This window comes from Homarus americanus, unplaced genomic scaffold, assembly GCF_018991925.1.
Source record: "Homarus americanus isolate GMGI-L3 unplaced genomic scaffold, GMGI_Hamer_2.0 scaffold49667, whole genome shotgun sequence".
Lineage (NCBI taxonomy): Eukaryota > Metazoa > Arthropoda > Malacostraca > Decapoda > Nephropidae > Homarus > Homarus americanus.
In genome coordinates, this window is record NW_024738608.1 from 8,147,751 (window position 1) to 8,266,374 (window position 118,624).

Below are 118,624 nucleotides of genomic sequence, written 5' to 3' on the forward strand. Positions count from 1 at the left end.
TCCCGGTATGTTTCTTGAGGGCTGGGTCTGGTTCCCGGTAGGCTGGTGATATAAGAGTCACATTCGGTCAGCGTCCGATCTACCTAACTCCCAATTTTCAGATTCTAATTAATTCTGGCAGCTTGTCATCAATCCGATTATACTGCACTGAAGAGTAGTCATAATTTTTCTTCTGTAATCTCTAAATCATTGCCCTGTTATCTCTTACAATTTATTAGCATTATGAATTGTTAAGCCCGAGTATTATGACTGCCACATTAACCTAAATATATTAATAATGCCTTGAAATGTATGACAGTACAATTAGTAATAATGTGGATTTTTTTCATTAGTTTCCCTTTTAATTGATTCGATTTTCTTTAATATGTCTTAAATATGTGACCCCCAAACTTGTTAACAATGACATTATTATTATTATTATTATTATTATTATTATTATTATTATTATTATTATTATTATTATTATTATTATTATTATTATTATATGTTATTATTATTATTATTATTATATGTTATTATTATTATTATTATTATTATTATTGTTGTTGTTGTTGTTGTTGTTGTTGTTGTTGTTTGGGATAATGACCTTTCTAACACCGTCGACGCTCGCTAATGACTTCACTATTTTATGCCATTATCCGTGTGGGAAAATTTGGTGTGAATTATTTTTCGTTTTCTCGTTAGGAATAAACAAATGAAGTGAAGGAGACGACCATTATTTTATTGCCTTGTCTTTATTTATTCAGCCATCCACTCCAGCTGCTTATTTAGTCGCGTTTATTTGAATATTTTTGTTTTTTTATTATTATTTCCTGTTTTCTACCGTAATTCGTTGTTTTAGTAAGTCTTGGTTATCTGTTTTTCTATCTATTCCTTCTGTTTCCTTTGTTTACGTATAGTGGGTGATACAAAGGGGTGGAGAAGCCTTAGAGAGGGAGGGAGGGAGGGAGGCAGCAGGGAGGGCGGTGAATGGTAGGTGTAGAAAGTGGCGGGAAAGGACGTATGTTATGTGTATTTGCTGTATATTGGATATGGTTCTCAGATGGTGAATAGGAATTTGTTTCAATATTTCATTAAACAGACAGACAGAAGACTGATTTAGTGAGCAGAGAGACTACACACCTATATATATATATATTAACTCCGTATCAATAAAATCCTAACACACTGTAGAAAATACCAAAATATCACCGAACAGAAACTAAAAAAGAAAAATATTTATGTATATATGGTTGTGGAGATGACCTTCAGGAGGAAAGAATATATCTTATGCAGCTTTGGTGACCCGGGAAGGCAGGGATCAACCACCAGTCTGGCCACCTCTGCACCAGGGCCGCCCACCACCACGGCCTCAAGAGTATGACACAACTTCCACATTCTTGCCGTAGCCCAACACACCAGTAGCTTGGGCGTGTGTGCGAGTGTGGGCGTAGATTGGAATGTGTATTGTAGAGATATTTGGAAACGGATGTGGTTGGCGTACGGTATAGGAGAACGTACTTACGTAAGTGTTCGCGTGCAAGTGTGTGTGTGTGTGTGTGTGTGTGTGTGTGTGTGTGTGTGTGTGTGTGTGCTTATGCGTGTATGTGTGTGTGTATGTGTGGGGGGGTCATAAAGAAAACATGTTTAGGTAGGCGTTATTGTGGGCGTAAATGAAAACATATTAGGTGGGCGTGCTGGCATGAAGCTTGTGGCGGGATGGGCGTGGGGGGAGGCTGGGGGGGAGGGCGTGAAAAGCCAGCTTTATATGCACCTCGTCCTATCTGACCCGGCGCCTTGTAGCAATATTTCCCGCGCCTCCGACGGGGCAGTAATGGAGGCCGCACCAGAAGGCGACATTTGTGGCTTTCCAGGGAGTGATTTCCAGCGGTAGGTCGGCTCCAGTTCTCCTTCCATACCGGCGTTTCCAGCACTTCTCTTTCTCCCACTCTCTACTGTGTCCAGCTCTGTCCCTTATCCACCATTTCCAGCATTTATTCTACGACCATCTCCTTCTGCATGTCCAGTTCTCCCAGACCCCCCCCGCCCACCCCATTTCCCGAATTCTCAGCACCTGTCCTTCACATCACCCCCTACATATCCATTAATTCCCATCGTAATGTTTGTTTCCTTTGCTTTCCATTTTCGTCTTCCATTTCCACTGCCTTTCAACATGTCCATCACCATTTCCGCCAGTCCCTTACCGCATGTCCATCGCCTCTGCCATGGTCTGTAGCCCCATATACTACCCACCAGCCTCCACACCTACTCTGCGTTTCCAGTACTTTACCCCCATAACCCTACGTTAGCGGAACCGCACGCGGCCTCTCGTTTTCAGTTCCGCCCTTTCCCGCCTCTCTCTCTCCCTTTTCCATGCTTCCAGATTCACCCTTTTCATATTTCCAGACCCTCCCTTTCCACATTTCCTCTACTGGCACAACACATTTCCAACTCCCCATTTCCCCCATCATGTATTTCCAGCACCCTACCGCCGCCTACACGCCCACCCAATTCTTTCTTCTTACTCTTATCTACCCACAAGACCTCCCCGCCCCTCCCTTACCACCCAACCATCTCCCTCAACCCCCCATCTCAAACTTCCTCCCCTCACCCATCCCCCTCAACCACCCCTCACCCTACCACATACCACCTTGCCCATTTCTCCCCCATCCCCATTTTATTTTTCTCTCTCTCTGTCTGTCTGTCTGTCTGTCTGTCTGTCTGTCTGTCTGTCTGTCTGTCTGTCTGTCTGTCTGTCTGTCTGTCTGTCTGTCTGTCTGTCTGTCTGTCTGTCTGTCTCTCTCTCTCTCTCTCTCTCTCTCTCTCCCATCTCTCCTTCCTTCTTCCCTTCCACCCCACCTCCCTCCTTTCCTCCCCATAATTCACCTTCTTATCCCTCTTATCTTAACATCCTAACACCTCTCCTTTTCTTTCACCTCTCCCTCTTACTTCCTCCACCCCACAATCTCACCTTCCCTCCTCCCTCTTTTTTCCTTTTCCTCCTTCCTCTTACTTTTTCTCCTTTCCTCTTCCCCCCCCTCTCTCCTTCTCCCCAGCCCCCCCACACTATCAGCGTCTCTGGCCACGCTCCTGTCATCTGTCCCAGTTACCAGGAAAGATGGTGGTTGGCGGAGAGACAGGAAACAAGCCTCTTTCTTCCTCTTTATGGGGTGTTTTTCATGATCTAACCGGGTAATGTCTCTCTGGGATGAGCTCATATCTGGGCTATGCAGGTCAAGCTGTTTTTATTTTTATTTTTTTATTTTTTTACTGAATATACTAAGGATTTTGTTATTATTATTATTATTATTATTATTATTATTATTATTATTATTATTATTATTATTATTATTGTTGTTGTTGTTGTTGTTGTTGTTGTTGTTGTTGGGTCGCACAGGTCAACTTTTATTTATAGATTTTTTCTTTAATTTTATAGTGGGAAAATAGTTTGTTTTTCTCGTGTTATTGTTTTACTTGTAGGTGGACAGTGTCTCAGCTGGGCGCCATCACACCCGGGTTATGTTGAGTCAACTTTTATTTCGTTTCTTTCATCTAAAATTATAACTTGTGTTTTTTCTCGTTTTATCTTTTATTTTATTTATTTTTTATTCTCTCTTCCTCGTCCTCCACCTCCTCCTCCTCCTCTCTTCTCTATTTTTCTTCCTACTTTTCTTCTTCCTCTCTTTTTTATCTTCCATCATCCTCCTGCTCTTCCTTTCTCCATCATCCATCCTCTTTTATTCTTCTTCCTCTACCTCTCTCCATCTTCCTCCTCCTCCTCCTCCTCCTGGTAATGTCTTCGTTAATTTTTTGATCAGTTTTCCACTTTTCTTCAGTCAAATGGTCTTGATGGCATAGATAAGAGGAAAGAGACGGTAATGAAGAGAAATTCGATGCCTTTTTGGAACCTCCTCCTACTCCTCTTCCTCCTCTTCTTTCACTTCCTCCTCCTCTTCTTCCACCTCCTCCTCCTCCACCACCTCCTCGTCCTCCACCTCCTCGTCCTCCACCTCCTCGTCCTCCACCTCCTCTTCCTCCAGCAGCGATACCCAGAGTGAAATTGGTGAGAGGGAGGAAGGAGAGGCAAGGAGGTGTGGGTTGTTCTCTTCGGTCTGACGCGTGTTGTAGGCGGGTGAAGATTGGACGAATTAAGAGGAGTCGATTTGGTTGGATTAGGATTAGGTGTTATGTAGGTTTTGCGGTAAGGATTGGGTGGATTTATTAGGATTAGGAGGACGTTTTAAGGGTGTGGATTAGAGTAAGATTGGATTAGAAATAGGTCAGGAATATGGATTAGTGGATTATATAGTATGGATTAGAGACAGATTTTGATTGCAGTATGAATTAGGTACAATGCATTACTGATTAGGTAAAATAGAATAATGATTAGAAATATAAAAACTAAAAAAAAAATATAGAATGTTCAAGGATTAATCAGAAAGTAATTACTAATTAGAAAGTACCCTGGGGAAAGTATTCAGAAAAACTCTTTATAATTAGTATTGAAAAAAGTGTTGAGAGAAAGTAGCGGATGAAAGTACGAAATAATTTTGTGTAAAATGATAAAGTATATAGAGAAAGTTTTAGAGTAGTTTTTAAAGGATGAGATACTTTCTTGTAATTAAGGAAGGAAAGGAGTGAAAGTTAAGTTACAAGTTTATGAAAGCATTGAAGGGAAAGTAAAAAAAGAAAGTACCATAGTAGTATAAAAGTATTGAAAGTAAAGAAAAAATCCATCAAAAGGTAAAAAAAAAAAGATTAAGAAAGAAAGGGTTAGGGGGGGAAATATTTAGACAGTAAAGGGAAAGAAAGTAGGAAGAAAGCTCAGGGAAAATATGACGCAGAAAACACTGGGAAGAAAGTTTATTAGAGAGAGTAAGAAGGAACCATTCTACCGGATATGACACTAGACAAACTTTCTTTCTCGCTCCATCAACTTTCTTTCCCGCCTGTATCCTCTCGCTCTGTAATTATTATGTTTCTTTTTACTTTCTTTTTTATCTCTTCTCTTTCTTCATTTTCTCTTTTTATTTCTCCTTCTCCCTTCCATTTCTTTTTCCTCTTTCTCTTTTCCCTTCCCTTTCTCGTGTTATTTTTCTTTCTTCCCCCTTTGTTTCCTCTCTCTTCCCTTTCTCTTTTTCCCTTCACTCTTTCCTCTCTATTTCTAGTTTCTTTTTGTCTGTTTCTCTTTACTTTTGCCTTTCTATTTCTACTCTCTTCTACCTTTCACTTCCTCTTCTTACTTTCTATGTCTCCTTTCTTCTCTCTTTCTCCTATATTCTACATTTCTCTTCATTCTCATTTCTCTTCGTTTTTATTTCTCTTTCTTCTATTTCTTTTTCTTCTCTTTCTCCTTACCTTCTTTTTTTTTTCTCTCTCTCTCTCTCTCTCTCTCTCTCTCTCTTTCTTATATTCGCCTCGTGTGGCTTTAATAGTTTTCCTTCCCGGGCCTTTGTTATAAATAAGGACGCTAGTTTAATAAAATAATTTCACTTCCTCTAAAAGAATTAAATTGTCTTACTAATGAATAAAGTTTTCATTAGGTTATTTTTTTTTTTAATTACGAATATTAATTTGCTGTAATATTTAGAGTAATTTTTTATTCCTTTTATAAAATATTAGTACAACTTGTGGTGGGTTGGGTGATGGTGGTGGAGGTGTTTGTTTAAGTAAGATGGTAGGAGACGATATGAGCCAATGTAACCTAACTTAACCTAACCTAACTTAACCTAACCTAACCTAACCTAACCTAACCTAACCAATTGATATATGGTTATTTTTTATTAGCAATGTTAGGTTAACTTATATTAGTTACTTCAGGTTAGGATAAGTTAGGTTATAGTTGAGGTTCGTTAAATTCAGTTATATTAGCTTACTTAAATTAGATTAGGTTAAGTTAGCTTAGATTAGTTTGGTTATATTGGGAACGTTAGGTTAGGTAAGGTTATCTCTCTACTGTGTGTGTGTGTGTGTGTGTGTGTGTGTGTGTGGCCACTCGTCCTTCACACCCCATAAGATCGTCTACAGCCTAGTGCCCGGTGTTCGTAACTTGGTCTCTTCATCTCGGGGTTGAGTCTCGCTGTCGCCTTCGTCAACCTCACAGCTCGCCTAGCCTGTCGCCTCATGCACGGTAATTACGTGTTTACGATGAGACGTCGCCGAAGAGGAGGAGGAGGAGGAGGAAGAGTGAGGAGGAAGAGGAGGCTAACAGCAGGCTGGGGGTAGTGAGTGGTGGGCCGGGAAGGAGGGCTGTGTCCCTATGATCCTCCCTGCGTGACAAGCTTACTTATGAGTTGTTCCCTCTCTGTTCGGGACTTCCTCCTCCTCTTACTATCCGTCTTCCTCCTCCTCCTCCACGGCCTCCTTCTCCCCCTCCACCTTCTCGTCCTCCTCCTCCTCCACATTCGTTTATTAGGCACGCTTTTCTCTCCCCCATCATGATTAGGCGTGTAATCGGGATATTTTATAACCGCTGGAGGCGAGGAGGAGAGTCTGGGGATGTGATACAGTGCGGCCGGTTTTATGCGATATGCGTCCGCTATCAAGAGGCCTTTGGCGATATCCCTTTTTTTTAAGAGAAGGTATTTTTACCGTCACGGGATTATTATAAAGGTATACGGCGTTTTGATGCTTATGAGTAGCCTTTATAAGACTGTTTTATATATGGATTGTGGCGTTCTGCTGTTATAAGAGTTTTAGGCCAGTGTTGGGGTGTTTTGTGTAGGGGCGTTCACCAGTTGGTTCTCGTTATTAATCACCAGCTTACCAGCACGCACACATGGAGAGTACTGTACTTTATAGCGTTAAAAGGTTTGTGTAATTTGCTGACACAACATTGTACTTACAGATGCCAAACCGATACAGATACTACACGAGCGTGAACACTGTTTACAAGAGACTCTGCAACGTTTATATTAATTTTTTCAGTGTTTATATTAATGTATACAATGTTTACATCAGCGTGTACTCCCCAACAACACGTCAGTACCGGGTCAGTGTAAAATCAACAGAGTGGGTGAGGGGACCCGGCGGGGAGCTGTGAAGGCTGTCACCAGGTGGCTTATGAACCACCTGTCGACACACCTACTGTTTGTATATTGTCTACCTCTCCTGACCTGACTGATGGTGTTTTTTATCGCTTGTGGTGGATTTATTTTATTGTATTACAGGTTAACAGCCATTGACTATTTTTGTCTGTGATTTTTCTTTATTATTAAACCCGAAACCAGAATTTCTTTCTCCTCAGAAATGGTTTGCAAACTTTAATTGATTTATTGATAGTGACATGATTAATTTATTCTATCTTTCTCTTTAATCTGTCGGTGCCAAAATTTTGACGTAGATAAAAAAAAAAGGAAAAAGTGAGGGCTCATAATGAGAGACTTTCCCTTCAAGTTAGAATTAGTTAGACTTGAAAAACTAAATAATAACGTTTCAATACAGTTGTTGGTAAGGGGAGACAAGGGATGTGTTGTGTTTGTTGATTCCCAGCCCCTGTGGTCCTGTCGTGACGGTGGCCGGATAAAAAAGTATCACAATTTTGCCTAGGTTAGATTACGTTATTGTGACCATTTTCTTGTATTTTCTTAAACACCTGTGTTAAGACAAGCTACCCAACCGGGGATAAAACTGCAGGTATAATGAGCTTATGTAACCTCCCTAGCATGATGTCATAGTATAAACAGACATTTATATACTGTATTTTAAACACCTGATAGTGTGTGTGTATGTATGTATGTATGTATGTATGTGTGAGCAGTACACAACAACAACAGTAAGTCAGCGTTCTTGTAAACACTCGCCGCCATCCCCTAAGCACCCGCCTGGTGTGTATCTACAAACGCATGTGACAACCCCACCCTCCAGCTCCCCAGGCCCGCGCTCATCACCATGTTATCAAACTTTATGAAGCCCAGACACACCGTATCGATCGTTAAGTCGCTCCAATATTCGTCAACGAGAGACAAGACCTGTTAATATTCACCTACTTAACAATATGGCGCGATTCCCCTCCTAAAATTAATGATTTCATGAATATAAGTCCACCCCACCCCCAGTGACGTCATTTGATGCACCGAAACTGGGGGAATTTACGGGGGAAGAAGGCTCGCGCGAACGATAATTATCGTCTTAAGAGGATCGTGTTCGGGAAGTGTAGACGGATTCTCCCTCCCTCGTACTCTGACGAACGCTGGTCATTAACAGCACACACTATTATAGACTTTTCTCGCCCCGCTATCAGCCATCCCCGACGCTCATATCATCAAGGTATATATATTTATGTAAAAAGGAGACGCATTGCTGCATATTTCATGTGAGTGAACTTTCAATTTATGCCAAATTATAGCGGTGGTGGAGGGCGAGGCAGGTAAATCTTGGTGCTCATATAACGTGGCCATTACTGATAGTGGTGGCGCACCCTTCGACGGCGGTGGTGCTGTTATTACACGTTATGTTATTGCTGTTATTGCTGTTATTTACACACGTGATATTACTGTTACTGGTATTATTACTGTTGGTCAGCAGTAACATAACAGATCCTGTTGTAATAGCACCAAATAGGAACTGTCTTAAATCCCTCACTGACTCATGTTCTGATACAGTCATGGGCAGCAGTTCATTTACACTCCTGTTTGGAACTGTAACCAAGTCATGTGATATATTACAACGTCATCTCTGGGTAAACAAACTGTTCGGTGAGTCGTTCTTGCAGTGTTGAGTCTGAGGAAAGTAGAGGAAAGTTTGTTAGAGACTGTAGAGATTAATGAGTCCGTTTATGTCCAGTAACTACCAACAGTGTGTAACAGACGTACCCGACCATCCGACCAATCTACTATCCGACCATCCGACAAGTGAGAAAGAGGATTAATGAGTGAAATAGATAAGAAATATCCCATTTACTGATGTGTCTAAAGTTATAAAGTAATGGAAAGTATTTATAGGTTAACTCGACGAGGGTGAGAGGGGAGATCGATTGCCACCCTACCAAGCATCTTCGGTTCTATCCAAGTACTCTGGTTACCTCTTGTACTAACACGACCCATGAACGACTCACTCATCTGGAACAACGGGGAGAAGGGAACGAACATTAAAATAAACCAACATCTTCTTTCCTCTTAGCAAAAAAAAAAAAAGATAACTAAAAGATTAAAAACATTCTAATTTGATCCCATCCTTCTGTTAGTGGTGGTACATCGTTCTTCCTTTCATGAGCTGATGGCTGTATGAATCCCTTATTTCTGGTGGACGTTTATCTTAAAGACTCATCTGACCTCCATCAAAATTTATCCCCCGGGGTACAGCTTAACCCAGGGTGGTGGTGGTGGTGGAGTTAGGGAATCGGTCCTAGCACCTCCCATGTTCGGTCATAAACTCAAGTCATGTAACAGAGGCTCATACTGAATCTGAGGGAGAGAGGGGACCGACAGCCTCCATGTTCGTCATAAACTGTGTTGAGTTTTGCTTGATGAATTTGGATGGGTGATACTCTTCTATTTTTATTGGACCAGTGTCTCTTTCTCTCTCCGTCCATCCATCCGTCAATCTACCCGTCAGTCCGTCCATCCGTCAATCTATCTATCCGTCCGTCCATCCATCCGTCAATCCACCCATCCGTCAATCCGTCCTTTCGTCTGTAAATAAGTTTCTCAGGTGTCTCAGTGAAATGCTTTGAAAACTTGTCACCAGCCGTCTACACCTGCCTGAGGAGTGCCAAGTGTGGGTCATAGAGTGCCAGGTGTGGGTCATGGAGTGCCAGGTGTGGGTCATGGAGTGCCAGGTGTGGGTCATGGAGTGCCAGGTGTGAGTCAAGGAGTGCCAGGTGTGGGTCAAGAGTGCCAGGTGTGAGTCATGGAGTGCCAGGTGTGGGTCATGGAGTGCCAGGTGTGGGTGGAGTGCCAGGTGTGGGGGTGCCAGGTGTGGGTCATGAAGTGCCAGGTGTGGGTCAAGAGTGCCAGGTGTGGGTCATGGAGTGCCAGGTGTGGGTCATGGAGTGCCAGGTGTGGGTCAGAGTGCCAGGCATGGAGATAGAGAGAGTGTGTGTTCCCCTCCTCTCTCCTCCTCCCCTCCCCCTCCTCCTCCCTCCCCACCTAAACACATCAGGTTAACGGGCCAGCCCTTGTCCAGCCAGTGACCAAACCTTGTCGAGGCCAGGCTGGACCAACACACTCCTGGCCCTTGTACGTTTTTCCCCCCCTCCCTCTATACTGTTTTTCGTGTACCCATCTATCTCCCATCTGGTTCCAAACTTTATCATTTATGTCCTTTCTCTTGTGTTACGCTGTTCACCAACTCTCTCTCTCTCTCTCTCTCTATTTCACCTCCTTTCCCCAATCTCTATCTCTTGTTTGGTCTCTTTTATTTTCCATATCCCTGTTATTGTGTGTTTTGTCCATTCCTCCTACAAAACACACTATATCTCCTCTTTCTCTCTCTCTTGTTTTCATGTTATTGTTTCGTTTTAGTCCTTCTCCTCCTCCTCCTCCATTCTCAGATGTTGACTGTCCCAGTTTGTTCATGTGTGTCTTTGTGTGTGGGTGTTTGTTTGGTGTAGTTGTTTGTTTGGTGTAGTTGTTTGTGTTTTTCATCTTTCCACCCGCCCCCTCCACCACCTGTCTCTGTTATCAGACGTCTCTCTCTCTTGCTCTCTCTCTCTCTCTCTCATTCATTCCTCCCTTCTCTTGTACACCATTGTCCAACACATTCCTCCTATTTCCTTGTTCAACGCTACTATATTGTCGTTCCTGCCTTATCCCCTGCTTTCACTTTTTTTGTCTTTTACTTATTCCATCTTTCTTTCATCTCTTGTATATGTCTCTTTGTATTCATCTCTCCAGTTTGGGAGTTTCATTATTTTATTGTCTATTCTCTTTTGATGTTTTTGTTGACATCATATAACATTTCTCAACCTATGTGTGGATTTCGTCCATTTTTTTTTTACTTTATTTTAGGCGTATAGAATTCCAACATACATACATACTCTCTCTCTCTCTCTCTCTCTCTCTCTCTCTCTCTCTCTCTCTCTCTCTGGACCCTGTAATGCAACACAAAGGTCAAGGTTGAGGCAGCAATGATCTGTATTGTTTGAATATTTTTGAACTCTGTCACACAATTTGTAATGTTTGTGGTTGTGTTTTTTTTTGGCGGTGGACAGCCTGAGAATGTTTGGATTGTGTTTGTTATTTGTTGTAATAAATCTCGCTTTTAAGTTATTTTGATATAAAGTGTGTGTGTGTGTGTGTGTGTGTGTGTGTGTGTGTGTGTGTGTGTGTGTGTGTGTGTGTGTGTGTGTGTGTGTGTGTGTGTGTGTGTGTGTGTGTGTGTGTGTGTGTGTGTGTGTGTGTGTGTGTGTGTGTGTGTGTGTGTGTGTGTGTGTGTGTGTGTGTGTGTGTGTGTGTGTGTGTGTGTGTGTGTGTGTGTGTGTGTGTGTGTGTGATCTCATCTCCTCTCCCGGCACACACCATGCTTCTAGACTGTGTTGCTTTCCGCATATCTAATGTAACTCCCTCTCTCGCTTTCCCTCCCCTCCTCCTTCTCCCTCTCCCTGCCCCTCCCTCCTCCTCCCATCCTCCATCCCTCCCCTCCCTCCTTCCCTCCCTCCTTCTCCCTTTCTCTCCCTCCACCCCTTCCTTCCCTCCTCCCCTCCCTCTCTCCTTCTCCCTGTCCCTCCATCCTCTCCCCTCTCCCTGTCCCCCTCTCCTTCTCCCCCTCCCTCCTTACTTTTCCCTCTCTTTTCTTCCTCCTCTTCCTCTCTCCTTCCCCCTCCTTCTACCCCTCTCTTCCCTACCCACCCTATCCTCTCTCCAGTCGCGTCCTGCTCTTTTGTTCAGCAGATTTGGGTATAAAGGCTTTGTTTTTCTGCTTGAATTTGGATATTCCCCCCGAAAAAACTTCGATTTGGGAAAACGAAAGAAAAAAAAACTGCTTCGATATTCAACAGAAGAGATTTCGTTTTCTACTTAGATTACAACATAATTTTTTCCTTTTTTCCTTTTACTTTTGTTTTATTTGTTTTTATTTATTTTTTCTTCTAAATCATTAAGGCATTACCTCCTCTGATGGATACGGGTAGAAAAGGTTGTTGGTTCTTGCCTCAGTTTAGATAAAAAGCCATTTTCGTTTTCTGTCTGTGTGTAGACGCGAGAACCTTTGGTGTTCTTGCTTATGGTCGTAAAAGGCTTCCTTTTTTTTTCTGGATTTGGATACCGAAGTTTTTTTTTCTTTGATATTTGATATTTTTTATTCCGGTTTTTTCTTCATTTTATAATTGATGTAATTTTTCTCGTCTCTATGAACTTATTATTTATTTATTTATTTATTTATATATATATATATATATATATATATATATATATATATATATATATATATATATATATATATATATATATATATATATATATATATATATATATATATATATATATATATATATATATATATATATATATATATATATATATATATATATATATATATATATATATATATATATATATATATATATATATATAGATATATAATATATATTTTTTTTTTTATAAACATTCCTAAGGTTTTTTTTCCATATACAATTTTTATTTTAATGGAACCTTGGTCTTCCTTTTTTTTCTTTACGTATATATATCGTTTTTTTCTTTATTTTAGTCTCAAACTTTTTTTTTTTTTAGTCAAACTTAGACCTTTTTTCCCCGACTTGAAATTGGGCATAAAAGCCTTTCTTACCCGCCCTTGGCCGCCACGGATGAAAGGGCCTCTTATAAAACTTATTTTTTCCCTACAGTTTGTAATGGAAGTTTCTGGTGAAGATTTTTCCCACTCAAACTAAATGTCACAAATGAGGGATTTTGTAGTGTAATTGGATGACAGGTTTATTATGGTAGTTTGTATGGGTAATTTGGTCGGGACAGACAGACAGACAGACAGACAGAAAGACAGACAGACAGGGTGACTATAAAAACTTAGTTAACTTTGCTGTTTATATACTTCTACGTATAGTGTTGTGCGAAAGTATATACATTATTTATATTGTTACCTCTTTATAGTGTATATAATTTGGGGGAGGGGAGTAAATTGAAGTGCCACCTCCCGTTTTTAGAGGTTGGGGGAAGTTGAGGAAAGGGAGGAGGAGAAGGATGAGGAAGGGAAGGAGAGGAGAAAGAACGGAGAGGAAATGGGAAGGAGATGGAAGAGGAGTAAGTAGGAGGAAGGGAAGAGTGTGAGGGAAGAGCGGGAAGGGGGAGGGGGGGATTACAATGAAATACAGGAGATCATTAGAAGTTTCCTCGTATGAAAATTTTACACGAAAAAATATGTACTTGAAACTCACTTATATATGGTCCAATATATATAGAAATACATTACTATTCTCAAGGTATCTCCTCTCTCATCTTTGCTCATCTCTCTATATCTCGTCTCAATTTATCTCACCTTTCTATATATATCACCGTTTTAACACAGAAATAGAAACACAAATATATGTAAATTTATCCTAATAATCACATTTATATTCACCCTATTTCACCATACATATAAATAGGGAGTCTGCTTGTATCGTATTTATCCCCCTATGAGTTGTATCTCTTTAATAGGGGGTGGGATTGGGATACGGGTCTTATTTCGCCTTATTTCGCCTTATTTTCGGTGTTTCGGTGGGATGACTGTGAGGCTCTTGACAGTCTTTGTGACAGCTCCAGTTAGCATGCCAGTTACCTGTCATAATCACCTTTGCATCCTATCAAATCACGGTGGAAATAAACCTGATTGCTGGGTCGGCTTTTTTATTTACGGTTTATAGTTTTTTTTTTTTTTACTTTTGTGTTGGTCTTAATTTTTGTTTTTGTTTTAAACTTCCTGGTTTTTTTTTCCTTTTTTTAGTTTTTTTTTATTTATTAGGTTTTATTTTGAGTTTTCATTCTTTATTTTTTGAGGTTTTTTGTTTTAATATTCCAGAGTTTTTTAATTTTTTTTTAGGTTTTTATTTTATTTATTTTTAGGATTTTTCTATCATTTTTAAGGTTTTTTCTTTTAATATTCATGAAGGATTTTTAATCGAAATTTACCCGACTTTTTAATCAATAAATCTCTCTAACTTTTTTCACCTAATCAACTTTGCTTTTGTATATAAATTCTTCCCAATATTATATCTAAGTCTTCTTGGCTTCTTTTTTTAACAACCAAACTTTTTTCATCTCATTTTTCTCAAACGTTTATTTATTTTCTTTATCTTTATCTTCTTGAAATTATTGTTTAATTCTTCCTAAAGTTTTTATCTAAAGTTTCTTGTTTTCTTCAGCTTAATCTTGTAAACTTTTATCTTGTTATAAGTATCGGTCTGTGTGTGTGTGTGTGTGTGTGTGTGTGTGTGTGTATAGTAACGCCTTTAATATTACTGAATAGTTTTCTTTGGGGATATATTATGTATATTTGTTTATTTAAGCTGAAATATTATACAGTATATACTCGTAATGTGGAGACTAGTAGTACTATATTGATATGTGTTGGCCATGGCCTCGTCACACTAGTCCAAGGCCTCGTCACACTAGTCCAAGGCCACGTCATACTAGTCTAAGGCCACGTCACACTTCTAAGGCCACGTCACACTAGTCTAAGGCCACGTCACACTAGTCCAAGGCCACGTCACACTTCTAAGGCCACGTCACACTAGTCTAAGGCCACGTCATACTGTGTAGTTATTAACAGTGGATGGTTGTTAGAGGAGCTCGTTAATATAGGTCTTGGACAGTTGTGGGTCATAGACTTGCCGGAGAATGTGTTTAATGCCTCAACCCACTACAACCCACCACAACCCACTACAACCCACCAGGACTCCTCATGACCCATCAGGAACCACTATAACCCACCATCACCCACCACAACCCACTACAACCCATCACAACTCATTTCAACCCATCATAACCCACTTCAACCCACCACAACCCAGTTTTAACCCACCACAACCCACCTCATATTCCATAAAGCCAACAGAAGCATAAACAGTGAGCAGAAAACTACCACTACAGCTGATTGCTTCCATAATTTAGGCCCTCGGCAGAGTGGCTCAGACCCGGCAGACCCCAGACCCGGCAGACCCCAGACCCGGCAGACCACAGACCCGGCAGAGACAAAACACCCCCTCCCCTCCCCTCAGACTATAAATGAAACAGACCAAATGGCTGGCCAACCATCTCCCTGGAAGAGCCGATGGGATCCGGCAGAGCATTTATCTGTTGCATGACCCGGAAAAAATCGATCATAGCTGTGCGACCCGGAAAGACTTGGTCATAGCTCAGTTAGTGCGGAAATGGTCGGCAACATATTTAAAGAGACGTTTTTAAAGACTAATTATATAAAAAAAAACACATTAACAATCAGTTCATCTGGAAAAGTGGGTATTGAGCTATCTGAAGCAGGTAGAAATCGTGATGTGAGGGCTTGTCTACCTGTCTCACCTGACCTATAGGGTAACATTACCACTTTATTCCTCAATCTCGGCCTCTCCTTAAATTGACCCCTTCCAACTGTTGCTCACTGAACGTATTCAATTAAAAGGTCGAAGCTCTCTATAATTTTAATACTATTTTTTGGGGGGATATTCCATTTATACTTTTATCTTAATCAATTCAGTACATTAATCATTGAATATGATAATACCGTACTCAAGGGGTTAATTCCTCGTACTCAAGGGGTTAAGTCCTCGTACTCAAGGGGTTAAGTCCTCGTACTCAGGGGCTAAGTCAATCGATTAGGTGGGTCTTGTTACAACTCTTATTAACAACTCAATTCTTTATATATAACAACTTTTTCTTCTATACATGACAGCTGTGATATACGTTATATTTTTCTTGACTATACCACCTTCAGTATAACGAATCATCCCTCGTATACCCCAGAGGTGGATAATCCGAGTATACGCTGCCATAAGACCACGTATAACGAAGGAGATAAACTATAACGTCACTGGGCTTCATATAACGTATATATATATAAAGCACGAGTGAGTAAATAACGCAAAGTGACCATTACACAAGCATGACGTAATACATAACATAATACGGTGTACGGAACGCGGCAAAAGTGTTTATATAGCGTCGTAATCGTTATATTGGGAGTAACGTAACTATAAGTGGACTTTTGTGTGTCGTAAAGAATAATTGAATAACGGTGAGTTACAGTAACACTAATATCAGGTTATGTAAATATCACAGACATAAACAGGAATGAAACTCTTGTCTGAATGGTAAGTAATTTTTGCCCCAGTATAGATGACCCAATTTTGTTGACATTTGCTGATATTACTGATGGTATATTTTCGTGCGTGAGGGATATAATGTTTTTTTTATTTTTATTTGTGGCTTAATTTTACTAATGATTTAATTTTGTGTTTGTTTATATATTTTTGTTGTGTCTAAGGTTAGGTTAGGATGCTCATTACATTATTCGTGTCACCATGTTTAAAATTATCTTATCACAATTGTCTATCTAAATCCGAACTCTCTCTAACACTCCTGAATGAAACATCAGAATATAAGGTACAGTAATACACGGTGTCTGGCGTGTACAGCCGCTTTGGAACCATCAACCGTCCTGAAATCTCTGGAAATATGCATGACGCTTCTGTTTGAGCCAATTTTCCAGATCTGCAAATCCCCCAGAGAGCAAAACGTTTCCAGTTGGCGCCAATCCAGGGAAAAAGGTGGCGGGCGTTAGGGGGTTGGGTGGGGGTGGGGGTGGGGGGACACCTCTTTACTATACCCCTCCGGTATGACCAAAAGCTGGGTACTCTCTCTCTCTCTCTCTCTCTCTCTCTCTCTCTCTCTCTCTCTCTCTCTCTCTCTCTCTCGTTCTCTCTCTCGTCTGTCTGTCTGTGTTACTGCCAGTCTAAAAGTAGAGGACATTCAGTTCATCATACGCCCTCAAGAGATATGGAGAGGTGCTCGTCCAGTACACCGTTCGCTTCTTACCAGTTGAAAGGAAATGTTCCACATCTGTTTTATCTCTCACGGACGAATGGTAACCACGGAATATTAGCCGCCACGGACCAATACCCCGCCACGGACCACAAGCCGCCACGGACCACTAGCCGCCATGGACCACAAGCCGCCATGGACCAATAGCTACCGTGAACAACATCCAATAAAAGCGTTTTCCAGAACCAGATCAACAAAGCAGCTACCTTTCTCTCTTGTTTTTCGTGTGAATTCGTCTATTTTTTTTAATTCTCGGAGTTTCATAGCGAGTGATCAAATGAGCTACCGTATATCAATAACATTCAAAATTACGCGGGTAAACTAATACTTCAGTTTTCGCGGGAAAGTTGATACCAAAATTTCCCGGGAAAACTAATATTGTAAATTTCGCGGGAAAAGTTATATATATATATTTTTTTGGTGTACCGTATATCTGTCCAATTAAATACCTGAATGCCGCTTGGGAAATCAAAGTTACCATCAAGTTAGTCTTTTAAATTTAACACCTTGAACTTACAATACTTAATCGAACTTTAAGTTAAACTAGATTTATGATGAAATAGACGCCCTAAAATATAACAAGGCAGTTACTAACCTAACCTAACCTAACCTTATTGAACCAAAATATAGCCAAAGCTAATTTAACCTGACCAGGCCTAATTAACTAGGTAATGGTGGTTGAGGTGGTGGTGGTGATGGTGGCGATGGTGTTGGTGGTGGTTGTAGTGGCGATGATGATAGTGGTGGCGTTGGTAATGGTGTTGATGGTGGTAGTGGTGTTGGTGGAGTGGTGGAGGCAGAACCAGAGACCAGTGAGGGAGGGCGCCGTGGTTCTCCCGACATCTTTTGTGGTGTGAGATAAGTGTAAGTCTTTGTCGTGGGTAAGGTCTCCCGCACTGCATTCTGGTCCTCGGCCGGGCTGATAAGACAAGAGGAACGGGCGTCGTGCAAGAACTTTAACTCTCTCTCTCTCTCTCTCTCTCTCTCTCTCTCGATTGTACGAAGACGAAAATTTAAATGGGGTGGAAGACGAACGAGAGGAGAGACAAACAGACGGGAAGAAACACACACACACACATAGGTAAACAGACACACGGAGACATATATATACACAGGGAGACAGATATGTACACACAGACAGATATGTACACACAGACAGATATGTACACACAGACAGACATGTACACACGGAGACAGACATGTACACACGGAGACAGACATGTACACACGGAGACAGACATGTACACACGGAGACAGACATATACACACACACGGAGACAGACATATACACACACGGAGACAGACATATACAGACACATTCCTCCTAAATATATTCCGCCCATTTTACAGGTTCATAAAAAAAATTCTTACGATAAAATAAACACTTTTTTGTGGGTGGGGGTGGGGGGTGGGGGGGTGCGGGGGTTGGGAGAGATGTAAGGAAAAAGATTAAAGGTCTTAGAATACAACATATACATCCAGCACATAACTCAGATTTACCCGGATTTTTAACTCTTATGCAAAAATTCAGACACAGATTTCAGACTTCCCCGAGGGTTTTGTATATAAAGATCCCGTACAGATTTCAGACTTTATCCACACTCTTGAACATAACTATAACCCAACCACTCCTTGAACAAAACCCATCCATTCATTCATCCATCTATTCATCCACCCATCGTTTCATCCATCCATTCACAAACTCACTCAGTCACTCATACTTGGAAGAGCGTCCATCAGTTGTGTTAATATTAATCATTATCTCCCCCCAACACCCACTCCAATAACAACAGCAACAAAAACAACAACAGGAACAACAATGACAATAAAACAACAAGGATAATAACGAGCAATAATATCAGTAACAACTACAACATCAATAACAACAATAACACCTTCTTATTTTGGGTTGTCAGTGGTGGTTGTTATTCTTGAATCTTGTTTGGAGTTATTTATGAGATAATTTTTATTTTTTTATTTTTTGGGGGTTAGAATTGTAATGGTGTTGGTAAAGTGAACTCTTGGTATGCAGGTAAAAATGTGCCAACCTCTGGAGTTCTTTTACACGGAGAGGGAGATGGAGTTCACTTCCTTCCCTCTCTACTTCCCTTTCGTCCCTCTCCAGCTTCCCTCACCTCGTTTCCTCACTTCCTTTCTTCTCCCTCTTTCCCCAATTCACCTTATCCTCCTCCTTCATATTATCTTCTTTCTATACCTCCCCTCCTTCTGTATATCCTCTCCTCCCCTCCCCCCCTCTCCCCTCCCTCCTTTCCTCTCTCTTTCTGCACCCCTCGTCTTCATTCCTCTCCCCCAACCTTCCTCTCCACCGTCCCTTCTTCTCCACACCCCCTTCCTCTCTACCCCCTTCCTCCACTCCCCCTTCTCCACCCCCTCCCCTCCTTCCTCACCCCCTCTTCCTCTCCACCCCTCTCCCCCCCACGAGCAGTCTCTCTCTCCCCGCAGGTAGACAGGAGTTGGTTGAATTTTCTTATGCAAATAGTCGCCATAGGATAATGTCTTGTTTCAGTTTTTTAGCGGAGGGAGACAGAGGCGGTGTGTCAACAAAGTGGGACCGCTGATGACGTATGTGTGTGTTGATGGGTGTTTGTGTGGTGTGTTGTGGTGTTTGTGTGTGTGGGGGGTGTTTGTTTTGTGTGTGTTGGGGTGTTTGTTTTGTGTGTGTGTGTGTGTGTGTGTGTGTGTGTTTGTTTTGTGTGTGTGTGTGTGTGTGTGTGTGTGTGTGTGTGTAAAGTAGGCATCGCTATCCTTAGTAAATATACTGTAGTACAAAACATAAATAAATATAAGGGAAGGTAATAAAGACGATAAATAAATAACAAAGACAGGAAGAAAAAGTATATAATAAAGTAAAAATATAGAAGTAAATTGTTATAAATAAAGGAAAGAAATGAAGATGATAATAAAGAGAAGAGAAGCGTAGAGAAGAGGAGAAGTTTGACTGGTGTTGTGATGTGTGGCAGTAGTAGTTCACACCCACACACTGGCAGTAACTTGTGGCTCCTGTTTCGAGGGAAGTATTTCAAGGAGGGGAGGAAGAGGAGGGGAGTGATGGAGGAGGAGGAGTGATGGAAGAGGGGGGGTGGGTGATGGAGGAGGAGGAGAAGGGTGGGGTGAAGGAAGAGGGGGTGATGGAAGAGGAGGGGGAGTGATGGAGGGGGGTGGGGTGAAGGAGGAGGACTTTGATAACATCATATCAACCTTTTTATATGTAATTATTCACGCACACACACACACACACACACACACATATATATATATATATATATATATATATATATATATATATATATATATATATATATATATATATATATATATATATATATATAATATATTTATATATATATAATATATTTATTTATAATATATTTATTTATTCTGGGGTCCAGATGCTCAAAGATTCGTATGTTAATTTTGTGCCTCTAACAGTGGATAAAAGAACCTGTCTAGTTAAGGTAGAATCTCCTTGCCCCTTTGGAAGTTTTTTTAGGTTGTAACTTGGTCAGCCAGTTAGTCGCTCTCACGTCTCCTTTAACGGGAAAATTTAAGTTACGCACCATTGAGAATCCAAGTCCCGTGTTTTGTCTCCCGGGTCGGTATTTTCAAAAGGTTCTTAATGGTGTGAGAGAAGGTATCTTGTTATGGTGCTGTCCCACTACAATATAGACGCCATTAACAGCCTTGGCTGTAGCGCTGCACCTTAACGTGAACCAGTTAGATTCCCTCTCACCTCATCACCAGTTTCCGGGGGGAAATTTTACCGTACGGATCTCTCAGGACTCCTGGCCCAGGTTGCTTTCATAAATAAATCCCTTTGGAGGATCCATTTTAACGTGCGGGTGTGGGAGCGTCTCTCAGATCCCTTTGTCAACAGAGGCGAATGTTTGGCCAATGTCGGAGGAGAGCGGCGGGCACCTCCAGCAACAGCAGCATTGTGTTTTTAGCCTTATGTGGAGACACACAAGGGGCGGCGTTGGCCTGAAGACGTACCAGCCACCCTCTATTCTTTACTTTTTTCACCCTAGTATCGTACGCTTGGGATAAAGGGAATTCGGAGGTGATTTACATGCATGTGTTGTGGTGTTACTCTTGTGTACAGTCGGCAGTGAGACTGACTTATGACACCGCATGAAGAGTTTAACGTTGGCATGAGTGTGTGTGTGCATGGCCTAGATTTCACTCTCACATATATATATTATTCCGAACACACCTGAATTTTTTGTATCAGTACACGTTATATAAACATCTTTACACACACACACACACACACACACACTGAGAGGGAGTGTTTCCAACTTCTTACCCGTGATAGGAGTGACTCCCTGTTGTTCTCATAATGTATGTCTGTGCCTCAACAACTAAAGTCTTTCAGCTCGCAACACTCCGTCAGTTCACACACACTAGACAACAGCTGTTAAGAAATTAAGAGCGAGGCGTCTCTTTAAGGGCCCCCTTAAGCCACACTTGCTCGGGGAGACGGGAGTGTTTGGAGTGTGATGAAAGTGCACACCGCAGTTCACATTTTCTGTTTATTCCCTAACCCCTTGAGCACGATGGCTTAACCCCTTGAGTACGATGACTTAACACATGAGTACGATGACTTAACTCCTTGAGTATAATATCTTACTCAGTAGGCTAATTCATTGTCCTCAAGGCGGGAGGATTTTGGCATCATACTCAACGATTTAATGTACTCATCTTTGTGTTAGTATTAAAAGTTTCCTGTCAGTGTTACCGTTGAGTACAGCTTGAGTACAGAAGAGAAGAATAGTTACGTGTATAGTGTGTGTGTGTGTGTGTGTGTGTGTGTGTGTGTGTGTGGCTGTGAGATAATTTACGACAGGGAAGCATCATTGTCTTCACTCTGAGCTACAAAAGAGTTATGTCCCGGCAGACTTACTGGCTCTTGTGCGCTGTTAAGGAACAAAGGGGGGAAAAATATATACCCCCTCCCCCTGTACAGTATATCTCTTGTACGAAGGCTGGAAGGAGAGGGAGGGGAGTGAGTTAGCGAGAGAGGGGAGGGGGAGAAGGAAAGGTGGGGGTGATGGAGGGGGATGGGAGGAAGAATTGAGGGGGGGAGGGAGGATGGATGGATGGAAGGGAGGTAAGGCAGGAAGGATTGAGGTAGGGGGGAAAGGTGGGAGTGAGGAATAAGGGGTGGGAAGGAAGGAGGGAGGGAGGGAGGGATGGATGGATGGAGGGAGGGGCGGCCATAGCAGCGATGTGGTTAGCTGAGGGTTCGTGAGTTATATGGGTACGGTGGCGGAGTGGTTATCACACTTGAATTGCAGTAAAACCTGGGGTCTCTGGTTCGAATACCTACTAAAGAAAGAGAACCGTTGAAGTTGATTGATTGACATCCCATGAAAGTTAGCCGGTGCGCAAGTAGACAGACAGACACAGACAGTATCTCAACGTGTGTGTGATGCCAGATACTCCTTGGCTGACGTCCTGAGTTGACTCATAAAATGCTTCGAGCTCCTGCATTTGAGTAGGTCGCTTACCACTACCTGTAGCTCCCGTCTTGTGCTGAAAAAAGGGAGAGAGAGAGAGAGTAATGCGGTGGCCGAGGGGAGGTTGACATGTGGCTGGGGAAACAGTAGCAGGATAGGGTACGAGCTGTCAGGCGGAAGGTGTTCTTCCTGCAGCGCCTCTTTCAGGAAGTACCTACACCCCGGCGACACACACACACACACACACACACGAAGGATGGTGAGAGATAAATTTATTAACACACCCTCTCCCTACACACTATCCATCCTCACCATCCTTCACTCTCTCTCTCTCTCTCCTAACACCACTCCATTGTTTCTAACCTGCGTCTATATTGCTGAGAGACATAGACGACTGTTTATCTTCAGACCCTACAGTTGCCGGTGGCGTCTCTCGCGACTCAAAGGAAGAAACACACGGCCATGTTTACGCTCTGTTTCACATTTTTATTAGCTGTGAAGATAGGAAGGCAGGGAAGCAAGCAAGCAGACAGGAAGACAGGAAAGCAGGCAGGCAGGAAGACAGGAAAGCAGGCAGGCAGACAGGAAAGCAGGCCGGGCTCGAATCTCAGAATTACCCCCTGATACTTAATTCATTCTAACTCAAGTTGTAGATAGCGGAGCTGGGAATAGTATTTACCTTAGCGTGAACCAACTTCTTGAATAATACAGTCCACCCGCCCACCTTAACCCCTCCTCCCCTCCTCCCCTCCTTCCCCATCCCCCCTTCCCCATCCCCCCTTCCCCATCCCCCCTTCCCCACTCCCCGTTCCCCGGTTATGAGCTACTACACCTATTTATTTGTTAAGTTTCATGGGTGGGGGAGGGGAGGGGGGGGGGTCATTTATCTGGCTATAATTCGCGAGTGGTGACAGTAATTATTTTCAGGGTGTTTTGCAGTGAAGTATTCGTCTTGTGTGTTATCCAGCAAGTGATCTCACTGTACTGTACAGATGGAGATATTATATTTTGTGAAGAAGTTTATCGAGTTTGACGCCTAGGATTATAAACATCTTCATTTGATATTAACTGACTGTGAGCAGGTGGCACTGAAAGCATATTTGTTGAGCATTAATTCATAGTTGGCAATTAGTACAGTAAATACTATTTAGCTGTTGCCAGATAGCACCAAAAAGCATGTCGTGTTTATTAAAATCGCCATTTGGAAACTATTACATTGGTGATTTATTTAACTCTAGACCGTAATTGGCAATAAGTAGTGTTAATATTAGTTTGGCATTAATTTACGGCTGCAAAATAACGCTAATGTCAAAATTATTTTACATTAATCCACAGCCGATAACTGTAAACATTTACCTAACATTCATCGGCTGCTGCCAAGTGTCGTTACTCGTAGTGTACGAACAGCACTCAAGCGTGTGTTGTGACCTTAATCCCCACCTGGCAACTACTAGCAACTATGAACATTACTTAACATTAATCCCCACCTGGCAACTACTAGCAACTATAAACATTACTTAACGTTAATCCCCACCTGGCAACTACTAGCAACTATAAACATTACTTAACATTGATCCCCACCTGGCAACTACTAGCAACTATAAACATTACTTAACATTGATCCCCACCTGGCAACTACTAGCAACTATAAACATTACTTAACATTGATCCCCACCTGGCAACTATAAACATTACTTAACATTAATCCCCAGTTGGCAAGCAGCAGCATACCGTCTTGTGCCACATTATCAATAAATTTACAAGAGAAAAGTGTTATTTTTTCCCCACAGCGGCTTGTTTCCTTTCTTTATGATATGAGGTAACAAGTGCAATAAAGATTTTTTATATGCCAGGAGAGTTGAATTCCGCTTGCCCCATTTTGTTTAAGTTTCCGGCGCCTTCCCGTTTTCTTTAATAGCTGCTGGCGGTGGTGGAGCTAGAGCGATGTTGCCGGGCGGTTATTATGAGTTTGTTTTATATTCTTGCGTAATTGTCGTATATTTTCCCCGAGTTTTTCTTTGTAAATGTTTCATACAGGAGTAATAAATTTTAGAAGAGGCTTATTTTCCCCTCCATGCACAGAATCCACGCGCGTAAGAATAATAATAATAATAATATATAAAAAAAATAAGAGAAACGCTTGTGGGATCATTATGAATGCAAGGCTGCCCCAAACACTCGCCAAGGAAAGGGAAGGCTTTACTTTTCCTAAATAAAAATAATTTTTAACCCAACTTTCTCCGCTTATGTTAGTGGGAGTATTTCTTCCTACCTTCAAGGATCATTTCTGGGGCCTCTGAGGTGCCACAATACTCGCCCCCCCTTGTGTGTGTGTGTGTGTGTGTCACATCAATGTTGAGCCCTTTAACTGACACCTTAATATTGTAGGCCTACCTAATTCCAAGTGAGTCTAAGGGTTAGAATAGGGGATCAATGTTAACGTAACATTGACACACACACACACACACACACACACACACACAGTCATAGCCCTCACAAGTGATCGCGGGCCCTTCGTGCCCTTGTGAGAGTTTGAACGCTCGTGACAGCGTACAACGAATGAGAGTGCGCCAAGTCCGTAGACTTGCATGGTTAATTAGGGCGCGCCAAGTCCGTAGACTTGCATCCTTTTCCATCGTAAGTAGAATTGTTAATTAATGCCTTCCTAAAGAAACCATCGACATGGGACCAGGTTTGTTCCACTCTACGAATTTTTTGCGATTTTTCCACCAAGTTTGATGATAAACGATTGTGCCGTTTCGGCTGCCCAGAACAGACACACACACAAGCAGACAGACAGACAGACAGACAGACAGACAGACAGACACACGCCTAGTCCTATATTATATTAGATTAAAGTATGGTGGCAGCGGTGGGATAGACATAATTGCATGAATAGAAGTAAACTTGATACATATACAGTAAGTATTCTTAAACATATATATAACCACAACCTCAAAAACAGTATTGTACCAACTCAGAATCCTTGATATGTTTCCCTTGAGTCAAAATGTTAATTGTGTTATAGTATATAATGAGTTTCCATCCTTAGTAAAATTAACTAGAGTAGATACCGAGGGATTGTCACTTCCGTATTAATTGATATCATGAGGGATAAAGTGACCGTGAACCAATTAGGTGGAATTATAAACGGAATCTCATTTTGTTAATTAACTAAATAGAAATTTGAAATAATTTGCTCTTAGGAAGCTTTGCATGTTATTAGTACAGGATAACCTCCCAAAATGAGCTGAACTGTTTAGTTAACTGAGTAAAGTCAGTAAGTGGTAAGAGGAAGCCGAGAGTGATGTAGTTTATACGTAATGTTGCGGTAATCTACAGGATATTTGCGCATGTCAAGTTTCACGACTGTCTGGCCACCAGTGCTTGAGGTTAAGTCAGGCCATACTGACGTGGTGGGGCACAAGAATGGCTACTGGAAAATGAATATTGCACTCTTGAGTATGAGGGAGGATTGGGGAGTAGGCTTTTCCCCTCTAAGCAAGGAGGGTGAGGCTCTTCCCTTCTGAGCAAGGAGGGTGAGGAAGGAGGCTCTTCCCCTCTGAACAAGGAGGGTGGGGGAGGAGACTCTTCCCCTCTGAACAAGGAGGGTGGGGGAGGAGACTCTTCCCCTCTGAACAAGGAGGGTGGGAGGAGCTCTTCCCCTCTGAACAAGGAGGGTGGGGGAGGAGACTCTTCCCCTCTGAACAAGGAGGGTGGGGGAGGAGACTCTTCCCCTCTTCCTTCCAGAGCCGTAAAATTCATCCCAACATAAAGTAAAACGGAGGCCGTAAGGGATGGTCAGACGTACGGAGGGGCACACACACACACACACACACACACACACACACACAGATGGACGATAAAGCGTAATCCTGCATTTCCCAGGCGTAATAAGTGTGTGTATCTCTTATCATCAACGGCTTCTGTTACTATTGACTACAGCAGATATTGTTGTAACTAACCCACTTATTCCTTCCTCGAGATCCGACACCGATAAGTTGTAATGTGGACAAAGAACCAACGTATTGTACCGCACTCACTATCCCCTTCGTTCCTGGCTACAGAATCATGGGTGAAACTTTTCTCATTCGTAGCATCATTCACTTCGATAAATCTTGTGATACTTACTACTCACTATATCATCCTGGCATCAGTGTGTTCCCTGCAGCTACTCTTGCAGAGTGCTTCTTACGTCTGGCAAGGCACCAAGAGTTTCGGTAAGATGCCAATTCGGTATTTTATGGCGGCGCTCCCCTTGCATAGTGGGGCTGGAGGCTGAGGCAGCTGGTGGGCGGGTGGGTGGTGGAGGTGGACGCAGAGGGCGGACGGAAAAGGTCACGATTGATAAAAGAGAATAGGAGTTACAGAGAAGACGAATGGAAGGGCAGAAGAAAGAAGGGAGAGGATGTCAGGGGAGTGAGGAAGAGGGATCTGAAGTAATATCAATAAGGAAAACACATAAACTTGTATTTCGGGAAAAATTTTGCGAGGGTGAATTACATTACTGAGAATATTTGCTTCCTGCAATAGTTTATAGCAGACAGCACAAACTAGAGAGTGTTAGACAGACAAACAATTTACCTTCAACTAAAACTGTACAGAACGTTCCTCGACACTAAAGACGTTGATAAATGATGAGTTTTGTGACCGCCTCTACGACTTAACACATGTTTACGTATAAATCAGTTAGTGGACTGTACTGAATAAAGAAAGAGAATACATAAACGAATTTAAACTGGAGAATGGCGTGACGTGTCCCCAGTGACGTGTCCCCATAGAGCGAGCAACATTGTCACCGCGGCGCTTCAACCCAGAGGACGACGACGCTGGGTATTTTTAGCGATAAAGGTGACGTAGTATCAGGAAGAACACCAAAATAACCCACGCTATCTGAGGTTAATCTGACTTAGAGAATATTATAACTTGTGTAATTTAGGCTACGTCACGTGTGTGTGGTTGTATCACCGTGGATTAATGGTGTAGATATCGACCCGGGTTATAACAAAGGCTCCTATGATGGATGTTTCCGACTTGGATAACACAATAAATGACCATAAATAACGTTGAAATGACCACCAGTTAGCAGGTGTTAAGAGATGTAATCTTACTGGTGCCAAGTGTACGTGTCTAGTTAAGGCAAAACATACACACTCACACTCTTAGTCACATGCACACTTGTACACGCACACTGACATATGAATACGCTAACACACATTAACACACACACACAGGAATAGATAGGCAATTAAATATATAAAATGACTGGGTTTTCATGTGTACGTGGAACAGGAAAATTATATATATATATATATATATATATATATATATATATATATATATATATATATATATATATATATATATATATATATATATATATATATATAATATGAAAACTGTCACGTAAAATCGGGAAGTCTTTCGCTATATACAAGAAAAGATAACAAGAAAAATGAGCAAAATAGAAATATCAGTCTCTGTATTTTTGAGAAAAATTGGATTTTCTTGGGCAGATATAAAAGAGAAGACGGAGTGGGAACATTGAGAGCGGCTTTTGTGGAATTTAAAGAAGTCAAAATAAAGGAGGAATTTATGGAGATGCGATTAATGTTGGCTGAGGTGCAGACCACTGTGGGATGAGGTGAAGTGTGGGGCTGTCAGGTGAAGTGTGGGGCTGTCAGGTGAAGTGTGGGGCTGTCAGGTGAAGTGTGGGGCTGTCAGGTGAAGTGTGGGGTGCCAGGTGAAGTGTGGGGCTGCCAGGTGCAGTGTGGGGCTGCCAGGTGAAGTGTGGGGCTGCCAGGGGTGTGGGGCTGCCAGGTGAAGTGTGGGGCTGGGCCTCAGGTGAGAAGTGTGGGGCCTCAGGTGAAGTGTGGGGGCTGTCAGGTGACGTGGGGTGAAGTGTGGTGCTCTCAGGTGAAGTGTGGGGCCTCAGGTGAAGTGTGGGGCTGCCAGGTGAAGTGTGGGGCTGCCAGGCAGTGTGGGGCTGCCAGGTGAAGTGTGGGGTGAAGTGTGGGGCTCACAGGTGAAGTGTGGGGCTCTCAGGTGAAGTGTGGGCTCTCAGGTGAGGGTGGGGCTGTCAGGTGAAGTGTGTGAGGCCTCAGCAGGTGAAGTGGGGCTCTGGGGCTGTCAGCAGTGTGGCCTCAAGGTGGGGCTCTCAGGTGAAGTGGGGGCTCAGCTGAAGTGGGGGCTCTCAGGTGAAGTAGAGAATCAAGGTGAGGTTTTGAAGAATAGTCATAAGGGAAGAAAGCCGTTGAAAAATGGATGGGGCAGATGATAAGAGGTAGGGGAAGTCTCGTGAGGTGAAGGGGACGTATCTTGAAGGGAAGGGGACGTCTCTTGGGAGGAAGGGGGCGTCTCTTGGGAGGAAGGGGACGTCTCTTGAGAGGTAGAGGACATCTAGCGAGGGGAAGGGGACGTCTTGTGAGGGGAAGGGGTACATGAAGGGAGTGTAGAACGATGGCTATGGGAAGGGAATCTGATGGTTAAAGGGGATAGATTATTAGGTGGAGGAAGGAGGTGGTTTGGGAGGTGTGATGGGTCGTTTGGGGAATGTGGTGGCTTGTTTGAGTGGGATATCATTTAGAGATGTTGCTTGGGACATTAGTGGGATTGAAGGGGTGTGAGAGGCCTACACAGAAAAGGGAAAGGGAGGTAGGAGGAGTATTAGTGGGGATTGATGGTAAGAGGATGAGGGGAAGGGTGGGGAGGGGATAGGGGAGGTGGGAAACGTATAGTTAAATTGTCACCAAAGGGAAGGGGGAAAGGAGAATGAAGGGGGGGAGGTTAAGTTCAAATGAGCCAGAGTTCTAATAGGACCCATTAGACCTGATATTAGGACCCATTAGACCTGATATTAGGACCCATTAGACCTGATATTAGGACCCATTAGACCTGATGGTACTCTTACTCTTAATGGTTAGGGTAGTCTTAGAGTAATAAGGGCCCCCCATTAGGTGTGTGACCCATTAGGACTGGAACCCATTTCACCTGTCAGCTCATAAGAGAACCACCATTACCACCACCATCACTACTACCACCACCACCACCACCACCACCACCACCACCACTACTACCACTACAACCACCATCACCACCATCACTATCACCACCACCATTAACACCACTACAACCACCACCATCACCACTACTACTACTATCACCACCACCACTACTACCACCACTACAACCATCATCACCACCACCACCACCACCATTATCAGTAGTAGTCATCATCAATTGGTGTAAGTGGCGTTAATTTCACCCCTAAGACTATAAAATGCTTCTTGGCCCTATCATCTATTTATACATCCTCACTATTACACCTCTTGGGGCTTTTGTTATCTTTATTATGTTTAGTTTTCTCCCTTTTCTTGCATTCTCTTATTCTTTCTTCCTCTTCCTTCGTCTCTTTCTCCCTCCCTCTGTTTAAATGTCTTCTTCCCATATTCATTAGTTTTTCTTTTATTTATTATTTTTTTTCCACATTATTGTCATGATTACCTGTGTGTGTGTGTGTGTGTGTGTGTGTGTGTGTGTGTGTGTGTGTGTGAAGGAAAATAATTTGAGAAAGACAAAGGAATCGGGAGCTGGAGAAAAAGACCGAGAGGAAAAAAAAACAGAAATGGAAGAGAAGAGAAAAAATGAAGAAAAAGTCGGAGGAAAATAGAGAGAGAGAGAGAGAGAGAGAGAGAGAGAGAGAGCACTCCCCTGCCGCAGTAGCACTAGGGGAAGGGCAGCACCATTTAGTGTCAATAAGCCTCATAATCCTGGGGCAGGAGGCCGGGGATGGCGTCACCACTCTCTTGTTTGTTTTGGTCTTCACGCCGGAAACAAAAGAGCATCGTGTGCCGCCTCGTTGGTTCTGGACACACGCGGGAATAAAAAAAAAATAATAATACTTAAAAAAAAAGTTAGAGTTTTAGGTTTAAAAAGACTGTATTTTTAAGGGAACTGACGCTATAAAGGGAATTTTAAATGTTTATTTTTTTATAAACTTTTGTATTATGTAATATTTCTCGTAACGTATTTTGTATTATGTAATATTTCTCTCAACTTCTGTATTTTGTTATATATTTTTAACCTTTAGTTACAGATGTGTGAAGGTTATTAACAGGTGTTTTAAGGTCACCAACAGGTATTTGAAAGTCACTAACAGGTGTGTTCTCGTCTCACAGGTACCAGGGCGGGTGTGTGGCCGGGGAGGTGGTCCCAGGCTTGGTAGGTGCTGGCGGCAACTCACTCACCTCACCATATTTTGCTCAGGTAAGACGATATATTTTTTCACCTGTAATTAAGGTCATTGTTTTCATAAGGGTAGACTGTGGTGAATTAGTGTTGTACTTATTATTATTGTTGGTGGTATTATTATTATTATTATTATTATTATTATTATTATTATTATTATTATTATTATTATTATTATTATTATTCACTTAGGATTTTTTTCTCAGGTAAGGACAATTTTTGTATCAAACTTGACTAGTTTGTTTTCGGGTGTGGGGAAGTTATTGGCTCAGGTGAAGACAACTTAATTGGCTTAGACAACTTAATTGGCTCAGACAACTTAATTGACTCAGGTGAGGACATCTTAACTGACTCGGGTGAGAACAACTTAATTGACTTAGATCAGGACACCTTTAATTGGCTCAGATCAAGACAATAATTACCTCAGGTGGGGAAAATTTAATTGGCTCTCATTAGGACATATTGATTAGCTCAGACGAGGAAAATTCGAGTACAGTTAAAGACAATAATTTTACCCAAGTGAAGAAAATTTACTCAGGTGAAGAAAAGTCGATTTTTTTCCCTAGTATTTTTCTTATTTCTCATTATTTATCTTATTAATTATTATTTTAGGTCAATTATTAATTATCTATAATATATCAAGTTTCATATATAATTAGTCGTTGTTTATCAATTATATACCGTATATTGTAGAAGTTAGTAGGTATGTGGTCAGGTGTACAGTGTAATGTAGAGTTAATGTTTCACTTTATCAGTTATATTTGATACTGATTCCACCTTAACCAGACACTTTCCCTCCAGTCAAAACTGCAACAGTCTCCACCACAATTTTACCTCCTAACTGCTACTAATTAACTGTATATAAATTGCATATAGTTATCATAGATATATACAAATATTATTCATTACTTAAAACACTTACCTGCCAAACAACATAAATTGGGTCAGTGATTTAAATAATTAGGTTTGTAATGTAAATCCTGACACGAATGATTGTTTGACCTCTAATTACCAACAACAGGTGATGTCATATGGTTTATTATTCAAGTAATATTGGACGTAAAAAATGTGTGTTTATATTTATTGTTATGTATCGTAAGTACATATGTTGAGTTAGTATGTTATTGATGTTTAAAAATTGATGTTGATTTTGTGATATAAATTGTATTCCTGAGACACTTTCCAACATCAGGTGATTCACGAGTGTAAGCAAACATTCCCCAACACCCGCAGGAAGACTAAAGGATCAATAACAAGACTTAGGGTAACACGATACTGTATCAGGTGTGTGTGTGTGTGTGTGTGTGTGTGTGTGTGTGGAAAACTACAAATCCTGAACATGTGGTCGGTTATAAACCTTTAAGATGATCCCTGGTGCTAAACTTCACCTGGATTAGGGAGTTCAATCTATCCCCAACTCAGGTGAATATTTGTACGTGTTTCAGAGGTCACCTTAAAGGTTCGCTATTGATATGGGAGTAGTGACTTACCGTAGGTCCTATACTGTTCACCTCTCTCTCTCTCTCTCTCTCTCTCAGAATGTATTTTATGTAAATAGATTCTCTACTTTATTCATTATTCAAGAGGTCATGTAAGACGGGGGAGGTAAACTTGACATAGTATAGTCTCAAGGGCGTGTGTGTGTGTGTGTGTGTGTTACTTATGTATTTCCACAGTTTTGTAGACAGGGAGCTGAAATTTGGTAGGGAGGTGCGGGTGGCCTTGGGGATGGTCGCGCGAAGTAGAGTAACTCACCTGGTGACTTAAAATATGAAGGCAATTATTACCTCCTGTTTATTTCACCTGTTGATGAAACACCCTGACGTTACCTGGGTGGGTTAGGATAGGTTGGGTTGGGTTAGGTTAGGTTTTGGGTGAATAGTCTTCAGGTGAACCATTAAATTAAACATGATGGTAGAGTTGTACTGTATGAAGTTTATTTTTTTTATTTACCCAGAGAGGAGTTGAGTAGGAAAGTTCAACCAAAAAATACCTAGACTGGTTGGTGAGGCGTACGAGGTTAAATGTTAACATCAATACAGAAAGGCGGAGGAACATTCTTCTCTCGGGTTAATTTTCCTTTAGATTGCTTCTTCACCAAACACTGATTCTTCTTTGTTATTTCCTTCCCCCGTTTGTTCTTCTTCCTCTTCTTCTCTCTACTCTATTCTCCTACCCCTCCTTCATCAAACACTGACTATTCTTCCTCCTCTCTCTCTCTCTCTCTCTCTCTCTCTCTCTCTCTCTCTCTCCACCTCACAGTATTTCAGCCGCCGTGATCTTTTATTTTCAGTAACTTGAAAGCCATTCGTTGTATTTTTCTTATATCCTCGTAAAGAATACGTATTTTATGTTCAATATGGGGGTATACAGGGTACGGTATGTGTATTTTTATTTTCTACTCTAAATCATTTATACTTTATTTACCATTTACAGCATGAATTTTTTTGTCTTTGGTAAATTTAGTTATTTACCCTATCTGTTAGTGTTAATTTGTTTATCACGTGTGTTTGCCATGTATATGTTCCAAAATGTTATGTTAAACTGGAGTTATTAACAATTATTAATGATCTTTTTGTTATTTGGGGTAATATAAACTGTATCACATCGTACAAGAAACACAAAAAATTATCGTAAGGCTGTAATGATACACGTTAAATGCCGAGTGACCATTAATATCCTTAGGTGTAGCGGCGGCTTGTAATTAATGTGTAACTTGTAATATATAACAAGACCGAGAGATTCCTGGGAGGTTCGTAGCGCCGCCGTGACTTCGTAGCTAGGGGGCGCCATCAGAGCCAGGATAATTCGTCCCTTTGTTGACGTCTAGTTACTATATTGCTTGTGTTTATTCTTATTAATTTATTAGGTTATTGGTTTAGTACGGTGTTACGCCTGCTGGGGGAGTGAACAGCTGCAGAGTTCACTTGCTCTGCTTATATGCTTCTGAAATAATACCAATTCATTTGACCATTTTACTAAACTAATATCTGTCTGATCAAAACATTGTTGAATTTAGTGTTGAAAATTACTATACCCGCTGCGGATGTCTGTAACTCATTGTTGTTTGTTTCTACCCACCACCTCCCATTACCTCCCATCACCCATTACCCACCACCTCCCATTACCCACCACCTCCCATTACCTCCCATCACCCATTACCTTCCATCACCCATTACCTCCCATCACCCACCACCTCCCATCACCCTTCACCCATCATCTCCGATTACCAACACCCACCCACCCACCCACCCACACCACCACCACTACTACAAAAAAACCAGCCTCTGCGTCACCACTCACACAATTTCCTCACCAACAGATCATCCTCTTTAAGACTCTTGGTAGGGAATCCGAACCTCTTTCTCTGGTGCCTCCCACATGTTTGTCGATTCTTTTTTTTTTTTTCCTTCATTCTCTTTTTTTTTTTTTTTTTCCCGTCTCGTTTATCACGTCCACTCCTGCCCGCGGATCCCAGGCAATAATTTTTAAAAAGGCGTGTGTCTGCTGACGTCTTGTGTCTTTTATGCTTTTTCTGCTCCAATAAATATCGAAAGATGTATTTTTGGGGAGGCCATTTTTCCATTTCTGTGATAAGTCTTTTTTAAACCGACGAAAAAAAAAAAAGATTATATTACTTTTTGACAAGTTTAGTTCCCCCTCCTTTTTTTTTGGGGTAATATATATTGTTTTTCTTTCCTTTTGTCTTCTTTTTTTTTTTTTTTTTAATATTTGAGGATTAATGTAGTTTTTTTTTTGTCGTGTTTATTAAAGGTCGCCACAGAGTAATAATGTTGTGTTGATTATTGTTTCAGCAGCCGCCTAAACCACACACACTATACACTATACTACCACTATATACACCACACCACACCACCACCACGCTACCACCACCACTACACTACCACCATCATCTACAGATCCCAGTCTTAAAGCTTATTGGCCAAACCTGTGAATGGAATACAAACATATTTTCTCTTTCGTTTCGGATTGAGAGAGAGAGAGAGAGAGAGAGAGAGAGAGAGAGAGAGAGAGAGAGAGAGAGAGAGAGAGAGAGAGAGAGAGAGAGGATATACTGTAAAATGGACACTTTTAATTGCACTGTGTTTACTCTCTCATGTCTTATTTGCTTCCTACCCGTATGGATCTCTCAGTCAGTCAGTAAATCAGCCAATAGGTTGAATCAGTCAGCCAAGAAGTTAGTAGATAAGTCAGTCAAGAAATAAATCCATCAATCAGTCAGTTAGTCTCAATCAGTCAGTCATCAAGTCTCATTCAGAGTCTCAGCCAGTCAACCAATCAGTCTTATCAGTCAACACAGATAAGTCAGCAGATAGCATTGATTTGTTTTGCTTCCCTCAGTCGTCCGTGTCCACCTCCTTTAGGCAACCTGACCCCTCTCTCCCCTCTCCCCCCTCTCCCCACCTCCCCTCCTGCCCGCCTCTCCCCTCCTCCCCTCCTGCCCGCTGCTCCACTGACCGTCACCAGCTGCCAGAGGTCAAGTTCAAAGTGGTATTAGATTCCTGTTTGGGGGAAAATTAGTAAATAAATTAATAGTTCAGGGGCTTAGTTTGGTTTAAGGTTGGGTTGGGTTAGTTTAGGCTAGGTTGGGTTGGGTTAGTTTAGGCTAGGTTGGGTTGGGTTGGGTTGGGTTAGGTTAGGCTAGGTTGGGTTTGGTTAGTTTAGGCTAGGTTGGGTTGGGTTAGTTTAGGCTAGGTTGGATTGGGTTAATTTTGGTTGCGTTACGTTACATTACTTTATGTTAGGAAAGATTTGGTTAGGTTAGGTCTTATTAGGTTAAATGTACTTAGAGTTTAATGCATATTAATTGCATCAAATAAGTCATACGGAAAATTCAAGTTTTATTTGAATAATTTTATAGCACGTGTTAGTTAAGCCTCTTGTATGACCATCGCTGTTGTCTTAAGTCTCGCTTGCCACGTTACAGAGTCTACTAAGTCCTAACACAGGCTCTTAATGTCTTCATCTTTCAGCCATACTTTGATGACTGTTCTGAGGAGATGGATTTTGGTCGTAAAATAAAAATCCTCCTTTTGTCAGCTCTTTCTTGGATGGTGGCTCGGAGACTCTCAAAGGAGCGTTCCCATTCCTCCTGAACACACTTACCTACCTGCCCTCTTGTTGTGTGACAGGAACAGATAAACCACGACAATAATCTTCTCCTCAGTCATTGGGAAACATCTTCGCTACTCCGTAAACATGACTCACCATAACTTACAAACACTAAGATACAATTTCATCATTCCTTACACCTGACACAACAGATCATCACTGTACCATCATATGAAAAATTATTCCCTAAAAATTCATATATTTTCTGTGATGTTTTGGATAGTTTAGTGAAGGCGGTTTTGTCATCAAGAGGTAGAAGATTTATTATAATGGTCTTGTTCCTTGTCGCTCATACTCAATAGGAATGGAAATGTACTCAAAGGGTCTATTAACTACCTTGATTTAACACCATTGGGTCATTAAACACCATTGGGTCATTAAGAGGAGGTGTGTGACGTAGAAGGATTTTTACAACCAAATTCATCCTCCAATGGGCAGTCATCAAAGATATTAAATATTGTTGGTTAGGTTAGGTTAGGTTAGGTTAGGTTAGGTTAGGTTAGCTTGTTACATTTGGTTAGGTTAAGTTACATTACATAAGGGTAGGTGTGGTTAGATTTGGTTCTATTTGGTTATATGATGTGAAATTAGAATTTGGTTGATTTAGGTTATGTTAGGTTCGATTAGATTTGGTTAGGCGGAGTTAAATTGAGTTGGGTTTGTTTATGTTACTGTAAGTGTGTGTGTGTGTGTGTGTCTAGCAGCGGGGGTACTGGGGGGTGTGTTTGTCCACGTTTTAAGCTGTTTGTTTGTGGGTTTAGTTGGAAGAGTTGCTTCAAAGGAGAACAAACAGGCTCCTTGGATCCTCAAGTTTGGCCCGGGACACACACACACACACACACACACACACACACACATAGCTCTCTCTCTCTCTCTCTCTCTCTCTCTCTCTCATACCAACGTGTCAGTCTTTTCTCAGTTATTGCTCTTCCTCCCTCTCCCTCTTTTCCCCTCACCCTCTCTCCCTCACCCTTCCTTGTCTCCCTTAGATGCCTTCCCTCCCTGACACCTTCCATCTTTTCCTTCCTTCCTTCCTTCTTTTCCTTCCTTCCTTCTTTCCTCCTTTTCTTCCTACACCCCAATTTTCTTACCCTAATCATCTCTCTCTCTCTCTCTCTCTCTCTCTCTCTCTTGCATTAAACTATTACGTCAGAACCAGATGGAATTAACGAGTGATGACGTCACGAGATCTCGCTGCGTATTACGAGATATTGGGAGACTTCGCGAGATAAGGAGACGTTGATAGATGCTGCGAGACGAAGTGGAATATAGCGAGATATGACGAGACATTTGAAGATCTTATGAGACACCGGGGAGTCCAACGAGACTTTTAAGAGACTACTGATAATACAAAGAGACATTACGAGATATTAAATTACAACACTAGACCTTATAAAACCTAACGAGACGTATGGGACAGTAAGAGAATATAACGAGACTTTACGAGACACTGACAAAATATAACGAGTCATAAGAAGACGCTGTGAGACATTATTACGAGACTTTTAAAGAGACCTAACGAGACCTATCGAGAACTTGCTAGATATAAAGAGAGGATGCCAGTGACTAATACGAGTACATTACGAGACATTACGAGATATAACATTTGGGTAAGGAATTGTCACACGTTGCTTGAGTACGATGACTTAACCCCTTGAGTATGATGACTTAACCCCATTGAGTACGATGGCTTAACCCCTTGAGTATGATGACTTAACCCCTAGAGTATGATGGCTTAAGTCATCATACTGTACTTAAGGGGTTATGTCAACGTACTCAATGGGGTTAAGTCATCGTACTCAACGGGTTAAGTCATTGTACGCAAGGGGTTAATTTTACACTGATATAAACATTCTCTGCCTCTACATCTTCACTCAGTTCTAATAACGAGGCCATAAAGTCTCCCTACTGTCTCGTTAGGTCTCGTTTGGTCTCGAATTGCTTTGTGGTGTCTCGTAATTCCTCGTTCTGTCTTATAGTTTCTCGTAATGTCTTGTAACATCTCGGTTCATGTCTTGTCATGCATATAATATCTCTTATTGTCCTCGTGAGATCTCGTCACCTTCTTCATGTTCATGTCTCGCCAAATCTTGAGATATCTCGCCTTAATGACCACCGCTGATGGGTAATATCTCGTAACGTTTCGTATATTTATCGTAGTGTCTAGTATTATCTCGTCTTCACTCATGTCTCTTCTCTAATCTCGAAAAAAAAAATAATGACGTTTTCTACTGCTGGAATTCTCGTGATATCTCGAAAAATCTCGTTATGTCTCGTCAATACCTGCAGTAGTTTTACTTGCCGTATTTAGTATATAATAATAATAATAATAATAATAATAATAATAATAATAATAATAATAATAATAATATGAACGTTAGTGACAATATATACGACTGTGTGTGTGTGTGTGGGAGGGGGAACTGACACACACACACACACACACACACACACACAGGTCACCGGACACAGTAAACCTCTCAATTCCCTTAACAACAGCCAAGTGGCGGGGTCCAAATTAAGGGAATTAAGGTTGAAGGTCAGATACTGTATATAGTATATCAAAGGGCGTGGCATTGCCCTTAATTTTTACCCCCCCCCCCACCCCCGTGATAAAAGGATGGGGGTATTGTGTGATTTTCAGCGTCTGTTTGTCCGTTTGTTTCTAATTATTTCCCAGGTGGGGCGTAGTGGTCTTTTTTGTAACTTTAGTATGTCAATATCTCAAGATCTGAACTAATTAACTGCTTGTTGAACTTAACACCCATGACAACAACAACAACATATCCAGCAAAAGAGAAGCTGTAAGATATAAAGGAACAATAAATAATAATAACAATAATAATAATAATAATAATAATAATAATAATAATAATAATAATAATAATAATAATAATAATAATAATAATAATAAAAGCCGCCATAATGACCCTGGAATGTCAAAGGTCAGTCTGTTAAATTCCGGCTCCCGATAACGAACGACTCCTGCATTGTACCTGGCAATTTTTTTTATTGGGGTTTTAATAATCCAGAGCGACCTATAAATTCTCTGATGGTATCTGATAACCGTTTGATATCCTCACTAAAATATTTATACTATCTCTTGATATCTAGAAAGGTCTCGGTCTCTCGTAAAGTCTCATATCTTAATAATATGACAGAAAGTCTATTACGGTGTGTCAGAAACGAGACAGCTTTCCATGGTACTGATTTACAGAGGACCATAAGATGAATTTCCAACTAATTGGCGCTGTGAGGACGTACCCAGCTACGGCACAAAGAAAGCGATAGAAGTGGCGACGAAATTGCATTGAGACTATCGTAACAAGACGCGAAAATCTCGTTCCCAGTTAAAAGATAAAAACAGAATCCTGCATATGTTTAAGGTTCCAGACGCACGATGTTTTGAGGCGAGAGTGTCGTATCGAAGGCGTCACTCCCTAGTACTTGGTCGGCCTCGCAGAATGCCGTAATTAGCGTTATTTAGCCGTGTATGGCTGCAGATTGGTCCAATACTGACACAATTTGGCCTGAATTGTATGCAGATTGGTCTCATATGGCCGCGATTTGGTCCAACATCCGGGGAATGTAGTCGCTCGGGTAGTAATTCTGGTGCTTGTATTTCTCTAAACTTTATCCCCGGTTCGCTGTATTCTAACCCTTGTCTCGTTACTTCTAAAACAACGTCGTTAACTTCTCTTACACGTGGATTCAAGACGTTAGTTTATTTTCTAAAGACAATTAACCACTTCTTCATTGCCTTATAACGTTGATTGGTTAAGACAATACCCGATTAGTTTCTCTTCATGCTTTGTCTTGCTTGTGTGATGTCATCAGTGTGGTTGAATGGTAGCCAATGAGCGGGTTTGTGTGACGTCATAAGAATGTTGAATGGTAGCCAATGAACGAGCTTGTATGATATCATAAGAATGGTTGAATGGCAGCCAATGAACAAGCTTATGTGACGTCGTAAAGTGGTTTCGGGTAGCACTCGTTAACAACATAAGATGATCATTATTAAACCCTGCATAGGTCTTGTTGTCATAAACCCACACACTACAAGTGGTTAATATTCGTTGGTGTTTGTTTGAGTTATCGTGTTGACAAATCTTGGACGGACTCACAGACGGAACATGAACGAACACGAGTACAGTATGAACCAATGGACGGGATCACGGGCGAATAAACGGACGGTAGCACGGACAGAAAGCACGGACGATAATTTAGTTCATAAAGGTTATTTGAGAGACACCGTAATGCAGTATCTTAAAATATGCAAGTGCTGGTAAAAATTTAATAAGGGCTAATGTAAGCAGTTGAGGGCTGGTAGGTACTGCATGTTGTGGTAGGGGACTGGTAGGTAGTGCTTGTTGTGGTAGATGGCTGGTAGGTAGTGCTTGTTGTGGTAGAGGGCTGGTAGGTAGTGCTTGTTGTGGTAGATGGCTGGTAGGTACTGCTTGTTGTGGTAGAGGGCTGGTAGGTAGTGCTTGTTGTGGCAGATGGCTGGTAGGTAGTGCTTGTTGTGGTAGGGGACTGGTAGGTAGTGCTTGTTGTGTTAGGGGACTGGTAGGTAGTGCTTGTTGTGGTAGAGGGCTGGTAAACGTAGGGGGGGGTGGTTGAGGGCTGGTAGTGCTTGTTGTGGTGGTGCTGCTGCTGGTAGTGCTTGTTGCGGTAGATGTTCTCAGTAAAGGGGGGGGGGGCGTAGTTGAGGACTGGTAATGTTTATTGTGGTGGTAGACGCTCTCAGTATACAGAGGTGTAGAAATAGTTGTTATAAATGAACTTAAAACCAAATGCGGTTTATTTTTTCGGGTTTATTTTCATCGACTACAGACTTTTGAATATTTTATCCTAACCTTCAGTGGCCAGTGAAGTTGTTAGTAATTTCTGTGTGTGTGTCATTTAATCAGTCAGTCAGTTTGTCAATGCTATTTCGCGTACAATTTTTGTTTTATTATGATCGCGTCTTTGGTTAGGGTTAGGTTAGGTTAGACTTAAGGTGTTGGTTAGGTTAAGTTAGGTAAGGTTAGGTTAGGTTAAGTTAGGTTAGGTTAGGTTCAGGTATTGGTAACAGATAAGTCCACACAACATGACATAACGCCCATCATTGTCTCCTGTGTATCAGAACTGACTCCTATCTCCCACATACTAGACCTGACTCGTACATCCCACAACCCCCATACACATTATACTGACCTAGTCTTCCCATTCTCTATACTGACCTGGTCTTCCCGTTCTCCTCCTAACAGCACCAACTCCGTTTGAGTCAGGGGAGCGGGAGGAGGTTCTCGCCCCTCAAGCTGCCCCTAGGAGCCTCTAAGTCGTCGTGGAAGCGTTGTTCTTGGCGGTGTACTACTGTCGTCTTCGTCTGCGTCACCCTCTGCCTCGCCGCCACCACCACCTTCTTCGCCAGTGAGTATTGAGAGAGAGAGAGAGAGAGAGAGAGAGAGATATTGACAGACAGACAAACAGACAGACAGTAATAGGTAAGTAGACAGAAAAAATACAGTAATAGACATAGACAGGTAAGAGATGGAGAGATAAATAGATAGATAGACAGAGATAGGTAAACAAACACAGTGACAGGAATTTATGGAAGTTTACAGACATACAAACAGACAGACAGACAGACAGACAGACAGACAGGCAGACATACAAACAGACAGACAGACAGACATACAAACAGACAGACAGACAGACAGACAGACAGAGCAGATGGTGAGGGTAAGGTGTATAATAGTGTTCCGTTATATTCAATTTTTAGTTTCATTTTATTGTCTTTTATTTTTATCTGTTTATTTTACTTTGTTACTTTTTTTTATTTAATTTCTTGTTTATTTCCATTTTATTTTATTTTGTTTCATTATTGTCAAACTTAGTTTTATTTCCATACTATTATCTTATTATATTATTAGTATTATTAGTATTTATTAGCATCTCATATAAATTATTTTTTGCGGTCGTCAATGTTAATACAAGTTGTAGGAGAGGTCAGGTCAGGTTAGGTTAGGTTAGGTTAGGTTAGGTTAGGTTAGGTTAGATCAGATCCCTTCCTCACGCGTATTGGGGAGTACACAGGGCGGCAGTGGGTGGCTTGGTCGGGTGGTCGGCCCCGTCCACCACCACCACCACATATGCAGCCAATGGACGAATCCTTTGAATGGTTAATGTAATTTGCATACATATGAGGTAGGGATATATCTTTTAGCCAAGATCGGGTTATAGCAGATGATTCCATTTTGTGAGTGTTTGGGAGGGAAGGAGGGTGGGTGGGTGGGTGGGTGGGTGGGTCGGTGGGGGCGTAATAGTACAGGTCGGTGTCAACACTGTCAGTCCGCTTATAGTGATGATGAGTCTTCGCTACCGTGTGCCAGCCTGGGGTATACGGTGAAAGTTGACCTCCCGACACACACACACGAGAGAGAGAGAGAGAGAGAGAGAGAGAGAGAGAGAGAGAGAGAGAGAGAGAGAGAGAGAGAGAGCTGTTACACTTCCTCTCTGTTCATATCCTCGTCACTCTTCCCATTTCTTAACCTTTCATGACTCTCCCCTTCTTTCCTTCCTTCTTACCCTCTCTCACTTTTCCCCTTGCCTTTCCTCTCTCCCCTTTCATCCCCTCCCAGCTCTCCCTTCCTTCCCTCTCCCACCTGTCCCCTTCCTTCCCCTCTCCCACCTGTCCCCTTCCTTCCCCTCTCCACCTGTCCCTTCCTTCCCATCTCCCAGCTGTCCCCTTCCTTCCCCTCTCCCACCTGTCCCCTCCCCTTCCCATCTCCCACCTGTCCCCTTCCTTCCCATCTCCCAGCTGTCCCCTTCCTTTCCCTCTCCCACCTGTCCCCTTCCTTCCCATCTCCCACCTGTCCCCTTCCTTCCCCTCTCTCCCACCTGTCCCTTCCTTCCCCTCTCCCACCTGTCCCCTTCCCTTCCCTCTCCCACCTGTCCCTCTCTCCTTCCCCTCTCCCACCTGTCCCTTCCTTCCCCTCTCCCACCTGTCCCTTCCTTCCCTCTCCCACCACCCTGTCTACCCACTTCAAACTCTCACTTTCGATGCAAGGAATTCTGGGTATTTTTTATATTTTAAGGGGAGGCGTAGAGGGGGGTGGTGTGTGTGTGTGTGTGTGTGTGTGTGTGTGTGTGTGTGTGTGTGTGTGTGTGTTGTACGTCTGCCACAGTACCACTAACATCGTGTTTGTTTCCCACAGCGTCGCAGGTAGGAGGGTGGCAGAGGTGCCTAGGAGATGGTTTGGACAGCCCTGGGGTGAGCTCGTCGCCTCCACAACAACCAGCAGGTAACCTCGCCAAGCCCCACGTCACAGGGGCTCCTTCTGTCAGTCCTTTGTCGAGCATGGCTGTTGGTGTAGCGCGTGGCGGCGTCCTGTCCGACCCTGCACGACCCACTGGCATGGACCCCCCGCACCTCCCTCCTCTCATACCACTTCACTTCTCTATGGACCTGCGGCGGAGGCGGCGGCGGAGTATCTACCGCTCCCCGCCCCCGCCTCCCTCACCGCAGCACGTCCAGCACCTCCTCCCTGTTTTGACCGCTAAATCCCATTTGTCTTCTCACCAGACTATTGGTGACTTGCATGTTTACTCTTGGTCTGTAATGGATGTTTCACAGGCACCTTCAGCACCCGGCGTTGGACCTGCCGCAACAGTCGACCCCCAGAACAGCAGGATGCCCCCGTCACCGCCCTCAGTATACCTCGGTGTCAGGAGGCCCTTTTCAGCCCCCAGCAGCAGGCCTCAAGAGTCGGGGTCCACAGGCAATAAATTAAGCACATTAGATAGCAGAAGCCCCGGTATTGATCTAGGGGCGGCCGAGGAGCGGCAGCCACAGCTCGCCACCCTCTCCACGCTTCACGAAAAACTCATATCATTAAATCATGTGAATGGCGTTGGAGATAACACCCAGGAAGACCCGGGAACATTTGTGGCGCAGGACCTGGCCATCACCCGCCGTGTGAGGTCAGCCCCCGACCTTCACCACGGATCTCTCGCACCCTCACCCACTCTCTCCCCACGCAGAAAGTCTTTAGTGAATCTCTCTTATAACTCGGTTTTACCGTCGTCGGGATATAATTCTTCCTTACCCACTCCTGCGTCAGGAAACACACCGCCGGGAGCTGGTGGAGACCAGCTGCCAGACGTCCCTACACAGTCGCCGTCAGGAGGCGGTACACAAGTGGGCTCGGGGGCCTCCTCAGTGGTACTCATGAATAATCCAGGAACATTAGGCACAGCAGCAGCACACGGCCACAACCCGCAGTCGACAGCTGTAACTGGAGCTCCCCATTATGTTATTACCGCACGGGGAGTTGTACCCACCAGTGCCGCACCCGCATCAGCTGCCGCGCCAGGACACGGCTCCCACACCCCACATCTCACTGACGGAGAAAGTGTAATCTTAGCAGAGAGACGGAGCAGCGTGTTGGTAAGCCGCGCGGGGGCCGTCTCACCTGATCACATGACCACACCTACATCAGGAGCACTTGAGGAGACCTCGCCCCAGGAGAACGTATTGTATGACAATGAATACCAAGTGACTCCAGAGACAGTAGCGACTCCTCTCGTACTCCCGTCATTCCAGGAAGCTACACTGGGCTTCGCCCGCCACGGGACAGGCCACGCCCAGCCTACTGACGAACTTGAGGACCCCCCTGCTACAGACACGAAAGACTTGGTCACCAGGGAGTTGAGGGGAAATCCCCCACACAGTGATGTAGACGTGGGAAGAGAGATGTCGGTGAACACACAGGGGTTGACACACTCGGGTAGTGCTCCTGCTACACCCAACACCGATGAGGCTCTTACCGCCGAGGCTCCAGCTGACAGGATCCCCACCTCACCAGCTGCACAACAGGCGGCGTTCCCACACAACTCTCAGATTTTCTCACTAGTGGATCACATCAGCTCTGATTCTGCGTCAGTAATCGCTCAAGCGTCCTCCTACGTTGAAGCGGGTGCACGTGTCCCTGAAGATGGAGTTGCCATTGATCAAGCTGGTACGGGTGTTCTCCAGTTGACTACACCTGTTGATCTGCCTACGCCAAGCACAGTTCTCACACCTGTTGGAACTCCGATAATGACTGACGCATCGACTGTACTTGTTGATTCCGTCCCGACCACTGACCTTCACACTCATCTGTTCCCGTCCTTTAATTCCTCTGCTACCAGGTCTGCTTTCACGTCCAAAGGTCAAAATGACACTAAGGACGTCGCCCACTCAGCTGTTCATCCCTCCTTAATAGCAGCAACAACATCGGCAGCAGTAGGAGTAGAAACAGCTACACAAAAGCAGAGCATAACAGCCCCAGCCGCCGTCCCTGTAAAGCCCCTCTCAGATGGGCCCATAAAGCCTGGTCGTTTGGAAGCTAATAATACAAACCTCGCGGCCTCTCGCGGGGGTTCTCGCGCTAATCACAATGAAGACAATATAATGCCAAACCCGCAAGTTGTGCCAACTATTAGCCATAAAGTCGACCTAGAGCCGGGGAAAGGCCATGCTAGAGATCTCGAAGGACAAACAGGGGACCAAGCAACGCTCAGAGGAAAGGAAGGAAAAGCTGTAGGAGGACAGGGAGGCAATAAGAGAGAGAATGGAATTCAAGAGGAAAAAAATCTCCCAAGACAACCAGAAAACCACAGTGAGCCACAAGAGGGTCCTGGAAAACAATTAGATAACAAAAAACCTCTTGAAGACCCCACAGATCCCAGAGGTTACGAGTCACTGGAACACCAAGGACAGCGAGACAGTCCCGGTGTTTCGTATCAGATGCCAGAAGAGAATGAGAGAGATCACAGCCACGAACAATTTTCTCCCCATAAAGAAAGTATCTATGGGGAATGGAAGAACCTCCAGAGACGACGCGACGACGAAGACGCTGAGGTGGATCTCCCTCCAGAAGGTCACCACCAAGGGCCAGAGTTTTCTGCCTTGAGGGTTGTCCAGAGTGACGAGGCCGACACTGAAATTAGACCCGATAGAGACACCTTGAGCGCGCCCTCGCTCCAAATGTCCCAAGATGGCGGAATACAAGGTACTGAACCCAAGCCGGAAGACATTGTGTTGCAGGAGGGAGATTATCAACGGCAGATGAAAAGTTTAGAGTTGCAGGAACGAGAAGATGGGGACCTGGGGGAGCACAGTGAGCTACAGCAACAAGGAAGTCATCAGAATCATGAAGCACGGCAAGTCAGTGAGGTAAGTGACCAAGATATTGAAGCACAAGAGGGTGACCAGAGTAGCCAGCCTGTTATTGATCACAACCAAGATATTGTTGCTACACATGATCGCCCCAACCTCGTATCTGACCATATATCTCCCACCCACACCATCTCTCAGCACCTCCTCACTACATCCCCTCACGCCCACACGCCCTCCGACACCCCTGCTACTGCGTCAGTCGTTACCTCCGCCCACTTACTCCCTCAAGAGGAAAGGCGGCGTGAAAGCACACAGGAAACTCGTGAGGGATTACTCGGAGAGGAGGGTCAAATCTCCATGATTTCCACCTCGCGAGGGGAATATAATGTCAGGGATGAAGAAGAGAAGAGGGAAGACCCGCCAACGCAAGGATCTGAGACCTCTACAGACGTTCATAGTCCCGAGGAAGACGCTGTAGCCAAGGCTCATCACGGGGAAGACGCTACTGGTGGTACTCCCGCCAGAGAGACTTTATCACTGCGAAATGATGACAATGAGGACTCACAGCCCTATCAGAGCGCTTCACTTTCCTCATCATCAAGACGTAGTGAGATAAATATTGATTATGAAATGCCGTCACTCGATGTCCCGCGTCCCCCTGATGGTCACAACCAACAGTCGCCCGGTAATGCTCCTAGATCCGAGATCCTTCCAGGAATTTCCAGGGTGATGACACCTGACAATCAGAAAAGACTAACAGACCAACTAGTCCCCTCCTCGGGACCAGCCCCAGCGTCCTCATACATCCAGGAGTGGGAGGAGAGTGAAGTGGGAAGCGACAGTGAAGGCTCCTTGAACAACGAGAGTGAAGGTATAGTTGAATTGACACCGTTCTCTGATATCGACACTCCTCCAGACGCCCATGTGAGTAATAGAAATTCTTACGTAGATGTTAGTGGCTCTCTAGCTCTTCCCGTCATCGGAAATATGTCACTGCAAAAGACACCGGCTGCTGTGATGGAGCAACAGGCCGATGTTGGAATCACCAGCAGTGATGGAATTGGAATCAACGACGTAACGGCTAAAGATCAAAGAGACAAAACAAGAAACGGTATCTCTCTTTCCAGGAGCAACCAAACTGGAGAAATTGCCGCCAAGGGTCTCTCGGCCCCCACGACACACACCACCCACAATGTTATTCTGCCAGAGGAGTATAAACGCCAGAAAAGTATCGAATCTTTGGGAAAGCAATCAGCTCCCGGGTCTCTAGAAGCATCCGCCAGACCGAGTTACAGTGAGCGTAAGGAATCTAGTATCGATACCAGGGGATCTGAAGCCAACCAAGGACACTCTTTCCTTTCAAGAAGCAATCAAGTGGTCGGTGATCCCAATCAGGAGTCCGTCCACGCTCAGGTCAGCTCACGGGATCCTGTTGAGGAAAATAGAGAAGATCAGAACCCGTCTCTATCGATCTGGAGCGATGGCACTGTGGACGTGGACGGTAATATGATGAGTTCTGATGAGGACAATTACGATAGTAATTATTCTCACGACCTCATTGGGATCCCCGATTACGAATCCTCATACGAGGATGAGGATAACGAAGAAAGGAACAATAGTGACGACGGAGTAGAAAAAGAGGATAATTTCAGGCACGAGGGTATTGAAGAGGACGAGAGGGATCTCGAGAGGATTCCAGGAGGCTCACTGGATCGCGCTCTGGAAGGTTCATTACTGGACGAGGAGAGTGACGGCAAACCCTCCGGGCGGCCCCACACCACCCGTCTCCTCACCACTTCTACACCACACTTGTCTTTGCCTACACAAGCTGATCACCGTTCACCTGACTGGATTTCTCCTGAAGAAAATGACGACCAAAACAACACTGACGAAGGAGACGACGCTACACATGGATCTTGGGTAGCAGCTGGAGGTGGTCTTAACAGTTCCCCCGACGGCATCATTTCACATACAAGCAGTAGTAGCAGCAGCGGCAGTAGTAGTTTCTATGGCAACAGCAACACCACTCCACATGACAGCAGCAGCGCCTGGTCGGCTGGATCACATCACAGTGTTATGCCCCATCGCGAACCATGGCAATCCCAGGATTCCCCATGCAAATGTTCGTGTCAGTGCGATGGAGGTGAGAATCCTCTAATAATGCCAGGGCGTGTCGCGGCAAATCTCAATTCTGAGGCTGGTGTTGGTGGCCCGGGCCATGTGGACCCGGCCCCGCCCCCGGGACACCGCCACCGCCACCACCACGGTGAACCAAGGGGTACCTCTCACTCGCACCACAACATAACACCCCTCTCCTCTTATCCGCCCGAAGATAGTGGTGCACCAGTTCTCATAGACACTCACACCTCCGTTGATACCCACGTATCCATAGACGCCCACACACCCACACCGCCTCTGGAGGGCCATTCTACCCCCCTAAATATGGTACTTGAGGCTCCCAGGACCGGAGAAGTCTTGCCTGAAGGCGGCGGCGAAGGTTACGCGACTGTTGGTGGGGCGAACACGGTGGAAGATACTGTAGTGATCAGGAAATACAGTTATACCTTTGTTAACGCCCCAGCCGTGACACACGTTATGGAGGCTCCTGATGTGGTGCTATCAGGGTCCACAGCCCCGACCTTAGAGCCCACGAGTGTCACCAACATCCCCGGGGGAGCCACCATCCACGCCACGCTCATAATGGATCCTCCAGGTGAGTCATCTCTCCTTCCGTCACTAACATCGTCATCATCACTTCGTAACTGTCATGTAATTCAACCTAATAGTGTGGTCACAGCGCCGAGTCTTACGCTGCTGTGGTTTGATTAGGTTCCGTTAGTTGGACACATTAGGTTGTTATTAGCGTAGGTTAATTGGGTGGTTAGATTAAGATAGTTATACCATGTTGGTAAGGTTACAATAGTTGTTTATGTTAGGTTGGTGACGTTATAGAATACGTTAGTCAGGTTACATTAAGTTGGTAAGGTTAGGTCAGTTTGGTGATGTAAGATTAGGTTAAAGATAGTTTGGCTCCTGTCGTCGGCTTTTATTAATGGCCCAGCACCGTGGTCCTAAACTCCCACAGTCCTAAACCATTATTTTCCGTGGGGGAAATCCACCTCGTGATCCGGGGAAACTCAAAATAGTCCCTGTCCTAATATCATGTAATTTCTCAACGATAAGACACATTTTTTATTAACATTGTAAATATTTTAAAAAACAAAACATGTAAATACCGACATATCTTGAGATTTTTGCGTATATGGATGGATTCTGTGAGTTAGGGAGAAGTGAAGGCGAGCGAACGTTAGTCTGACTTCGTTTCCAAATGCTTGTAACTGAGGGATGAAGAGTAATAGCCGGGCGCTACTAATTTTCGGTCTGGCGCTGCTCTCTCTCTCTCTCTCTCTCTCTCTCTCTCTCTCTCTCTCTCTCACACACACACACACACACACACACACACACACATATACAGTATATATCTTTATGCCTGGACAAGTATTGGCAGTCATATTGTAGGCGTGGAGACAGGACATTCACAAGCTCTGTGCCCTGACTGTCCCCAGTCACGCGACCAATGTGACCCCACCCCTCAGTCTCTCCTCACTCCCTGTGAGCTGTCGACCCCCCTCCCCCCCTTCCCCTACTAATACCAATGAGCAAACACGTCCACTACTGGGGTTACAACACAATGAGTGGTGGGGATGGTGGTGGTAGTAGTAGTAGTAGTAGTAGTAGTAGTGGTGGGAGTGATAGTTGTGGTAGTGGGACCATGACCCTTCATGAGATTTCAGTGGTGGTTGTGGTGGTAGAATCATAGCGCAGTGGGTAGTAGTTGTGGTGGTAGTAGTGATAGAGCCATAACGCACTGGGTGGTAGTAGTTGTTGTGGTGGTGGAGGAGCCATAACGCACTGGGTGGTGGTAGTTGTGGTGGAGGAGGAGGAGCCATAACGCACTAGGTGGTGGTAGTTGTGGTAGTTGTGGTGAGGATGAAGGGAGGGAGGGGGGGGGGGCAGGACACGCTGAGTTATGATTGTAATTTCGTTGTGTAGTTTTTATAAGATATAAGTAGTCTCAACACAGCCACTGAGGGGGTACAGGCCGCTCTTGAACACAGAGAAGTAACTGGGAGGAGAAGATAGATATTCACTAAAATTATTATATAAGTTCACATTGATCCACTTCAAGTATACACACAATGTAAACAGACACATACCCACTGTACTACGTCATTGGCTCACCTTCCCCACCCACTTCCCCACCCACCTACCTCCCACTTCCCCACCCATCACATTCCCCACCCACCCACCCACCCACTTCCTTCCCCACCCCCAGAAAACAAAAGAAGAAAGCAAAAACTCGAGAATCCAAGAATTAGTCAGTAGCTGTGTTAAGCCTCACTAGAAAACACCCCACAGCTCTCACGGGAACAATATCCATCACTCAGGTTAAGAATGGCTCGCACCGGCCCGACACAACCAAGCCACAATATATGATACGAACAAAGGTGTCACAAAGTTAAGTGTTTTCGTTTTTTTTTTTTTTGGGGTTCTCGTGTTTGATTTTTATTCGTTTTTATTATTATTATTTTGTTTACATTTTTGGGAGGTGTTCTTTAAGTAACATGGACAGTAAAAAGAACACCACCTCCTCTTCCTCCTGCTCCTGTTCCTCTTCTCCTTCCTCCTCCTTTTCCACCTCCTCCTCCTATTATCTCCTCCTCTTCTATCTCCTCCTCTTCTATCTCCTCCTCTTCTATCTCCTCCTCTTCTATCTCCTCTTCTATCTCCTCCTCTTCTATCTCCTCCTCCTCTTATACTTTGACCTGGATGGTGCTGAGTTGTCAGTTAGGTTTTTTAGTGTTTTCCATTTTGGAGGGCGGGGAGGGGTTCTTTTGGAGTGGATTCTCGTACTACCTCCTGGTTGGCCGAAGCCTGGGTTATTGAGGAGGTAGTTTATGCTAAACAATGGTGCCCCTAACGACCACCATTCGTCTAACAAGCTTCGGACAGCCCAAGGCAGTTTCCACCCCCACTTGAGTTGCCATATCGGCCATTTCCCAGAATTGTTCATTAGGGAACTGCAGTTTAAAGTGTGACTGGTTGTTGTGTACATTAGTGAGTCACGCCACACACACACACACACACACACACACATTCACACACACATACATACGTACATACATACATATAAACACATTGACACATACATATATACAGACACTCACACATACATGCATGTACATACACATATATACAAACAGACACTCACACACTCATGAATAATAAGTATATCAGTGTTATTATGCGGGTTTGTGAGAGTCGTTTGTGGCTTCCCATAAAACTGCCTTGAGGAATATATGAATTTATATATATATCCTCTCTCTCTCTCTCTCTCTCTCTCTCTCTCTCTCTCTCTCTCTCTCTCTCTCTCTCTCTCTCTCTCCCTCTTCTCCCCTATCCTCCCTTCTCTCTCTCATCCCCTTCCTCCTCTCCTGCCCCTTCTCTCCAACCTTTCTCCTCTCACCCCACTCATCCCCCTCTTCCCTCTCTTCTCCCTCCTTCCCTTTCCTCCCACTCCCCCCCAAAAAAACACAACATCAACACACAACGTTTATGGTATTTTTTTTTTGTTAAATGTAATAGCGGGTTTTGTATAGTTACGCTTTTGATTTTGTTTTTATACTTAGCCTGTGTCCCGTTCATAACGTTTGTTGTTTATATCTCACCGCAATATGATTATGTAAACAAATCTTATAATGTTTTTAGTTTGTTTTTCATCCAATTTTGTTATCGAATTTTTTAATGAATTTTTTATCATAATTCTAGCCTTTATTTCTCTTTTTTTTTATTTTAACTTTTTTTTTTTAATTTGAGTGAATTTTATAATATCGTTAAGGAAAAATTCAGTAATATTTTTTTTCCACTATTGACTTTTGTGGGGAGTTTTCCTTACTCGTTCACCACACATGGAGATGTATGTGTCGTAGGAAAATATATTATTATTATTATTATTATTATTATTATTATTATTATTATTATTATTATTATCATAGCTTAAGTAATACGGAAGGTGTCGTAGTTTTTTTAAGAAAGGATGCGTTGAAGGTAGGTTAAGGTAGAGGTCGTCTGGGGTAGTGTAGTGTGGTTTAGGGGGTCGTAACAGGAGTAGTGCAGGGAGGATAAAGGGGTCGTACAGGGATAGTATAGTGAGGAGGTTCAGGGGTTCGTATGAGGGGTAGTGCATGGAGGAGGGTCAGGGGGTCGTATCAGGGGTAGTGCAGGAAGGATAAGGGGGTCGTATCAGGGGTAGTGCAGGAAGGATAAGGGGGTCGTAGTATTTTAAGGGATTGAACTGTGTGCCGAGTGGTAAATCAACCAATGTAAGGAGCTTCAAAGGTTCACGGGTTCAGATATTCAAAGATTCAGAGGCTCATTGGTTCATAGGTTCGTTCTTCATATGTTTAGGAATTCAAAGTTTCAAAGGTTCAGGAATTCAAAGTTTCAAAGGTTCAGGAATTCAAAGTTTCAAAGGTTCAGGAATTCAAAGGTTCAGAGGTTAGGTTGATACTGAATGAATTGTAGGGACTTTAAGCCATACAGTATTAAGTCTATTCTTAGATTAGATTAGGTTAGGTTACGTTGGGTTAAATCGGAACTTCATTATTTCCTTAGCTTTACAGTTTATTATTTACTACGACCATTCGTGTGAAAACCTTCACTATCATTATCATCATCGTCATTATTAAGACATTATCATCGTTATCATCATCGTTGACATTAAAGCTATCATTTTAATCATCATTATCATCATTATTAAAATCATAATCATCATCGTCATCATTAAAATCATCATCATCGTCATTAAAATCATCATCATCGTCATCATTATTATAATTAAACAACATTATCATAGGAACCTTATTATGTTAACTCACCGAATATTCCAAATTCCCGGGAATGAGAATACCTTCAGAACATGTAATTATTAATGTATATACTACTAGTGTGTGTCAGACTAACATTTTTAACATCAATTTTAACATTACTGATACTCATTACCTGAGATTAACACGTGTACCAGCATTGTCATTAACATCCCATAGTTGCCAGCGATGTTAAGAGCTGTAGTTAGATTTTGTACATATATTGTGTTTATTACAAGTGTGTACTGTACTGTAAGTTAGGAGCTGAGGTCATATTCATCTAACATTGTGTAACTTTAATATAAACTTAACATTACTTCTGTGACTCAAACAATATACACCACTAAATCTACAATGATGATGAAAATTAATATTATAAACCAAAAAAATCTTGAGGAAACAATATATTTATTTATTTTTTTTATTTATTTTTCAACAATGAACGTCAAGGTCAGTGCTATCTGTCCTGGGAGCCTTGGCACCAACAATGGTAATTTAATTGACAAAAAAAAAATAGAATCTAGTGACGAGTCAGCCTTTCAACCATGGCACCATTGGCCTTATTTTTTTTATTTTTTTTTAGCCTCGGTGCCAAAACTCACATCCAAAACCATGGCACCCTCTACGACGTGAGTGACCATCGGAACTGTCAGGTATTATACTAGTGCTCAAGTGTTCCTCTTATCACTTTTCTCACTCTTAATCGTGTTGGCTAGAAACTCCTGTCGTACGGTCGTTGTCGCAGTGCTCCACCTGTTGATAGCTTGCTTGCATCAGTGGCTCCTTCTCATTGGTATTTGCTTGCTTGTCAGTAGTCTTGTATTGCTCTTCTCTGCTTGTTAACTCATCTGTGTATATATTTGTTGGGAGTTGTATGGTTGTGTGGGGTGATTGGGGTGTTTGTGGGGGGGATTGTTTGTATGTTTGTGGGGTGGGAATGGGTGGGGTTGTGTGTATAGGGGGGTTTGTATGTAGTGTGTGTGAGTTGATAAGTTTAGAGAAGTGTTTAGTTAACGAGAAAAGAGAGAGAGAGAGAGAGAGAGAGAGAGTATAACAAAACATTAAATAAATAAATGGCACAAAGTATAATAAATTCAAAGTCTCTCCCCCACCACCACCCCATAACTCTCCCCTTCTCCCATAAACTCCTTCCCTCTTACCATAACCCCCATCCTCCGCCATAAACCCTCCCTTGCTCCTCCCTTCTCCTCCCTCCCTCTCTCTCCCCTTCCCTCCCTAAAGAGCCTTCCCTCCTCCCATTAGCCTTTCCTCCCTCCCTTAAGCCCTTCTCCTCCTCCCTCCCATAAGCCCCCTCCTCCCATAAGCCCCCCTTCCTCCCATAAGTAAGCCCTTCCTCCCTCCTCCTCCCATAAGCCCTTTCCTCCCATAAGCCCTTCCCCCTCTCCCATAAGCCCACCCTCCTCCCATGAACCCCATTTCTCCAAGCCCCTCCCTTTCCCTAATCCCCTTCCTCTACTTAGGGCCCCTCCTCCTCTTCCATCCACCATAAAGCTGTATTTGGGGGCCGCTCTTCGATGCTCCGCTAAAGCAACAATTTAGAAAACGACCTTCCTTAAGTCCCGCCGAAGGTGATTTTCCTGTGATGGCATATTTGTCGCGCCGGAGATATACTGTGTGTGACTGTATATGGATTGGTGGTAGTGTGTGTGTGAAGGTGCGGTACATGCCAGAGTTAGTGAAACGCGGGTGGTAAAGACCGTAGACTTTTTCAATAATATTCTTCGCCTATGCATAGAAGATTGGTGGTAGTGTGTGTGTGAAGGTGCGGTACATGCCTAAGTTAGTGAAACGCGGGTGGTAAAGACCGTAGACTTTTCAATAATATTTTTCGCCTATGCATAGAAGATTGGTGGTAGTGTGTGTGTGAAGGTGCGGTACATGCCTAAGTTAGTGAAACGTGGGTGGTAAAGACCGTAGACTTTTTCAATAATATTCTTCGCCTATGCATAGAAGATTGGTGGTAGTGTGTGTGTGTGAAGGTGCGGTACATGCCAGACTTAGTGAAACGCGGGTGGTAAAGACCGTAGACTTTTTCAATAATATTCTTCGCCTATGCATAGAAGATTGGTGGTAGTGTGTGTGTGAAGGTGCGGTACATACCAGACTTAGTGAAACGTGGGTGGTAACGACCGTAGACTTTTTCAATAATATTCTTCGCCTATGCATAGAAGATTGGTGGTAGTGTGTGTGTGTGATGTCGGGGGAGGAGGTGTTTGGCGTGTGAGGGTTCTTATAAATACACGTACTGTACATAACTTAGTATGCATGGATGAACCTTTTCAAAGCGCTTGAATACGACTATTTTGCCCTTACGCTTATGTATGTACATCGCTTTTTATACGTACATATGCATGTGTGTGTATGTTATCTTTATTTATGTATAAAATATATATCTTGTGTGTATACAGTATACCCACCCTAATACTAACTCAAAACATCTTTTCAGCTGCAACTTGCAACTAAAATGTAAAGCGCAATTCTATTCATCATTGAAACGCACTTACTCAAGAAACGAATAACAACCAATTAGAGATGAAAAACAGCTCACAAACGTCATTCTTGTTATTTAAAGAACTAATATTATTCATAGTAAGTTTCTTGTATAATTCTTCCACTAACAATTTTGGTATTTTCATCAGTGGGTGTTCCTAGCAGTCATTCATTAACATGTAATATAAGATCAATGATGAGATGTTATCGGTATTTCCTGGCGGCATTTTATATCAACACTACGATCAGGGACAAACTTCATGTGGTCATATTTTTAAAAGTCTTCCTGGGAGTTGTGTGGCCAGGGTAGGTAGGGAGGACGTCGAAGGTTGTTGGATGAGAATTATTGGAACCCGTGCCAGATGAAGCCAGAGTTTGACAGCGCGAAACTCTCAGTAGCTTGACCATACTTCTCTCTATATTTCACAAATCGTTTCAGAATGGTAAAACGTTAAGTCACAATAAACAGGAGTCCGTTAATTCTAGAACCAAGATGATAATTAACGAATTAAATCAATATTTGGGGGTAATCAAGGGGTAATTATTCCTGTAGTCTGTCTGTCGATTTTTTTTTATGGCGTCTTGCTACCAGTCTGGGAACAGTGTTGTCAAGGCAGACTTTGCTTGACCAGTGTTACCAGTACTCATGGGGTGGATGGGGGAAATTTAATGGGGGTTTTAATATGGAAGGATCCCAGGAAGCTTTGAAAATATGGCCCATTATTTAACTCATTCCATAACCCATTTGACAGCCCCATTCATAAACTTACGTTGCGTACCCTTAACCCATTCCATTATCCGCCCCATGACCCTTCCATCTAGTTGATTGTTTAACCCATTCCATACCATATTTATTAGCGACATGATAGGTTAAAGGACAGATTATGGAATAAGTTGCAGGAGAAATTATGGAATGGGTCATGACCTATTCTATAACTCCAGTCTACTATCCATTACTGAACCCCATTCCTTTTCATAACCCATCCATTAAATATTATTATAACCCGTTTTTACCCCATTCCTCTGCCTAACCCAACCCATTCATTAACCATTTCTTAATCCATTTTTTAACGCATTCCATGAACCATTCTCTGACCTATGTGGACTACTGCCTGCAGATGGCGAGGCAGTGCGACGTCCCCAGCAGGTGGCTCCCCCTGACGGAGCCTCGTTCTTGGCTCTGGCGCTGGGAGAGGAGAAAGCCTTCACCCTCGCCCCTTACGGCTACTGGAACATCCACCTCACCCTCAACTACCACACCGACATCAGGATATCTCTCACCATCCCCAGGTAGGTCTTGTAGGTGGGAAGATGTAGATGGCCGCCCATGTCAATCCACCTTAGTACGTGGCTGGTTGTTTGTGTTAGCTCTAGGTGAGTGGAGAGGAAAGGGGGGAAGGGAATGACGTGGATTTGGTCCTTGAAGAGTTAAGTCATTATCTTGTCCTTGTCCTAAACTCATTATCTTGTCCTTGTCCTTAACCCATTATCTTGTCCTTGTCCTTAACCCATTATCTTGTCCTTGTCCTTAACCCATTATCTTGTCCTTGTCCTTAACCCATTATCTTGTCCTTGTCCTTAACTCATTATCTTGTCCTTGTCCTTAACCCATTATCTTGTCCTTGACCTTAACTCATTATCTTGTCCTTGTAGGGGGGAAAGGAAATTTATCTCCCATCATCAATATCCTTCACTGGAAAGAAATGTGTATCCTCCTAATGTTGAGAACAAATGTTAACATCTCATGGAATAAATTTACGTTCGTCTCTACAGCATCCAAAATATATCTGTTAAAGTGAAGTAATGACCATAGCTGATGTATAGTTTGTGAGGGAAATGTTAAGATAGACAATTTGTTAGAGGACAGAGCTAGAACAAGGTGTGGTGTGGTGTAGTGGGTGAGATTGTTGGTGTGGTGCTTGCGTCGACACACCTTGACAGTAATAACCCGTGAACCATCGTTGCTGCAGAGTTCACAAAGTTGATTTGCCCTGAGCCAAGTGTAAACCAGGGTGTGTGTGTGTGTGTGTGTGTGTGTGTGTGTGTGTGTGTGTGTCCTTCGTCTATTATTATGTGATGTACTTCCTGTACAAGATTCATTTACAAAGGAAAAATCTAAAAACATGACCAATCACTCCCCCCACCCCCTTAAAATAACTGCACGCCCCTTCTCCCCCTTTTCCTCACCTCCGTAAACAAAGGCCTACAATTCGCTCAGATTTTAAACACCCCACCCCTTACCCTCTCCCCTTTCACCAATGGACCAACTGCACTATCGCTCTTGTGCCACCCCTTCCCCACCCTCCCCAGCCTCACCCACCCCTCATCCACCCTCCCCACCTCCTCCCCACCCCCTCACCCACCCACCCAGGGCTCCGGTTTAATAAATCAGACGCCCCTGTACGATATAATCCACATGATCTGCTTCTTGTCTTGGCAAACATCCACGCGAGTGATTTATTCCCGAGGAACTCCAGACTGCCTCCTCGGTACCCCCCCCTGCCCCTTCTTCCTCTTCTTCTCCCCACCTCCTCCCCACCCCTCCCACCTTCCCCTCCTACCCCCTCCCTCCCTCGTAAGTTTTGCCTGTTTTGGTTCTAAGTAAGATTCTATAATTACCACACTACTACACCTCTCACGGTTCTTCTTCCTCTTCTTGTTCTTCTTCCTCCTCCTCTTCCTTTTCTTCCTCTTTCTTCTACCTTCCTCCGCCTTACCCCCTTTGCCTTACCGGTTCACTCTGCGTCCAGCGGATATGAGAACTTATGGTGGTCGGATATACAGATTCTGGGGTATGAATATTATGTATGTGGATGTGAAGTGTGTGTGTGTGTGTGTGTGTGTGTGATTATGTGTGTGGATGTGAATATGTGTGATTTGAGAGTTGCGATTTAGAGTGGTTGTAGTGAGTCCTCGCCCTCTACTAAAAGAAAAACTAGTTATGAATATATTAAAGGAGAATTACAGTCGCCCTAAGTTCAATTAAAAATAAAACTAGACATTATCCAGGCGACCAGTAGCATAATTATATAATGTTCTCAATGAGTATTACATTTTCCTTTGGAGAGAGAGAAAAAGGAGAGAGAGAGAGAGAGAGAGAGAGAGAGAGTTGAAGGTTGATTTTGAGGAAGGTTATGTTACCACTAGTAAACTCGCACTAGTAAACTAATAGGAGGGCGTCTTTAGTATCGAAATAGTCCAATACTATTCTAGTAGTCGACCACTATCAACTTTCCACACCGTCTACAGTATAGGAGTGAACACCAACCCCCCCCCTCCCCCTGCCAACTATGCCTGATATACAGGGTCTGGCTCAACTTATGCCCGATGTTTTCAGCGTTACTTCTCCTAAAAGCTCAGGAATTGATGCACAAATCCGAATAAACACGAGTGTTGTGAAGTTATGGTACATGCTCGACTGCTTGTTGGCTCGGGGGGTAGACAGCCAGGCCTCGCATGTTATTTGTTGAATAATGTGAACCTTGTTAATCCAAGACTAGATATATAAATTAATAATATTTTTTGGCTAATCACATAACGTGTTTGATGTATAGAAAACAAAAAAAAAGAATAATGGAATTGAAAAAAAGGTAAAATATATATTATAAAAAAGAATAATAAAGTGATATGCCGACCAAACCGCGGAAATGAAAAGCGTAATATGAATGTATGTTTGTTGCAGAAAACGCGGTCATGGGGAACAAAAAAAACGGAAAAAAATTTAGTAATGAAACCAGGAAATAGAAAATGTATTGTTCAAGTCACTTTCACTTCAGTCGTTATTTTAATTTTTTTTAATTTATTTTATTTTTTTTTTTGCATATCAAACCCGAGAGACTTTTTATGACCTGAAACACTTTGCTGACCTGACACACTTTACTGATCCGCACACACTTTGCTGACCCGACACAACTTTGTTGACCTGACACACACTCTTTGCTGATCCGACACACACTTTACTGATCCGACACACACTTTGCTGACCTGACACACACTTTGCTGACCCGACACACTTTACTGATCCACACACACTTTGCTGATCCGACACACACTTTACTGATCCGACACACACTTTGTTGACCTGACACACACTTTGCTGACCCGACACACACTTTGCTGACCCGACACACACTTTGCTGACCTGACACACTTTGCTGACCTGACACACACTTTGCTGACCGACACACACTTTGCTGACCTGACACACCTTTGCTGATCCGACACACACTTTACTGATCCGACACACACTTTGCTGACCTGACACACACTTTGCTGACCTGACACACACTTTTGCTGACCTGACACACACACACACACACACACACATATTTACTAGATCTATACACACTATACTGATTTATATATATATATATATATATATATAGATGAATGCTACACAGACTCAGAGAGAGACCACACAAAACAACTCATTACAAATAAAACTAGTGAGTCAAACCCTGGCCAGATGAATTAACCCCGAGTTGAGAGGTGAGTAACGTGCCCTCGTTACTCACCTTTAATGACCTCGTTATGTAGGTGAGCGTGAGGCCACCTCCCTTCACCCCTCATCTTCCCCCTCCCCTCATCTCCCCCATCCCCCTCATCTCCCCCCTCCCCTCCCTTCCCCCTCCCTCCCTCCTCCCCTCTCCCCCCCTCACCCCTATCCCTTCACCCTATCCCCTTCACCCCTTCCCCCCCTCCCTTCCTCTCCCCATCCTTCCTTCTTTTCCCCCCTCCCCCTTCTTCCCCCCTCCTCCTTCTTTCCCCCTCCCCTTCTTCCCCCTTCCTCCTTTTCCCCCACCCCTTCTTTCCCCCTCCTCCCTTCTTCCCCCCTCCCCCTTCTTCCCTCCCCCCTTCTTCCCCTCCTTCTTTCCCCCCCCTTCTTTCCCCTCCCCTTCTTTCCCCCTCCCCTTCTTTCCCCTCCCCTCTTTCCCCCTCCCCTTCTTTCCCCCTCCCCCTTCTTTTCCCCTCCCCTTCTTTCCCCTCCCCATTCTTCCCCCCCCCCCTTCCCCCTCCCCTTCTTCCCCCTCCCCCCTTCTTTCCCCCTCCCCCATTCTTCCCCTCCCCTTCCCCCCCTCCCTTCTTTCCCCTCCCCTTATTTCCCCACACCCCTCACCCCTTATCTTACCCCTCCCTCCCACAGCCCCCTGCCCACCCACCCTTACATATTCTTACAAAAGTACGTAAAACACACACACACACACACACACACACACACACACACACACACACACACACACACACAGGTATTGCATTTTTGAGACAATTTTTCACCTATCTAATTAAAAGATCCATAATTCTCTCTCTCTCTCTCTCTCTCTCTCTCTCTCCTCTCTCTCTCTCTCTCTCTCTCTCTCTCTCTCGCTCTCTCTCTCTCTCATTATATTCTTCTTGAAAATGTATATCATCCTTCTAACCCTACCTCTCTCCTCCCTATCTATCTCTCTCTTCCCACCCCCCTTCCTCCTCTGGACCCACCCCCTCCCTATCCCTCCTCCCCCTTTTCCCTCTCACCCCTCCTTTCCTTGCTCCCTCCTCGTCGTTCTCATCCTCCTCCCTACCCCTCTCCCCTCTTCCTCCTCTCCCCTCTTCCCCCCTTTCCCCTCTCTCTTCCTCCCTCTCCCCTCCCCTCTTCCCTCTCACCCCCCCAATGCATAGATCCAGTGTTTGTTTATTTATTTCAGGGTAAATAATGATCAGTGGGAGCCATTAACAATATTTAAACGTATTCTGGTTTAAATTAGTTGCCTAAATAGCTGTAACCCACTGATGTCGTGTGTGTGTGTGTGTGTGTGTGTGTGTGTGTGTGTGTGTGTGTGTGTTTGAAGTCCCTACTGTTTGTCTGCTTCACCATGACTCATTAAAGAGGTTCCTCGTGTGTGTGTGTGTGTGTGTGTGTGTGTGTTGCAAAGAATGAATGACTGTGCTGCAGACAGACAGACACACACAGCAGAGACCTCATAAATGAGTAGTTGTGTAGCCAATATTACCATAAAGTGACTCGGCCAGCTCATCCCTTGTCAGTTTCCACGATGACTTGAGATTAACTAATTATTCCTTATAACTTGAAACTTTCCATGTGTGTGTCTCTGGTCTTGCCGTCAACGAAGTATTGGGGATAATTATCATATCCTCGTCTTGCTTATTACTGAATCGACTTAATATTAAGATAATGGCGACACCTGAAGAGTAAGTTATTTCACCTTAAGATTAACCCCCCTAACCTAACCTAACCTAACCTAACCTAACCTAACCTAACCTAACGCTAACCTAACCTAACCTGACCTAACCTAACCTGACCTTTAACGTCAGCCCAACGACCTACTTCTACACTAGTGACCTTATTTATCGTTACAGGGGCACGTCGCTTGGCCTGTACGCCCGCCGCAGTGCCTTGCCTACCCACACACAACACGACATCATGAAGATTCTGAGAGGGACCCATCAACGCGACACGAGGACTTCCCCGGTATGTTCCTCAACGTGTCTTCAACTTATTTCTAACACGTCTAGAAATTGTCTTTTAACACTCGACTACATCGTTATCGTCACCATGTCCATAATATGTGTATATCACGTCCACAACATGTCCCCATTAACTCCACAACATGTCCCTATTACGTCCACAGCATGTTCCCATCACGTCCACAACACGCGTCTCCATCACGGCCACATGCTCCCCATCACGTCCACAAATATGTCCTCCCCACCATGGCCACAACATGTTCCCCATCATGTCCCCCATCACGTCCACAACATGCTCCCTGGACACCTTCAATTCGTCCCCAACATATGTAAACCCATCCACAACTTATCACCAACTCTACTGAACCCACACTAATCCCTCACTGAACCTTACACTCAACCTCTCTACTGAACCTTACACTAACCTCTCTACTGAACCTTACACTAACCTCTCTACTGAACCTTACACTAACCTCTCTACTGAACCTTACACTAACCTCTCTACTGAACCTTACACTAACCTCTCTACTGAACCTTACACTAACCTCTCTACTGAACCTTACACTAACCTCTCTACTGAACCTTACACTAACCTCTCTACTGAACCTTACACTAACCTCTCTACTGAACCTTACACTAACCTCTCTACTGAACCTTACACTAACCTCTCTTCTGAACCTTACACTAACCTCTCTACTGAACCTTACACTAACCTCTCTACTGAACCTTGCACTAACCTCTCTACTGAACCTTACACTAATACAAAGATATCCATTGTTTTCGGGGTTTTAAAGATATCCTGGATTTCGTTACTGTATTGTGATTAGTTGTGTGGAATTTTTGGGGAGTGAGAAATGTATTCCTCCTGGTCCTCAAGAAAGAAAATGAGATAAGATTTTGGGTGTTTCTCACTGTAGTAAACATCAGAGAAAAACTTGACGATTTGTGTGTGTGTGTGTGTGTGTGTGTGTGTGTGTGTGTGTGTGTTCAGATAGTTGGCTAGGTGTAAGGGTAATAATGATAATGTTTGTGGTAGTAGTTACAATATCAAAATAATAATAATAATAATAATAATAATAATAATAATAATAATAATAATAATAATAGTTAAACCAGTGTTATTACAGAACACCAGCAACGGCACTAACAATACTAAAAAGAGATATATAAAAACTTTAATTACCACAATAATGATGATGTTGATAATACAACATGTTATAGTGAAAACAATAACATAACGTTAATAACAGCGGTCTTGGTAGCGCATCACCACAAGAGGCAGGAGATCAGTGGCCGTGAATCCTCGGTGTGTGTCCAATATCCTGGGGCTGGCGGAGGTCCTGGACAACCTAACCACTACACTACAGCGCTGTTTGATCTTAACTCTTTGTTAATGGTTGTGCGTGTCTCTCTCTCTCTCTCTCTCTCTCTCTCTCTCTCTCTCTCTCTCTCTCTCTCATACACCGTGTCGTCTCACTACTACAGAGCATGGTGGAGGTGTCGGTGGAGGAGGTGCTGGAGGCCGGAGAGTGGTTCCTGTCCATCTACAACGACGATGGAGACCCTCACCAGGTGGCGCTGGTCATCAGCCGCGGTCCTGGAGGAGGGGAGTGTCCACAGCGGTGCCACGAGCGAGGCCACTGTATCCTGGGGCGGTGCCAGTGTGAGCCAGGCTACAGCGGCGTCGACTGTTCACATGGTAACCCACTTCCACTTGTCCTCCTTGTACTGTACTGCACATAAGAAGGTCATGTTTATCCAGACGTACAGTACATAGGCAATGCAGGTATACAATTACTGTAATGTGCGTAGACAGTGTAGGTATACAAACAATGGTTAACAGTAAGTTGGTTGGACCAAGGGTAGCACAACAAAGCCATCATATTTCCTAGAGGGTGATAACAGCAGTTCACCACTTTAGGCCGGAAATACACACTGAACCAACACGAAATTATTGAAGGATGAAGCAACATTTAATCAACAAAACAGTTCGAAACTGACACAAAGCTACATAAAACTGTGGGAATTTTGATTTTTTTTTAAATTTGCCATTTTAACCAACAAGTAGTACTAACTTTCAACAGGACACCACTAATGTTATCACCTTAATATAAAATCAGTAACACTTTTTTTTACTTTTTACTTTTATCCTCTTCACCACTGATTGGCTCGTTAGCCGCTTGGGCGATCTGTCACGTCTCTCATTACTTTTCCATTACTACAGTCTGTTTACAAACGACATATATACAAGTCATTCTATTTTAAACTTTTTGAGTAATGTGACAATGAATGTTAGGGATAGAATCTTTGTATATAATGTTGATAGAAACTTGTTAGTTTAGGTCTTGATTCTTTGAACCGTAAAGATCCTATAAGAACCTTGAGATCTGATTATCAACAACTCGTAGGTTGAGTGTTGCTTGTGACTAACATGTAAGAATACACTCAACTTCAGCTAAACCATAAATGTAGCATCCAAAAATAACATCAAAATTACACTGAGTCTCAATCTTGTCTAGAGAAGTTCACTTGGCATTTAGAGGTAATTCTAGAGCAGCGAATATTTTAGGAGGAGATTCACTATCTTCAGTAATATAAAGATTGTAGATTCCAATTATATCTTTTGGAATTTCACCTTGAAAGAAGCTGTTGTTGTCGTCATAATCTGTAGGAAAAATTACGGGGATGACAGGCAAAGTGTGACATCTTGGCTCCCAGACACCATGCAAGTGTGCTCGTCCTGGTCACAGCAGCAAGAGTAGTAGTGAGCTTTCCACAGGGTAAAATCTTATCACTGAACAGTGCTTGATTATAGCAGGAACGAACAACTGGGCATGCCACTGTTAACTCTTGGAACAATCTGCCAGAAAGTGCTCTGACGGCACCGAGTGGGAGCTCTTTCAAAACCAGATTTGACCAACACTCAGGACCTAGTACATGCCAATACTTTCCAACAGTGGGTAACAGAGACGTGGCCGACCGCCCAAGCGGTTAACGAGCCAATCAGTGGCGAAGATGATAAAAGGAAAAGATAATATTGAAGTTAGGAATTAAATGGGTAGCACAGTGGTTCGCTCTTGCTAAATCATAGTTCAGAAATGATAAATTTTCGTTCGCTGTAGCACTTCTTACATCAAGCTGAATTTTGGGCAGAAAGGAAAAAAAATTCTGATTGTTTGTTTGCTTTAGACTTGTTGGTGCAAATCCAGACGATTCTGTCAAATTTTCTTCCATAAGGCGAGTTGAAATTCTAAAATATTAATGCGTGCACTGTGGTGCTCTTGTAGTGTTGTTTCATTATATAATAACCTTAATTTGTTATATTTATTTTCTTTTGTAGTGTTGTGTCCCATCCTGTGCTCAGGCCATGGTAACTACATGAACGGGCAATGCAGGTGTGACTCTGGGTTCAAGGGAAAGGAGTGTCAACTACGGCACCATGAATGTGAGGTGCCAGACTGTAACGGCCAGGGTCAGTGTACCAATGGTCAGTGCCGCTGTGCTAAGGGCTACACTGGCGAGTTCTGCCAAACAGGTGCGTAGGTCATTCTCTCTCTCTCTCGATCATATACTATACCCAATTCATGAATATTGCCGTACTCCCGTCTGAAGCATACTGGTGTACTAATGGAACATAAAATAGTTTAGTTAGCGCTCTTCCAGACACAGAAAACGACGCGAGCAATGACACCAGAGAAAACATCCAATACCACAACTACTGTTAAAATGTTTTGTTGATATCTTTTTCTTCAGTAAACTATATCATTTAGTGTTTCCTATCATTATATACTATATATACGTTAAACTGAAAATCGACCTGGTGGCTTACAAACATTGCTTCCCTACCTACTCTTTACTGCAATCTCCTTTATCATTACCCTTCCTACCATGGTGAAATGATAAGTATTACTCCTCCTCACCACCATACTTCTCCCCCTATCATGCTTTTCCCCCCTATCATGCTTCTCCCCATATCATGCTTCTACCCATATCATGCTTCTCCCCCTATCATATTTCTCCCTGTCTATCATACTTCTCCCTGTCTATCATACGTCTCCCCATATCATACTTTTCCCCTATCATACTTCTCTCCTATCAGACTTCTATCATACTCCTTTTCCTGTCATGTTCCTCCCCTATCATATTCCTCCCCTATCATATTCCTCCCCTATCATATTCCTCCCACTATCATATATTCCTCCATCATATTCTCCCTATCATATTCCTCCCCCCACATTCCTCCCCCATCATATTCCTCCCCCCATCATATTCCCTATCATATTCCTCCCCATCATATTCTCCCCCCCATCATATTCCTCCCCATCATATTCCTCCCCATCATATTCCTCCCCATCATATTCCTCCCACTATCATATTCCTCCCCCATCATATCTCCCCATCATATTCTCCCCAACATAATCCTCCCCCCACCATACCACCTACCATACCACCCCCACCATAGCCCATACCACCTCTACCATACCCTCCATACCACCCCACCATACCACCTCTCCACTTACCATACCACCCCCACCATATACCACTCCCCCTACCACCTCTACCATACTACTCCCTCTACCATACCCCTCCCCCTACCATACCACCTCTACCATACTACTCCCTCTACCATACCCCTCCCCCATCCTGTCTGTCCCTAGCACTGGCCAAATGTCACCACTGTTTGGGGAAATTCTATCCAGTGCAATGATTGAAGCTCATGTGTTATCATTGGGTCATAACTGATTGGATTATATAACAATATTTACTAAAACTAGATACAATTAGGCCTTCAGCATATTACTCAAATGATTTTGAAGGTCTCAGCTAACATTAGGTATACATATCTTAATTCTACACATAGAGGCTCGGTTGTAGTTCGTAGATTACATACTCAAGTCATTTCTGTGACAGGGATCACACAAGATTACCCAAGAAACAAATAATGCGTTTTACTGATAATCAAGCATAAAATAAATCATAATGCAGTAGATAATGGGTTCTGTATTAATGTCCTCAGTACAGTCTTACTCGGTACAGGGCACGTCCCCCTCATTACAGGTACCTTGTTCTCCACCACACTACCCACTAACTCCCTTTCTCTCCCTTATCCTCACTCAGTGCACACATTAATTTAACTTCTCCCAACAGTGGACTGCCCCCACCCAACATGCTCAGGTCATGGTTGGTGTGTGGGGGGCTTATGCGTCTGCCAGAAGGGGTGGCGGGGTGTAGACTGCTCCGAAACCGACCTAGATGCCCTCCAGTGTCTCCCAGACTGCAGTCCTCACGGCGCCTTTGATATTGAGACTCATTCCTGTGTCTGTCATGCACCCTGGACAGGCTCTGACTGCTCCAAAAGTAAGTTAAATTATTTAATAATTTAATTGGCTACAGTATGCAGTACTGTACTAATTCATCATTTCATGTAGCCGCTTGCCCTATTCATTCAGTCTCAGGTTCATTGTACTAACATTAAATGGACCATCCACCTAAATGACTAGTAAGCTGGTAAGTGGTGAGATGATAAATGAAGAACACACCTGTAAAGGCTTCCTACTGTATATACAATATATCCAAACTGTAACCAACAGTCTGTTGAGGACACTAATGTTAGTATGTACTGCAGTAGTACTCAAAAGCTTTTTCACTGAATATTATTGAGTTCAGGTCAAATCCTAAGGGATCTTTGCCAAAGTTCTTATTAATAAATGCAATGGCAGCTGTAAAACAGCTTTTAGTTATAATGCTCTATAACTTAAGGTACTCGTTGTAAATTTTTCTCTGCTGAATTTCATAGAATCTTAGTCCAAAATTATTCTTAGTGTTGTTCTAGAAAGCACTTGTTATCCAGGCTGTGTGGTTCAAGCATGATCTCAAGTTTGTAAAATAGGTTTGGGATACATACAGTATTATTGTACTCAAAATAATATCTTGTAACCTAATCTAACATGAAAATAGAGAAGGGATTCTCATTGTTTCCTGTCAGAATGATAGCAGACAGTTCCAAGAGTAGCTTTCAGATGAGGTATTTTGGTGCATTTTCAGTTTTAAGTTTGGTAAGTTAAAGTTACCCCTAGGTTTACAGTTTACACTATTGTTAGGAAATTTCTATTTAAAGAAGCCTTATTAGAATCCCTAGTATACCCAGTGAGTTTAGAAATGTGAAACAGTATCATTCACTCCAAGCCATCAAAACCTAAAAGACAGGCACTCTAGCAGCAAGTTCAAATTATTCCAGAAAAGTTTACCTTTTCTTATCAATAACAAATACTGTAACTGTAAACCTGTAAAAATATGCTGCCCTGGCTGAAATAACCATGAGTATTCCTTACCGTCCAAGAACTGAAATGTTCAAGAGTCGTCTCTTCTCTCTTGTAACAGAAATAATATTATAAATCAACCTAATAATAAGAAATAATCTGGAGAAGGTTTAGCATTACCAAGTCAATTAATTATTGTATTTAGCAATACTGTACAGTAGTTTTCATTAGAGAAATACATTTGGACACAAAATTCCTTAAGGCCATGGTAGGGGCTTTAACTAAAACTCTTATCCTTAATCCTTTTCTTCTGAATATGAGTAGCAAATCCATTTTAGATGTCATTGCTAGGGTTTCAGTAAGGGTTATATCAATAAAGGTCCAGTTCCTAATGGAAGTCTTAATCAAGTCTAGCAATGGAATTTTGAAGGTTCTATTAAAATGTAGTTTTAGGACTACAGCACTGTAATTTTGTGATTTACTTAACTTCAGTTTAAGGACCCTTTGAAGGTTTTGATTAAGAGTTTGCTTCTATGAATTGGTACAGAAGCAATTCAGAGTACAGTACTGCTCAATACCAGTTTCAGGACCTTGTAAATATTTTCAGTAAATTCTTTTCCAGGATCTCCTTAATGTCTTCCCAAGTCTGGTTCTAGTACCTGGTGTGAAGACTCAGATACAGTATCATCCAAATCTAGGACCTGCAGAGATACAAATCAACTTCAATCCAAATATTAAAATTTAAATTTTGATAAAGTTCATTACAGAATCCTGTGAAACGTCTAGTTACAGCAAGGGCCTTGTGATGAGGGCTACTAAGGGTGATGGTTAGGGTCATGGTGAGGGTCCCAGGGTGAGGATCCAGTACTAAGGGTGGTGGTGAGGGTCTGTTGAAGGTCCCAGTACAGTACTAAGGGTGATGGTTAGGGTCATGGTGAGAGTCCCAGGGTGAGGATTCATTTAATGAGATATAGTCCTTAGATGCCTAGTGTGACAGGAGTTTCAGAGTGAATAATGATGAAAAACTTTATGGGGACCTAAGTTCTCTCACTTCTCCCTACAGAATTTATCCCCTTATTTCCTTTTACTGTACAAAATTTAATCTCCATCCCAGATTGCCAACACAAAAACTGTCATTATATGAGTGTCTTCTTTGGGATTTCCTGCCGACTGGGTGACTTCTTTCTCTTGTATTTTTTCTCTTATGGATTCAAAGTTACAAGTCATTCATTATATTAAATTTCAGAAGTATGAATGAATGTTGGAAAAGTTCTCATTGTTCCTTGGAATTTAATATGAGGTAGATGGTGGCATCAAGGGGCTCTGACCCCAGTTGTCAGCACAATGAAGTTATAAACTATGTTATGCAGCCATCACACAGCTTGATATCGTCCCTAACAGTGACAGACACCAGGAATATATGTATGGTATAACATAGGACTCTTCACATTTTGTTGTTCTTCTCGACATATCACTATGTGCATTTTTTTTTTTAATCAATTTTAGGAAACTATTTTTCCCAACTCTGAACTTTTTGTAAATACTATGCACATTGGGTCTGATGATTTCCTAAATGATCTATGCCACAACGTAACCACCAACATGAACTACGTTGCACATTGTTCTTAAGATTAATCTATTTTTTTATGAAGGTGCACATAGTAACAATACTTTGTATGGATAAAACAGGAAATGTCGCTAGCACGTGGTGAAGTAAAAGTAAAGCAATACAATATATGGCATTTTGAAATATCCATCGTCTATGGTGTCGGATCGTTTTGCGTGAAATGTGCACAGATACTTTTTTGATCATGTGTACAGTATTAGATATAACAGCGTACAGGTATTCCATTCAGATATTAATATGATTTTCATACCTTATTTTGTATGGGTCATTTTTCAGTATGACCAAGATTATGAAGATATTTGCCATGTCGGGTTTTGAATACAGTATACGGTACAGTACAGTATTACTGCATAGTACGGATAAATATACTGTCTATCATTAATGTGGGCAGTGTATCCTGACCCAGGTCATATATCCAACATCATCATTGTCTCATATTTAACATTACTGTATCATCCTTGTCACCACACTTAGCCTTTACATGTAATGACCACCACTGTTACCAACACCACCATCATCATCAACCATGCCACCTCAGATGCCACCAATAATTACACCCCAGACAACCCCACCTCCATCACTGTCACCCATTTTCTCCTCCTCCTTTTATATACTTCCTTTCCAATCTGTCATAACCATTAAATCCATTATAATATCTATTCTTCACTCATTGGTGATCTAACAAAATTTTGGGGTCCCACAGAGATGTGTTCCCTAGACTGTGGGCTGCACGGTGTGTGTGAAAATGATAACTGCACCTGTGACGAGGGCTGGAAGGGAGATAACTGCTCTGAGAAGCTCTGTGATTCCAGGTGAGGCCTTTAATATGTTTCAATCTGCTTCTCATATTTATATCCTCATGTCATGTTCTTCTTTTCTTAGTTTCTCCACACTCCCTCCAGTTGTTGGCTCATCATATCATTGTTTCATTAGTCTTTTGTTTTGTGCTCTGTCCATTCCATTTTCATGTTGTTCTGTTCTCTCCCTGCCAGGTTTTTCTCTTGATTGGTACTGTAGTCACTGTAACCCATGCTTATATTATATTGTTTGCTCTTTCAGTAATATTGTTGTTGGGCCATACTGCTGTCCCGTACCATGTTGTTACTTCTTCTTTATATTCCACATCCCTAGTCTGGTTATCTATATACAGTATCATGTGCTCTCATAGGCTACTTACATCAGGCAAATAAATTATTGGGTCTTATAAGAAGGTCGTTCAGATATCTAGATGCTCCGTCCCTCGTAACGATCTTCAAGAGTGAGGTGCTTCCCCATCTGGAGTTCTGTCACCCCGCCTGGTCCCCGAGATCTGCTAGGGACTATCAGTTGATTGAAAATGTCCAAAGGAGGGCCACCAGACGGGTGCCTGCACTTCAGCTACCCAGAAAGATTAGAGCGCCTAAAATTGCCTAACTTATATACTACAAATGGGCAAGGGGGGACCTAATTGAGGCGTATAAACATCTCAAAGGGCACTACTCAGTCGAGTGCCCTAACCTGGAGCTGGCGGACATCGTCCCACAAGGGGTGACAGCTCAAGGTTGAAGAAGCTGCAAGCCCAGAAAACTATGAGGGGTAACTTTTTTCAGAATGAGAGTTGTGAACTCTTGGAACAATGTGCCAGAGAGTGTTGTGACTGCACCGAGTCTGAGCTCTTTCAAGATCAGACATGACAAGCACTGGAGCAGGTTCAAATACATTCAGTAGCCAGTGCATGCCCAGTACTTACCAACAGTGCATAACAGAGACATTACCGATCGTCCAAACGGCTCACGTGCCGATCAGTGGTGTAGAGGATAAAAGTAGAAAAGTAATTATCTACTGGAGAAAGTTCAAACAGTGTTGAACAGAGTTGCCAGGCTGATTTTTGTTCTCCCACCGAGGAATCCCATTACCTCATTCTTGATCGAATTACATTCTATCACACCTGCCAACACCATTGTTTCCTGCCTTATTACTACTACACCATCATCATCATATGTATCATTTTCCACTTAGTAAACTACAGTATGAAATTTACGTTTTTTGAATAGTACAGTAATTTAGTTCTGTAAATCTTACAACACTGTTTAAATGAACAAATAAAGCTTATACTGTACCCTGGTCTACCTACAGATGCAGCGAACATGGGCAATGCAAGAATGGCACTTGCGTGTGTATGACTGGCTGGAATGGTCGCCACTGTACGCTCTCTGGCTGCCCTGGCAATTGTCGTAACCGTGGAACTTGTGAAGCCTTATCTGATGGAACTTGGTACTGTCGCTGTGAGACCGGGTGGGATGGACCAGATTGCTCTGCCATGCTTGAGACCCAGTGCAATGATGAAATGGACAATGATAGAGGTCTGTCTCTTGGTTTTATATCTCTTGCTTGTCTAGATTTCAGATTTACAATCAATACAACTAAAGTTGTTCCTTTTTAATCAATGATTCTTAATCCAGATTTTTTTATGAGTGTCTTAAAAAGTAGGTAAGTACTGTACAGTATATAACAAAGTGAGATACAGTAGTTGTCATATCTGATCATGGTAGAGTATCTTGTTTTTCACTTCTGTTTTTTGTATGTCATTGTTTGGGATGATATTTCTGATATTTGTTGATGTATGTACTGTACTTTATCCTGAAATGAGTTACTTTGACATTTTTCATGATCTTATTTCAGATTCTTGTAATTAATTGTAATTTTTGCTTTATTATGCTGTTAAAATTAGTAGAAAACAAAGTGGCATATCATTGCATGAGCAAAATATTCTAGCAAATTATAATTGAGACTTTCAGAACACTTTGAGTCCTCAGCACATAACATTGAGCAAGAATATTCTAATGCACATGTAGCAGGAGAAGAGGAATAAAAAAACGATGGGGCCAGAGTCATTGTATAAGGAACATGCGAAAAGTAGTGGAGGCAAGTACACTCATAAAAACACAAGGAATGTGCACATAGGAACAGTGAATCAGCCCCTACTTTACAACCTCCTACCCAGGCAGAGGCATATAAAGTAAAGACATACAGTACAGTACCCATAACTGACTGCATCCCAATTAGCATTTTGTACAGAATATATGAGTTAGCTGCTGCTAATATAACGGGTTCAGACTCATTAACAAGTTTGGAGCTGTTACTGCATACTAAATCAGGTTTAAAAGTCATGTATTCAAACACTAACACTATGCTTGACAATAGAGCAGAGTTTGAAACCCCAACTGATATACCCACCTGATATAATTAGTGTTACGAGAATACCATACTGATATAATTAGTGTTACGAAAATACCATACTGATATAATTAGTGCTATGGTAATGCCAACCTGATATAATTAGTGCTACATTAATACCAACTTGATATAATCAGTGTCACGATGATACCAACCTGGTATAATTAGTGTTATGATACTGTTGTATAAACAGGAGAATAAATCTTGATAAATATGAATTTGATATCAGTGGCTAAGATTTATTTATGAACTTCTCCATGACAATGTGTAAAAGGGATGTGGTTATTTATTCTAGAAAGATCTAGGAGCCAGTTAGGTAAGGGTGTAAAAAGAGAGACACATTGTTGGATGCATATATCCTGTACACATCATCGAATTGGAAATTATTGGACCATGGGAATATTAGAGCATAGGTAGACAGGGCTATGATGCTAAATTCTAGCCTCCTCCTGGTACTGTAATTGGTGATTTTAATTATGGTGATATCGACAAGAGCAATGAAATTACACCAAACCAACCATAACAACCCTGCAGCTCTAGAGATAAACAAACTCCAAAACTTTGTTCACAATAATCATCATTAGACATTATACTTCAGATTTAATTGTTATAAGCAGACTAAGGTTCACATACAGTACTCCCTTTTCTGTGGTGATTACTGGACAGCAAATTTGCAATGCTGTACAGTGGTCCCTCAGTTAACGAGCACAATCCGTTCCAGCAGGTTGCTCGTTAACCGAAAAACTCGTTAACCGAAACCATTGTTTCAATGGGTTTTTGGGTAATTGGTTTCAGCTCACCGAAAATTGCCTAAATTCAACAAAAAAGGTAGAAAACTACACTTACTTTGAGGTGTGTATGTAGAAGGCTCCTGGATGATGATGATGATGATGGGAATTAGAATGGGGGTGGAGGAGAAGGGAGAAGAGAAGGCATTGGGGTGGAAGATAAGTCACCCCATGGCACCATTTCACCCATAAAATTTTAGTTCTCTTGGTGTAATTCAAGATTATTTTCTTTAAATCAACACTGCACTGCATTATGTATTGTCAATATGTAAAATAAATTTCAAAATGACCAATAATTTGCTTGGAAACACAGAAAAAAGCGTTTAGTTGAAGAGAGTCTCAAGCAAGATGTTACTTCCACTGAAAACAGAAAGAGACTAACGCCTCTCTGGTGTGTTAACAGGCTGGATGGCACGCCAGAAACTAGTTTCTTTACCTTCAATTATGTTCAATAATTGTTAAAATGACTAAAAAAGTTAATATTAAACTTTTAAAATTATTGAATAGTATAAACTTCTTGATATTTACTAAAATAGTAAGGAATTTAAGCCCTAAAACCGATTACTGTATTGGCAGACAAATACTACAGCTGGTGGACCGCCAAATGCAAGCGAAAACATGTTGAAGTCGGCTCGTAAAAAACTCGTTAATCGAGGGATTGCTCGTTAACCGAAGTTAAGAATCTTATGGAAGGTAAATCGTTAACCGAAATCTCGTTAACCGAGGCGCTCGTTAACCGAGGGATCACTGTATTAACAAAATTCAGGACCCACACATAAATGGTTAAATATTAGTTTGCTGTGAGGTTTTCATGTATGCTGTAAGCATTAATGCCTATTGTAGAGTCTTAAAGTAAGATTTGAAAGGAAAATCTGGTGGTATTAAGAGCTGTGTGTTCTGTGTAGGGTTGTACTGTATTGTACTTTGTCTAGGCTGAGTGTTTACAGTGTGAGAAACTTTTTAGTGCCAGCTTAAGTGGATAATCATACATTAAGGTTCTGAGTATGTGATAGGTTAAATATGAGCTAAAAAGAACTTGGGGCATACTCAGCTGTCCAACAGTGATGGTAAGGGTTGTTTGTGAACATTGGAGCCTGTTTTGTAAGGAAATCTCTGTGTGTCAGGACTGAATATGGTTTGTAAAGACTTGAGTGCTTTAGGGACATAGGTGATTAGAGGGACAGATGCTTGCTATGAACGGCTGAGTTTGTGTACTATAGAAAGCTAGATGTGAGCCATGAAAATAAGGTGACTTTTGTAAGACATCAGTGTTTGCTTTGAAGATTAAATTTTGCTGTCATTGAATAAATGTGTTAAATGAAAGACTTTACTCCCAATATTTGTTGTTTTTGCCATCAGTGAGTAAATATCTCCAATGTGAGACCTCATATTTGTGAAGTAGGGTATGATTATATGGGCTAAATCCAATGAAAAAGGTGCCTGTTGGACTGATGAGTATGATTATACCTATGTGTGCAAAAGTCCATAGTAGGATCCTATGGTGTTTGAGGGCATGATTATATGTGTAAAGTCCAGCTGTCTTTAGCTGGTTATCATCTTCCCCAGATGGCCTAACGGACTGTGAGGACCCTGAGTGCTGCATCCACCAGGTGTGCAAGGAATCCCAACTTTGTGTATCCCAAATCTCATCCCCCATTGACATCCTCTTAAGGAAGCAACCCCCAGCAGCAACAGCTTCTTTCTTTGAGAAGATGAGATTCCTCATTGAGGATGATTCACTGCAGCACTTTACTAATAGCGAAGCATTTAATATGAGGTAAGCAGTATGGCGAGTCACTTATGAGGTCTCTATGTCAGTAGAATACATTGAACACGCGCTTACCTCAGTCCAAGAGTTGCACTTGCTCTTTGTCCATGACAGTTGTTTAAGATAGTAATGTACCAGTAGGAGTAATTGTTGTTGATTGTCCTGAATCTTCAATGTATTCCAAAAATTTACAGTTGAATAGTACGCACATCGAGTGTAACATTTTGATATTGGTTCATCTTTCACATTCTTTACCTATTGCTGTCCATTTGCTATCTAAGAATCAATTTGCAGTATTCTTTTATACGCAAAAACACATTAATAATCACAGTAATGTCAATATTAATAGTAACTACAGTGACATCCACCACTACGTGGAATCCCATTCATTACTAACTATTGTTTTTGGCCTCAATTTCTCCTTTTTCTTTTTTCTTGTAAAGCTTCAGGTATACATGTTAGCTTAGGAATGATTATTTTCTCTGTGGATAATAAGTATTGCATTTTACTCCCCGAAAGTATAAATAAGAAAAGTAACAACCTTTTTCCTCATATTAAAACATAGTATGACTACTACTATTCTCAAAAAATACCATATAAAACAACATTAGTATTTTTATCACTGTATTGCATCCCACGCGTACCATATGGAAGTTGTCTGTGTTTTGTCTGACGCTGGGTGGCTCAAACATAGCGTAGTGACTGTACTTCAAAACCGCCGTTTGTTATGGGTGTCACACGGCTGAGGCGTAGTCACATGTATGTTGCTACAGTAGACTGTGGTAGAAAATGGGTCCAGAGGTTACCCACAAACCTTTATAAAAAAAAAAAGAATAGGATGTTTGAGTGTCTCTGCCATGTTGGTTTTTGGGGCTATCTACTCGTATATTTTTCCAGATTTCTTAAGGGCAAACATGTTTCATGCGGACCTAGTAAGAAAATCCTGATTATATGAGATACTTTGAAATGAACATGAGCAGAGAGCAAGATTACTATTTATAAAGCTTTTAGTGAGGGCCTCTGTGGCTCGATTTCTCAAGTAGTTCGAGTTTGTAAGTATATAACAATAAATCTTAATTCTCGGTTCTGAATGGTTGAGGCAGATTTTGTCAGTACTAAGACTACTGTCAGGTGCTGTGCGACTGTCAGGGTTGTTTATTAGCTGCTGGAAGTTTGTCTTTCAAGCTTTGTCTTACATACTGACTTTCTTCGATCACTTGAGAACGATGCCGTATGACTCGCCTTAGGTACCGGTAGTGTTGAGGGTACTCTGCAGGTGGGCCGCCCGAGCAGAGTACTGGCTTAGCAGAATTGTATGGGGTACCCGTGTTGGATGCATTATTTTGTGAGCAGGATACAAGTACCATGTTGTGCCTCTCATCCAGCCCCTTTGCGTACCGAATCCCTTCTAGTGTTTGAGCACAGTGTCCTGAAGTGGTATCTGTTCAAACATGGAATGTCTTATGCTGCAGAATTTCTGCTTAATATCAATTTAATATTATAAAAATTTCAATGGAACTTATTCATATATTTGGTATCAGATATGTATGAGCCATATTTGGCCTGTTAATTTTTATTGCTGGCATTGCACTGATTTATAGTAAATATTTTTTCTAAACAAATGCTCAATGATGGTCAGGAGAATCAGTAGATATAATAAATTACAGTACTGTACAGTATTTATATTTTTGAGTTAATATTCAATATGAATCGAGTCCACAGACTGTTTGTATGCCTCTCGTAGGTCGGTACGCATCGGAGGCTCATGATGTAATGGTTCTCGTTAGCTTGTAGTAGTCGTAGGAATGTATGGGTTAACCGCGGCTTTCTCTTCGTGCTGCGCTCAGTGTTTTTTGGAACCACTTCCACCCGAGGTAAGATTAAAAACAAAAAAGAAGCACGTTTAGAAAGAGAACAAAGTTTATTATTTTTCTTAATGCATATTTATCTAGTTTTTTAATATTTTTCTCCAGTTTTTTCAGATCGAGTTAGCTGGCAACTTTGTATGATATATTTATACCTTATTCTTAGTTGTCAGCATCAACCCTTATTTGCACTGCCATTTGAATATAGCCTACATTTATTTTCCTTATAGGAGGCGATGTACATTTTAATCTTGACTTCCCTTAGTAACTTGAGTGCTGGATTGCATGGATGAATGTTTCCACACATTCATTTATCATTGTGTTTGCTTGCTAATAGATTTTTATCTCTCTATCACTGTTATCATTATATATATACTCTATATATATTTATATATACATCTAACAATTTCTTACTTGGATATTTCAGTCTTAAGACTTCAAATAGTCTAATACTGTACAGTATTTCGCATTCTCGAGCCAGAGCTTACTCATCTAATGGTCATATAATTGCTGTCTCTACAAATCCCCTGACATCCCTCTGAGTTTTGTGACATGACTGTCTGTCATGATTGTCTGTCTATTATGATCGACTGTGTAGCTCTTGATCCCCTAGTGTCATAAAGTTCCCATCAACTTCATTGCCTCTGCTTCTGTTTTGTGACTGCAGGATTGTTTCAGTCATCTCCTTGTCTGTATTGGCTTAAAAGAGTGCCTTATTTTTTATCCTTTTTACTTTTTTACATTTATTTACTGATAAAAGCTTTCATATATCTTCTTTTTAATTAGTTTATAATTTGCTTGTCTACTTAATAATGATTTAATTAATAAACTGACATCTGGTCTTCACATAGTGGCTGGAGTTACAGATTTCCTACAGTTTTACTGTATCATGTTATCAGTTACATGTTTGTGAAAAATATATGATGTAAAATGAGTCAAATTAGTGACTTCAGTCCTCCCCTTAAGATTTCAGACCACACTTTTGGACTTAGACATCTTACATCAGCCTTCGATGTTTGCTGATACCCTCAAAGTCTACCTATTTACATTATTTACTAGTAATTGTAGCTTTGCTTTGTTAATATCAGACTTAAATTTACTGGGGTAATATGTTTAAAAGTACTGTATAACACAATAGATGGTACAGTATTTCTCATTAAGTATCATAGTAAACTGTGATTTCATATTGTGGAATTTCTTTAAATTGCCATTCTACTTGACATCCCAGGTAGTATCCACTTGTATTTATGGGGGTCTCAGTAATTCAACATTCTCAACCATATTCATTATTTGTATTCTTGCGTATGATAGAGTAATCTCCACAGTGACCACACCCCCTCCCCAACTCCTTACCTTTCCACCAGAGAAGGACTTGTACCACACACATATAATTTGCCAGTTTGCATGTGCATTCCATATTTTTATTTTCATTTCACTTTCTTTTTGATGGTGGCTAATCCTTCAAATGGATTTCCTTCTTGTTCTCTGCTCTGGATACAATTCCTTGGTATCACCCTAACCTTTATTTTATAGTAAAACAACATGTATCACTGTTGTAAAAGTTTTTGAATACTTTCGTTTAAGTTGCACAATGCTTTAAATAAAATTCATACACTGTTGTATCTTGTATTGGTGAATTATTTCATTACTGATGAACAATAATTTGTGAAGAAAAATTATAATCTATGACCACGGGTGAAACTGCATGGTCTATGTGACTGTTAGTGCTTACTGCCATTTTGTCAGCCATAATGCATGTCAGTAAGTGGCATTAATCTGCATGCCAACACTACGCTATTATCTTCTACTATCTACGAAGCTGCCTGTGCTAGCTTGAGCGAATGCGCTATATTTGTTAGCTGAGCAGAGCTATAAAGGTACCTCTGTTAATGGGGCCACATCACTCAGTGGGAGAATCTGCCAGAGAAAAAAATTATGGGCGAAAGTTTCAATCAAACAATCCTTACAGCAGCAATTATGAAATCATCAGATGAGTTTAAAAGCTTCAATTTGTATCATAAATTTTTGTCCATGATACATTTTTCTGTTGTCCTAGTCAATATTACTCAGCTTGCTCTATGAATACTAATTCTGACTGACTGACTGACTGAGAGAGGTTTCTGACATGCCCGTGCTGATGCAGCTTATGGCCAATTTTGGTCAATCTTTTCTCCCAAATTAGAGCAAAATTTTCTGCGTAAAAGAAAAAAACAAAAACGTTATGTATACTCAAAAGCAATTACCTAGTTATTTCCTTGATGAATTTTTAACAGTGTAGCTTTTAGATTTTGCTGATAACAGGAAGACCCAGTTAACCCATTTTGTGTATGTAACATACCTTGTAAATGTTTACCAGTAAGAACATTTCATAAAGGTTATATGTTGACACAAGCACAAGTATGTTCCCATTGATGGAGATCTTGTGTTTTTCCTGTCTGTTGTAATTTGCTTGTGTTATGAGTGTCACCTTTAAGCACTTAATTGTTGATTTGATAGCTTGTTAGCACTGTTACATGATGCATGCTCTTTGTATCCTACATTTAAGCAACATCTTTATCAAACTCTCTTGTAATTCTCATTCTATTATATACTCGAGTCTCTATTATTGCTGTCACATAATTCAATGTATCAAATTTCAGTCAATACAAAACCCCTTTATAGGATATGTTACAGTAAAAATATTATTCTTCACAAGTAAATTTGAATATATATATATATATATATATATATATATATATATATATATATATATATATATATATATATATATATATATATATATATATATATATATATATATATATATATATATATATATATATATATATATATATATATATATATATATATATATATATATATATATATATATATATATATATATATATATATATATATATATATACAGTATATATATATCAATGGGACTATTTATTCAGCATCCTGGTATCTGGAACACTTAAAAAACCAGCTATTTTCTGGAATAGATTAATAAAAATTAATGCCAGGTAGATCCTGGGCCGACCAGGGAAATTTCCAATCATTCCTCACCACATAAGCTACCAGTATATGTTGTTTTTATCTTTCAACTCATATACTGTACCCTGTATATATACAGTACATATTTTTTTTACTGTCATATACACACACACACTATTCTACATATATAAAGCACAAGAAAAATAAAAGAAATAATTATCATGAGGTATAAAGCATCTATGGGTTTCCACCGTGAAGCCTTGTGGAGAAGTCAAAGGTTCTGCGGCCTGGAAAGACAGTGCCCCAGCTGGTGTTGCATCAGTGGAGACTTGGAGACTGCAATACAGTTTTTACACTTAAGCCCACTTCACACTAGCTCATTTTGATGGCTGTCACTGATGTAGTATAGTTAATGATGGTGTAATACCAGCCCATTTGGTGGACGTAGTGTGTGAATCAGAAAACGTCATCTGTCCATTTCTAACATGACCAGTGACATGGGTGAGATAAACTTGTTTCATCTTGGCCGCCTGTAGGTTGTTGAAATTAGTCGAAGAATCACATTAAAAATTAAACCAAATAACAGCGAAATCCAGCTTGATTAATATATCCTTTAATCACTCTTAAACTATATGTATAGTAAATATTCATATTCGGAATAAAAAAAAAAGTCGGTGCAGTGATTATATACAGATGTTGAAAGTACGACAACACTGCACAGAAGGCATGTTTTCTGGATTTTATATTTATTTTTTATTTATTTTTTTACTCTTTCCAAAGGTGATATTAATTTTCTTTGGAAAATTAATTGTCTAAATTCAAAACGAAGTGACCTCTCAATTAATAATTCCCGTGACCATTCTCTTTTACTGCAAAGGAGGAGTTATTTCGAAGGTTATCATCATCCATGTTTATTTACCTCTTAATTCCCTCTGAATGGGTCACTGTTTTATATGATCTCAACGCTGCCTATACTAAGTCAGAGATAGCTGTCACAATGGGCTAGTGTGATCCAGGCTTATCTTTTATAGTTTTTACTCTTTTTATGCTTTCATTGCTACTTTTAGGGATTAATCTAGTGATCTGAACAGAGGATTAGTATCCAGCTACAGCGGTTTAATGTACATTTTAGACCTGGCCTTTCAAATTCCGGAAAAAACCCTTATCCGGTAATCCCCAGGTTCCAAGCATGCTAGATAAATATAGTCCCAAACCTTTGTGTGTATATATATATATATATATATATATATATATATATATATATATATATATATATATATATATATATATATATATATATATATATATATATATATATATATATATATATATATATATATTCACAGTATATAATATCACATGAACATATTTAACTTTGAATAAAACATCCCCTTTCTATAGAGCCTAGCATGCAAATTCTGCTCTTAATACAGCTATATGCTGTACTGTACTGTTTTGTCCTTGAATATTGCTGTCCTCTTTGATCAAATAGCAGAGTTAACTGTTTTATTATAGCTTGATATTATTGTGTTTTTTTGTATTCTCAATATCTAATTTGCCAACACATTCACTTGCATTTAGCTATAAATAACATATTTTATCATATCTTGCCTAAAGTTTCTTGTTTTTATTCTTTTTGCTCCATCATCTAACTTTTCACTAATTATTATGTGATATCATTAGAGTGTGTGGCACAGGTCAACCCAATCATGATTCATATACTGTATGTATATTTAAGAAGTGACATCATGTTAGGAAAACTTAATACATTTCAAAATGAATTTAAGTATATTGTAATATAGTTTACTGCTGTTACTCGAGACTAGTTTCTTAAAAAGAAATTATTGCCTTCCTTTCATTGTTATCTCATTAATTATATACGTATAGCTCCACATTATTCTGAGGGCAACTTATACCTTTTCAAGCTTCATTTTCATCATATCTGGAGTAATGATTCCTTACACCTTGTCTCTCTCCCTCTCCTGGTGTCTGTTCACTGTTTTCAGTATTTACAAGCATTCTTTTCCTTTACCATTCTCAAAGTAAACTCTCTCTCTCTTCTCTTCTCTTCTCTTCTCTTCTCTTCTCTTCTCTTCTCTTCTCTTCTCTTCTCTTCTCTTCTCTTCTCTTCTCTTCTCTTCTCTTCTCTTCTCTTCTCTTCTCTTCTCTTCTCTTCTCTTCTCTTCTCTTCTCTTCTCTTCTCTTCTCTTCTCTTCTCTTTCTTCTTCTCTTCTCTTCTCTTCTCTTCTCTTCTCTTCTCTTCTCTTCTCTTCTCTTCTCTTCTCTTCTCTTCTCTCTTCTCTTCTCTTCTCTTCTCTTCTCTTCTCTTCTCTTCTCTTTCTTCCTCTTCTCTTCTCTTCTCTTCTCTTCTCTTCTCTTCTCTTCTCTTCTCTCTTCTCTCTCTCTTCTCTCTCCTCTCCTCTTCTCTTCTCTTCTCTTCTCTTCTCTTCTCTCCTCTCTTCTCTTCTCTTCTCTTCTCTTCTCTTCTCTTCTCTTCTCCTCTCTCTTCACTCTTCTCTCTCCTCTCTCCCTCTCTCTCTCTTCTCTCTCTTCTCTTCTCTTCTCTTCTCTCTCTTCTCTCTCTCTCTCCTCTTCTCTTCTCTTCTCTCTCTTCTCTTCTCTCTCTTCTCTTCTCTCTCTCTCTCTCTCTCTCTCTCTCTCTCTCACCCTCTTCTCTCTCTCTCTCTCTCTCTTCTCTCTCTTCTCTTCTCTTCTCTTCTCTTCTCTTCTCTTCTCTTCTCTTCTCTTAACTCCTCCAAGCAGCACTGTGCCAATCCACCCCTTGTCCCCACATCTTAATGCTTTCATCTATCCACCCACTATGAGTGATAGGGTGTGTTGCGGGTGGGTGATGAGTATCTGTGCTGGTGTGGTTCAGGAGGGCGGCTGTGGTCCGTGGGCGTGTAGTGACTCGTGCAGGCAGGGGCGTTGTGAGCCTGAGGGTGGCAACCGGTGAGAGCCTGGAAGGATTCACTCTAACAAGACGAGATGGATGGTTTGATATTATGGTCAACGGAGGAGGTACTGTTACAATCTCTTTCGGCAAGCCTCCTTTCAGCCCCAAAACGGTGAGAAATTACTGCAGTTTTTGTTTGAGTAATTTAATATGGTACTTGTATGTAAAAGTCTAAAGTCAAGTTTGTGTGAAAGATTTATTTTTCTACTATTATATCACAGAGACTGTAACCTCACCTTGCTTCAGGCAGGAAAGGTCTGGGCACATGAAAAATAACAGATCAGCAAGCAAGCTAATGAAGTATACCATTCCAATTTTTCTTCAGCTTCTTTAGACTTCTCTTCATATGAAAATGATTAATTCAAGGAGTCTTTTAACTCTCTTTTTCAGAATTTGAATTTGTTTGCTTCTACAATTTAACATTTTCCAGGGTTAATGCTTAGCTATACACTCTAGTCCTACGGTAGTTTTGTCTCCTGCTGACTGTGATCACATTGCAATTGACCTGATCGATTCAGCTGTCTCTGACCATGCTTTGGTTGCTTTTGCAGGGTGTGGTTAGAAATGCCATTGTTTACACGGCGCTCACCTCCTCCTGTTGTGGCTATGGGGCCCACTTTCAGATAAACCTTCTCCATGAAACTGTGTGCCTTATCTAATTCTCCCACAAAAACATAGGTGGTAAGGAACAGGGTTAAGTTTGACCACAGAAGATATAGTTCTTACAATGAATGACAGATTGACTAATTTTTAAAGGATTTTGAAGTAGGATTATAGGACAATCTGAACTTTTGGATGGATGGGGAAAATTTCATGGTTACCTGGTCATAAATAAGAGATGATGTTTTTAGGGACTGAGAAATTGAGATTATAAGGTTCATGTATTTCAGCTTTCAAGACCAGATGATTTGAGGAGAACTCTCTGAATTCTGTAATCATGGTAAAGGTCTGAGAGCCATTTGAACCTTGTGTAACAAAATAAAGGAGTTTAACATGGGTAATTTCATAGACCTATCCAATATGAGTTTAACTTACACCCTTTGGTGTAGAAGAGGCTCTGAGAATCTTCACTTAACTTTAAAACAATGGTAATAAATAAATAGTAGTGAAGGTTCTCCTTTAAACATTACCTCCATGGGTAGATCTATAGGGCACTAGGAACAAGTTAGTTGGGCTTCCAGCTGGTAATCCTTGATCACCCTTGGAAGATCTGCTCCCTCCTGTCAGGAGAAAAGTTTTCTTCCAGTAGTGCTGTTCCTTCGTGTGATAGGAAAGATTTATGTAACTGCTATGAAATGTGTGATGTTGTATGGTATTGAAACTTGAGTTAAAGAGAGTGACATACTAGGCTTAAACAAGTTGATATGAAAATGGTGAGATTGATGTGTAATGTGACATTGAAAGATAGGAAACCCTATTCAAGCCTAAGAGGGTGGCTGTGTATTAAGAGTATTGACAATGTTTTGCATACAGGTAGGCTGAGATAGTTTGGGAATGTTGAGATAATGATATGCCTGAGTTTTAATGGCAGTATGGAGAGTTGCCATCAGGTAATCATGGCTAGTACCATGTTGGAAACACTGCTTCTTGTTTGATCAGCAAAGTAAGGTCTGGTTAGTACAGTACTCAGTTGAGTGATTGCCTGGCCCTAAGAACACCAGACGCTGCTGGCATAAGGACTCTACTGGAAACAGCAACTCATGACTTTGTCAGCTGACCTTGGTCAAATTGACTGAATTAATTGATGTTCACACATGCAAGCATGGAAAAAGTCATTAAATAATAGTGATGATCATGAAGATGTGTGCAGAAAAATAATGGGAAATGGGTCATGGCAACTCTGGTGTGGAGCAAAGGCCTCCCTTTTTTAAATTCTGAGGAAGACTTTGGCTTGTGATTGTCTTGCAAGGTGAATGGGTTGTAGGATTAGTGTTTTAAATTTATACTTTACTTTATCCATCCATCATTTGTCAGTTCACTTGCTAGTTGGGTGGTTGGTCTCATCTGTTACTCACTATTGGTAAGTACTTGGCATGTATGGGCTCTTGGATGTACTGTACCTAAACATCTTGGAGCCTCTACATCCTTTTGTTTAAGGTTTGGCTTAATCAGCCTGGTTACATTCAGAGAGACATTCAGGATAATGCATCCTAGATAGCAAATATTAGGTGAAAACTTTAGGACTGCCTGACTACAGTATAGGGATCTTAAGTTTTGTTTTCTTGAGGCCTTATTCTAGAACTGACCTTATATTGGTTTAGCAATGTTATTGTAATATTTCTGTAATATTTATTTATATTTAGTCATATTTTATTACTAAACATTCCACAAATAGCTGGAACAATGTAGACTTGGAACAACAATGTGTTTTCATGTTGCTTGTAAACAGGCTTGGTGAACAACCAGTTACCTGTACCAACTTAGTGGCTATTGATTGGTTGGTTACCACTCATTGGTGCTTTCACTTTCAGCCACAGCATACAAAACCAACTGCTGATTGGAACTTTTATTCTCTCACAGAAACTGTGTTTATGTGGAAACACCCAAGAGAAAAAAAAACTTTCCTACCATGAAATAAAAAGTAAATTAGTGCTAATTCTTAATAAAACATAAGCATTATGTAACTCAAAAGAGAGGATTGAATGTTTTAAAAGTGGAAGATAGTGTTGTTGTTGTTTAATTTTGAAATACATTACAGTATACAGTATATATGATCATATACAGCATGTGCTTTTATACCTTTTGTGTATCATATGTTCTCATGGGCCAATGGATGCTAAGTTGAAGTGTTTTGGGACAAGCAGTGTTGTAAATACCTAACATTTAGGTTTTGTGGTCACAAGATCCTATTGACCCATGTTATAAGCTATCTTTATTTTGCAAAGTTGTTAGATTGCCATGCTGTTGGTCCCTGGGCCACATGATTTTGTGTCATTCTGTTGTACAGCACAGGAAAACTCATTACAGTGGGTCTTACCAGCTAGTGATTGCAGCTCTGCCTTATGTTGATGATTACTATAGTAAAGTATCAGTTTGAGACCAAGAGACTTCTGTAAAATGGATGATTGCATAAATTGAATACCATATTGAGAATGTGTCCAAAAAACACATTTAATAGTACATGTACTTGTTAGTTTGTTTAATTTATTAGTTTCTACAAATATCTGTACACTAACTTAAGTTTTCTCTAACACACTGTGTTATTAAGTCTACAAATAAGCTTACACTGAGTCATTCTTCAACAGTCACTTTATAACTTACTCCTCAAACTCACATACAGACACAAAGACTCATCACTTAATACCACACATAGTCACTGAGCCAGTTGCCTGATTGTCCAATTTTTCTTTACTGTACGTATTTACTTTCATATAATATGTGGAAAATTAGATAAATTAAAATTGTTTTAAATTCTTAAATTTCATATTTGAGATTACATTAGTCAATTTCTGATAGTGATGTATTGTTAAAGTAACTGTAATATCCACATTTAGATTCGTGTGATGGTGCCATGGAATGAAGTAGTGGTGTTGGACGACATTGTGATGACGGTTACGGGTTTGGCCGGTAATGAGCATACATATGAATACCATGACCACACACAGCGACACTTAACTTCCCACTGCCCACTCCATGATTATGATCTCCTGAGGCCAGTTGTGATGGCCACTTGGCAGAATGTTTTCCAAGGAGAGTGTCCAGATGTTGATGCCATCTTGGTGGAGTCACAAGCAGTACAGGAGTCTGTGCAGATCCCAGGGACAGAGATATATCTGGTTTATCATTCATCCAGGTAAGGAAGTGGATTGTCTTTATCTCTGATGTAGTTTCCAGAGAATTTTTTGTTGATGAAAGAGAATTCTCTGTGTAGTGAGAACTACTTAGGTGTATGATAAATATTGGTTTCAGAGAGGACATGCCATTATATACATGCATCAAATACAAGAAAGTTGTCAATATATACTTGCTTCAGAAATTTGACACACAGGGAGCCCTTTTTTAGTGCAAATGCACATACTGTACCTGTGTTGCAATTTTGATTTATCATAATTAAGGTTTTTAGACCAAAATATTTGACACTCAACATATTAATTTTTCCAGTGCTATCATAAGAAAATATCCAAACCTTTCACCTAATTACTTCCAACTGGGAAGAACTGAGTAGCTATTAATTACATCAGAACCTCCTAAGTGTGTAGAGACTCTTTTACACTCTACTACACATCCTTCCACTACACAGTATGGAAGACAATGGCAGTTTGGTACCAGACCGACCAACAAGTTCACCAAGCACACCTTGATCAAGTACAATAATAGTGAAAGAGTGTAATTTTAGAGGCTAAATTAAACATTATTTAATGACATAAGCAAGATACAAACAATACAAATTGGACACGAGTGTGTACATACTTACTGCATGTGTTGTTCACTTAGTTGTGAATCGTTCTGAGAAAATAAAAGAAATAGCAAGGACTGTAACGAAATTGAGTCAACTGAGGTAATATGTTTTTCAGAAATTGGAATGTCTATTAATTTTATTGCATGTTTCAGTTGATGAATGGACAAGAGAGGGAAAAATCAGCCCATGTACCCCCAAAATTCTCAACTATAAAATCAATTCTCTTTAAGTTTCACATATTGTAATACAGGTAACATATCACAAGGGTTTCAGGAATGAAACCTTTTTGATAAGCAAGAACTACCTGTACTGTACTGTACTGCACATTCAAGAGTTGTTTTTTCAAAGAATGTTATTAAAAGAATTCATTGCCACTATGAAAATAGGCAGTTACTAATTGTATTTTAAGTTCTCAATCCACAGGGCCTCCCTTCCTCCCCTAATAATACTGTACAGTATAGCCCCTTTGTTTACCTGTCCTTCCTGCTGACTACACCATGATGTTGACCTCTCCTGAAACTAACCTCTCTCCAGCAGATATCAGCTGCTACTGAGCTCTCACCTCTTACTGGTTCTTTCTTCCATTGACATAACTCTTACTGACTTCTCTCCCTGACTGACCTCTCCTTCTGGCAGATATCTCTATTTTCTTGACTACCTCCTCCAGCTAACTCAACTCTCCTATAAACCTTCCTCTCCCACTGACTTTCTATTGCTGATCCTTTTACCCAGTGAATTTCTCTCTCTCAGTGCCATTAGTTTTTCCCCCTCTTGTTAACCTCTCTCTTCTGCTGAGCTCTATCCTCTGTTGGGATCTTCTGCCCATTTACCTCTCTCCCATTGTCTCTTCCTCCAGCTGAACTCTTTTATTTTGCAAATTTTTCCAGTTGATCTTTCAGTGTTCTAAAACTTTCCTGCCTCCTGATCTTGCTTAGTTATTCTGTTCCTTTTTGTTAACCTCTCCCTCCTAATGCCCAATGTTTCATATTGAACCTCTCCTGTTGTTGATGTACACCTTTTACTTCAGGGCTAATGGATACGAGTCAACCATTAGGATGCAGCTGACACCAGACCACATCCCACCCACCTTGAGGAGGATCCACTTGAGGATAGTTCTCGAGGGCACCCTTTTCACTCGGGTCTTTGAGGCAGACCCCAATATAAAATTCACCTATGCCTGGGACCGTCTAAATGTGTACAGGTAAACTCTCAGTTGAAAGTTATTATATGAAGGTTCTGTAAATTTTTAAATGTTTGAATATCTGTAAGTAAGGTTTGTGGTGGAGTGTCTTAATAAATATTTATCACCGAGCTGGTAAGTGAAGATGACCTCGAGGCCTTCCTGGCTGTTTCCTCGTGAATAAGGGATGAAAATGTATATTTGGGAGTGTACACAGATGAACTCTTGATAAGTTATTATGGTTGTCAGAATTGCTTATGCCTTTGAATATAAATACTGAACAGAAACACAGTCATTCAGCTTTACAAACCCTTTGTGTGTTTATATCTGGACCACTCCATAACAGCATGGAGACTATATTATACAGTCTCTCCTCAACTTACGACAGGGTTCCGGACCGAAGACCAAGTCGTAAGACGAAAAGGCGAAAATAATACATTGAAAGTCTAAAATGGGTGTCTCTTTTTCTTCTCAGCACCACGAGAACTCTCACTTTTACGCTTTCCAGCCATTTTAAAGGGAATTACAAATGAAAATTTTGTCAGTACACAACGCAATCACTAACGTCGGGACTCGAAAATACGCAATTTCAAAAATATTTTATACGACTGCGGCGGTCGTATGTCCGGGTGGTCATAAGTCGAGTAGGTCGTAAGTCGAGGAGTACCTGTATTTTCTTTATTTCTAAGCCGCATCATTTATATAGAATGGAATAAGTGTTAAAGAAGTCTATTTTTTGAAACACGAGTTTGCGAGGTCAGCCTGTATCACTGTGCATTGTAGGGTTTTATTGGGGGAATCCTGAGTGTGAGATTCAATGAACTGGAAAATCTTTTTATCTGGCTATCTCAATATCTATAGGTGCTGAATAACTGGGTTTCTACTGTACAGTGGTCCCTCGGTTAACGAACAGTTCGATTAACGAAATTTCGGTTAACGAACAAAATTTTGATTAACGAAATCCTTACGACAAACAAGTTTTATTGTGAGCATCAGCTGATGGGGTAGTCTGCCAATTCAGTAATCTGTTCTATGTTTACATCCGTTTCCAGGGGAGTAAATATCAAGACAGTTTTGCTCTTTAATATTTTTGCATTTTTTATATTAAAATTATTAGTCATTTTAAAATTTAGTTAACATATTGTTAATATATGTACTACAGGGAACTAATTTTTTGTACGCCCATCAGCCGCTTGACTCACCCACCAGGCGTCAGTTTGGCGTTGTATATAGTGTAGTGAACATCGATTTTGTTGGTGTCTTGAATATTTTTGCACTTTTTACGTTAAATTTATTGGTCATTCTGAAATTTAGTTTAACATATTGATATTATGTAGTGCAGTGTTGACTTAAATAAAATTATCTTGAATTACACCTAGCGAACTTAAAATTTTATTGGTGAAATTACTGCATCAAGCATGGGTCCCCTGAAAGGTGATTTCTCCTCCATCCCCACTTCCTTCTCTTCTCCCTTCTCCTCCACCCCCACTTCTAATTCTCATCATCATCATCATCAACCAGGAACCTTCTACATACACACCTCAAAGCAAGTGTACTTTACTGCATTTTTTTTACTTTGTATGTACTTTTCTGTGAGCTGGTACCAATTCCCCAATATCCCATTGAGACAATGGATTTGGTTAACAAAATTTTCGGTTAACGAACTACTCTGCGGAACGAATTGTGTTCGTTAACCGAGGGTCCACTGTATTTTCAAATACTGTAATGGAAGGCATAAGCCCCCAACCATTTCTTTGAACTGCACTATTTAATGTTCCACAAAAATGGCCATAATTTCAAGTTTTTTAAGCCATCATGCAAGAACAGAGAAGAGAAAGAGTTGTTCTCTAATAGAGGGATAGACTTGGGGACTTTCTTTTTGTAAAAACTATGGAAGCAAAAATAATTTTGCCTGAACAGTGTTACTTACCAGTTGTTTATTGGATCTCCAGAAGGTTCATTGCTGTTCTTGTAAATCTAGATGAATCATAACTTAGATAAGACTCCAAAAATCATTACCTATGTAGTATTAGTTTACCATTATATTTTATATTTTATTTCATTATATTCTGCTACTTTTTTAAATTTATTTCTGTATATTGTATAAACCTAAGCATAACTAAATAGTGTCTTGTTTTTCTCCTCTGCAGGCAGCGGGTGCATGGTGTAACTGTGGCGCAGGTATCAGTGGGTTATGAACATGCTTCTTGCCCAAAGATCATTTGGGAGCATCAGACAACTAAGGTGGCAGGCAATGATCTCCACATTTCTAGGGTTGGTGGCTTCAATCTTCATGTCCATCATGCTTACAACTACCATCAGGGTAAGAAATTTCATAGTTATATTTAAACCAAAGTTACTACCAGAATGAACTCTTGAACATCAGTATATGACATGTTCTCATTACAATTTTATGTTTTGAAATGTTCATTTTATGGAAATATCTTCTAATTACTGTTTTAAGAATATTTTATTACCTTCTATTTTGCTTAATTATGTAAGTGTTCTTCGGCTTTATTTTTAGTACAATAAAATATCTCTCTACCAAAAAGTTTGAGAACAAGAGGTTTCTGTAAAATACTGTAAAGTGGATACTATCATGAACATGTGTCTAAAAAGAGCTTGTATTTAGCCATAAAATTTTTCAGTTTGCTATATTTTGTATCAGATGTTTGTCGAAAGGTTTCTTGATGGGAGTATCAAAGTTACGAACATCCGCCGATACGAACAATGTTGAACTTTACAGTAGTACTCTGTATTTTATTTAACTGGTGACTTTTTTTCTTTCATTTACTGTGTTTTCTCATTCTATTTCTTCTTTTCTTTTAAATTGATTGATTTTAGATGTATATAAGGACTTAGGCTATGATAAAGTGGGATTTTAAACTGTGTTCTATAAGTACGGTTATGCACAATGCATGTGTTTCGACTTCCATTTTTGACTTAAGAACATCCCCAGGAACAGAACTTGTTCGTAACCTGGGGACTGCCTGTATTTTTGTAATGGGGGACTTTAACCCACACTTATATGCAAACAAATATGAATGGTCATACAATTTTTACAATCTACTTCATCTCCAGGCATCCTGCAGAAGGGTGATGGCCAAAATATCTATCTTGCTGGCCAGCGGCGTCTTGTAACAACCTTATTAGGCACAGGAGAACAGAGAGAGGTCAACTGTGGTGAAGGATGTGAGGGGAGAGCCAACCTCTCCCCCCTTCTTGCCCCCACATGCCTAGCTGCTGCCCCAGATGGTTCTCTGTATGTTGGGGACTTCAACCTTATTCGCAGAATCAAGCCTGATGGTACTGTCATCACTGTTGCCAAACTCAAGTGAGTGGTGGTTGGCTTTCAATGTTGGTGGTGTACAGAGTTTACTTTTGTTTGGACTTTGTGTTGGTATACAAGGTCCCTATTCAGCACCTGTACTATGTTTATTGATACTTGAAAATTTGCTTCGGTATATGGTCCTGAAACCCTGGACAGGCGGTCCCTGATTTACGAAGACCTGAAGTTTCAAAGTAAAATTTTTGTCCCAGGCTGCATTATACTGTGCCATACTTCACAGCATATAAGGCCCTTATTTGTCAGAAAAATGGTTAAAAAACATAACCTTGTGTCCAATACGTGAAGTTGCATTCCCCTGTAAGCTAATAAATACCCCAGTTGCCACCTCTAATAGGCTAAATTCTACCAAGCCAGCTCCAAAATTTAATATACAGTACTGTATGTTATTGTTTACTTAAAATACACTATTTTTACTTTTAATTAACTAAGAAAGGAATTATTATAAATACATGAGCTGGAATTACAATTGATAATATTGATAACTCTAGACGATTAGACTCTGTTCAGGATAATGGTACACCCGACTCATCAATGCTTATCAGTTATCATTTCTGAGCTCTTACAAGTGTCACTGTCTACTACAGTCTCACCAGAAACATTTCTCTTGCCATTTTTAATATTTAAAAGGAAAATTCACCAAAAAGAAAAAAAAACCTGGTATATTTGTTCATGTTGATCTAAAAGGCTGGATGGACATAAGTGGCACAAAATTGTGGTTAAAAATAGTAGAACACGGTGACCTGGTGGACCAGTTTATAGTACACAGAATGGAGACCTTTTAAAAAAGGGGTGGCAGAATTGAAGACCCAGTTAACTGTCATTCCTGGTGGAGTGATGAGCCAGTTACAACCTTTCCGTGTATCCATAAGTAATCCTTTTAAATAAGACATACATGAACAATGGAACGAGTGGATGGGAGATTCAGATCATGGCCTCACACCCACAGGAGGAATGAACCAGTCCACCAATTCTCAGGTGTGTGAGTGGGTGAAGAAATCATGGAAGGATAATAATAATACAATAATAGTAATACAGTACTGTAATAATAATAATAATAATTATTATTATTATTTAGTAAAATTGTTGTACAGGTTTACAATTGGGTAAGAATGTTGAATTTAGCAAGACCTTTGACAGCGTACCCCACGAGAGGCTGAAAATTTAACTGGAAAGGTATGGGAGTCAGAAAAATGTCCTAGCATGGATTGGATTGAGACTTCACTATCGCAAGCAGTGTGTGGTGATTAATGTCACGAAATCGTCAATGTGACAAGTGGGGTACCACAGAGCATTGTATTGGCCCCGTTGTTTGTTTTTGTTTCATAAATGACATGCCAGAAATTATACACTCCTCCATACAAATGTTTGTGGACAATGCCAAGTTATTCAGGGAAATTAAGAACCAAACAGACTGTGAAGAGCTACAGAAAGATCTCTATGAGCATCAAAAATGGTCAAAGAAATGGCTGCCAAGATTCAATGTCAAGAGGATGAACGTAGGTCGCACCAGCAGTAAGTAGTCGTATCACATGTCCCAACAGGATGAAGAAACTGCATTAATCGAGACCAAGTGTGAAAAGGACCTGGGTATGTAAGTCAACAAGGAATTTAAGTTCTTGGGCCATTGTGAGAAGATGAATCAAGCAATGAAACTAGTAAGTCTTATAAAAAGGTCGTTAAGATATCGAGATGGTCTGTCCCTCGTCACAATCTTCAAGAGTGAAGTGGTTCCCCGTCTGGAGTACTGGCACTCCGTCTGGTCCCCGAGATATGCTAGAGACTGTCAATTGATTGAAAAAGTCCAAAGGAGGGCCACCAGACTGTTTCCTGCTCTACGGAACCTCAGCTACCCAGACAGATTAGAATGCCTCCAACTGCCTAACTTATACTAGAGACAGGCAAAGGGTGACCTAATTGAAGTGTATAAGTGTATAAACATCTCAGAGGCACTACTTGATAGAATGTATTACATACCTGGAACTGACGGATGCTTGCCCAACAAGGGTCACAGCTCTTGGAACCAGAGAGATTTGTGACGGTACCGAGTGAGCTCATTGAAGACCAGACTTGGCCAACACTGGCGCAGGTACAGATACATTCTGGAACCAGTACATGCCCAGTACTGTACTTGCCAACAGTTTGTAACAGAGACATAACCAACCGCCCAAGTTGCTAACAATCCGATCAGTGGTGAATAGAATTAAATAAAGTATGCATAGCTCTTAGCAGAAATCTGTTAGAACCTAGCTCTTAAATAGTTAAAAGCAATGATTTACAAGTGGGAATTTTTGTAATTGGTCTTGCTGATAAACTTTTATCAAACTGATTATTGCATTGGAAAATAAATGCTTCTGAGCATTTCACAGTACAGTACAGTGTAATTTAATACATTTGCACACTGTATGGAGTATTACAGTCAGTTTATTTGTTATTTGTAAATAATAACTAATTTTATGCTCAATAAGTGTAAGAAGCTTCTACCTGACAGCTGTGCACCAATTAATATAATACCTGTATTTACAATTTGCAAAACACATCATACAGGATTATAAAATATTATCCTCACCAGTGCAATATGGCCTCAACTCCAAGTTTACATAATCATTGTTCAGTTCATATTCTTGTATTAATTTAATTGTATTATAATTGTTAGAGAATCTTAAACTTTGCATTATAGAACAACATTCCGGACATGTATGTGTCTTGTAATTGATGAAGTTTTGTATTAAACTTTCCTTTATGTAACAATAAATAAACTTTTGGTCCTGTTATTCGACAGTGAGACTCGTGTATCATACCGGTACCACGTTGCTGTGTCACCGTTGGATGGGTCAGTTTATGTGAGTGACCCTGAAGCTCACCAGGTGCTGAAGCTGAAGACAACTGAGAATGTGCAAGACCCACACCACAACACCATTCCCGTGGTAGGCTCTGGTCAGCGCTGCCTCCCAGGGGATAGGAACAAGTGTGGTGATAGAGGTTATGCTATCCATGCCAGGCTAACTTATCCTAAAGGTAAGCTTGTTAATGAGAGCTTAACTCATTAAAAGAGTAATTTTGGTATTGTGAGGTTTGCCTGTTCAACTATCTTTACAAAAATAATTATACATGTAAGAGTATCATGTGGGTAGTTATTCAATGGAGTACAGTATTCAAGGGAAACGTGATATCCCCATTAGCCAAAATAGAATAATTGGTGCAGAGCTCCGACTGGGATGAGAGATTTCTGGTTACCAAGACGACTCTCTGAAACCCGGAAAAATCCCACATCCCTGGAATTTTTCTGGGTACTGGAGAAAGATTTCCGAGGTTCTAAACTACGTCTCAGTGCTGGGGAATGTTTTCTGAGAGTCTAATCTACTATACGTATCTTGCATGGACAAACTCAGAGCTGTATTTATGTTTGTGAACACCACTGTACACAAAATATATTGTAAATACAGTATTGTACAGTAAACAAAAAAACATTACACAATATAAATAAACAAAGTAAAATTTATAGAGTACTCCCCAGCAGGTGCTGTTGGTTTGAGCTTGTGATACAGGCAGGCCAAATGGTGATACTGTATGATACAGGATGGCCTGCTTTGTCCTGTACCATCTGCTGTGGCAGATGAGGTGTAACTGTCACTGTCCTCTCCCACCACGAAGGACGGAGGCAAATCAGGAATCACATGAATTAATACCACTGCCGATGAAGTTCTGGGTCGTGGTGATGACGTGGCATGTGGTGATGGCGATGGCAAGGGAGGTATGTATGTTATCTCTGATGTTGAAGGTTGTGGACTGGGGCCAGAAACACTATCACCACTGGTGCTTGGCAAGCTGCCATGGGAGACAGCACTAGGACACCTGGGGACTGGAGCGGGGATCTTACGCTGCTTCAACTTGGTCCTCATCTGCAGTTCATCAGTGATGACTGACCGCATCTCCCAAATGTGCTGGTTAAAGGGGAGGAGGCGGAGGACGTCAGTGTTGGCCATAAAATCTAGGAAGCTGTCCAGATGTGCCCTTGCCTCGCTGAGACTGGTGGTTGGAACTTCCACCACTTCTTCCTCGCCATCGTCCTCTGCCTCCTCGTGTTCTTTGTTAGGCCCTGATGACACCAGCAGCAATTTCCTCCTGGGTGAGGGCACCATAGCCAGGATTGTCAGCATCCACACACTATGCGAAAGTGTGTGGGCCTCTTTCACTTCGAGGCCCTTGAAGTCAGCAGCTTCCTGCAGTAACAGAGCTTCTGTAGTAGCAGCAGCAGTATCACCACCACCATTCAGGAGCTACTTCAAAACATTTCTAAGTGTCGTCTCCATGATTTTATCTCAAGGTTGCCTTCAGGTTGACAAATGCATCTCTGATATTGTAATCTTTGATGTTCTAAAATGTTCAGGGCCCTTGGGTGTCTCCCATCCTTTCTGACATTGGTTCCACCACCAGTACGTCAATCAACAGGTGGTGCCTGTAGTGCTGACTACAAGCTAGAATGACACCCTAGTCCATGGGCTGTATGAGTAAGGTGAGGTTGGGTGGGTGGCAAGAACTTGACTCGGATGGTGCATTGTCAAGGAGGAGCAAAGCCTTGACCTTTCCCCTGGGGATGCCATGGAATGTCATCTGATAATACCTTACAACATGCACAAAGACATTGTGGAAACAGTCATCGAAGATGTTCCAGTTAAACCAAGCCTTTTTGTTACCAAGCCAGGACACAGGAAGATGATCCATGTTATTGCTCTGCACTCTTGGCCTCTGTACATTTCCCACCACCATGGGTATGGGTGCCAGCAGCATTGGCACACAGCAGCACTGGCACACAGCAGTACTGACACTCACTGCTCGAGTCCAGGAGTGCTGCTTTCCTGCCAGGATGCTGTGGTGTTGTTGGGCAGGGACTTCCAGAAGAGGCCTGTCTCATCCACATTGTACATCACATACCTCCTGAAGTCATTATCACGGATGAGTTTTTGCAACTCTTCTTTGAATGGCTGAACACTAGCCACATCAGCACTAGCGCTCCCGCCAGCCACTCGCTTGTTGGAAATCCTGTGGCGCCTATAGAATTTATAGAGCTCCCCAAAGCTCCCACAGCAATCGGGCAACTCCAGCAGTACAGTGTAGCGAAGCACCGGGTGGCATCATGGAGCTCAATGCTATGCTATGTCTCTGCTATGTCTCTGTACACATCAGCATCCTTTTTCTCATACTTTACAGCACTTATACCAGTCTGTTTGAGCCTACCTTCATCACCTGCGCCTGGCAAAGCTTTTTTTTCTTGTCGCCTCAAATTCCCCTTGGCATACTTCACGCTGTAGATGGTGAACTTGCCCACCCCATACTCATCCATAAACGCTTTCACTGACACTCGCTTCTTAAATTTCTTGAGAACGTCCAATTTTTCTTTGACTGACAGTCTTTTCACTGGGCCTCTCTTCGACCTCTTGGTGCCATAGGTTTTCTCTGTAGTTTTGAGCATTGTATTGTATTTTATACATATACAGTACACAGTACTGTACTCACACACAAACACTACACACAATGCTACAGTATGCAAACACTGTCCATTGCTATGTGCTGTGTTCACACAAACAATGTTAATTTACAGTAAAATTACACACAGTTATCATTGTTTACTTCTTAACGTGGCTTTAACGTTGTATTCTTGGCTGATTGTGTCTTGGAGCAGTAATGTACAGTACTGCACATTGCAAGTTTATGGACAAATAGGAGCGAGCAAGAGATCAACCTTATAGAGTGGCTGTGGACAATGAACTAAGTGTGCCCTGATGCTACACTTGGGGGATAATCTGGAAGATGCTTTAGTCTATCACAGGCATCCCATGCAGTCACATGACAGCATTAGCCAATCGCAGCATTACCCAAGTGGCCTTCCCATCGCACCCAGCTCGTTAGAGCCCAGGAACACATTGCAATCTTTCATCACTCCCCTGGCCTGGAGCAGAAATTTTTTGAGAGATTTTCTTGCCATTTTTTCATAAATTTTCTGGAAATTACTCATTATTTCCTGGAAAAATTATGAGCCAATTTCATTTTGGGGTATTGGAAAGTTCCAGCTGATGGGGATTCTGGCTAATGGACAAGTTACTACATAAAATTAAGTATTTCAAGGATGAGCCTACAGTTTGGTATGTAATGATCTAAATTGTAGGTCTATTAATGCAAGGTTCACCTATCCCAAGAATGAGTTAGTACAGTAATAATATTAATATAAGTTCTCCTGTCTCAAAAATTTTTTTTTGTGCTTATGTCTGGCTCGGGCAACTCAAGTATTACAAGCCAAAGTCTTAAGGGTTGAAAATCTAGACCCCTCGACTTTGTTGGTTGAAACTAAGAATAATTAGTTCATACCTGCCCATCCCAAACAAAAATGGGGTCTTAGAGGCAACAGCTACCACTGAAGGGTGATATGTCTTGCTGTCACACAAGCCACTCACTTCATGATCCACATTTGCCTGTCCCAAACTGTCATCACTGGGTTAATCTTTCAATTCCAACCACCTGTACAGATTATGTGTTCACCGTCCTGCTTATTTCTACCTTTTATTGAGAGCTAAATGCAACTGCTCTTCCTTTTCAGTGCTTTAATCTGGATAGGACTGTCTTTACCTCAATTGTTCTTGAGTAGATTACCCTCTTCCTTGTGGATTGTAATTGGATGTGGGTCCTAAAGTTCGGGCTTTTGTTGGTCAACTAATCATGAGTAAAGATGAAATAGAATTTTCCGCTCTTTTTGGATGACCCCCAGATTACCTATATTCTGAGAAATAAATGGAGCCAATATTTATATTCCCACTATATTCTATTGAGCAGCTGGAAGTTTGCTTGACAAATGGTTGCAGCTTTGAATGCTAACTATGAATAAGTTTCGTGTAAAACTAATATTTTCTTAGTTACATCAACACTGACACAGTTGGGCCAAACTGTTATGTGAAGAGTGTAATTAGTATACTGTACAGTATTTGTAATTATGTAATTAGTTGCTATACATTGATTATCATCCTTGAAATGATCCCGGCAATACTTACGATGCTGTTAATTATCTTCAGGACTTGCCATCTCATCAACTGGGGAAGTCTACATTGCTGATGGGACTAACATCCGTGTGGTGGACACTGGTGGCACCATCTTCACAATTATTGGTGGTCACGATCACCGCTCCCATTGGGCACCTGTCCCGTGCAATGGCACCATCAACATGGATCAGCTTCACCTCCGCTGGCCCACTGAACTGGCAATTTCCCCACTGGATGGTTCACTTCACATCCTTGATGATCACCTGATTCTTAGAGTCACCCCAGACAATCGGGTCCAGGTATGGAAGCCTATCATAGACTTACTTATTATCTTTACCATTTGCTGGCTTGCTAGGCACTCCAACAGTTCTCTATTGCATATTTTTTACAAATACTGGGCATGGGCAGGTACATGAATGTATCTGAAAATTTTCAAGTGTTAATTAAGTCTAGACTTGGAGGAATTCATACTTGGAGCCATCACATTCAGTGTCCAAGAGTTCACAATTTTTACTCAAAAGAAGTTGTTAACAACACTTCTTTGTACTAAAAGTATAAGCTAGCTTATAAATAAATAAAACCCATATTTCTGGATCGGCTTTACAAGGTTGGGAGGGTTCCTTGTTATACCCCTAAAGGGATTAATTGCCAAATTTGTCTTCAAGTATTAAGAAGGATCTTAAACTTATATGAACTTGACTTTCAGGTGTTGAGTGGACGATCACTGAATTGCCCAACCCCACTTCACGATCCTCCCGATGTTTCCCGGACTGCACTCCTCCTCAATCCACAATCCATTGCCTTCTCACCCCAAGGTTTGTTCTCTGTGTTCTCTAGGAAAATATAACTTGTATTTAAATTTTTCAGATAATCGTTATAGTAGTTTTCAAGTAGAACAAATTATACATAAATACCTAATAATTTAATACAAAGAGTACTGTATTTCCTATCATGTCCAAAATCATTGTTTAATTCTTTGTCAGAAGTCTTTCTATACTAATAATACTAAAACACTCAGGACCTCAGTATTACATGTCTGTTAACATTTATTTATATTTTTTGTGCAGGGGAGCTGTATGTTGCTGAAAGCGACACCCAACGTATTAACCGAGTACGCATCATTACTAGTGATGGCCGTATCTCGATCTTTGCTGGTGCAGATTCTCGTTGTAACTGTAGAGACCCAACTTGTTACTGCCATACCTTTGACAATGTCTCTGCCTCCTCTGCCATCTTCTCTTCCATATCATCCATTGCTGTTACACCAGACAGTGTTCTTCACATCAGTGATCAAGCTGGATACCGCATTAGATCTGTGCGAACTGTCCTCCCAGAGCTTAATGTTCTTAAGCAGTACGAGATATACTCCCCAGATGCCCACGAGGTATATGTCTTCAACAGGTATGGTCAGCACGTTGAAACTCGAAACCTCGTCACAGGCCGGACTATTTACAAATTTTCATATAGCATTCATTCTAGTGCCGGAAAGTTATTGACAGTGACTGACGGTGCAAGTAACAGATTCCAACTCATCCGCAACTACTTTGGAGATGTCACAGCAATTGAAAACCCACAGAATGATCGAGTAAAGATTAATTTATCAATGTATAAGATGCTGCAACAACTGGTGGCTCCAGACGGCTATAATATTACTTTCCGCTACCACGGTGCCACAGGTCTGATGCGCTCTAAGATTGAGGCCGTTGGTCGATCCTACAGTTATGACTATGACGAACAAGGCCGTCTAACACAAGCAGTCTTGCCAACTGGTCAGATCATTCAATTAACCTTCGACCTAAGTACAAGAGGGGCCGAGGTCATTGTTACACGGGATGGGAAGAGTCCAGTGAAGACAAGAGTGCGAGGAAATACCTTAACTCACAACTCAGGTTAGTAGAAAAATAATACAGTGCTAGAGCATTGTCAAATAAGAGTTTATAGAGTTCTCAAATATCATAATCAATATTTTATGGCCATTTTCCATGCTTGTGTGTGATAGCCATGATTACCTGATGGCTTCTCTCTACAGTATGCTGCATGGTCTCCTGCAGCCTCCTAGGTTCTTAACTTTAATGGCAGTTCTTACAACCTCTCTCCATTTCATACTTGGCCAGCCCCTGGCTCTCCTTCCCTCCACATTTAGACTCATGTTTTTATTGACCCAGATGGATTTAGTCGTTCTCTCCACATCTTAACCTACCTCTCCACAGAACTTCACCAACATTCTCAATACACAGCTGCCTTCTTAGCTCTCAACAAGGTTTCCTTTTTTTTCAGTGTCACATAGCACATCCACCTCACCATTCTCATTTCAGCTTGCTAAAGTCCGCTTATGCCATCCTCTTTAATTGCACATTTTTCACTGCCCTACAACATCACATTTCTCGCATCAGTTGCATACATATTTTCCCTTTCATGTGGAGGGAAGGTCCTCTTGCCTTCAATAGAGGCAGCAACTGAAACATCTTCCAACCACTTGTGACTCTTACAACATTGATAATTTTCCCCAGGTAACATAACTCATTGACACAGTCCAGGGACATAATGTATCTCCAATGTTGAGTTTCTCCAGTCTTGCTAAGGTTACATGGTTACTTGTGTATAAAGACCACTTAAAGGCAGCAACATATCATAGTCTGCTGTCCACGTTACTGCACCTTTTGTGTATGCATCATCCACACGTAAATCATATTATCAAGTTGCTATCAACACCTGCATTCACAGACAGCACATGGCCAGTTTTCACTTTCCAACATGGGTCTCTCATCCATGCTACTAATCAATATTTTTGTTTTTGCCACATTCATTCTCAAATCCTTTGACTGTATTCCTTCATTCCATTTCCCAGGGCAGGCCAGTCCTAAAGCCCAGTTATATTGCCTCCAACACCATGATAAATTGAAGGGGGCTCAAGACAGTCCCATGATGAACCCCCCATTTTTTCTTCAAATTCCTCACCATTTACTCTTACAATGGTTTTTGAGCTTTCATAATATTATTTCATAACCACTCAAACAAGGTACAGGTGTTGACCGTGATACGATAGGGTTAGGGACTTTGATAAGCCATCGTACGATCCATCATATATCGATATTAATAACTTACTGGGAAAAAAGGTTTAATTCCCGAGACCGTGAAGTGCCGGAGTTATCACTCGGAACAGTTATTTATCACTCATAATTTCAGGTAGACATATGTATTTTTTGTTCAATCCAGAATGCGACATCTAGCTTTATACCTAGGTATAAAGCCAGGCCAGGCCAACATACAGGCAATTAAAACATCTAATAATTGCTTAAATACGTAATATTAGGGGGACACGTCGCTACCTGGCATTTAATTGCAATTCTCAAGACCCCCTCCCTCACCCTCCATCACACGCATTGCTACCGGCATCTTCTTGCGTGGCGAATCGGCTGTAAACACGCACAGAGAAGGCTCCACTAATTTGTGTTGTAATAGCTGAAAAATTAAGTGCCACGAGGATTTTATTTCTGGTATTTATACATCTTAGCATGGTGAGGAAATCGAGTGACTTCTATTTTGTTTGTCTCTCCCTCCTCGCTTCGCTGTTATCCCTCGCTTAGTGATAATTTTGCTTTACCTTAGGTTTTTCAGAAATACAACCCCATTGTTAAATGTTCAGTTCAATTTAAAAATATTTTTATTTTGACAGCCATCTTACCATAAATTAATGATGTATTATAATAATAGGTAAATATTTAAGCTTTTTGGAACAAATTCCAGTAAATAGTCCACTCCAATAGCTGAATTGTTTGTGTACCTCTCATATTTCATGGGAGTGATCAAATAACCAAATATTACAGGTTATACCTACTAATTCTGCAATGAGTACTCTGTATTGTTAGAGATGAATTGTTCTTATAATTAAGTGACTTTAGTTAAGTGGATTATTCCACATATTTATCATGAGTCATATAGGTGGATCAGGAGTGTGATCTTTCTTTTTTTGTCAATGGAGCAGCACCAGTTGTTGTCACCAAGGCAGAAAGCATATGACTGAATTTTGTCGGGCTGGGAAAATGTGGGCTAGGAGGACACCACATTGATGCTCGCAACGTTCTAGCATACTTTAGCAACTTATATCAAATATTGTTCCCTAATTATTCAACAACTTTATATCGAAATGATGCCGTTCGGTACGATGTAAATCGGCTAATGCCCGTATTGGAATATTCTGGGGATTGAAGATTTTGCCTATCGGGGATATTACTATATAGCTTTCTTTCCTTTCCTATACTGTAATGTATATTCTCTTGTAGTTGCCTGGCCATAATTTTGCCTCTGTTTTCCCCCTACCTTGCATAAACCCAAACTACATTTCAGTTATGTCCATTCTCCCTTTGAGAGAGTGGTCCAATAATTAAGAACATATCAGTGATTTATATGAGCCTTCAATAGTGCTGAGTAGACATAGCTTCTAAAGGCATATAATGCTTGAGTCACTTAAACAGTACAGTATGTATTTACTCTCACTGCAGGGCCTGTGGAAGCAGTGGCAGACATAGGTGGAGAGGGACAGCTGCGGCTGGTGACAGCTTGGGGTCATGAGGTATCTCTGGAGAGAACCTCCTACCGAGTGTTGGAGTCTACTAACCAGATCAGTGCAGAGATGTTCCCCATTTTGTCTCGCCAGCAGACACACATCAGTGGAGAACTTGTCAATCGGTATGAGTGGATCTACTCCCCTGCCACCCAACATGTTGCTGGGCATGGCATGAAGGTAAATAAATGGTAATGTAAGGAATATTTATTGGAAAAATACTCTTAAAAATTTGTATGCTGCAAGAAAGATTTCCACCAGAATATGAATTCAGGAGAAAAACTTTTTCCCACTGAATCTAAGTGCAGTACAGTAGTGTACACCAAAATGGCTCTTATCTAGTTATCCTCCTCCCATATTGCACCATCCTTTCCTTATCATTCCTTTGTTATATATCCTATCATCTCTTAACATCCTCTTTCTTCCCCTCCCCTTTCTTCCTAATTTTTAATCTTCCTGTTTCTTATGGTTCCTTTTCTTCCACACCCCTTTCTTCTAACTTCCTCTCTCTTCTCGTCCTCATTTTTCGTTCCCCTTCCCTTCCCTTCACTTCTTATCTCTAACCCACTCTTCCCCTCATTCCATTTCTTCTCCTTCCCTGTTACTATCGCATACAGTATTGTATCTTCCCATTCTCTTTCCTCTATTTTCATTGTTTTATTAGTTCCATATATTTATTCTCTCCATATGATATTTATTATCTTAATGTATGTAGTAATTGGTTCTATTTTTTTGATCAAATTAGTAAGTAACCGACTATCTTTTACACAGGTTGCTGGGACACTTAGGGTGAATGGCGCCGACCTCCTGACCCTGAGCTATGACCCAGCCTCGTCATCAGAGACGCTGCTCTCAGTCTCGGGCCAAATGCTTATCAACATAACATATGACTCTGTCGGGCGGCCTGTCAACTGGGTACCAGTGTCACCTTTGGTTCCTAGCAATGTTAGTTATGATCATTGGGGACATATCACTGGATGGACCCGAGGAAACTTGTCCGAGGAGTACGAATACGATGTCACCTCTCTGCGGCTTCAGTCTGTAACTTATGCCGACGGTGCCACAATCACTTATGACTACAGAGAAAAATCACCAAAGGTGAGCTCTCAAAAGAATAAAAGATACCATTATTAACAGGATTACTGGAGTTAGTTCTCAAAGCTGCTTCCAGCATAAATTCTGCTTCCACATGAGTGATGAGAGTATACTGCCAGTGACATTAACTTGAATTGATATCTATAGGTAGTACAGTATATGCCATTTTGTAAGCATATAAATAGTAATAATGAAAGCATAAAAACAAAACAAAAATTTAACAAGTTTGTGTACACAGTGTCACATCATCAGGAACACTGCCCACCTGGCCTTTGCATTAAAAAAAAACTTGTTACCATACGTTAAAAAACAAAGGTAATAAAAATTTCTTTGTGTGCCAGTGAGAGTTAGCACGAGGAGGGGGGGGGTGGGGATTTAATTTTTCAACTCGAAATTTTGGGTAGATAAACTAACTTAAGTTTCTTCACCTCTTTTAATCAGTTGCATGCACACACAATCCTACACACTGTACATGACTATAATATGGTCAAAAACATAAAGGGAATAAAAATTTCTTTGTGCGTGAGAGCAGGAGGAGGAGAATTGCTAAGGGTCGGCAGAGACGGCTTCCCCAGCCTGGCTGGGTTGCTATGCTTGAGGCCACGCTGGCTGTATATATGCAAATAACAGTTGCGTTAAACTTTCATTTAGCTTTTCTTTAATGATTTTCGGTGCATATTTTCATCTAGATAGTATTTTGTTAATGTTTTTAATGTGTTAGATAGTAAAGTTGTTGTGTACTATATTTATCTTTAGTTAGGTAGTTTTTTGTTGTTTGTGAAATGATTTCATGTTTTTGCTGTATGATATTGGAGCTTTCTTGTCATTGGGGAACTGAACTCTATTTTTCCCATGTTGTATGTTCTTTTATTTGCCATATGAAAATTCACGTACTAAATTGTTTTTCAGGAACCTAACCAATTCGAGTAGTGAGGGATACCTAACTGGTGTTTCTCTGGAATGTTGGATGGAAGATTTGCTTAGATTGTTAGATAATCTTCACATTCACTTTACTAATTCCACAAAGGGGACAGTTTGATGGATGTATTTTCTTTTTTCTCCCCAATTGTATGTTTCAGGTGTTAACAATACTGAGGCCATGACAGGATTTCATTATCAGTGGCTCCTTTGGCACAGCGGGACGGGGTCACAAGCCGATTCAACTACAAATCATTGTCATTCTTTTTTATATTTTTTTATATTCAGTCTAGTATGAGAGTGCAGGGAGAGGAGGAGATTGTGGGCTATTGCCTTCAATTCTTAAAGTAGTAGGATCTGTTGAGGAACTTAACTTATACAGTAGTTTAATTTGCCTGTAATGTACATTATTGCTCTGTTTTATTGGCCAATTTTTTATCACAGACTGTATATGCTCAGCAATTATTGTAGAAGCCGTGGGAAGTAATCTGGTTAGCAAACCATGTACAGTAGATTTACCTACCTTATTTACCTAATGGCCAGCCATCCAATGGAGATGGTCATGCCAAGGGGAAGGAGGCTAGTTGCCTCTGTGGGATCCCTCCATGTTCTTCATACAGTAGTCCTTTTTAGAGCTATTTTGAAGCCTAGTGCTGTTCTTAATTCCACAGCTTAAACTGGTAGTGATCCATCTCATGCTGTGAAAACAAGATGAAAAGTTTTTTGGATTAGTTTCTTGGTGCCTACCAACCATTGTCCACTGCCTTGCGGATTAACCTTGGTAGGTATAATGCTACAGGAGTAAACCCCGAATGAAAAATCTGCGGTGGAGCCCCGTATCAGGCAGACATGTTTACAGAGCTCCAAAAAGACCCCAACGGCAGTATAGGCAGAAGAGGAGACCACCACGGGAACCCAACAACTACACCAGCAGACGAAGGCAGTGCACGACGGACCGGCTACTGAGGCGAAATCGAACAAACTGGACTATCGGCAGTCCATTGCAGCTCTCCCTCTCCCCAGTCATTGCAACACGTGCACCCCTGGATCAGGGAAAGGGAGAGCCAAGATTTGTGGTTGTAGCCAGCGCTCCTGCTTTGCTGCATAAATCAACTCATGTGCAGCCATCATCCAGCTCATCATCATCAAAATCCCTATACAGTACTCCCAAAAGTCCTATGGCAACAGACAAGTGGCGACAGAGACAGGCAGAGATGACTGCAGGGAGTCTAGTCACAACTCTGCACGTGGGCGTCACAGATAAGAAGGTCATTTACACACTGGGATCTAGGCAATGGTGCAATCCGGTCCTGTCTGTGTGACTGAGCAGCCCTTTCGAGGAGTCCTCTGCTCACTCCACATGGGGAGGGGGGCTAGAAAAAGTTCCCTAAACATAGCCTGCCTAAAAAAACAAAAACAATCTGACCGGGCAACTGCACCCAGTAAGGTTATCCTTATGGTGGTCGAAAACACAATTCAAATCACAAATCAGAACAAAAACAAACTATACAATCTCTTATGGTCACTGCATGAAATGTCATGTCCCTTCCAGATAATGGCACAAATGAGCATCCTGAAAGAAGAACTGCCCTTGTGGCAAAGAGCTGGCTAGGTATAACATTGACATAGCAGCCACTAGAGAGTCCCAGCTCACAGATGAGGGTCAACTCACAGAATGGGGGTCTGGCTATATCTTCTTCTGGAAGGGTAAGCCTGTCAGATACAGGAAAAGTGCAGAGAACAGCGGCACAAGCTGTACACGGCTTTCATCGACCTAATCAAGGCCTTCGACTCGGTCAACAGGGAAGCCGTTTTGGCTGACTAACAAAATTCATCGACATTGTGAGGCAACTCCACGATGGCATGAATGGCAGTGTCCTGCACAATGGCACCCAGTCTGAGTTCTTCCCCATCCAATCGGGGGTTAAACAAGGGTGTGTACCGGCACCAACCACCTCTTCCATTTTCTTGGTTGTCTTTCTTACCTGTGCCAGTGCTAATTTAGCCGACCGGGTGGACAACGAGTATCGGACGAAGGGTATTTTCAACATATAACGATTTCAGGCAGGAACAAAGGTGTCGGCAGCTTCCATTACCGAGCTTCAGTATCCAGACGCCTCGCCCTTGTTGCTCACACTGAACGCAACCTACAGGAGATCAAAGCACTTACGCCTGGAGGTGAATCTACGGAAGATTCAGATTCTCTTTCAGCCTGCCCCTGGTTCAGCCACACCTCCACCATCCATCCAGCTGAACGATTTTACCCTCTCTAATGTTACCCTCTTTTGGTATCTCGCTCCCACCTGTCCACCACTGTGGACATTGATGAAGAGGTTCAGCATCGGATCAGATGTGCATCTCAAGTCTTCAACTGTAGGGAGCTGAAATTATCTACAAAGTTACATTTACTACATCGAGCAGTTGTTCTCCCCACCCTGCTATGTGGCAGCAAGAAGTGGGTCACATACAGGAGGCACCACAAGGCACTCAAAAATTTCACCAACATAGTCTACGTTCCATCCTCTGAGTTTGCTGGGAAGACAAGAGAACAAATGTCAGTATTCTCACCAACACCATCTGTAGGAGTATGGAGGTGACCATTATCCACGAACAACTAGGTTGGACTGGCCATTTTATCTACATGGGTGACAGTAGATTGCCAAAGCAGCTACTTTACAGTCGCCTAACAAACAGTAAATGTAATGCTGGCGGGCAACTGAAAAGGTATAAGGATAGTGTTAAGAGAAACCTGAAAAAGTGCTAAATCGACCCCCTCACCTACAGTAGGAGACGATTACTCCACTGCTCAGAGGAGCACCACCACACGAGAAGGTGTCGATACTTTCGAGTTAGCCCTATTGCATAACGAGGCAGACAAGTGTCAATGCCAGAAAGACGCTGCCCCCGCCCCTTCCGCACTAAACGTAGCCCACTACACGTGCAGCACATGGACAACCCTGTCGGTCCTCCCGTATCAGCCTCTTTAGTCACCTCAGAGCTCACTAACCTTAATAACTCATATTGTATCATAGCTGGATGATCGTCATACTCGAATCCGAGTGATGGCAAAGTAGTAGTAGTAGTAGTAGTGCGTGCGATGACAATAGTTTTAGCTGAAGGTGGGAAATTAATAAGTATTCAAAGATTAAATTTACACTCAAGAGTACTAATCGTCATAGTCCCGATATCCTGATGAACAAACAGTAAATTGTTCAGTACCTCTTAATTTTCTTAACATTTTCAGATTTATAAATTAATTATAATTTATTGATGTCTTTTTAGCCTGAGAAGGTAACACATCCTAGTGGTCGTGCATATGGGTTGGTATATGATGGTGCAGGATCCCTGCGTCAAGTGGTCACTCCCCGCGGTTCAGCTTACACCCTCCACCTCTCCACTTCTCTCGGTTTTTACAGACTTCGGCTAGCACTACCAGTAGACAGCATTGCACTGCAGGTGGGTACAGTTACTTGTATTTGGTGGTTTGATATACTTGTGAACTAACACTCTCATTCTCCCTATCTCATAGAAACAGACAGTTTATAAGAGTTAGTTCTAAAAGGATTTTTACCTCTCTTCTCCTCCTGCCCATCTTGTAACATCTGATATGCAAAGTGCTATAAGTTGGTCTAAAGTAAGCTGGACTCTTAGCCTCCAGTAATTCAGTTGCACCACTGGAGGAACAGGAAGAGGGTAAATTGACCTTTGGAACACTTTCTTAGCATACATTAAAGTCTAAAGTTTTGCCGTTGTCCTGACTTTTACCAAGTGGGGGTTCTGGGGGCCACTGTGCACTCATTAGCACCACGATATCCCTTGAAGTTGTATTTTAATGTGAAATATATGTCGTGTGTGTGAACCCCTGATTCAATGTACTAATTACAAAGTTCATGATACAATAAACCAGGTGGCCTGAAGTCTTTGACAGTGTCACATTCCATAATATAGTGTTCGAGTGTATGCCTTAAAAGTTTATCACAAAGTTTACATGCGGAGTGTTCCGGTATGGGTACAGCGTTACTAACTTGCCAGATGTGTCTGTATCCTAGCCTAATAATGGCCATGGCTACATCACATTCTCTGGTTCTGTCCTTATGCTGGCCATACCGGTACCCCTCTTCACAAAATTTGTCATATTTCTGATGATACCACTTGCCACGTCTCTCTGCGTTTCTCACTTCTTTTAGATCACAGTTCGTGATTCTGACTTGAATGTTTTAAGTACAGCATTAGACAGGCTAAGGTCAACATTTTCTTTCTTACATGCCTCATTGGCCAGTCTATCAGCACGGTCATGATACCTAATTCAACATGGGACGGAATCCACGCCAATTCAATACCAGAGTTGTTCTCATTGGCAGTTATTACATTTCTTTTAATATCACATACAACTTTAGACATAGAACCTGAAGGGCTGTTTATTGATTTCAAAGCACTTTGAGAGTCACAGAATATCACCCACTTCCATTTTCTTTAAGGTAGTCTGTGGCTAAGTAGATTCCAGTTAGTTCAGTTTGTGTTGTGCTGGCCCAGTTGTTCAGCCTTTGCTTGTTTGACACTATCATCTCTTTCTTTATATATTACAATTGCACAGCCTGTTCTACCTGTGTTTGTCTGCACAGAACCATCAGTAAAAGCATAACATTCACTTGATATAAAACTCTCTATGTGTCTGTTAATAGTTTCTAGTGTGACACATCTCATCACATCGGTGTTTAACATTTGCTTACTACCAACAGGAGTGTAATTAATAGGAACTCATAGGGTGTGGGAAAATCTTCCAGCCCACTTTTCTAATGGACTATGTATGTCTCCCCTACAGATCCGACTGGATGAACGTGGACGTATGTTGGCCATGACGCAACCTGGACGAGGGGGTACACTCCTTTACGAATATAATGATGCAGGCCAGCTCCATGCTGAGCATTATGGCCATAGTAAGACTGAATATGTATACTATGACAATGGTCTCATCCGCAATGCTAAAACAAAACACAAACATGTCGATATCAAGACCGATTATCGCTATCATGCAGGACTAATGAAAGAGATGCGCTTGCGTTATGGAGGCAAGAGTGACTTGCATCATGTCAAGTTGCGCTTCCAATACGATGGCTCGGCACGGCTACGCAAACTTGATGGAGAAATTAACAATGATTCTCCTCTTAAAGAAGTATACATTCGTTTTGACAATCAGACAGGTGTTCTTCAGACGATCAGTGATCTTCGAATTATAAGGAACAATATCTTGGAGACAATGCTCCAGAATCCTAAGAAGCATTATGTCAATACTCGTAAACAGGATGATTATGGCCGTCTCTCTCAGGTAGTCATGACACTCAAGGGCAGAACGGTATTCATGATGCAGCTCACATATGACAACCGCAGTAGGATATCAGAACGGCTAATTGAGCTCGCTGGTCGCCGAGAACGTCTCACCATTACCTACATGGCTGATGGACAGATCCAGGAAACAGGAGGAACTCACACTTGGCTCTACAGTTATGATGAGAATGGCAACATCATCAGCAACACTGATACGGGTGACACAAAGACCCTTATTTATGACGAATGTGACAGAGTCACCTCCGTTACTGGTACTCAGGTTCAATATGATGATAGGGGCTTTGTCATTAAATTTTTTAACGAAAACTATGATTATAATATCAAAGGCCAACTTGTTACAGCCTGGGATACAGAAAGAAGTTGGTCATTCACTCTAGGTTATGATCATCTTGGCCGTGTCTCTATCTATCGTGACCACAATAACAGTGTCACTCAGTTTATCTATGGACGACCTGACCTTCCTCAGCTAATCACACATGTGCACAACCCTCACACAGGAGACACTATTGGTCTCCTCTATGATGACAGGAATCATTTAATTGTAATTGATGAACAAGATGGTCGCTACTTTGTGGCAACAGATCAAACTGGCACACCCTTAGCCATATTTGATGACGAGGGTTTACTCGTCTCCAGTCTAGTTTGGACACCATTTGGTTACCAGTTGAGTGAAGTTGGCACCAAATCTATTTGGGTGGGTGTTGGGCCTTGGGGCAAGTTTAGGGAACCGCTATCAGGCCTGGTAATCTTCAAAGGCTATGCTTATCATCCAAAGCTCCTCCAGTGGATGTCTCCTCGCTGGGGACATCTCACACAACCTACACGACACGTGACAGATGTGTTTGTCTACAGATTCATGAACAATAATCCCTTCAATCATCCAACAGATCATCTCAGACACTACTACACAGGTGAGTAGATCAATAGAAATGCAATAAATCTATACTACTTGACCGCAGATTACCAGTTAAGGCTCTGATATAAATCCTGCATTAGGAATGAATTAGGAAATTCTCAAATTACTTAAACTTTCTACTTTCAATGAAAATTCAACCACTCGCTCTAGTTACAATACACAAATTACACAATCATTCAAACTTATATATTGCTTCAACAATGAACATTATCCATGTCATATCATGCAAATTTTCTCCCTCTAGATGTGTCTGACTGGCTGGAGTTATATGGCATCGAATTGAGCCGTGTGCTGGGCTCTGAGTACCACGAGAACACCTTGGTGGCGCCTCGCCCTGTCGTAGCTGTAGACGAGATGGGTGCCTCAGAAGTTGTGAGTGGCTTGTGGTGCCAGTACAGATCTGGCATCAGACACCTCCATGATCTCAGCTTCTTCTCCCAATCACACATACAGCACCGGATGGGCATGTGGAATGGTGTACCCATCTCTCGTCAGGCATCGATCTTTGGTCCTGGAGTTCTCGTGTCGGATATTGATGGTCGCGTCCTTGTGACAGGAGTTGGAGAAGATGACTTTTCCGGTGTTATTGGTGATGTCATTCGAACAGTACTCAACAATTCAATAATATTAGATGTAAGCGCTACACGCAGTGGCCTCGATACATTCTATTTTATCAAGAACAGTCGTCCCCGTGCTATTGAGGATACCAACCACCTGCGGCGACTTTCTGGCATCTTTAATGTGACCAACAGTGAGACGGACCACGGCCATGAGATACGCATGTCCACACCCACAGCCCACTTAGTCATCATGTATGGGGAGCGTGTACAGAGAGCACGCAGCCGTGTTCTAGGAGAGCTGGAGGAGCAGGCGGAGGAGTTGGCATGGGCAAGAGAAGCAGAACTTGTGAATGCAGGGCGGCCTGGTACCCACGTTTGGTCACCTGTAGAGAGAACAGAGCTGTTAAGGGAGGGCCGTGTACCTGGGTATGTGGTCACGTATTTCCACTCTACCTCTGACTATCCAATCCTGGCAGCAGATGCTTCAAATATTGTTTTCAAACACGAGAGTTCTCGTAAGCGTCGCAAGAGCCGCAGAAAGGGCCGCAAGAAGAGTTGGCGGCAGCGTAAGAAAGGTGCCGCTTGAAGCAACAAGACGTGCTAACCAAGGTTTTGGCAGTAATGCTGTACCGCTGAACTTCCAGGCATACGCTACTGAATCTGCCTTTATCGACAGATTGTGATATAATTGTACATATTTATGTAAACTTAACAGAGTTTCGATATATACGCATACTGAGTGCGTTTTTGTTCTTTCTATATGAGGTGAATTAAGAATGTAACTTTCATGATTATCATCATATTATATTCAGTGTTCTTAAGAAACCCAACTGAACCCATATATCAATTATGAAAACTTTTTGGTGTTTCTTTCATGTGGTTTTTACTTACGGCTGTATCCTGCGGTAATCCTACGCTGTACAATATGTCATGTATTATGTAAAGTAAAATAATGAGTTTTTAATAAATATTTCGATGTACATTTATTAATAGAACTTAAATAACCCACTTAAGTGAAGGTCATGTGGACTGTCATTATGACAGGTTTATAAGATACTGTATGCTTTATTTTATGAACACAGTAAAGGAAACCGACCCGCTATTGTGAAGAAACATGTGAAAATAAGTATTAAAGTTAAATTTTATACAGTGAAGTACGCTTTATAGATTTTGTTATTTTAATAGTGCTCAATACTAAGGTAACCAGGCCACACCCACTAACATATCTCATTTTCTTGGGTAACTATGTGTTCACACAACAGACTTGCTCAGACATTTTTCTTAGAAAACAATTATAAAAAGTATGGTAATCCTACATCTCTTATCTTAGAACCGTGCCTAATAAAGACAATAAGCATTAAAGATTTTCCTTGGCTGGTCCAATTTGATATTCAAAAAGTTAATTTTTTCATCAGTGCATATCCTTACATATTTTTAGCCAATTATACATGTATGTGCATAAATCTATACACATACTGTCAATATACAGCAAATGTACACAGTATCTGCACAAATACACATACAGTACATATATATAAAAATGTCCACTCATACACACAAACTTTGTGGACAATTATACACTGTATTCGTATATGTGTACATCATGTTTATCCATGTATGTATACACGGTATATGTTAATTTTTTTTGCGGAATCGGTTATTTTTATTTTGTAAAGTGACCAGCATGTATGGATAAAGATACAATACTTTATATATATATATATATATATATATATATATATATATATATATATATATATATATATATATATATATATATATATATATATATATATATATATATATATATATATATATATATATACATATATAATAATATATATATAATATATATTTATAATTAACCCCTATTTTTTTTTTTATACGGGGATTAGCCCACCCGGGCACAGGTCACTGACCCACATCGGGGCCTGGGGGGCGATAATGCTAATAATAATAATAATAATAAAGAACCATAAAGAAATGCAAAAATGAAAAAAAAAAATCAAGAGTGAGAAACAATGTACCTGTATGTATGTTGTGTTGTCAATAGTAAGAGAAACAATTGAGACCCTGCAATTGTGTGTAAATGAGGCAGAAAGTCAGATCAGCAACCTGGGACTTGGTCACAATTTTTGTGATGACATATGTTCTTTGACTTTTCCATTTTTTATTCACGGTTTCTGTGCTGGTTCATATTTATTTACTAAAGTGGTTAATGTTTTAAAGCAAATTCTATTGAAATATGAATGGCAAATGAACAAAAATGAATAGAGGGACTTAAATGAGGTAGGTTAGGGAAAGGTACTTTGAAAATGTATGTTTTATTTCCGTAGACTTATGTACTATTAACCGACCTTTTGGATTATCCGTCGGCCCCTTCCCCCCCCATATGTGGTCGGTTAATCGAGGTTTTACTATATATATATATATATATATATATATATATATATATATATATATATATATATATATATATATATATATATATATATATATATATATATATATATATATATATATATATATATATATATATATATATATATATATATATATATATATATATATATATATATATATATATATATATATATATATATATATATATATATATATATATATATATGATTGATAGAGATAGATATACGAGTATAGACAGATAGAAGTAAAAAAAAATCAAAATGCTCCATGAAAATTTCCGAAAATTTTGTAAGGGCGACACAAAAGACTGGAGAGGGACACACGGGACTAGACAAAGGAACTCAAAGTACTAGGGACAGGGACACATAGACTGGAATAACTAAAACAAAGGACACAGTGTGCTATTTTTTATTGTTATTAGGATTAGAATTAACATTTAAACAGGAGAGATGAATACATAATATATGAGAGAGTTTAAACAATAGCTAGTGGTGGGAGACTCTGCTCTCAAGATTTTGATACACAGTTTTTATGCAATGTCCTTTGTTATCCTGTAAAACATTTCTATCTTTTGCAGCGTAATTGCAATATACATTATTTTACTATTTTGAAGAGAATATCCACCTATGTAACACTGTCCTATTTATGCTACTAGGGATAGGCTTGTATTGGTAACACTGAAGGAGTAGCCTTAACATTTACAGCTCTGGCAAAAATACAGCCGCACCTGTACCAGTGACTAGCACAGATCATTACTAGTACAGAGCATTATTAAAACAGAAATAATGACAGTAGAGCATAACAAATAAATTCAAAGAGAATCCAGACAGGCTAAGAAAGATGTTAAATAATGATAAGAATAAAGTGGGGGTAGGAAACGAAAAGGGAATAAAGATAGAACTACTAATTCTGGAAAAAAGAAAATGTGAGGTTGATCAGATTCCAACAGAAATTCGAAAACAAATGGTCAAGATGGGTTAAATGTTTGACAACAATATGTAATTCTTTGTTTCAAGGGAGACCTTCCAAGTGATTTCAAAATATCAATACTGGATTTGTATTTTTACCTAAAAAGCCAGGAGACTTAGAATGTCCCCAGTTTTGAACAATAAGCTTTATTTTTCATGCCTGCAAAATTTATTAAACATAATTTTAAATATAATAAAGTTTATAATAGAAAGTGAGTACTGTAGTTATTTGAAGAGGAAAACGGATTTAGAAAGTGAAAGGGAACTATAAAAGCTGTATTTGAGTTGGGAATTTTGAGTGAAAGGACTTCAGAGGTCCTAAGAAATTTGCACATTTGTTTCGGTGATTTTGAAAAGAAAAAAATAGGATAATGAAAAGCACAATATATTTAGATAGCTTGGAAAAATAAGCATTACTGAAGGAGATGTTAGAATTTTAATAATCATTACTGGCAACAGGAGGCTGTAGTGTCAGTAAATAACGAACATGCTAATTGGTTCACAATTAGACGGAGTAAGACAAGGCTGTGTTCTATTCCCAACATTGTTTTACATATATTCAACATTCTTAATGAGAGAAGTTATAAGTGATAATGAAGGACCAAAAGTTAATGGTAAAGTAATATAAAACATAAATTAAATCAATGATTTAATCACAGGTAGCGAAGACACATTACAAAAATTCATTAACTGATAAGTGGAAATTTTTGAAAAATATGGATTAAGAATTAATGCTGTAAGACTAAAGAAATGGATGCTTCCAAATCAGAACTTAAATAAGTGGAAAATTTGGGAAGCAACATTAGCTGTAATATTAGATGTACGGAAGAAATCATAACAAGAATAGGTCCAGCAAAAAGAACATTAATCTTCAGCAAAAGACCTAACGAAAAGAAACATAAACTTCAATTTGAGAAAAAAGGGTGGTGAAAGCTTTTAATGACAAGGACTATTTGTAAGGGTCAGAGGCGTGGGGCACTTCCAGCAGACACTAGTAAGATGTTGGAGGGCTTTGAAATGTGGTGTTATAGGTGAATGCTAAGAATAAGCTACACTGACAGGAAAACAAATGAGGTACTAACATTAGCAAAAACTTCAAGCAAAATAATTGAAATGTACACGAAAATGAAAATAAGATACTTGGGTCAAATAATTAAGGGTGTAAGGATAGCAACAGAAATATTAAGGAGCAAAGTTGAGGGTAGGAGGGCCAGGGGAAAGCAGAGACTAGGATGGATGAATGAAATTAAAAACTGGATCCCCAGAGAGATACAAAGCAACCCGAGAACGTTTAGAGTGAAGAACTGTAGTCGCAAACCCTCAGATATGAGGACGGTACTCTGATCGATTGGGTCACGTCACATGACGTTTTGATCATTTGTGAACCTGTTTGAATAAAATGAGTGGGCCTGGCCAGATTATGTTGCCGGAGCCTCAACGGTGTCAGACTCACACAAGGGAGGTGGCAGGCGGTACTTCTTCTCGCTGCTATCTAAGATTCCTGCTACGTGCTGGATAAGAACCCTATGTGGAGGAAAGCAAGGAATAAACCCTTTGTCAGACCTCTTTCAGTACTACGTCAACATTGTCAGGATGCTTCCCTTGGCACTTACTTGTTTGGTACTACAGTATCTTGCATCGTGTACTGAAGGGTCATGTAGGTAAAACGACCAAGTTTTTAGTATTTGTTTACTCACATCCTTGTTAGTATAATAAGGCGTGTTATTATGTTTGTAATGTTGAAGTTATTTGTATTAAAATACTACGGTCATCACCTATAAACTTTACTCGGATACAAAGTATATGTGGTGCTTTATTTGTATTGTTTATTTATTGTATCATTGTTACTATATTATTTTATTTATTTATTTTTAATCTTGAGAATCATACGTGTATATTAAAGGAAGGGAACGGATTAAGTAATTAATTATCCGGTGTATATACTAGTACTGCACACACTCACTGTAACTGTTGTGTCGGGACCAATGAACAGATTACTGGTCGGTATGTGAACTTCGACTGTTTCGTTGTGTACACACTGAAGCGGTTTAAATTAAAATATATGTTATACTTAAAATGTAGTAACATTAGTTTCAATGTGTTAAGTAAAACAATGTAATGTTTATTGTATTAGTTTCGAATACTAATGAGTGAGTGAGTGAGCGTTTGATAACTATTTGTGGATTCGCAAGTTGAACGTCTTTGCTATGACGTCATTGCCGTCCACCTCTCAGCGCCGGCTGGGCCTCAGTATTGGGCCGGCAGTTGTATATTTTAGTGGTATACCGTGTTGACCTTGCTCGACTTTTGAGAACACCAAGTATTACATAGTGATTTATATGTGAGACTGTGTAGTAATACTGTAGGATTCAACGGTAAATACCTTACTTGTTTATGAGTTACGTGTGTTGGATAACCACGTTGTTTAGGCTAGTGTCTAGACTAAATAAGTGGTTAATCATTAGGTTGTTGGGGGAACCGGTGGTAGAAGCGGTACCGTTCTTGCCTCGCAAGCAAGATGTCACGGGCTCGATTCCCGGGCCGGTGGAAGTTGTTTGGACTTACTTCC

At 41.2% G+C, this 118,624-nt stretch overlaps 1 protein-coding gene across 2 annotated transcripts; it reads left to right on the plus strand.

Moving 5' to 3' along the window:
* Positions 1-43,111: 43,111 nt before the first annotated feature.
* LOC121874242 (teneurin-m-like) lies at positions 43,112-113,649 on the plus strand. Of its 2 annotated transcripts, XM_042378323.1 has the most exons (24): positions 43,112-48,660; positions 56,503-56,674; positions 61,742-61,853; positions 63,335-63,548; positions 65,190-65,384; positions 66,998-67,207; positions 70,440-70,548; positions 71,852-72,078; positions 75,307-75,517; positions 77,356-77,382; positions 83,231-83,420; positions 86,803-87,101; positions 88,735-88,908; positions 91,038-91,210; positions 91,969-92,221; positions 95,016-95,251; positions 99,298-99,563; positions 99,971-100,079; positions 100,332-101,153; positions 103,767-104,008; positions 104,600-104,926; positions 109,124-109,297; positions 110,664-112,098; positions 112,348-113,649. In XM_042378323.1, the coding sequence occupies exons 1-24, from the start codon at positions 43,146-43,148 to the stop codon at positions 113,247-113,249; spliced, it is 12,594 nt and encodes a 4,197-aa protein (XP_042234257.1). In that variant the 5' UTR covers positions 43,112-43,145; the 3' UTR covers positions 113,250-113,649. The 2 variants fall into 2 exon arrangements, with proteins under 2 accessions (XP_042234257.1, XP_042234258.1); XM_042378324.1 differs by lacking the exon at positions 77,356-77,382.
* Positions 113,650-118,624: the final 4,975 nt, after the last annotated feature.

What these genes read in the sequence shown, in the direction of transcription:
- LOC121874242 (XM_042378323.1), top strand. Translation starts at nt 43,146, where the DNA reads ATGGCTGTTGGTGTAGCGCGTGGCGGCGTCCTGTCCGACCCTGCACGA. An exon ending in GCGACACGAGGACTTCCCCG is followed by an intron (nt 61,854 to 63,334) that starts GTATGTTCCTCA and finishes TCACTACTACAG; the next exon opens with AGCATGGTGGAGGTGTCGGT. An exon ending in TGGCGAGTTCTGCCAAACAG is followed by an intron (nt 65,385 to 66,997) that starts GTGCGTAGGTCA and finishes TTCTCCCAACAG; the next exon opens with TGGACTGCCCCCACCCAACA.